Here is a 142122-nt window from a genome sequence, read left to right as displayed (position 1 = left end):
AGGGCTACCAGGCCCCACAAGGAAAGGCCCTCCTTTCCTCCTCTCTGGCCCACATCCTCCCTTTTTGAGGATGCTTTCTGTTTCTGTGAAGACCTCATTAACCATTCCCCTATGGTTGAAGAGCCCCTCCTCCATTCTCATCCTGACTTCATGGACAGGGATATTAATCCCTGGTCTCCCCATGTCTGGAGGGTCTCTGGCTGGTCCTTCTATCTGCCTGCCTGCTGGATCTCCTCCTTTTTTTTTTTTTTTTTTTGACAATAGGGTCTCATGTAGTCCAAGATAGCTCCAGATTTCCTATAGAGCTCAGGCTGGCCTTGAACCTCTGATCTTGAACCAGCATCTCAAGTGCTGGGACTTCAAGGTGAGTCAGCACACCTGACTTTTCTCCTCCCTTTCCTCTAATACAGCAGCTTCTTCAAACACCTGTAGGGCCTCAGGCACTCAGTCATTTTCCTGCCCATTGTAGCCTTGTTCCAGGAAAAAGAGAGGGAAGTGTCTGTGTGTATTGAGTGACAGGACCCCCTCCTAACCCACCTCGGGGTACAGTGGGAAAGGAGAATCATCCTATCAGATAAGTGTCCCCCGACTTCCACACTCCTACAACCCTGACCTCTTCCTAAATTCTGGGGTTTGTACTGAAACCCTCTTGCCTCCTCTCAATTCAGAAGGCAGTTGCCTTCTCTTATTCCACATGGCTGGCCTGGGCACCCCGCTGAGGCTTTCACCATCTTTGCCATTTCCCACTGCCCACATGTACACCCGTGTTTTGGAGACAGGGTTTCATATAACCTAGATGGCCCCCAAATCCATTATGAAACTAGGGATGACCTTTAACTCTTTTGTTTGCTTGTTCAAGTTTTAGTCAGGGTTTCTATTCCTGCACAAACATCATGACCAAGAAGCAAGTTGGGCAGGAGAGGGTTTATTCAGCTTACACTTCCACATTGCTGTTCATCACTAAAGGAAGTCAGGACTGGAACTCAAGCAGGTCAGGAAGCAGGAGCTGATGCAGAGGCCATGGAGGGATGTTACTGGCTTGCTCAGCTTGCATTCTTATAGAACCGAAGACTACCAGCCCAGAGATGGCACCACCCACAAGGGTCCCTCCCCCCTTGATCACTAATTGAGAAAATGCCCCACAGCTGGATCTCACGGAGGTGTTTCCTTACCTGAAGCTCCTTTCTCTGTGATAACTCCAGCCTGTGTCAAGTTGACACACAAAACCATCCAGTCCTGTTCGTTTTATTTTATCATTCTATGTATATGGGCGTTTACACCTGTATATATGTGTTTCTGGTACCCACGGAAAGAGCATCAGAGTTACAAACTATTGTGAGCTGACATGTCAGTGCTGGGAATTGGACCCAAGTCCTCTGGAAGAGAAGGTGATGCTCTTAAACCCGAAGCTATCTCTTCAGTCTCAACCTTGAACTCTTGGTCCCCCTGACTCTGCATCCCAAGTGCTGGGATTATAGGAATGTGTCACCACTGTATAGTGTTGGCACTCAGACCTGGGGCTTCCAGGTTGCTAGGCAACTGTTCTCCCTACTCAGCTGCATGCCCAGCCTCCTCCATCAGTCTGTTGGCTCCTGCAGGTGGGAACTGTGGTTTTTTTTCTCTGCCGTTGCTGTTAGGCAGCAGACTCAATACACAACTCCTGGTGTCACCACTTACCTGACACCACCACTGAACTTGGTACCCAGTTCAATGCAATGTCAGAGAAGTGTTTCAGATGTTAAGGTCAGTGATCCTAACTCTCTGTACCTCTGTGACCCAGCTGGTACCTCGCAGACAGTAGGTACTTAGTAAAGCTCAGTGGGAGGATGGTGGCAAGTGTGGGTGCTATTATGAGTCACAGAAGAGGGAGCAAACACTGCAGATGAGCTGATGCCTGAACCAAATTTTCTTCTTAGAGTTTATTCTCCTTATCGTTGTTTTTGAGACAGGATCTCACTATATAGCCTTCATTACCCTTGAACTATGTAGAGCAGTCTATCCTCAAAATCACAAAGACCTGCTTACCTCTGCTTCCCAAGTGCTGGGCACAACCATGCCTGACCCCTTGATAGTTCTTCTTCCAATTAAATTGACATTAACAATTAATCAGCACAGTTTCCATCCCCAGTACCACCAAACAAACAAACAACTATGTATTATAGCCTTTAAGTATGAACTAACTAAACTTTACAAAACAACCAGCCAGGAATAATAACAAGAAAAAGTAACAGCCTACTTTAGGTATTTCGTTAAACCAATAGTAAATGGACAACTAGATAGACATAATTTAGAATCTTGAGCTAGCCAGGTGTGTTAGTTATGGTTTTATTGATGTTAAGAGACACCATCACCAAAGAAACTCTTATAAAGAAAACATTTGATTGGTGCTGGCTCTCAGTTTCAGAAACCTTGATCATTATTTTCATGGTGGGGAGCTGGCAGCATCCAGACACACATGGCACTGGAGCAGCCAAGGGTTCTACTTCTTGCTGAAGGCAGCCAGGAGATTAGATTCCACACTGCGCAGAGCCTGAGCACAGCAGACCTCAAAGCCCACTCCCACAGTGACATACTTCCTCCAATAAGGATACACCTAATCCAATAAGGCCACACCTCTTACAAGTGCCACTCCTTCTAGCCAAGCATTCAAACACATGAATCTATGGGGGTCAAACCTGTGCAAACTACCATACCAGTTGTGGTGACACACACCTTTATCCCTAGCCCTCAGGATGCAGAAGCAGATGGATCTTTGTACATTTGAGCTCAATGTGGTCAATGTAGTGAGTTATAAAACAGCCCAAGGTACATAGAAAGACCCAGAGAGAGAGACAGAGAGAAAAAGAGAGAAGGAGAGAGGGAGGGGGAAGAGACCTATGTAAAAAGTACTTGTTCTTTTAAAAGACCCAAGATTAGTTCCCAGCACCCAAACCACGCACATGAACATAAATTATAAAAAATAAATCTCTAGGTGTTGGACAGACGGCTTAGCGGTTACAAGCACATAAAATAAAACGAATAAATCACTGGACTGCAGAGACAGATGCCTCATTGGTTTAGAGCACTGGCTGATCTTCCAGATAGTCCAGGTTCAGGTCCCAACCCCCACATGTCAGCTCACAACCATGTGACTCCATTTTCACAGGCCTGACAACCTCTGCTTCCAGGCACACACATAGTGCATAGACAATCATGGAGGTAAAATACCCCATACACATAAAAATAAAATAATAAAAATCAACTTTTTAAAAAAAGACAAAGCCAAGAGGAGGAGGCACACATCTTTAATCCCAGCACTCAGGAGGAGACAGAAGTAGGCAGAGCTCTGTGAGTTTGAGGCCAGCCCGGGCTACAGGTCTACAGAGCAAGTTCCAGGACATCCAGAGCTACATAGAGAAACCCTGTCTCTCAGAGGTGGGGGCAGGGGGGGAGAACAAAGGCTTCCGTCCAGGAGACACCAAGGAGAAACTAGAGCAGGCCCTTCCTCAGCACGGCCCAGAGGAACCAACATTGCCAACACCTTGGCTTTGGTCTTCTGGCCTACAAGCAAATTAATTGCTATTATCTCTGTTCTGTGGGGTAGGCCTACAGAAACTAATATACTCCAGAGCCATTTCCCAAACTCAATAAAGATTCCCCTTCCTGGTCCCTGGCCTCCAGAAACCCCTCTACTCCCAGACCTTACATCCAATCTGTGGCCACCAGCCACCAAGATGGCCCCAGGGCTACACAGAGCCTAGTATTCATGCTTTTGCATGTCTCCTACTGCACTGGATAGTAAAATCTTGCAGAAGCCATGGTATGAGGTCTCCAAAATCAGATTCCCTAGGGAAGCCAGGCTCCACACTCCAGGACTAGAAAGCAGCTCTGGCCATGTTGGTCAAGAAGGGTGAGAGGCTTACGTCGCAAGGAAGGCCAGCTTGGCAGCCGAAGGAGCCTCTGGAGGGCTTGTCCAGTACTCCCCACCCTTTCTAATGACTGAAGCCCTGGCCAACATTCTCATCTCCTAGGAGATCCCAAGTCATGACCACTCAGTTGAAACTCTTCCTGGAAGCCAGACAGGGTAGCCATGGTGTTTTTAATGAAAAATGTTGCATCCCCTCTGGGTTTGAACACCTGGTCCCAGTGGTGCCTTTGGGAGAGGTTGCAGTGGTGGGGCCTGGAGGAAGTATGTCACTGAGGCCGTTTTTCAGAACTAAAGGCCTCATCCTACTTGCAATTTGCTCTCTTGACTTCATGCTTTCCCTGCAAGATGTGGGCTCCCAGGAGTCTGCCCCCCACCTTCATGCCCTCTTGCCTGCTGCCGTGCCCCATCATGACGGACTGGATCCATGAGCCCAGCGCTAGCTTCTTTCTGTATGTTGTCTTTGCCATGGTGGGTTTTGTTTGTGTGCGGAGAGGGGTGGGACGTTTAACCTGTGTCTGTCTGTGCATGAAGCCTGGCGCCAACTAGGCCAGAGGAAAGCTAGGGTCTCGTGACTCGGGTTACAGGGGAGGCTGTAAATCAGAATGTGGGGGTAGGGAAATGATCCCTGAACTTCTGGGAGAGCACCCAGTGCTTCCCACTGTGAGGCTTCTCTGTGAGCCGGGCGTTCGTTCTCACACACGGACTGAAAAGCAACGAATACAGCGAGGCACACCTGTTATTTTAGCATTTGGGAAGTGGAGGCAGGAGGATTAGGAGTTCAAAGTCATTCTCTTCTGCGGAGAGAGCCTAAGACCTGGATGCCTGAGACCCGGTCTCAAAAGTCAAAACCAAGGACCAGAGAGGTGGGTAGGAGGGCAGAGGAGCTTGTGGCTCAAGGTCAATCTAAGAACCCAGGGAGGGAGGAGAGAAACAACTCATGAAAGTTGTCCGCTGACCTCCACGTGACCTCCACATGTGCACTTAAGGCCATATCACCCCTCCCTCTCCCTCTTCCTCCCCCCCACCCACGAAAATAAATTACGTACAACAAGTTCTGTCCCAGGACCCAGGACCAAGCCTGGCCAGGGCAGAGCAAGTAAAGTTGAAGACAAGGAGTGGACCCTTGTCACTAAGCTGGGGCCACCTGGAGAGGACGTGGCCCCTGAGGAGATCACCTCTCCGTCCTCATTAAGGAGCCTGAGATTATTACGTTTCCCTAGGAGTATCCCCTAAGACTGAGCTCCCTTTACAGCTGGAGACATGGCTCTGTGTGTGACTAAGAGCCAGTGCTGCTCTTCCGGAGGACCTGAGTTCAGTTCCCGACACCCACATTAGGGGTTTTTTGTTTGTTTGTTTTGTTTTAATAGAAACTGCAGCAGAGCAGAGGCATTTCTTTCTTTCTTTCTTTTTTAAGATTTATTTATTCTTCTGTAGTTGTCCTCAGACACTCCAGAAGAGGGAGTCAGATCTTATTATGAATGGTTGTGAGCCACCGTGTGGTTGCTGGGCTTTGAACTCAGGACCTCTGGAAGAGCAGTCAGTGTTCTTAACTGCTGAGCCATCTCTCCAGCCCAGCAACTCCAGTTCCAGATGATGAGATGTGTCTATCTTCTCTGGGTACCCACATTCATGTGCATCTACAAACATACATACACATAGTTTAAAAACTAAATCTTTAAAAAAAATAACAAAATAGCCAGGCGTGGTAGCACACGCCTTTAATCCCAGCACTTGGGAGGCAGAGGCAGGCGGATTTCTGAGTTCTAGGACAGCCTGGTCTATAGAGTGAGTTCCAGGACAGCCAGGATTACACTGAGAAACCCTGTCTCGTCTTGAAAAACCAAAAAAAAAAAAAAAAAGATTTATTAATTTATTATGTTTGTATGAGTTGTGTGCAGGTGCCCTGTGGTGTTCAGAGGGTGTTGGATTGGAGCCCCTAGAATGGAAGTTATAGGTGGTTGTGAGCTGCCCGATGTGGGTGCTGGGAACCCAACCCAGATCCTCTAGGAGAGCAGCAGCACACAACCTTAATTACTGAGCCATCTCTCTGCTCTCTCCACTCAAGGATAAGGTTTTATCAGACAGGCAAGCAGACCAAATTCAAGTTTGATTTTTAGATTTTATTCTTTTTTGTTTGTTTGTTTTGGTTTTTTTGGGGGGTTTTTTTTTGGATTTGGTTTTTTTTGAGACAGGGTTTCTCCGTATAGCCCTGGCTGTCCTGGAACTCACTCTGTAGACCAGGGTGGCCTCGAACTCAGAAATCTGCCTGCCTCTGCCTCCCAGAGTGCTGGGATTACAGGCGTGCGCCACCACCGCCGGCACTAGATTTTATTCTTAATCATGTGTGTATGTGTCTATATGTCTGTCTGTGTGCTGACTCTGTGCACATGAGTACTGGAATCCTTGGAGGCTGTAGATGTCCGATCCCCTGGAATGGAGTTACAGACGCTGGGACTTGAACTTGGGTCCTCCGGTGGAGCAATATGAGATCTTAACTACTGAACCACCTCGCAGCTCCAGGTTGAAGCTTTTTGTCTGCACTGCAGACTCTACCAGGCCTGTCGGTCAGAGTGCTAACTGTAAGAAGGCCGCCAGGAGCTCCCACGCTTCCCATTGTCTCTGTGTAGAGAGGTCAGTTACCCATGCAAGCAAAGAGACAGCTGCTGTGGCGCTGGCGGTGTCTCATGTCTGCCCTCAGAGGCACTGGCGTTGTCCCATCTCTTGTGCCCAAGAAGCTGCTGGTCCTGGCTGACATTGATGGCTGCCACAGATCAGCCAGGCACTAGCTACACTGCCACCATGGACAACTCCACCAAGGCCACTCTTGACACCAACTCCAAAGCTCCAGCTATCTATCTGCCTGCTGACCTCTGGAAAGTGACTGTGCTCCTCACGGCTCCATATCGAGAACTCATCTTGTAAAAATGTGAGCCGGAGGCTCCACACAAAGGATCCAGGCTTAGGCAGTGGCTACCTAAGGAGTTTTATAAGAGAAAAACACAATGAATTAAGCCCAATTTACTGAACTGATTGCACAGAATTTATATTTACTACCACATGGTCTCAGAAAATTGTTTAGCCTTCTCCTGATTCTCATGGCCTTGCCTTTGCCAGCCTCTTGTATGATATGATATTTCTGCTGTATGATTTGGTAAAAACTGAGTTTTCAAGCCATGTTCTAGAAGGTTCTTAAATTATTTGACCTTCCTGAACAAAATAAAAAGATGCACAAAAAAAAAAAAAAAAAACAACGCAAAGCCAGGCATGTGGTGCACATCTTTAATCCTCTTGCCAGGGAGGCAGAGGAGGTAGATTTCTAAGTTTGAGGCCAGCCTGGTCTACCAAGTGAGTTCCAAGCCTACACAGAGAAATCTTATCTCAAAAAACAAAACCAAAAATTATTAAATCAGGCTAGAAAGATGGCTCAGCAGTTAAGAGCACTCACTGCTCTTCCAGAGGCCCTGAGTTCAATTCCCAGCAACCACATGGTGGCTCACAACCATCTGTAATGGAATCTGATGCCCTCTTCTGGTGTGTCTGAAGAGAACTACAGTGTACTCATATAAATAAAAAAAAAAAAAAAAAAGAAAAAAGAAAGAAAGAAAGAAAGAAAAGAAAAGAAAGAAAAATTATTAAATAAATAAATTTTAAAAAAAGAAAAGAAAAAAAGAGGGGCTGGAGAGATGGCTCAGTGGTTAAGAGCTCTGGCTGCTCTTCCAGAGGACATGGGTTCAATTCTCAGCACCCACACTGTAACTCACAACTGTCTGCCCCTCCAATTCTAGGGGATCTGGCACCTTCAAACATACATGAGGGCAAAACACCAATGCACGTAAAATAAAAATAAATAAATTTAAAAAAGAAAAGAAAAGAAAAAGAGGAGACTGGAGAGATAGCTCAGTGGTTAAGGGCACTGACTGCTCTTCCAGAGGTCCTGAGTTTAATTCTCAGCAATCACATGGTGGCTCACAACCATCTGTAATGGGATCTGATGCCCTCTTCTGGTGTGTCTGAAGACAGCTACAGTGTACTCATATACGTAAAATAAATAAATCTTAGAAAAAGAAAAGGAAAAAAAAAAAGAGTGATTAAGAGCATTGACTGCGGGCTGGAGAGATGGCTCAGCGGTTAAGAGCACTGTCTGCTCTTCCAGAGGTCCTGAGTTCAAGTCCTAGCAACCACATGGTGGCCTACAACCATCCATAATGAGATCTGACGCCCTCTTCTGGTATGTCTGAAGACAGCTACAGTGTATTTACATATAATAAATAAATAAATCTTTAAAAAAAAAAAAAAGAGCATTGACTGCTCTCCCAAAGCACTGGGGTTGGATTCCCGGCACCCCACAACCAACAGCAGCCCCAGTCCCAGGGAATCCCATGTCCTCTTCTGGCTTTTGTGGTCACTGCATGTACTAAGTACACATGCAGACATACATGCAGACAAAACACTCAAACACACAAGGCTAACAAACAAACAAATAAACAAACAAAAGAGAGCTGGGAATGGATTTCCGCGCTATCCATTCGCCGAGCCTGGCTTCCATCCCTGGGGAGTGAATTCCCTGCTTGTTCTTAACTGCAAGTTCCTCAGACTGCTCCTGGCACTAGGATGCTAAGGAGGCAGTAAGTAGCAGCTGGATTACAGACTGCAGTCTCCAGCCTCTGGCAGGTGTTACACTGTCAGGAGTTTTGTTAGTCACTGCCTTTTGTCACTGTGACAAAATACTGAAGGAAACAGTTAAGCTAGGAAGGATTTGTTTTGGCTTATGGTGTCACAGGTCTCCTCACGGTTGGCTGGCTCCATGGCTTTTAGGCTTTTGTGAGGCAGAACATCATGGTGGCAGCAGGGATGGCGGGGGAAGGAACATATTCATCTCATGGTGGCTAGGCAGAAGAAAAGAGGGGAGAGGAGACGAGGAGGCAGAGGATGAATGAAAGCCAGGGACAAAATATACCCTTCAAAGGCCCCGCCAGTGATCTCCCTCCTCCAGCCTAGCCTCACCTCTTAATACCCAGCTCAGCCAAAACTCAGCAGTGGGGTCACCTATCCATGACCAGAAGCCTCTCAGTGCTAGCAGCTTGGGACAAAGCCCTCAGCACGTGATTCTTTTGGAGGGATACTTTATATGGTAGCTGGAACAATCATGCAGTGTTTATCTTAGCGATTCCTTCCTTCCTTCCTTCCTTCCTTCCTTCCTTCCTTCCTTCCTTCCTTCCTTCCGTCATTGGTTGGCTGGCTGGCTGGCTTGCTTGCTTTTTTAGCCCTGATTGTCCTGGAACTCACTCTGTAGCCCAGGCTGGCCTTGAACTCAGAGAGCCACCTGCCTGTGTTGCCCACATGCTGGAATTAAAGGCGTGTGCTCCGCCCCCGCACCCCCCCCCCCCACTTTATACTTCCTTCTCATGGATGGAAACCTAGGCTGGAGGGAGGGGCAGCTACTTCCCAAAGTGGGCCAAAAGGGAGAAGTCCCAGTGTGAGACCCTTTTACTTTTTAAAATTAAGTAATCTTTTATTTATTTATTTGATGTGTAGTGAGACAGGATCTCACTATGCACCAGACTGGTTTGGCACTCACAGGAATCCACATGTCTCTGCTAAGTGCTGGTGTTCACCTCCAGCCCAGCTTCCCGTATCTTTTGCTTATTTTATTATTGTTGTCTCTCTGTGCAGGCACCAACGCCACTGTACACGTGTGGGGTGGGGGTAACTTTGGGTCTTCTTTCACCAGGATGCCAATAGTCTAATCCAGATGGTAAAGCATAGATGCAAAGAGCCTGGTTCTGGTCCCGTGTTATATAAGACATGAGAAAGTCATGAAGAGCAAACCAATAAGAAATGTTCCCTTGTGGCCTCTGTCGCAGTTTCTGCCTTTAGGATCCTACTTTGAGTTCCTGCCCTGACTCTCCTCAGACATGGAGCCGACCTGGGAGCCGTGAGAAGAAATAAGCCCTTTCCCCTCCCACTTGCTTTTGATCATGTTTTCATCACAACAGAAACCTAACTAGGACAGTAGCATATGCCTAAAATCCCAACCCTTGTGAGGCTAAGACCAGAGGATTAGCTGGGCGGTGGTGGCGCATGCCTGTAATCCCAGCGCTTGGGAGGCAGAGGCAGGCAGATTTCTGAGTTTGAGGCCAGCCTGGTCTACAGAGTGAGTTCCAGGACAGCCAGGGCTATACACACACACACACACACACACACACACACACACAAAACAAAACAAAACAAAACAAAAAAACAAAAAAAAAAAACAGAAGACCAGAGGATTGCGAGTTCAAGGCTAACTACCCTCATTGACATAAAGCAGCAATAGTCTCACCCACCGAAGACAGGCTTTCCTGTGTACCCTGGCTGTCCTGGATCTTACTCTGTGTCGATCAGGCTGCCTCTGCCTCCTGACTGCTGGCATAAAAGACATAATCCATCACCCTGGCTGAGGCAATATGTTTTAAACAACAAAGACCCTGCATGGAGGTAGGTGCTCAGTGGTAGCGTGCCAAAAGGCATGACGAGACAGGCCCCACCTCCGGTAAAACACACATGAACATACACCTGACCCACAGGGCAGGGGCTTGTACCTCATGCCTGTAATCCTACCATCTGGGAGCAGGGATGGGGAAGATATGGAGGTCATTCTTGACTGTGTATTAAATTGGATGGTTTTGGGTCCAGCCTGGTCTACATAAGACCACATCTATCTATTTATCTATTTATTTATTTTCTACATATTCCTGGCTGTCTTGGAACTCGCTGTGTAGACCAGTCTGGTTTGAGACTCGTAGAGATCCACCTGCCTCTGCCTTCCAAGTGCTGGGACTAAAGGCATGTGTCACCATGATTGGTTTGAATTCTTAATCCTTCTGCTTCCAAGTTTTGGGATTACAGTAATGTACCACCATGTCTAGCTTTTTTTTTTAGATTTATTTATTTCATCATTGTTTTATTTCTTAGATTTATTTATTTATCTAGTCACTGTCGCAGTCTTCAGACTCACTAGAAGAGGGCATGGGATCACATTACAAATGGTTGTGAGTCACCATATGGTTGCTGGGAATTGAATCCAGGACCCCTGGAAGGGCAGTCAGTGCTCATCTCTTCAGCCCCATCATAGCTAGTTTTGTGCAGTTCTGGACACCAAGCTTGGGACTTTATGAATCTCACACAAGCTCTCCTTCAAATGAGCTAAAATTACTAACCCAACACCAGGATTTTGGAAGGAACCCATTTAAACCATAGTCAGGAGGAAGTGTTGTAATGGGGGGTAGTCCACACCAATGCCCATGCCCACACCGTGACACACAGCATCTTCCGTGCAGTACTGCCTGTCTGTTGGTTGTAGTATGATCGGGAAAAGTTTCCTTAAGACTCACAGCCGTGGCCCAGAGGTGAAAGATTTTCTTGATCTACAGCGAGTCTGCTGGGACAGGTAACCCAGCACAGAGAGGCAAACTAAGGGAAGATGGGATATTGGTCCAGTCATTCAATTAACAAATGCTTCCGGTCCTCCTCCCCAGTCTCACCTCCTCTCCGCACTCACAGTCTTAGCTAGAGGACACTGCCTGGCCCGTGGCCCGGAGACTGCTGATGGGGATTGTGCCCTGCAGCTTGCTTCAGCAAGAAAGGCTGCCAGGAGGGATTAGTAATGTCTGCCACCGGCATGAAATGGGATGGCAGGGAGGCGGATCGAAGGAACGAGGCCAGACACAGAACAAATGAGGCGCAGAAGACAGCAACTTTAAAGGGGACATCAGGGGCTTCAGGAACTGAGCTGTGTCTTCTTCAAGATCTCTGCATTGAAGTCCTAATTCCCAGCACCCCAGAAGGCGGCCTCCTTAGAGATAGGCTGTTTTATTTTGTCTGTGGTTTTTGTTTGTTTGGTTGGTTGCTTTTGGTTTTTCCAGACAGGGGTTCTCTATATCCCTGACTGTCCTGGAACTTGCTCTGTAGACCAGGCTGGTCTCAAACTTGCAGAGATCCACCCAGCTATGCCTCCTGAGTGCTGGGATTAAAGGTGTGAGCCCCGACTGCACAGCTAGGCTTGGTTTTCTTTGAGACAGGGTTTTTCTATGTAGCCCAGGATGTCCTGGAACTCATCTATATTGACTAGGACAGTTTCAAAGATATCAGTTTGTCTCTGCTTCCCAAGTGCTGGGAGTAAAGGCTTATACCATCAGGCATAGCTTGTCTGGGTGCTCTAAACACACTCCCCGTTTTAAATTTTTTATTATTACATTGTTAGTATGCCTATTGCAAATTGTGGTGGTCAGTCGACATCTCTTGAGATTGGTTTTCTCCTTTTATTGATGTGGATTCTGGAGACTGAATTCAGATTCCCAGGTTTGGCAGTAGATGGCTTTGCCCTCTGAGCCCTCTCATAGGCCCTGTTTGTGTTTTTGTTTCTAAGGAGTCTCAAGCCTCTTTCAGTGGGTGTGGGCGGCACACACCTTTAATCCCAGCACTGGGGTTAACCGGCTCTGAGTCTGAGGACAGACTGATCTCCAGAGCTAGTTCCAGGACAGCCAGGGCTACACAGAAAAACCCTGTTTCAAGAAAGAAGAGAGAGAGGGAGAGAGAGAGAGAGAGAGAGAGAGAGAGAGAGAGAGAGAGAGAGAGAGAGAGAGAGAGAAGAGAGAGGAGGGGAGGAGGGGAGGAGGGAGGAGGGGGAGGGAGGGAGAGAGTTTAAAGGCTACAGTGAGTTCAAGCTGACTTGGGCTACTTGAAACTTTGTTTCAAAACAAAACAAAACAAGAGAAGAGAAGAGAAAGAAAGACACTGAGAAAGACGGTGAAGGAGACAAAGAATCAGAGATAAGACAGAAACACACACATACACACACACACACAGAGAGAGACAGAGAGACAGAGACAGAGACAGAGAATAATGACCTGGATCTCTGGCTGGGCTCCCAACTCCTCTCCTCTGCCAATGTCTGTGGTCTGTAGGTGACCTGAGACCGCAGCCAGCTTCTCACTTGTTCCAATAGGGTTTCTGGGAGAGTGGCAGAAAAGATAACCCAGGTATGCCCACTGCACACAGTGGTTGGTATTTATAAGCATTCAATTCGCTTGCTTATTCAGCCACTAATTTATTCAATAATAGTTATTGAGCACCCGCTGTGTACTTCTGCTAATTAGGGTCTGGGAATGGAGTGTGAAAAACTAATAGGCACTTCAAGTTCATTCTTATTTCTATGATTACTGCAAGTCTTTGGCTTCAAGCAGCTTCTGATATGTTGGTGGAATAAAGGTAACCTTGGCCCTGAGGTAACCAGAAACCTAGCACTGTGGTCCGAGGAATGAAAAGGGTCTCAGGCAGTCAGAAGCTGAGGAGGGATTTCTTGAGGAAGCAGAGACCTCAGCAGGCCTGTGTTGAGAATCTACTTTGTCTGTATCTATACCACTCTGGTCTCCTCTAGGAAGCTAAGCAGGGTTGGGCCTGGTTAGTCCTTGGATGGGAGAATCTATCTTTGGCCATTTGAGCTGGAAACCTATGAGGAACTGGGGGTTCTCGGGTTAGAGAGAGAGCAGCCTCTCTTGTCTGAGCTCACGGTAAACAGGTCAGTGGTATTGAAATGGAGAGGGGACAGATACACTAGACAAGGTGATACCTGAGCTATATTTGAGGGACCTGTTAGTTGGCTGCATTTCAGGGACCAACCTCACACACATGGAGTTTGCAGGGAGCACAAAGGGCTCCATGCTGGGAGTGACAGAGTTGCTGTGACCAAAGCCATGGATTACATCTCTTTCTGAGGCTGAAGTTTTAGATAGCAGAAAATGGAGCTTACCAAATGTTTTGTCCAATGAGAGAAAGGCTCCTAGGTGCAGCGGATTCATTGGGGTTGGCCCAAGGGCTCAGTATCAGCAAGGAGCCAATGTTTTCCCATCTCTTTAGGGTGCCCTTGAATATGTCACCTTTACTCTCCCTCTTCCTCCCTCTTTTCCTTATTTGTGCATGTACATGTGTTCGTGTGTGCACATGTATGCGTGTGTGTGTGTGTATAAAGTTTAAAGGTCAACAGTGTGCCTCTTCCTCAGTTACTCCCTAACTTCTTCTTCTTCTTCTTCTTCTTCTTATTATTATTATTATTTTCAAGACAGGGTTTCTTTATGTGTCCTTGGCTGTCCTAGAACTAGCTCTGTAGCACTGTAGACTAGGCTGGCCTCAAATTCAAAGGCTCACCTGTTTCTGCCTCATGAGTACTGGGATTAAAGGCATATGGCATCACCAACTGACTTCCAACTTTTTTTTTTAAAGATTTATTTATTATATGTGAGTATATTGTAGCTGTCTTCAGACACACCAGAAGAGGGCATCAGATCTCCTTAAGGATGGTTGTGAGCCACCATGTGGTTTCTGGGATTTGAACTCAGGACCTTTGGAAGAGAAGTCAGTGCTCTTAACTGTTGAGCCATCTCTCCAGCCGTTTTGCCTGTACTTATGTTTATCCACCGTGTACATTCAATGCCCTTGGAGGCCTGAAGGGGGCACTGGATGCACTGGAGCTGGAGTTGCCAGCACCTTGTGTGGGTAAGGAAATTCTTTGAAAGAGCAGCCTGTGCTCTTAACTTCTGGGCCATTTCCAGCCCCTGCAACTTATTTGGAGACCTGCAGCTGGACAGCAAGCCTCAGGGTCCCTCTTGTCTTCCCCTCCCCATGCCAGGATTACAGAAGCCTCCCATCAAACCTAGCTTTTTGTTGTTGTTTTAGAGACTGGGTTTCTCTGTGTAGCCCTGGCTATGCTGGAACTTTCTCTGTAGACCACGCTGGCCTCAAACTCCTAGATCTGCCTGCCTCTGCCTACCAAGTGCTGATCTCAAAGGTGCATGCCACCACCACCCAGCTTTTAAAACTTTAAAAAAATTTTTATTAATTTTCATGTGGGTGCTAGGTGCTAGAGACTGAACACTGATATAGCGAGTCCTTTACCAAATGAGCCATCTCTTCAGATCCATCACCCCTCCCCCCATTTCTTTTTTTTTTTAAATTATCGAGACAGGGTTTCTCTGTGTAGCCTGGCTGTCCTGGAACTCACTCTGTAGACCAGGCTGGCCTTGAACTCAGAAATCTGTGTGCCTCTGCCTCCCAAGTGCTGAGATTAAAGGCGTGCACCACCACTGCCTGGCCCTACCCCCTTGTAAGACAGTTTTTTTTTTAGCTCTGTAGCCCAAGCTGGCCTTAAATCCTGGATCTTCCTGCCTCAATCTCCAAAATGCTAAGGTTATAGAGTCATGTGCAACCATGCTCTGTTAGTTGTTTGTTTGGTGTGTTGGGGATGGAGCCCTCTTGTGCAGATTCCATACTCTATTCTACCAATTCCCCATCTTCTCTTTATTTGTTGTGGAAACAGAGTCCTAGTAAGCATCCCAGCCTGGCCTTGAACCACCCGTAGCCCAGCAGGGCTTGACCTTTGCTCTTTCTGCCTCAGCCTCCTGAGAAGCTGAGAGGGCAACCTGCTTTTCTCCAGTTGGCTTTCCTTTCATTTAAAACATTTTTCTTTATGTGCATTTTGTGTGTGTGTAAGTGTGCGTGTACACGTGTGTGTGTGTGTGTGTGTGTGTGTGTGTGTGTGTGTGTGTGTATTGGGGGCATGATTGTGTCACAGAAGGCATGTGACAGTCAAATGACAATTTCTATTTTTTGTTTTTTGGATTTGGTTTTTTCAAGACAGGGTTTCTCTGCATAGCCCTGGCTGTCCTGGAACTCACTCTGTAGACCAGGCTGGCCTCGAACTCAGAAATCCGCCTGCCTCTGCCTCCCAGAATGCTGGGATTACAGGCGTGCACCACCACTGCCCGGCCAAATGACAATTTCTAAGAGTTCTCTTTCTCTGTCATGTATGCTCTGGGATCAGACTCAAGTTGTCAGGTTTCAGAGCAGCAGTGGATATATCCACTGAGCCGTCTTGTCCCTGCTAGTTGGCTCTTCTTGAGGACTAACGTCAGACACTGAGGGTGAGGGTGTCGCTCAGCTGGGAGAGTTCATATAGAGAGCATGCACAAGGCTCTGACCAACTTAAGACAAACGGGCCTTGTGGCACATGATTGTAATCCAAAGTACCTTGGGGCGAAGGGAGGCAACAGGAGCAGGACAAGAGATCAGCCTGAGGTACTCAGAGTCCAAGTTCACTTTCATTGTTGTAATAAAGGCACCCTGCTAAGGGTAATTCAGTGAGGAAAGGGTTTTTTTCAGTCTATTAATGAAGCAAGTCAAGCAAGAAGTCAAGGCAGGAAGCTGAGGGCAGGAACCAATGCAGAAGCCATGCAGGACTGTTGCTTGGTTGGATTGCTCCTCTGTGTCTTGCTCAGCCTGCTTTCTTAGGTCGCCCACAGTGGCTGAGCTTTTTCATGTCAACCACTGATCAAGACAATACCCCCACAGACCTGTGCACAAATCTGTTGAGGGTCCCTCTTCCTAGAGAACAGCAGCTTGGGTCAAGTTGGCAAACAAAGGAACAAAACCCATGGGACACTCTTCGTGTGTGTGTGTGTGTGTGTGTGTGTGTGTGTGTCTGTCTGTCTGTCTGTTGTCTGTCTGTCTCGGGCACACGTGCGCCATGGTGAGAATGTAGAAATCGAAGGACAACTTGCCAGAATCAGGGTTTGTTTTTGTTTTCTACCTTGTGGGTCCCTCTTGGGAACTGAGCTCAGGTCATCAGACTTGGTGGCAAGCACCTTTACCCACTGAGCCAACTTCCTCTTTTGTTTTGGGGACAGGATAATGAGATGTAGGGGATTGACTTAATCTGATCATTTTTTTAGGAGGATTACTGAGGCTGTAAATAATAGACAGGTTAAAGAGTCTAGAAAATGGCTCAGTGGTTTAGTGGACTGGCTGCTCTTCCAGAGGACTCGGGTTTGATTCCCAGCACCCACATGGAGGTTCTTGATAGATGGTAACTTCAGTTCCAGGGGAACTGATGCCATCTTCTGGCCTCTGAGGGCACTGCATGCAAACATGCAGACAAAATAGCCATAAACATAAGAAAGAAACAGGATATGGGGCAGATTAGAAGAGCTAGAGAGGAGAGGAGGAGGCAGGATGAGGCTGGGCAGTGGGGGAGGAGTCAGCAGCAGTTTTTTGTTGTTGTTGGTTTTTTGTTTGTTTGGTTTTTGGTTTTTTTTTGGATTTGGTTTTTTGGGACAGGGTTTCTTTGTGTAGCCCTGGCTGTCCTGGAACTCACTCTGTAGACCAGGCTGGCCTCCAACTCAGAAATCCGCCTGCCTCTGCCTCCCAGAGTGCTGGGATTACAGGCATGCGCCACCACCGTCTGGTGTCAGCAGCAGTTTTGCAGGGTTAGGACCTGAGAGCAAAAGGAAGTAGCCCCCTCTGCCCCCCCCCCCCTGCTGGTGGTCAGCTTTGCCTGGGGCCAGGGCTGGGCTGAGGACAGTGCTGGGGCTGTTCGAAGCCTGGTTGGCAGCATCGGAGCCTGGAGAGTTGGGAGACTCTGAGCCCCAAGGAGTAACCACTGCAGCTTTGGAGCCTGGTGTCCAGGGTTCCCAGGGCAGAATGATCCCCTGCCTTTGGCATCAGAGATAACCTCACTGCTGGTGACCTTGGCAGGCAGTTTCTGTGGTGGCAGTGCTTGGGTTGCGGCGTGAGTAGGAGGTGAGGACAAGGAGAGAAGGGTGTGAACAACTCTTTCAAGATGCCGGCTTGCGGGAGGGGGCAGCAGCAGCTTTAGCTGGAAAGGGAGGCCATGGCTGGAGAGAGGAAGGGACCGGGGTTTGCCTGGGGTCCAGAGGCAAGGATGCAGATCTCAGGGTTGCAGGGAAAGAATCTTGAAGAGGTAGATGAGAGCTGAACAATCATTGTGAGGCACTTCTGGTGCTGTCCATTCCTTGGAGGGGCCACCTCTAGGGCGCGTGTTTGCAGGGTGGAAGAGGTGTGTGGGGCTCCAGGTGGTGCTCTGGGAATGGTTAACAGACCTGTTTGGCTGGACAAGGCACAGGCTAGAAAGTCTTCTAGTAGCCGGCTGGGCAAGCTTTGCAGGAAGACAGTAGGGAGCCATGGAAGGTTATTGAATGGGAGCAGGCCATAAAGGAGGAAGCACTGAAGACATTGTCTCGGGCTGTGTCCTCGACGGCCTCCCAGGATCACTGAGGTAGGGATCTGGAATTGTTGGTGAGTCTATAAAGAAGTTGCAGATGGTCTGATGTCACCAAGGAGGACCAAGGAGTCCCTCTGTAGATCCAGTAGACCAGAGGCAATGGCCTTATGCTGGTCCACAGAGTGTGGGCTACCTCACGCCGCCGTGAGCCTCTGGCCTGCCTGCTGGGGTGCTGTGTGGGATCTTGGCTCCACAAGAAAAGCAGTGCTGAAGGGTGTGTTTGTTGTATTCCCCGGAGATGCTACTGGACCCTCTTTAATAAATGATGAGGTGAAACTTACTCCCTTTAGAAGTGGAAGAGCAGAGTGTCAGAGAGGGCAAGTCGTTCACTTATGGCCACACAGCAAGCAAGCACAGCTGGGAGTCACCCTAGATCGGCGCTCCCTGCCCTGCTTTGGTCTAGCATGTTCCATCCTGAGAGGTTCTGGGTAGCTCTGGGGAAGGGCTTACTGGGATTGAATCTAAGGTTCGGTAACTCCTATAGCCCAGGGTAGGTGGGTGGGCACCAATGGCCAGGCCCCCAGTCCAGGAACTTGGACCCTCAGGGTGCTTGGGAGGTGCCTCCTTGGGAGGACACTCATGCCCTGGGGCAGTCCGGTCTGGACTGCCACCGCTAGAGGGCGCAGCTGGTACCCAGGTGAGGGTGAGGGGCCGTCTACTTCGAAAAGCCTCTGGCACTCAAGCAGCCTGCCAGAGCTGGAAGCTGCCTCTTAGGTAGTCTGGGAGGCCTCTGTCCCTTTTCTGTCTGTTAACCAAGGCCTTCCGACCATCCCCCCTCGGTCCCCAGACACTCGGCTCCAGGTATCAGATCTCCTTGGCCCTAGGGATCAGGAAACCCGGGGTCCACACCTCTGAGTTCATAACTACTTCTGCTAGGCCCAGAACCCCTTTAGCCTCTGAGCTGAAGCAGTGCCAAACACTGGATTGTCACTTCTGAGGATTATTATTTTTGCACGAGTGGGGGTGGGGTGGGTGTTGCTGGAGGGAGTGATGATCATCAATAGGGCCCAGAGATAAGGAGGAAACACCCTGGGTTCCCAGCCTACCAGGAAGCCCCCAGGGGGGCACAGAAGGCTGTGGAGGAAGCATTCCTGTTTGAGTAACACTGGAAGGGGCCCGGAAGAACTACACTCCTTTTACTCTAGGACTCCTCCCCCACCCACCTCCTCTGAAAGAGGAGCATCTCCTCCCTCTCAGTGCTCTACCAGGTTTTTACTCTGGTCCTCCTCTCCTTCCTCCACCCCAGGCCTACCAGCCTGCCTCCCTCCCCAAGTTTAGCCCCTTGGCTGTGTCCACTGAGGGCCTGGCGAGGGTCCCAGGCACCACACCACAGCAGCCAGCCTCCAGCCTCCGCTCCGGACAGTCCCAGTCTGTCTGGCAGGGCTGGCAGGTTAGGGATTGGCTAGAGCTGCCCCCGCCTTTGAGAGGAGGGGAGGCCCGGTGGCTCACCCAAGGTCACCCTTCCTTTTCCTTCCCAGCATCCCTGTTCAACCCTTGTCCCTCTGCCTCACCTTGAAGAGGGAAGAGGCAAGAAGCCCTGCAGGTCTAGCACACAGGAGCTCAGCTAAGGGGAAAGACAGTGAGCTGCCGAATCTGCGTCTCCTTCAGCAAATGCTGAGTGCCTGCTGTATGCTAGACTCTTAGAACACAGCCGTGAAGACAATGACAAGCTATGTAGCACGCTTGTGTCTGTGAACCAAGTAGTAAATCGATGAGATGCTCTGATCTGGCTGGACGAGAGCTCGGGATCTGAGGGCCCAGAAGCCTTTCAGAGCCTCGGCAAGAGAGGCAAGCTTCAGGCAGAGACCTGTGTGAGGCCATGCAAGGCCCCAGATCCCTCCTCAGGAAGAGCACAGGGGATAAATGTGCCTGACTGTGGGCTTGGGCTTACTGTGAGGCAGTCTGGGCCCTGGCTTGCATCCCTAAGAAGAAGGCAGGGCGCTGTCGTGTTCGCCTTCCCTCCCCGTGGCCAAGAGTAGACGCTCATCCGTCAAAATGGCGGGAGAGCATTCCCGGGAGACCTGAGATCTAGCCAGCTTGCAGGTGGCCTCGGGAGGTGAGGTTCTTGCTGCTTACTTCTGAGCTTCCTCAGGCTGCATGAGAGGAGGGGCTGGTCTCTGCCTGGCTCTGTCCCTTATCATACCCCGTATTCCTGGCCACGTGGCACCTGTGCACCCCGTGCCTGAGGGAAGAAGATTCCCGACCTTAGGACTTGGGGAACTAGAGTGGGTGGGACCTGGGGTACCGCCTGGACTGGGTTCTGTGGCATAACCACACCCCACAGTCCCAGGGCTGCAAGGGAGGGGGAGCTGTCTCTTTAAGAGCCTCCAGGCTGCTAGGAGCAGATGGCCAGACCGGCCGGGGCCCCTTGTCCTTTGTGTGCCTTCTCACAAAAGAGGGGGCCAGCTGGGGAGGGGGCGGCGGCAGCAGGTGGGAGGGGTGGGACCTTGCCTCTCTCCTGTGCCCTTGCAGCTTGAGGGTGAAGTACATCACTTGAAACCAGCCACTTCTCTGCACCCTGTGGCCCCCACAGTTGTCCCTAAGCTCTGATGCCCCTCCTGTGTTGTGTCTCACCTCTCGGGCAGAAGGCTCACTCTGTCAGGGCTTTCAGACAGCCCTTTTACTTCAAACAATAAATAAATAATAAAACCTCCCTGCCCTGCCCTGCCCTGCCCCCCCAGAGTAGGATCTTCCTTTGGGGGTGTGGGGGTGGGGGTGGGGCTGGCTCCAGGGATGAGTGAGAACTGTAGTGGGTCCCAGTGTGTAGGAGAAGTGACTGTGAGACAGAAGGGAGCCAGCGGCTTGGGAGCCTTGCTAGGCCTTGTGCTGGGCACCTGGGGCAGCCCTGGGGGAAGGAAACAGCTACGCTTGCTGCTTGAGGCCTGGGCTGGGTAGGGTCTTGGCCCGGGATCCTAGGTTCCACTGTGGAAGGAGGCAAATGGAGGATGGGGAACCCAATGGAAGCCTTGACTAATGGGTGCTCGAAGCAAGAAAGACGCCATCAAAGGAGAGTGTGGTGTGAACAATGGTTACTAGCGAGGGATAGAAATAGGAGCACCTCACTACAAGGTACGGGTGTTGGGGACAGGTCTGGCTCCCTGCCACTTTTCTAGGGGCCACTGGTAGTCGCTTTGCCTCTTGGAGCAGGACCCCTGCAGCTCAGATTGTCTCCCGTTCATTTTTTCTTTCTTTGTCCCAGATCTCCACCCTAGGGCTTGGTGCTCAGCTCATGAGTTAAGGGGAGGAAAAAGGCCCCATAACCCTGGCCCAAGGTGTGGCGGGCAACGTGGACGCTGACTGGGTGGCCCGATGTGGCAGGACAGCGCTGAAGTCGGGCGGGGTCGTGTCTGACTCTGCCGGCCGCAGGCAAGGTGCCCCCAGGAACAGGATGCCCCAGCCAGGTCGAGGCCTGACCACAGGACCCGGGCCGGTCGGCCACAGGCAGTGGGTGGGGGCAGGGATCCCCGGTTGGGGCCAGGGCTGCTTCTAAATTTAGGAATCTGATTACAGAGTGGCCAAGGAAGGGAAGGGAGAGGAGGGTGCGCGTGCAGGCTCGGCTCGATCTGGGCATAGCGGGTGTGCCCGGGTAGAGGCGTGTCCAGGAGTCCGGGCTCCCCGTGGGAGGGACGGCGGGGCGGGGGCTTCGGCCTGTGTGAGCTGCAGCACGTGCCCCAGGCGGAGGGGACGGGCACAGGCGCAGCTCACAGGCTTCGAGCTGCTGCCGGTGAGTGCGCTGGCTCTTTGTGTGCCTGGCAGGGTGGCTGGGTCTGGCTTTGAAAGTCTCTGCCCACCCCCTCCCCCAACTCCGTCTGTGCCTCCCAACCCGCTTCCCTGTCTGTCACTCTGCCTGTGCCTGTCCGGGGGGAGGGGGAGATGCTGCTTCCAGCTGGGGTGACAGTGAACCCATTGGGGAGCTTGCCCCTTTCAGTCCAGAACTTGCCCTATAGCTTTCATGCCCATTCCTCAGCCTTTGATACTACTGTTTTGGGGGTGCAGACTGCAGCAGTTGAAAGACACTAGGGTGACCCCTGGGGACCCACAGACCCAGCAGAAGTCAGGTTCTAGCCCAGTAGCTCTTGAAGAAATTCATCTTGCTCCTGTCCGGCCTCCCATCCGCTTTGGCCCCCAAGGGCGCATGAAGGGAGGGGGGTCCCCTGCGGAAGGGGGGGGGGCAGGGAGTTCCTTGGCAGGAAGGGAAATGGAAGGAAAAGCTGGGCTCCACCCGGGCGGTCGGACAGGCAGCCTCTGGGCCCCCGGGGCAGGCCGCAGTAACCAGAGCCCAGCAGTGTGTGGAGCCGGTGTGCTTGTGGGTGGGGCTGACCCCGGGCTTCTCCTGGGGGGCACTGAGGTCTACCCAAAGGGGCCAAGTCTGAGAACTCAGAGACACCAGGGATGCTCCCTGGGGGGGTACGCGCGCCCCATTCCGGTCCTGACCCCACCCCCTGGAGGTCTAGCCCCGGCCCCAGGCCCCGCCCCCCGGGCCCTCCCTCCCACCCCAGGGCCAGATGTTCAGCTGGCGGAGGCATCGGCTGGGGGAGGGGTGCTGAGGCCGCAGCCGGCACTACTTCCCTGCCAGCAGCTTCATTGTGTGCGCGAGGAGCGAGCGGCGGCGGAGAGCGGGCGAGCGAGCGGCGGCAGCGCGAGCGCGGCGGGGCGAGCGAGCGCGCCGGGGAGGGTGCGAGGCGGCGCCCGCGGCTGCGCTCCGCCCGCCTCCCGGCAACTCTGCTCCAGCGCCGCACGCCGTGCGCGCCGTCCTGCCGCTGGGGCTCCTGCCGGCTGGCGTGGTTGCCGTGGGGTCGGATCGGGCAGGGTTACCTCCGTTGGGGACCGGGGCATCCTCAGCACAGCCGAGGGGCGCGGAGTCAGCTGCGGCGGCCACTGCGCGGCAGCCCTTGCTGGCCAAACAGCGTGGGCAGGCGCGCGGCGCGGCTCCGGGGCTTCCCGAGGGCAGCGCGCCCCGACTCTCCCCGGGGGAGAACCAACCCCGAGGGGCGCACGGAGCGAGCGTGCCCCCGGCCGCGCCGTCTCCTCCGTACCCCCACTTCTTCACAAACTTTTCTGCTGTCCTCGCCCGTGGGGGTCGCAGTGAGCGTTAGGGCTGCCCTCCGGGGCCCCGACCTCCCGGACCCTAGCCACGCTGACCTCCTGCCTCTCGCAGCCTCAGTGGCGACCCCTCCAGGCCGGGCCGGGCGCAGCACTCGAGGCAAGCGCGGCAAGCTCCTGCGCTCTCCAAAGGACTCCGTGCCCCTCGGGGCTGCCGGGTAGGGTAATGCCCTCAGTAATGGAGAAGCCCACTGCGGGCTCAGGGATCTTGTCCCGAAGTCGGGCCAAGACGGCACCCAACGGCGGACAGCCGCACTCGGAGGATGACAGCAGCGAGGAGGAGCACTCTCATGGTGAGCCCAGTGGCCTAGGGTTAAAGGCGTGCTGGTCCGGGGAGGGGACACGGAAGATGGGGAGGGGGAGAGTTGCGAAGCACAGATGGTTTCTGCCGTTCCTGGATTGCAGCCTCAGCCTCCTCGTGCCTGTGTTGCCGGCATGGAAAATCTACAGGCAGGGCCCTTGACCACCCACCTCCCCTTTGCCCTCTGAGGGAGCATAGGATGCCTCACTTGGATGGATTGGGTCCTCATACCTTGCAGGCTTGCAGGGGACTGAGGTCTGATTGGACCAGGGACTGGAAAGACACCTCCATGCGGAGCTGTGAAGCTCATGTGGTGGGGAGGAGCCCCGAGCGCCCTGCAATGTCCAGATCTAGGGGCAGCCCTCCAAGCTCCCACCCCCCAGCCAGAACAAAGCACTTTGCTCTGGCCTGGGCTTTAAAAGTGTCCTCTTAACCTCCCCTTCCCCCCATGGCCATGACTAGGCAGGGTCTGACTCTCCAAGTCCTCTCTGTCTCGGAGGGTAGATGGGGGAACTATCAAGGAAAAGTGAGTCTCCTGGGTGGTCGGGACCCTGAGTGGTCAGGAAGGAGAACTCCAGATCAGCTACCACCCCTCACTATATCCTCCCCCCACTTCCCTGGAGTCTTGACTGCCTCCCCTGGCTCCACAGACAGCATGATCCGAGTTGGAACCAATTACCAAGCAGTAATTCCGGAGTGCAAGCCTGGTGAGTGGCAGGACAGACATGGGGGGAGGGAGAGGGAGGGAGGGGTGGAGGCTGATGGCTTGGCCTGCAGCCCCACCTGGGAACTCTTGGCTGGCTCCTGCTTGAGGGACAGGCGGTGGGCGGGGTGGGTGGCCCCGTGGCGGCGGCACTGTTACTTTTCCTGCTCTGCCTTCCTGTCTGGGTCTCGGCTCCTCCTTCCCTTCTGGGCCTCCCCGCCCAGCTTGGCTGTGTTGCTCAGTGGTCTCTTGTTTCTGTGAGGGCCACTAGGCTAATTCTGCTCTTCCTCTCAGAGAGCCCGGCACGCTATAGCAACAAGGAGCTGAAGGGGATGCTGGTGTGGTCACCCAATCACTGTGTATCAGATGCCAAACGTGAGTGGGGTGTGCCTGGCTCAGGCTCAGTCTCGGGAGCAGGGTTTTTAGCTCCTGTTCTCCTAAGGCCAACTCTTCCTTAGAAGTGAGTTGTTAGTCCCACTTATGTGGAAGTCTGGTAGGAGCATGGCCGTGGCCTAGGACCACCTGGGGTGGTCTACAGAAGGGGCTGTAGGGCTGACAGGTCTTCACTGTGAGGCTCCCCTGTGACCCTCTTCTCCCCCTTGCAGTTGACAAGTACATTGCAATGGCCAAGGAGAAGCATGGCTACAACATTGAGCAGGTGGGCGGGGGCCCTGCGGACTGGGAGTGGGACCCACTGGGCAGCGCGGTGCTGCCATGGTAGAACCTGAGATGCTTCTATCCTGGACCAGGCACTCGGCATGCTTCTGTGGCATAAACATGACGTGGAGAAGTCGCTGGCTGACCTGGCCAACTTCACTCCCTTTCCTGATGAGTGGACGGTGGAGGACAAGGTGCTGTTTGAACAGGCCTTTGGGTTCCATGGCAAGTGCTTCCAGCGGATCCAGCAGATGGTAAGCCTGTGCTCGCGGGGTAAGCCTGTGCTCACGGGCCTTGCAGTGTTCCTCAGCCCTTTAGTCCCGAACAGCTTACCTGGGGCCAGAGTCTCAGTGGACTCCTGTCTCTGGCCTTCCTCCCCAGCTACCTGACAAGCTGATTCCCAGCCTGGTGAAGTATTACTACTCTTGGAAGAAGACCCGGAGTCGAACTAGTGTGATGGACAGGCAGGCCAGGCGGCTGGGTGGCCGCAAGGACAAAGAAGACAGGTGGGGGTGGGGGTTGCTGGTAGGGGGCAGGGGGCTGACAGGATTCTGGGTTGGACCTTCCCTCATTTTCTGTTTGGCTCTGTCAGCAGTGATGAGCTAGAAGAGGGACGCGGAGCCGTGAGTGAGGGAGAACCGGATCCTGGAGACCCCAAGAGAGAGGTGAGGTCCCTAGCCGCTCTGCCTGGCCTACCCCTCCGCTTGTCCTTGGACTGCACACAATATTATTTCTCTTCAGCCTCTGCCATCCAGACCTCTGAATGCACGGCCCGGTCCTGGGAAGAAGGAGGTCCAGGTATCTCAGTACCGCCACCACCCACTTCGAACTCGGAGACGTCCGCCCAAGGGCATGTACCTGAGTCCCGAAGGCCTCACCGCAGTGTCCGGAAGTCCAGACCTCGCTAACCTCACGCTCCGAGGTCTTGACTCACAGCTCATCTCTCTTAAGCGCCAGGTGGGGGCCCAAGGCGGGGAGCCATGCCGAGGGTCTTCAGCTCCTGAGACCTGTGCTGGGGCAGCATAGTTGTAAGGGAAAGGGTGCAGTGCTAAGCCTGACTCTGTCCCACAGTCGGGGACTTGGGGTAACTTTACATTCTTATCTGCTGTGTGTGTGTGTGTGTGTACGTGTGCGTGTGCTTGTGTGTGTGAGCTCATGTGGTTCTCCCTATATATGAGTTCTGGTGATCAAATTCAAGTCTTTGGGCTTTTTGGCAAGCATTTTTACCTGCCTGTCTGGCCAGCTCCCTGGCCGTTTTTTTGATTGGGAACAGGGATTCATATATCCCAGGCTAGACTCAAATTCGTGCTATAATAGAGGATAACCTTGAGTTCCTGACTTTCTTCTACCCTCCAAGCGCTGGTATTACAAGCATGTAACATGCCCTGTTTATGAAATGCTGGGGGCCATGCACATTAGACAAACACTACCAACTGAGCTACTCTCTAGCTCTTCTAGGCATTAAACATAGAAGGCTGTCCTTGGCTACATAGTGAATTTGAGGCTATCTGGGAATACACTATTTCACAGTTATTTTGTGCTGGGGCAGGGGCACACATATGCCATGGTGCGGAGGTCAGGTGACTTGTGGGAGTTGGCTTTCTCTTTCTACTAGGTAGGTACTGGGGATCAAACTCAGGTCAGAGTTGGTGGCAAGAAAGGGTGTGCCAGATGCATGTATGTATGTATATATGTACTGCATGCATGCACATATGATATGTGTATCAGCACATGTGTATCAACCATGGTGCCCATCCAGGTCTTCCTTCTACCTTTATGTGAGTTGTTCTGAGGATCAAACTCAAGTCTCTGGACTTTGTGGCAAGCACTTTTACCTGCCTAACTGTCTCGTCCCTCTGCCTCCTATAAGCCCCAAGCAAGACCTGGTTTCCAGTAGAAAGCTGGGTGCTGTGCAATCACTTGTAACCCCAGTACTTGGGAGGCAGAGGCAGGAGAATTAGGAATTGAAGGCCAGTCTCCCGCTCGATAGCAAGTCTGAGGCAGAATCTCCAGTGTCTGAAGGTTGTGAGGGAGGAGTGGGCAGGCTGGTGGGAGCTCTACTCGGTAAGTTGGGCGGGCTGGCCTTCTGGGGTGCAGAGGTGCATGTTCCGCTCTCCTTTTGGCCTTTGTAGGTTCAGAGCATGAAGCAAACCAATAGCAGCCTCCGCCAAGCCCTGGAGGGTGGCATCGACCCGCTCCGTCCCCCTGAGGTACCTAAGGGGCTTTTCCCCAGAGGCAGGACAGGAATGGGGAGGGAATCAGCCTAGGAAGCATACATTTTTTTCTAAAGAACCTTTTCACATTTATGAACTTGGGTGTGGTGGGGTCGGATGGGGTGAGGTGGTACAGGAGCCTTAGTGTGTATGTAGGGCTGGAGAATAACTAGGAGTTGTTCTCTCTGCTGTGGAGCCTGGGGATGGAACTGACCAGGCTTAGTGGTGGAAGCCTTTATCTGCTGAGACATTTTTTTTCACCTGTATTAGTGTTTGTCTCTATCTTTGTAAGCGCCCCACATGTACACTTGCTGCCCATGGAGGCCAGGAGAGGGCACCAGATACCCTAGGTTTTAGATGGTTGGTAGTCTGTTGGTTTGGGTAACCACAGGTTTTCTGCTGGAGCTGTCAGTGCTCTTACCTGCTGGGCCATCTCACTATCCCCTCCCTCCCTTTGCTTATTTTTAGTTTAATGGTTATTTATTTACTTATTTAATTATTATTATTACTATTTTTTTTATTTTTTTATTTTTTGGTTTTTCAAGACAGGGTTTCTCTGTGTAGCCCTGGCTGTCCTGGAACTCACTCTGTAGACCAGGCTGGTCTCAAACTCACAAATCCGCCTGCCTCTGCCTCCCAAGTGCTGGGATTAAAGGCGTGCGTCACTACCGCCTAGCTAATGGTTTTTTATATTCCTTGCTCTCCAGGCCAATACCAAGTTCAACTCCCGCTGGACAACAGATGAGCAGCTTCTGGCTGTCCAAGGTGGGGCAGCCATGGCCAAGTGCCGCAAACCCTAGAGACCTTTTACCTTTCGGGGAGCTGATGGTGGGGGGTAAGCAAATAGTCCTGAGGCACTGATAGTCCGCTGCCCTCTCTGACCCTCGCAGCTATTCGTAGATATGGCAAAGACTTTGGGGCAATTGCAGAGGTGATTGGGAACAAGACCCTGACCCAAGTGAAGACCTTCTTTGTGAGCTACCGTCGCCGCTTCAACCTGGAAGAGGTGCTACAGGAATGGGAGGCTGAGCAGGATGGGGCCCCCGCAGCTCCGGTCCCCATGGAGGAGGCCAGGCGAGGGCCTCCTGGACCAGCCACAGCCCTGGAAGAAGATGATGAGGTGAGCAGCGGGGGGTTAGTCTCCAGGGAGGAGAGGCAAGTCTCTAAGGATGCTGAGTGTGTGCAGGAGCGGTCTCACCCGTTTCTCTCCCCTCAGGTCCAGATTACATCTGTCTCAACATCAGTGCCCCGACCAGTGCCCCCTGCACCGCCCCCACCTCCACCACCCACCTCGCTTTCCCAGCCGCCGCCGCTCCTGAGGCCACCTCTGCCCACAGCTCCCACACTGCTCCGCCAGCCACCCCCCCTGCAGCAGGGCCGTTTCCTGCAGCCCCGGCTGGCCCCCAACCAGCCCCCACCACCTCTCATCCGCCCTGCCCTGGCTGCCTCTCGCCACAGTGCCCGCCCTGGTCCTCAGCCTCCACCTACTCTGGTTGGAGCCCCTTTGGAGCCCCCTGCACCCTCACTTTGAGCCCCGAATCCTCCATTGCCCAGAGGCTCCTGAGCCCCTTGGCTGGGTATCTCTGGCAGCACTAAGGACAGAAGGGACCAGGGATCTTGCCAGGTCTCTCAAATACCCAGAGCTGCCAGTTGGCACAGCTTGGATCTGTGGGTTCTGCATGTGTTCCTGGCAGCTGAGCTTGTAAACCCCCAGCCAGGGGCTAGATCTCAGGGCCTGCAGGGACTCTTGCTTCCTGGCTGTGACTGGAATGGCTGCCTCCTTGCCTGCCTGCCTGCCTGCCTAGGGGCTTGGCCTCTGGGCCTACCCTTGTGGGGGTAATGACTTTGCCTGGGGGATGGGAGAGGCCAGTCTGTGTGTCCTCGGCCCTCACTCACCTTCCCTTCCTTTTAGCAATAAGTCAGGTGCAGTGGCAGGGGATGGGGGTGGGGATGCCAGACGGTGGGAAGAATGTTGGGGAGCTGTGAGGAGGCCCACTTTGTCCACCCCGAAAAGTCTGGAGAAAGAAGGGTTGGGGACTTACACAGACATGGGTTTATTTTTCAACATTTTTAAAAAAGAAATAAATGCAACCTTGAATGTATGAGTCTTTCATGTGTGCTGTGGGTGGAGGGAACTGGGAACTGGCCACCCAGCCTTGGCCTCCACCAGGACCTAGACAGTAACCAATTCTCTTCTGCAGGCAGGCCAGGCCACATCTTGTGTGGGGGGGTGTCCCCGCCCAGCAGGGAGAAGGAATAGGAGGCAGCAGCTCAGATTCCAAACATTCTCTTTATTACGTGTTTGATCCAGAGGAGAAACTAAGTGCAGGGTGGGGGAGGAGGGGGCTAGGCAGGGAGGGGCCACCTTGCCTGGGTGTCCTGGCCCCCACCCTTTATCTTGGGAGCCAAGCCATGCCCTCCTGGCCCCCTTGGAGCACCCGGGCTGTTCCATAGGGCAAGAGGGGAAGGGAGGAGGAGCCCTTGGTCTGAGCCATAGCCAGTGGAGCACGGGGCTGGAGGGTTGAGGTTGGCAAGGTTTATTCCTGGAACCCAAGACTCAACGTGTTGCTAAGCCTGGCCTGGGAGCCAGGGTGATGGACAGGGGAAGGAGTGACAGGATGACAACTGGGACCAAGAGTGGAGTTGTCATAAATCAAAAAAAAAAAAAAAAAAAAACAATAATAATAATAAAAATAAAAAGATAACCCATCACAAAAAAAAATGTACAACTCAAGTGAGGGCAGGGGCAGCCTCTGTAGGACTCCCCCAATTTCTCAAGAACTGAAACAGCAGAGAAATAAATTAAGGGATGCAGTGGCCACCACCAGCCAAGCGCCTACGACACCCATTCACACTGGCCTCGAGGTTAGCAAGCAGGAGTCACTGCCCCACCCTGTGGAGGACAAGAGGCTCCTGGCCCTGCCGCCCAATCCAGCCTTCCGCCAGGCAGCCATGGAGGCCCTGGACAGTCTCCTGAGAGGAGGGGCGGCAGTGCCAGGAAGAAAATGCAAGGCTGAGAGATGAGAACGGTGCCCAGGTTAATGCCAAGGAAGGGGGAGCAGTAGGGGTTGGTGAGGGGCTGTGCTTTCAGACAAAGACTCCCACAACGGAGAAGCTGTGTCCCGGTTCCCAAGCTGCCCCCTAGGGGCTGAGAGCCCATGGCCCATTCCCTCCCCTCCCCTCTACCAGGGCTGGGGTCAGCCCCGCCTTCCACCCGGAGAGGTGGGGGAAGATGGCACAGACTTCTGAGAAGGGAACGAACGTCCCCACAGCAGCTCATGGAAGGGAATGCCCAGCTCTGGGAAAGGAGGGCAGAGGCTATGGTATGGAGGGAGCCAGGGTCCCACCGCCCACCCTCTCCAGGGCTGTGCCGTACCCCCACTGGGCCCCGAGGGCCTGGGGGCAGGGGAAGGCCACCTCTGGTGGGTCACTTGGAGGGGGAAAGAAGTCGGGAGAGGGGAGAAGCCCACAGTGGGCCTGGCGGAGGGCCTGCCAGGGAGCTCCACCACTCTTGCCTGAGAGTGTTCCAGCCCTGAGCCACCTCCCAGGCACCCCACAGATCCAGTCTCGACTGTCCCAATGGGGCAGGGAGGAAAGGTGGCCGCTGGGATTTTTTTTTCTTTCTTTTTTTTTCTTTTTGGTAATAAAAATTTTCTTGGTTTAGGCGAAATACTCTGTGCAACCGCAGTACCGAGGGGGAGCCCTGCCCCCCCAAGCCCTTCCCCCTTCTTTTGCCTCCTGTAGGGGGAAGAGGGGAAGGGAGGGACTTCTGGGCAGGGGTGAATGTGGAAGGGGGAAGAACCACTTCCCATCCCCCACAAACATGGAAGAAAAAAACTGAGAAAGGCCTGGAAGGGGACAAGTGCCAGCAGGGACACACCAGTCACCCTGCAGTTCTCCTGGGGGTGCAGGGTTGGCCCAAGCAGCCAAGTCCACTGGTGCCTGTGCTGCCCCTCCCGGCAGCCTCTGCTGCCCCTCCCGACAGCCTGTTAAAGCTTCAGCTCATTGGCTATTTTGGAGGCAATGTTTTTGAAGGCCATGGAAGTGCCCGATATCCGCTTAAACCGAACACCGTTGAGAGACAGCCGGGGCAGTTTGCACACCTCCATCTCCCACTGCACAAAGTTCTCGTGGCCCGGCGTGCCGTGCACACACAGCAGCATGTACCGCTCGTGCAGCTCGCTTTGACAGCTGTTGGCGTCCAGCACCTTGCGGATCTCCCGCATCATCTCATTGGGCTCCATAGAGCTCGTGGTCTTCATGCTCCATGTGAAGCGCAGGGAACGAGGCTTGGCCTCCCGGAAGTCTTCCTTCTCCTTGTCAGTGCCTCCACTGCTTACCACGTGAGGTCTGTGGAGAGGGTAGAGGGAGGAGGCGTAAGATGGGAGAGACATCCCACCCACAGGGGAACCACCCTGGCAGACAGGCCCTGAGACCAGAGGAAGGCAGGGAAGCATGCGTGCAGCAGCCGGAAGAGGGAGCAGTTAGTCTCTTGTCCTGCAGTGGCACTTGGGACATGGGAGGCCTCTGGCTCTTGTCTCTCAGGATGGAGGGGGTGAGAGGCCAGCTGGGGTGAGTGACAGTTCCATGCTGCTACTGGTTCTTTTCTTTAGGGGATCGGGCAGGAAACAAGTGCTCTGAGCAGCACCAAGCAGACTGTCCTCCGTGAGGCGTCGGAGCAGCAAGGCCAGCAAGGGTGGGAACCTGCAGTGCCCCTCCCTGCCAGGGCTCTGGTTCCAGGACACACCAGGACCCAAGCAGGTAGATGTGAGAAAGGGAACCTCTGAGGAAAGGGAGCCCCAGGAGGCAGGGCAGAAGTGCCAGAGAAAGCCAATGGCAAGAGAAGAGAGGAGCGGGAGGCTGCGGCAAGCGGCGAGCCCAGGGCCGGGCTGCTCCAGCCCTCTCACCTGAGCGGCTCCACTCGGTCTTTGCTTTCAGGTTCATTCAGGTTCCTCAAAAAACAGAGCGAGGGAGAGTTTAGTCTGGGATCTCTCGCTCCTTCCACCCTGCAGACCCAGGTGAGGTTGGGCCTGGGGACAAGCCACCAGTGGGTGGGTGGGACCCAAGCCACCAGTGGGTGGGCAGGACCCAAGCCCAAATGTTACTTGCCAGTCATCTGCAGGCCAACACTGCAGGGCCTACCACTGGCAGCCTACGCCCCTTTCTGACAAGGAACCCCAAGGGGGCTGGGTGTCCTTCCCCACATTCCCAGAGATCTGTGCTGGTAGAAGGAGCCCCAGTGCTGGGGGAGGAGGGTGTGGCTGTGCAGGCACATGTCCCAGCACGTGGCTCGACACCAACAGCTTCCCTTTCAGCATACATCCAGGCTCAAGCTTGCTACTGGAATGAGGGTTGGGAGCAAATTTCTGTGCCAATAACTGGGGTCAGAATTTGAAGATGGAGGTAAAGGCCATACTGTCTGTCTTAGAAGACAGAAAGCCTCTTAAGAGGCTCACTGTGTCAAAACTGTGTTGTTAGGCAGACACCTGGACCTACTCCTGGCTGCCAGGCTGACTGCTCATACAAAGCAAGGGCTGGCAGGGCTCTGGGGAGGTGAGAAAGAGGTCTGGCCCTGCTGAGCGGCTTCTCCAGCTCCGCCAGGAAGACGAGTGCCCAGAGCTGGACTACGGGGCTGCAGGGGAGAGGAGGGACGAGAAGGAGGAGGGAGCAGCAGCAGCACATGTAAAAGGAGCAGGAAGACACAAGACACAGATGCCAGCGAGCACACTGTGAGCAGGCCCGTGGACAAAGGAAGGGCTCCAGCTGCTCTCTCCAGGCCCCTGGGGGGCAGCCCCTGCTAGCCATGCAGTGAGCTGGGATGGGGGGGTAGGCAGGGATATCTCAAGATCACATCTGGCCCATTTCTCCCTCAGCTGGGGAACCAATGAACCTGCCAGGCAAATCCAGAGTTCCCAATGTGGCCCTCGGTCTGCAGCTTAGTACCTGGCGTACCTAGGCCTGCAGAGGACATGGCCAGGCTGAACAAGCCAGGCTCTGTCCCAGGAAGGGAGATGCAGGAGCAGGGTGTGGGCCTCCTGCTGTTCCACCAGGGCCTGGCGGCAGAATGACCCCTGCCTGAGAATATCCAGCTCTTGGCTCTTTGGCAGGCTCAGGCGACATCTGGAGGAAACAGCCCAGAGGAGAGCAGCGTGAGCGAGCGCCCAGATGCTGTGCCAGGGTGGGCTGGGTCAGTTCTGCAGCATCCACCAGAAGGGGGTGCTATACTACATCTATGAGGCAAAGGCTGGGGGCCTGGAGGAGCAGACTAGCCAAGGGAGCCTATTGTCCCTGTAGTACCTCTAAAGTCCTGCCGTGCCACAGTCCCTGAGGTTCAGCAGGCCCAGGACACCCCAATGAGACACCGTCCAGATGCGCTCGGCCCCTGGAGCTTACTTGTAGCGCATGCACACAAGGGGAAGGGCCAGAGAGGGAGCCCAACAGGACCCAACCCTGGGCAGGCACAAGGAGACAATCTTAAAGGGAGAGTCCCGGAGGCCTCTTCTCTTCTGAGGACAAGCACCTGCAGACCAAGGGAGGCCCCTCACTTTCAAAGCCATTTGCTCTGAGGGACCTAAAATGTCCTCTTAGGGGCACATGCATTCTAAGTCCTGCCAGTGTGAAGGGGCAGGGGGAGAAAGATCAGCTTAGGGCTGTGGCCCCACCAGAGAAGTCATCATCCCTTTAAGATAGCAGACACAGGTCCACATATACAAGGTCAGCAGAAAGACAGGAAAGAAGCATCAGCCAATGGGGGAGTTAGTGATGGAGGCAGGACACAGACAGACAGACAGACAGACAGACATACAGAGCGGGCTCAACGCCTACCTTCTGGCAAACCTGAAAGACAGATTTCTAAAAAAAACAAACAAAAAAGACAAAATAAAAAAGGAAATAAAACAAAAAAACAAAAAACAAAAAATTCAAAAACAAACAAAAAAAACCCCAACCCCAATCAAACAAACAAACAGAAAACAAAAAACCAACAAGACGGTGTGTGCACAGGAGGTGGGAGTGGGCTTGCTTCCCAGGTTCGAGGCTCTCCCAGTCTTAGAAGAGCCGCTCAGCCTAGAGCCCTGACTTCGGGTCTGTTCGCCACGCAGCCTCCCTGCGGCTGGTGGCTGTGAAGTGTGAAGGGACTTGGGATGGGTGAAGGGACGGGCAGTGGGGTGAGCAGGTCTGCTCTCCAAGGCCCCCTGGCTCTCAGCAGTGTAGACTGTAGGGTACAAGGGGGACAGAGTACCCCGGAGACCCCATGGATGATCCCAAGCTACCTTAAGCCCCTCATCTCTATGATGAGGGCTCAGGCCTGAGGAGCTCATGAAGAGATTCCCCACCTGGGTCTAGGTCAGGAAGGCACTGGAACCCTGGAGCTGCAAGAAAGGCCACTGTAGCCTTCAGCAGCCAGTTCATTTGTGGGCTTTGCCCTGGGAAGCCCTGGGGCAGAAGAATATAGTTAGAGCCAGACAGATCTACCTGTGGGAGGGCAAACGGGAAGGAGGTCAAAGGGGGCCAGAATAGACTAGGAAAATCTTGTCAACCCAGTCTGGCTCATGCCTCATGACTTTGCAGCTGCGTCACCAAATATAAGTTTCCATGGGAACCCAGGAGAGAAGAGGGGGCTTTTATTTTAGCATCTGAGTTCACACTCCCCTAGAGAGGAGGCGGCATCGCCCATCTGCTTGGGGCCATAGAATGAGGGGTGCCTGCGAGCAGCTTGGGAAAGGCCTACGAGGATGAGTCTAGGTGCCTGAGATGTTGACAACCACCCTCTTTTTCAGTCCTGCTGAGATCCCAATCTCAGCTCAGGTATTACCACCCCTTCCCACACCATGGGAAGGTCTGCCCCCAGCCCCTCACCTGCGGACAAACTTGGAGGTGAACTTGCTGAAGATGCTGCCGGAGGCCCCCCGCCGGCCCTGGCTGTGGCCAGAGGGAGAGGCTGGGGTCACACCATAGGGCAGATTTTGCTGGTCCCGCACCTGTCGGAGCTGCCCAGCATGGAAGGTGCTTCGACTGGACACACCCCGTGGGAAATTAGTTCGGTCTGGGGCTCCACTACTGCTGCTGATGTTGTGGGCGGAGGGGGAGGCGACAGGGACACGCTGCGGGGCTGTGCTATGGGAAAGAGGCAGGGCAAAGGCATACGTAAGGAGAAGGGAGCAACCAGCACTGAGCACACGTAGTCCCTGTGATGGGGATGGGGAATGCTAGGGCAGGAAGCAGCCATCACAGAGGACACAGACGGAAGGGACTGACCATTGTGGACAGTAGTGAGATGGTCCAGGGAGGGAGGGGGTAGACAGGAGGACCCATGTATACAAGCGGTACAGGTTGGACAGAGTTGGCTCTAGACCTACACGGGGACAATGAGAACCCTCGAGTCTGTCCCTAAGGAAAGCTAACGAGGTTCAGAGCAAAAAGCCCTCCATCTGGATCTTCAGGATGGCCTCCTGCCCCTGCTGAGGACTGAGGAAAGGGCCTTACTATCGCATCATCTGTGTCCTAGTTCGTGGGTGCAAGAACAGAGTTATTTTCTTTTAGCTAAGATGACAAAAATGAGGCAGGACCCCCAGGTGAGAAGAAACTGTAGGGCAGGGGTAGGACAGGCCAGGGGACAAGTGCATCAGCCACCCCAGCACACTTGCCTGGGCCGAGGCACCTCACAGTTACTCTCCGTGGGGGGCAACCCAGAGGCCTTGTTGGGGTGTACGGAGGCAGACATGGATTTCTGGTGCTGGCGGGGCCGGGCCGCAGAGACTGCGGCAGAAGCAGAAGCCGTGGAGGCCCGGGACCCTGGCATGGTTAGGCTAGGAGACAAAAGCAGCGGAGAGGCCCGGATTACGGTGAGATAAAGAGCCTGGGTTAGGAAGCAAGGGCAGGGCCAGAGTCAGAGAGCTGTGCTGCAGAGGACGCAGGTCAGGCCCAGAGAACAGCTCCAGGCAGTGAGCGCTAAGGAGCAGCCACTGCACGTAGAGAGCTCAGGGAATAAGCAGCCAGCTAGGCCAGAGCCTGGGAAGAGAAAATCCAAACGAGGAAAAGCTGACAGGAGGTCACTGTGTCCGGGCCACACTGGTCTCCTAGGAATGTGAGAACAAGGATTCTTCCCTCTGTACAAAGGACAGGATGTTACTAAGGAGAAACTTTCATGAAGCTCAAAAGAGGTGGAGCCAGGATTGTAACATGCCAAGCAAGGTGGCAGGCAAAGGGGGGAACTCTGTTTCTGAGGCCACAATGAAGCCCTCAGCGGGGAGCCCCTCAGATGAGTACTCTGACCTCTGCCCTGAGCTGGGGCCCCGAACACAAAGCCATGTACCTAGACAGATGAGCAACTCTAGACCGGGCCGTGATCAAGAACCAGGAAGTTTAACGAGCTGCTCACCGTACCCTACGCTTGGCAAATGTCAGGGGTCAGAGGGCAGGAGGGATGGCATGGAGCAGGGAGGGCAGGTGGATGGCTAGACTGAACAGAGCCAGGACAGGACTCCAGGGACACTGCTCTGGAGAGGCAGAAGATGAAGTCACTGACAGGTGTCACTGTGAGATGTGGCCCTCACAAGCATGGCAGGCAGTCCAGATACTCACCTGTCTTTCCCATTCTGGATGGAGGCCTGGCCAAGACTGGCCCTGTCCAAAAGTGGGGAGTTCCTGCTTCGGTTTGTGCTGGTGGAGAGGACGCTGTTCTGTGGGAAATGGAGGGCAAGTACTGTCTCACAGGAACCAGTGTTGTCCAGTCAGACTCTTCCCCAGGACCACTGGATGCCCTTGTCCCAAGCTGCTCTGTAGCCCACTTTCTACAGTAAGCTGAGGTGCAGCCAAGGGCCAGGCCTCAGCAAGGAAGATCAGTGGACAGGAGAAGGCCAGGGCTAGGGGGTAGCAGCTCATGGCTTACTGTGGAGGGGGTAGGAGTGCTCTTCTTCCTGTCCAGGCCAGGCAGAGGGCTGGCAGGCACTTTGGCGGTGCTGCTGGCTTTCCGCCCTGTCTCTTCCTCAGGCCGCTTATTTTCTGCGTTGTTACTCTGAGTCTTCTTAGAGTAGGAATTCGAGGTGGGAATGGCAGGGACGGCTATGGGGCAATGTAAAATGGGTAAGACTAGGAGTGTCCTGCAGACCCACTGTGTGCTTGGCATTTCCTTGCATCATAGACCCATTTCATATGTAAACAGAGGGAAGTTATTAACCTGCCCATGGCCATGCTATTACAAAGGAGCTAAACCAGACCTGAAATGTAGCCATCCCCCCAAGAACCTGTAAGGACTCAGGAGGAAGGTGTTCCTGACCTGCCATCCCCAAGAGCACACACCCTGGTCACTGGAGCGTCGTTGCTTGGGGTTGGCAGAGACGCTGCGCTGAACCTTGTGGGATGGAGATGGGGCACTGCTGTTGCTTAGATCAGCTGAAGGCCGTGGCTTCAAAGTGATGGTGTCACCTTCCAGCTGCAAGATCAGAAAACATGGCTTCAAAGGAGAGCGTGAGCCCTGAAGAGACAGCTCTGGATGGACATGCCTGCTTGCCTCACCCGCCCTCACGTCAACTCATTCAACTTCATCTTACAAATACAGACAGGTGCTGACAGACAGAACAAATACAACAAAGACATGCCACCCCAGAAAATCGATTATTTCCTCAGAGAGGACTAATTTGTGCCTTCCTACCTAAAAATACATATATACCAACAAGAATACATACTCAGAGACTCATCCCTTCCCACAGAGAAACCAGAGCCCAAACTAGGTGCCATGTGGGTATCTCTAAAACAGGCTTAAAGCGGTAACTAAGAGGGACCCTACCACTACCAGGTGAGGAGGCTGTGAGTGCAAATGTGCACTTAGAACCCAAACTGGCAGAAGAACAACCATAAAGCTACCAGATCCATCGCCAAGACAGATCTTGGCAACAAAGAAACATATTTAGATACAAGTCCTAAAAGAGGCAATAAACTAGGGAAGCTTCCTGTAGATCAGATATAGATACACACAGAAACCCAGAGGTGGACAGATCCAGACAGACAGAGAGGCAAAGGGTATTAGGCCCAACACAGAACTTCCGGCCAGATCACCTTAGCCCTTCCTGATGAGTACAATGAGCTCAACTCACCTCAGAGCCCAAGCTCAGCCTTCATGACTCCTGCTCACTCGCTGAGGGCCTTGGCCACCATGGCAGAGGCCTCGTGTTAATTAAGGACAGGGTTTATGTATTTGTGACATGGGCTTCTGTTCTCACCAGGGGCTAAAGGCCAGGTGCTACAGTGTGGGTGGCAGGTCAGGGCATAAGAATAGGAGGAAGCACGCACCTCAGAGCTCTTGTAGCCAAGGAGCAGATAGGTAGCCATCACTTCGTTGTACCTCTGGCCTACCAGCGAGTCCTGGATCTCTTCCCGTGTGTAACCCATCGACACCATCAACTCTGGTGGTTGGGGGAGGGGAGGACAGTTAAGGCTGGTCTCCATGTGTGGGCAGCTCTAGCTCTCAGCTAGCACAGCCTCACCTGTCCGTCGGGGGTCCTTGTAGTCAGGGAGGGGTTCCACATAAGGCTTCAGCTCATCCTCCTCATGCCCAACGTTCATCCACCGATCTTTCATAATTTGCTAGGAAACAGAGGGAAGGGCAAAGTGCAGAGGGGGGAACTCAGCATGGGGGACTCCATGGAAACCTCCGGATTTTTTTGCCAGCTGGAACATAGGCTGCTTACCTCTAAAGTGCCTCTCTTACTAGGATTAAGTATGAGAAATTTCTTAAGCAGATTTTCACAGTCCGTGGACATGTAGAATGGAATACGGTATTTCCCCCTCAGTACCCGTTCCCGTAGCTCCTGTGGTTAGAAAACTTAAGTTAAGTCTAGGCCAAGGGAATAAGTCTTACAATCACAATGCAGATAAGCAGCCATCAGAAAACAACTCAGATCACAAATGAGGCAACAGAACCTTCCTTGCCACGGGCCTTGTGGACACACAGTATCTTCAAAGGCAGGATTGAGACTCTTAGCTCTTATGTGTGAAACTCCCTGTTTTCTAAAGAAAAATTATACGTATTCATTTGTGGATGGGCTGTGTACGTGCCACAGTGTGAGTGGGGGTCAAAGGACACCCTGCAGGAGGCTGGGTTGTCTCCCTCTGCTGTGTGGGTCCTGGGCATCAAGTTTTATCCACTAAGACACCCTGCCAGCCTCCTTTCATTTGTTTTTGAGATATCTCATTCTCCAGCCTAGGCTGGTGTCAAACTGATTTTTCCTGCCCTGGCCTTTCCACTGCGGGGATTATAGGATGGGCCACCATAGCTAGCATGGAGGACTAACTGCATTGTTTCTTGGAGGGCTTTTCTCTGAAGTTCTAGCTTGAGGCAAAAAGAGGACAAGCGAAGCTGAGAGGGCAGAGATAAGACCTGAGGCTGAAAGGAAATGATAAATAAAACGATCAAAGCCTGCATTTCACTCCACCTTGAGATTCTGTCCATCAAAAGGCAGGGACCCGCTGACCAGTGTATAGAGGATGACTCCCAGGCTCCAGACATCCACCTCAGGACCATCGTACTTTTTGCCCTGGAAGAGCTCTGGGGCAGCATAAGGAGGGCTGCCACAGAAAGTATCGAGCTTGTTCCCAAAGGTAAATTCGTTGCTAAAGCCAAAGTCTGCAATCTTGATGTTCATATCAGCATCCAGGAGCAGGTTTTCTGCCTGGAGAGAAGACGGTAAGCATCAAAGCACCACCAAGTAGAGCACCGAGGCCCTGCCGAGGCCCCTGGCACAGGGATGGGACAGCGCCACAAAGTCATCTCTAGTTCCAAGCTTTCCCCGCCTCCAGGGCAGAGTCAGTCAGCAGACAGGCTAGACAGGAGACAGCACAGAGCTGGGGTCTGCAGGCCTGGGGATGATGGGCACTACATAAAGCTTCAGAGCAGTCTATGTGTCGTGGTCATGCCTGCAAGGTCTTTAGCAATGAGCTGACTCACAGGCAGTGTGAATGAGTACCTGGCTAACAGAGATGACATACGTAAGTGCCTAGAAACCAGGTAGAATATTAGAGCCAGTCACACTCTTTCCTAGGTCAGCCACTAGGCTGCTAAAAGGACCAGAAAAGCCTGGAGTATTTATGTCACACCTGACAGCTGACAAGGGTAAAGCATCTATGCAAGCTAGTGCTATGGTGGGAGCCATTCCTAAACACTTCCAGGTCATCTCAAGTAAGTAAGGAAGGAAATATCAAGTCTGGAATTTCTGGACCACCCAGACCGGGGAATATGAACACACCTCACCTTTAGATCTCTATGAACAATAAACTTCTGGTGACAGTACTGCACAGCAGACACTATCTAAAAGGAAGGAAGAAGGGTTAGCCTGGAGTCTGAAAGTGAAACACAGGGGCTGGCAGAACTATTGCTGATGACCTATTTTGAAGTTATCATGTACACAAGCAGAGGATGAAGTGCCCTCTTCTAAGGCCACCTGCTTAGGCAGCTCCCCTCCTGTGCCAGACCCCAAAAAGGCAGGCTGGGCCCACACTCAGCATAGAGACACACGCACCTGGCGAAATTTGGCTCGAGCTTCTTTTTCTTTCATCCTGCCATGGGCCACTAGGTAATCAAACACCTCTCCTGCAAGAGAAGAGATGGTGGAGGGCAGTGAGTGGGGTGGGTGGGGGCAGGGAGTGGGCAGGAACAGGGAGGAGAGACACACGAGGGTGGGAAACGAGCATGTGGCAGTATCAGACCTACCGCCACTGGCATACTCCATGACAAGGTAGAGTGTCTTCTCAGTCTCGATCACTTCAAATAACTTAACTGCAAGAGAAGGGCTGTGTCGGTACTCAGGAAGCACACGCCACACACTGTGTCCAGACTTGCTAAGGACCTCTTGAACCATCCAGATTCCTTAAGGCAGCCCACAGTGCCAAGATGTAGGTCAACTGTGAGCTGAGCCTTCGGAAGCAGACTCTACAAGGCAATGAACTATGGAAAGGGACAGCTGTGTGGATGCGGGCGGGCCTGTGGAGCCTCAATTGGGGGCGGGGGGGGGGGGGGGGGGAGGAACGTTGGTGCTTCTTACCTATGTTTGGATGATTCAAAACCTTCATTATTCTTACTTCTCGGAACAGCTGGAAGAGAAGACACATGGGTTCATTTCATGCCTGCCTACAGACTTTAGGTCCCTTCAGAGTCCGAGTGAGGTTTTTCTCTCTTTTTTCTTTTAAAACAGATCCCCTTCTCAAAAAAAAACAAAGCTGAAAGCCTTGGAGGAAGAGGAGGGCAGAGAGGGATCAGGAACAGAGCTAGCTCACTAGCTCACTAGCTCACTCACTCACTCACTCACTCACTCACTCACTGCTCAGACCTTGCCCTCTTCCATACCCATCCAAATCTAGCCTCAACACAGCAGTCAGATGCGTCCCTCTACAGGGAGGGGAGCCTGAGCTCAAGTGTCAGCACTGAGCTTCTCTGCCAGCTCAGAGTTCAAACCCTTCAACTGGCCTGGTGACCAGAGAGGTGTCATCTTTTGACATCAAGATGTCAGAGGGTCTGCATTGGGATAGGCCTTTCTTTCCTGAGTCTCTGAGGTAGTAACAGAAGATACCACCCACACCTATATAGAGCTGATGCCAATTTTAATCAAACCCACTCCCACACACTCATGCTCTCTTTGTAAAACAAAATCAGGGGCTCCAAACCATACATTTCCATACTGAAAGATGACAGAAAGGAGCTTCTTCCCCTACAGGCAACAGAGAACTTAAAGAAGGGATTCTGCAACCTCCCAGGCTTCCTCACTCACACAAGGAACAGAACTGGTTGGCTGGTCGGTCTGTGGAGACCTGGTCGTTTGTTTGGGGCCGTAATTCAGGATATAGTTTATAGAACAGAGTAAAAATGGCTTCCCCCCTTTAATGGTGTTCCAGAGCTTTGGTTAACTCCAACAAAAGAAACTTGCTCCAGCCTTCCCCTTTCGTCAGAGCTCGGGGTTGCCTTGCTCCTCTCACCTAACAGTACGCTGGCAAAAAAAGCAAAAGCTCCTGGCCCCCATCTCAAAGTCACCAATGGGGACAGACCTGAGACGGTACCGGGAGCCAGCCGCCACTTTCCCATTCTCAAACATTCCATTTTGGTATGAGAACCTAGAGCCTAGAGCTTTCCAGACTTGTCTAGAACCTTGAATGGCGTATGTCTTCAAAAATTGAGTAAATTAAGTAAGGAACACTAAGAAGAAATGTAGGCAGAGCTGACTGACCAGAATGAGACTGGTCTTGCTAATAAAAAAACGTAAAAAGAGGTTTTTAAAATGAGTATGTTTCTGCATCTTAGGGGTGGAAGCAGGAGGAACAGGAGTTAAAGAATATCCTCACCTACATGCTCAGTTCACAGACAGCCTGGGCATATAATACTTTGTTTTAAAAAAGAAAAAGACAAACAAACAAGCAAACAAACAAAGCAAAGCCCACTACTTGTTTGGCACTGGTATCTTCCAACCAATCAGGAACAAGTGGGGAGAAAAAAAAGAGATAGGAAAAGAGAAGGCTTGTAACAAAAACCCCTCAGGGCTAACAAAATTTGTGAACACCTTGATTCTAGCTGTTAGCATGCCAAGGAAGTCCCTTTATCAATTCTAATTCTGGAAGCAACATTCTCCATAACAACCTCTAGCTCCTCATCCTGCTCCTAGCATTGTGGCTATTTACATGGCTATGTTCTCCTAATTCAGCCACTGTAATATGGTCATGAAAAAACTTGCTTGGCTCTAAGAATCAGGTCTTAGAAAAAAATGGGGGGGGGGGGATGGATACAGTAGAAAGGCCAAAGGAAACCTGACTATCGTGGGTAGGAGCCCCCCCCCCCCCATTCTGTCCCCTAACCGCCTTCAGCCCAAGGATGAAGGGACAGCACTTCCAGTTCTGTCAAGTCACTTGCAAGTTGATCCCCTTCTGCATTCAAAGTTACCCCTTCTTTTCTCAGGCACACGTTTATTCTTTGGCACAGAGGTCATGTCTCTATTTGGGGGTTCTCTTACAACCCAAGGAAGACCTCAGTTAACAAGGGAAGGTAAGCTCAACTTCATCTAGCGAAAGCTGCTTACTCACAAACTATTCAGCAAGCGCGCCTAGAGATCAGGAATAACTCGGAGCCTTTCATCTGTCACCTTGTCACACACAGACTCAGGACGCAAACCTTCTCTATCTCCAAAGATCCAGGGCTAAGTTCTGCTTCCTTACCCCTGAACTTCTAGGGCCACTGGATCATTTAGCATCTGGGTCTGTATAGATCTCTAACAATGCTATAGACATGTTTCTGCAGAGACCTGGACACACAGGCCAGGAGATAACAATCAGGAAGTTGGTCAGATAGGGCCAAGTAGCTGGAAGACTTCAGAAGAGCTCTTGCTTTGGCTAGGAGGCCTACTGGATAGAATTGCCAGGGAACCCAACCAGAACCATAGGGAAAGGGCAGAACTTTTTGGGTGTTTGTTTTCTTTTTCAGGATAGGGTTTCTTTGTGTAGCTCTAGCTGTCCTGAAAGTTTCTCTGTAGACCAGGCTAGCCTCGAACTTGGAGATATTCCTGTCTCTTATACTACCACTTTGAAGGGACAAAGTTTTAAGGAAGCGGTTTTGTGGGGTCAGCAGATGACTGATAAAAGGCAGTCTCAAAGGGATGGGAGGTACTGGGAACTTACTTTCTGCAGGCTGGAGGAGTTCAGCTGGGTCTTGTCAATGATCTTCACAGCGACCTGGACATGAGACAAAAAGCCTAAGACCACTTTCTTGAGCAGACTAAACCAGGACCTGGTGCTACTTTCTCCACTGCATTTTTTACCCTTACATGCTTGGCTCCTAGCGTACCTATCAGTTGGCACTTCTGCAGATAAACAAGAGGCTAGCTGTAGGAACAGTCTCAGCACTGTCTGAGGATAGGAGCTGCTACCATGGTCCCAACCCCAATGCTCACCTCTTTCCCCGTCAGGATGTGACGGGCCAGCTTTACCTTGGCAAAGTTACCCTTGCCAATGGTCTTGAGGAGCCGGTAGTTGCCAATGTGGGGCTGCTCGTCAGCAGAGGCGGCTGAGTTGCGGCCCCGCAGCATGTTGGACTTACTGCTGGGCTTGGAGTCAAGGTGTCCCAAGGTGGGCTGCAGGGTGGAAACACACACGCCTTTACAGGCTGCCCCTCCAGTCTGTCTACCACTACCCTCAGCTCTGAAAAAACTGCAAGAGGCTGGGTGCAGGGGCAGACTCCAAAGCAGACTGGCAGGAATACAAAGACTCCTACGGTAGGGTAAGAGGACAGGAAAGGGAGGGCATCACAGCCAGTTTTCACTGCAAAGGCACATAGCATAAGGTTCAGGGCTAAGATCCTGTACAGGCAGAGCTCAGCTAGAGCTGTGCCTCACCAGTACCACCAACTACTCTTAGCCCCCATTCTTACCCTAGCAGTCTCTGCCCTCATCACAGCTGGAGACCTTGTCTCTGACAGACCTGCTCACTCTAAGAATGCTGGCTCTCAATTGCAGGAGCACATGTCTAACCACTTCAAAGTCCTCATCACCCTGGTCAACGCATCAACGTCTACTACTTATTCTTTACTTTTGTTTACTGATGTGTCCAGTGAGGTTGGAAACCCATGAAGACAGCCTGTAATATTCTTTATTCACTGACATGTCACATCGCACACCTGACAGCACTCAGAGAATCACTGTCCAGCGAATGAATTCAACAACTGGTCTGTGTAGCACAGCGGCCTGCCCTGCTCTGCTCTCCTGCATTCAAGGTGCAAATGAGCTGAGAAGCAGCAGTAGTTACACACAGCGCAGAGTCCTAATGAAAGTAGGTATGAAGACTTTCTTGTGCATCGCCTAACACCACAGTGGAGTAAGAAGTGATCATATGAAAGGAGGCGCTGATACAGGCTGTTCCACCAAAGAATACTGAGGAGACAGAAGCTGGCCCCAAAGGACCGTCTTACCTGACTCTATCTTTGACTGTCCAGAACATACAAAGCTAGAGAGGCAGATGCAGAGTCATAGTTATCTCGAGGGAAGTGTGAGGTGACAGGTAAAGAGCATGGCGTTTCTTTGGGGATAATGAAAAGGTTTTGATAGCAAACAACACAAAATTTAATAAAAGCCACTCATCTATACTTTGAATGGGTGGATGGTATGTGAATTACCTTCCAATGGCAAATGGAATCTTTCACCCCAGCTTTGGGTCCTGACTCCCTCTCAGAGCACATCTGAGCACACCGAGTCGGCTCCACAACCTGAGCCACAGCCAGGCAGAGCTGCCTCAGAGTCTCCAGGGAGACAGGGAGGAGGAGAGCAGGGTGACTGGAGATGGCGGGCCCAGTGTCTTTCCTCAGATTCCTTCCTGAAGTGTGAGGACTTTACAAAATTCTCTTTTCTCTAATTGTCAATTCAGGGTCTTTGAACAGCAGCTGTGTGCTAGTTTTCCTGAATTGCTAACTCAGACCCCAGAAGCCCTTGCACACCGACAACGGTGAAGGCCCCTTGACTCCTACACACAAACCTAGAGAGGCAGATGCATAGTTATCTAGAGGGAATGTTATCTCTGTTATAATTCCTTAAGTCCCACTGTTGTCAATCTGTAGCTATGCACAGCAGAGGCTAGACAAGAGATTTTTTTTTTCAAGAACCAGCTTCATAAACCTTCTCCAAGGAACCCTGGGCCTCATAATTGAGGGGGGGGGCAGTTCTATCTGCAACTACTTCTAAATGATACTTTGGAACCATTCACAGGTCTCTGAAACCTAGCTTCTAATGTTTCCTCTTCTTAGCCCCATCCTTGCCCCAAATTGCTATTCAGTGCTCCCCCTGCCCTCAGGGCACCAACAACTGGAAACCTTCCTTCTGCCCCAGCTGCTAAGTGGCCACTTTCCTTAGCAATTTTCTTTTTTGTGGTGCTGAAGATTAAACCTGGGATCTCTCATATACCAGGCAAGTGTTTTACCAATCTAACACCAGATCCTTTCCTTGACAACTTAAAAAAAATTATGTATATGTGTGAGTGCCTGAGTGTATGCACTACCTGTGTGGATAAGCCCACTGAAGTCAGAAGAGGTAATTGGATCCTCTGGAGGTACAGTTATAGGCAGCTGTAAACCACTATTTCAACTGAGGTTCACTCCAATAGCAGTATATGTTCTTAACCACTGAGCTCTAACCCCTTGGTAACTTTTACTGTAAGTTCCTGAGACACCCCTTTTCCAAGGACAGCAGGAACTTGGTTGCGCTGAAGCCCAAGGACTTGCAATTTTCACACTTAAATACACTTAAGCTGGATCCTAGGCAGCTCCGAAGCACAAACTAGGACGCTCCAGCCAGGTCTCCCCTGGGCTCACTTGCTACACCTCAAGCAGCGGCACAGAAGCCTGCCACGAGCTTGCTTCCTTATGGTTTAGGATTAGCAATGTAGATAACTAGACACAAAATCCCAGGGTTCAGATCCTAACTGCTATTCGGCTCAGGCTAACTTCCTTGCTTTCAACATTTTCCTGAAAAGGAGAGAGAACCACCCCAAGATGACCCGTGCTTGCATTCATCTGGGGGTTGTCTGGCATAGAGAGTAAGGTTCGAGCCCTAGCTCCTCACCTACTGACTTTAGTTTCCTTATCTGTAAAGTGGCAATAAAACATTTCCTACCGATCATTGGCAAATGAGAGAACAGGTATCAACTGTTTTATCCAATGTTAAATAAAGAGCAGCCTAAGTTACAGAGAAAGTTCAAGGCCAGCCTAGGCTATATAATGGGACCATGGTTTTTGTTTTTTAAGCAACTATTATGTCTCCAAATGCTATTCTTAAGTCCTCCTGTCAGTAACCTTTTGGACTCCAGCTGAGTCTGCTAAACCAACTATGGTCTCACAGAGATGTTTAGGGGTGACAAGGATCCAAATTAAGCAGCCCCCCCCCCCCCCCCGGCCCTCCAGACCTGGTGAAAAGAGCTGTTTGTTGGCTATCACAGGCTTTCTTTTTTGTTTTTTTGAGACAGGGTTTCTCTGTGTAGCTCTGGCTGTCCTGGAGCTCACTCTGTAGAACAGGCTGGCCTTGCACTCAGAAATACGCCTGCTTCTGCCTCCCAGAGTGCTGGGATTACAGGCGTTTGCCACCACCACTCGGCATATCACTGGCTTTCTTAAGAAGAAAAAAGAGGTGCCGACCACCAGGTGGGACAGCTGTGGAAGGCTGGTCCCCAGCACAGCGAGAGGAGGCTCCTGACAGGGCTCAAGGAAGCCAGCCAGCACTGGGGTTGTTCCAAGGCTCCCTGCTCCAGTCAACAAACTCCTCTTCAGATCCGAGCCATCCAACTCTGAGGACTTAAATCAGTATTTCTCTGACACCACTATTGCTTCATGACATAAGATACTTTCTAGCAGAGAAATGGGGACAGGATGAGAACCCATTGGGAAGAGCATGAAAAGATGTTAGAAAGTAAAACTTGGTGCAGACACTGCTTTTTGGGCCAAGGACCCAGGTGAGGTAACTCCTACCCTCTCCCGCTGCTGCTCTGAGGTAAGATAGAGTGGGGTGGCCATTTTGGAAAGAGAAGTCCCCTCCTGTGGTTCAGACCAGGCCTATCTATCCAGATCTGAACAGGTGATGGGGTGAGACCTAGCTGTTCTTGTGGACCACAAAGCAAGACCTGGCGCTGCTCCCCTCCCCATACTCAGTCTCCCTGTTTACAGCAGAAGGTACACCACCAGAGCTATGGCCCATATTACACCCTAGCCAGGCCCCTAGCTTCCTCAGGAAAAGAACCCCTGTGGCTCTCAAGGCATCTTCATAGTTTCTAAGTAGCTCTGATCTAGAACAGTCAAGAGCGCTCTGGGATTAGCAATGGCCAGATGGCGGAGTCTTCCATCTTCTGGACCCACACACACTTTCAGACTGGGAGCTCCTGTTACCAGGCTTGCCCAAAGATAGCCCCACTCCAGAGGCCCAGCACCAACTCAGCAAGGCAGGGCGCCTGCCCTAATATTGGCTGCCACAACTACTCTCCTCTTGAAAAGCCATGTTTTGGGGGCTCACACAGGGACTCAAGTGTACTGTGGCTTCTGCAGACTGGGAAGGGCCAGACTAGGGGTGGGAGTTAGAGGTGGGGGAGTAGGCCCTTCCTGGCCAAACTCGGAGTGAGCTTAAGGGAGGTGGAGTAAAGAAAGAGTCCCTTGGGCTCTTGTCCTAAGACCAGCAGGACTCACACTATAATACCCCTTCTACAGCCTGTTTCTTTGCCTCTGGCTGGTGAGGCCAAAGATCTTTCGATACCTGCCTGTTTTCCTTTTCTCCTTCATAGCCAATGCCTCTTCGACATCCAGATGCCCTCCTGAGACTCTGACTGCCTGGTGCTAGTGCCCAACTCTACTTAGCAAAACTTCCAAGATTTTGTTCAAAGGATAGCCCCAGGGCAAAATGGGGAAAACATACCCAGCCGGAGAAGGGGACAAGGACTACCAGCGACTTCCATTCAGCAGAACCTGTCAGGCAGCGAGGGCAAAGTACAGAGGCCGGGATGAGCCAGGCCCAGGGCGGAGGCAGCCAGCCACCCTTACTCAGCCGGCACAGGCCAGGCGACACCTTCCACCACCTCCTCAGTAAAAAGCGTAGCAGCCAAGCAGAGCAGTTCCTGCCTGGGAACCTAGACTGTGTCGCAACCGAAACCACCACTAGCAGAAAAGAGAGACTGGGTTTGGCAGAGAGAGCTATAGGGACGAAGCCTAAGGGTTGGTAAGGCTAAGCGGTCAGAAAGAGTGTACAGTCCAAGACAGTACATCAGAAGTTAGCTGGGAGGAAAGGAGCAGGAAGAGATGGGTAAGCAGGAAGGGAGACCTAGGGGCGGGTTTAAAACAACTTCCTTCTCCCTTCCCCCCTCCCTCTGTCCCCGGAAGTGGGCTGCCCCACCCTCCCCAAGGTGCTCTGCTGGTAACAGCAACTGGAGAGAGTGAAGAGCAGACTTCAGACTGGGCTGTCCTAAAGCCCTTATCTCACCTGCTGCAACAGGTGAGAGAAACCAGGGTAGGAGTAGATCAACAAGGCCTCTAACCGGCGCAGAGGCGCAGACCGTGTGACTCAAATATGCTAACTCAAGACTGGTGACCAGCAAACCTTGCTCAGTACCAAAGGAGGTTGGGTGCAAGCAGACCCCAGTAATCCCACAACTGGAGACAACCGGACCTCTACTTCCTCAAACTCAGCACTTGACCTGAGAAAATGCATGCTGCACTAAGACAAACACTTCAGTGTAACTTCAGGAGAGCTGGGAACATGTGCAATAGCTTGAGGGTGGATAAGCTCAAAAAAGAGCCGTACAGAAGACCGAGAATCAACGTCTTCTCCCTAACTTCTGAAACAATCTAAAGGCTGAAACAATCTAAATGTCCCCTTCTTTCTAGACCTGCAGCAGGTCTGTACTTAAGGTCCCCTGTTCACCTTAAGCACCAAACAACAAAGTGGCTATGATGTGCACCTGGGCGACTTCAGGTGAGTTTCTCACTCTGCCCATGGCCAGCCCACCCATCACACCTGCAGCCCACCCGTCACACCCGCAGCCCACCCGTCACACCTGCAGCCCACCCGTCACACCTGCAGCCCCCCCGTCACACCTGCAGCCCACCCGTCACACCTGCAGCCCACCCGTCACACCTGCAGCCCACCCGTCACACCTGCAGCCCACCCGTCACACCTGCAGCCCACCCGTCACACCTGCAGCCTCTTTGCTGCTCTCTTCAGCACTGCAGGCCAGGGTTTTTCTCCTTAACAGTTCTGTAAAGACCTAATCTTGGTTATCCACTGACCCTTCTGGGAACATCCAAGGCTTCCTCTTTGTCCTCCTGGCACCTTAAGCATACCTCTGAGAGACCATGCCACTCAGGCAAGCAGAAATGTCTACCATAATCCAGCCTTTGCAGCCAGAGTCTGGCTACTTTGTAGGTTCTTCTTTCTTCCCCCTTCTCCACATCTTTTCTTCCACTCTTTCAATCCCCTAACACTAGATAGGAGAAAAAGGGACAGGGATCCCTAAATAAAGTCAAGGGTCAGAAGGGGGCAATGTTACTGCTAGACTACTTCCTGCTAGGGATGCCTTAGGGGCATCAAGTTTGTCAGCAATCTAATTTCTTGTTTCTTCTTTGCACCCAACTACTTAAACTGCAACCAACAACAACCAACCAACAACCCACCCACCCCACCCCACCCACCTCACCCCACCCCACCCACCTCACCCCACCCCACCCACCTCACCCACCTCACCCCACCCCACCCACCTCACAGGTCCTAGCATTTATATCCCTCTAAAAAGTTCCCAGAATTCCAAATGTCACATAATCAAAGAAACTATCTGCAGCTTGCAAGCTCATGCCCCTGCTAGAGCATGAGGCAAATCAGAGTCAGCCGCTGTGGACAGTTTGAAGCAGGCCATATCTCCCATCTAGGATAGGAAAACATATTCTTATATTTCTGTGTTTTTAAAAAGAAACCAAACTTCCAAAAGTGTCTTTACAAGCCTCCTTTTCCATCAGGAAAGTGCTACAGATTACAAAACATGCCCAGGGTGCCCCAGCCGCTCAGTGCAGAGCTGGGGTAGAGAGTCCATGAGCATCCGTCCTTCTACCACAGCAGCAGCCACTGTTCAAGTCAGGCCCCTTTCCCAGTCTTGCCTCAACATTTCTGCATGGAGATTTGGTCTCACCTCTCCAATTCCCACAGGTGGAACCAACCACCTCTCCACATGTAGTAGGAGGGGGAAAAGAGGCTCAGGGACAGTGTAGGGACAGCAGGGTCTCTCTGACATCAGAGGTAGGGACTGCGGAGGGGCTGTCATGGAGCACCCCTTCTCCTCTCACCTCCCCAAGCTAGCCCTCAAGGGTGTCCTGAACCACCCGCCTTTCCAGTCACTGGCAGACTCAGAAGTCAGGGCCACAGCAAACAGGTTCATTTTCCCAATCCCCAGGCTTTGCAATGTGACAGAATTGGTGTGGGAAACTGGAGTTTTGCCAACTGCAGTACCAAGCACTGACCTTCTAAGAGAGAAGCTAGGACGAGATGGGAGAGGACTCAGATGAAGTTATAGGGCTGGACCAAGTCCCCAGGCTTAACTGTCATTCTCAACTGCCAATAGTCCATATACCAGGAGCATTCTGGGTAGGAGAGAACACGAAAACTGTGCTCTGGACTTCCTTGTAGGAAGCTCTCTCCTCAAACTCCTTGAGATATGTTGACTTGGAGAACACCCCCATTCCCTATCATTCTGTTGTAACAAGACTTCAAATAGCTGCTTGCTTTCTCCAGCTCAGGTAGATGGACGCCTCATGGACTATGAATGCCAGCAGATCATGCAACTGAAGCTATCAACATGATTTACTAATCAACAGTTTCTGTGCTACAACCCTCATCCCACAGCAGAGACCAGCAGGGAAGCCTAGCAGTGAGAGGTGCCTGCAGGCCACACAGCCTCACAGCAGCGGTCAGAGCCTGCCTGAGGAGTAGGCAGCATGAAGGGAGCAGAGAGCCTCTCACCCTTTCATGCCTGATAGCCGTAATGACCAATAATCCTCAGCCTCTAGTTCTCAGGGCTACCAGAGATACAGACTCCTCTCGGAGCACTAAGAATTCTACTGTGCACCCAGAGTACACATAAGTTTCTAGTCCCACCTCATCCCTGAATCTGCTCATTTGTCTGATGGGCTACTGGTACTCAGAAAGCCATTATAAAACATCAACCCATGTAGCTAGGGTCATCTGCAAAGTCCACTGAGTGTGGGCACCTGCGTTCTTGAATCAAAGTGCGAAGATACCTAGATTCTGCCTACTATATATAAGTGGCACAAGAACAGGCAGGGCTCAGGAGCAAGCGCAATCTCTGCTACCAACTAGGCTGACCATGCCAGAGCAGGGTTACAGTAAGTCGTCTAGATTGGAACCTAAGGAAGGATGCCCATTTCACAGACTCAGAAGAATATCAACACCCATGCTTGCCACAGTACCCAGTTTTTAGTAATGCCTTGGTAATATTTTTGGTTATCTCTTTTTTACTTGTTTCCCACTCATAGGCCCTGAGGAGACCTATAATCTCTAAGAACTTGATTGCAAATACCAGTGTAGCTAAGCTGATTCTCACTACCCTGGAATTCCTTCTAGATCAAGAAAAAGTCAAATCCCTGCTATAGCAACACTATTAGGCAGAAGATTCTTTTCTTACAAGAAGCCACTTTCCAAGAGGCATTTAAGAGAGAGGGCAGCCACACTATACCCACTGTATGGTGCAAAGTAAAATGAAGTCCCGCCAGGGCACTTCCCTTCTTGTTAGTGTGCTTTAACTCCTTCCTTCCAGAAACAGCCAAACAGCCAACATACCAGTGCCACGCAGTGCCAAGGGCTGGGAAAAGCTTGCATTGCCAGCCTTGCACTTAATTTGGCTCCTCCTGTACCAGTGGGTTACTGTAACCATGGAGACCAGTGAGTTCCTCCATATCACAGGAGAGCCAGGCTGCCAGCAGCCTAGGCTTTGGAGGATGGGGATGGGGGTGAAGCAGGAGGCAGCCAGCAACAGCAAGTCTTGGCTCACTTGACAGGGAGCCCTGGAGTCACGGAGATTACCAGCACAGCTGGGGTGCAGGGGCTTCCTCTTAGGCTCACTCCCTTTTCTTTGAGTAGAGGTTTGTTTCTGATATATTCTCTGGCCTCTGGGCTTCATGGCCAGTTATACTGCTGTGTAGTGGGGACTGCCACTGAGGTTAGACTTGCAGTAGGACCTACTTTGGCTGTCTCATAGAAACACAGATGTACACGTGCTACAGGGAAGGAAGGGCTCCCTCTGGTATCCTGTACTTTAAGCAATCTAGGAACAGAGCTCTGATCCTGGTAATCTCAAAGTTGGAATACCTTCATAGCTAGGAGCTATGAAGTCCCTTCTCTGGACTTTAGAGAACATGACTTGTACCATTCCTTTTTGTGTCCCCAATATCTTAACTCCCTTCTCAGCAAGCTCTGCAAACTCAAGTGTCTTGCCCACCTTCACTCGAGCAGTAGTGCTCATACCTAACTAGTTCAAGTCATAGTACTTAGAGAATAGAGTATGCAATTTCTTTTTTCTTTTTTCTGTTTTTTACTTTATTTGCATTTATTTTATGCTGAATTTATTCCTGGGCCTTGAGTTTTTGTTTCTTAAGTTTCTTCTGGGATACCTTTTTCTTCTGTGCAACCTCCTCTTTTGGCTTTGGAACAATCTGTTCCTTCTCAGTGAGGATCATCTCAGTGTGGCAGGGGCAGCTCATGTATGGGTTAATCTGGCCCTGAGCTCTGTAGGTTCGTCAGCGCATCTCAGGTGCCTTGTTCACCTGGATGTGTTCAATGACTAGAGAATCCACGTCTAAACCGTAAGTTCAGCATCACTTTCTGCATTCTTAAGCATGTGCAGCAAAACTTCAGCACTCTTTTCTGGCCACTGTCCCTGTGTCCAGCCTCACTGCTTGGCCTGGGCGCTCTGACGGACTGACCGACTCCACCACACTTGCTTCTTTAAAGTGGCATCCTTCAGAGACTTGGTGCCTTTGGGGAGATGCATGCCCTTGATGGCTTGGGCAGTTTCCCAGGTGTTCTTAAAGTGAACACGAAGGTTTAAACCTCTTGATTTGCAAGATTTTGTGGGATGTTCTGGGTCAAGAGAGTAGCAAATGACGCTCACGGGTCACCTCTGGCTGTTTAACGAGTGTGCGATTTCTTGATCCTTACAAGTTGCCCTCCCCTGACAAGGGAAGAGGCAGGAAGGTCAAAACTTCTTACCAGAAAAGCCATTTCCTCTTTTTCAAAACATTTGGTTAATTTAGTGTCTGCCAAAAGGAGGAATTTTGATTTGTCTTATTTGTAGCCCAGAATGCTTAGCACAGTATTCAGTAAAATACTAAATAATTGTGCAGGGTGAAAAAGAAAATGTGTTGGGGGCTAGAGAAATGGCCTGGCAGTTAAGAGTACTAGTCCAGTGGTGATGGCATACACTTTAATCACTCAGGAAGCAGACCGGCAGATCTCTGGTCTGAATTCCAAGACAGCCAGAACTACACGGAGAAACCTTGTCTTAGTGGCTGGTAGGAAGAGAACCACTTGCTGCTCTTGCAGAAGACACAGGCTTGGTTATCAGCACCCACATCAGGTTAGCTACTACTGCCTGCCACTCCAGTTTGGGGAAATCTCATGTCCTCTTCTGACCTTCTTGGGCACCTGTACACATATGGTGCACATATAGATATGCAGAGACATATAGCTATAGCTAAGTAATAGTTAAATCCTGACTTTTTGGTTGTTTTTTTTTTTTTTTTTTTGGTTTTTTTGAGACAGGGTTTCTCTGTGTACCCCTGGCTGTCCTGGAACTCACTCTGTAGACCAGGCTGGCCTCGAACTCAGAAATGGGCCTGCCTCTGCCTCCCGAGGGCTGGGAATAAAGGTGTGCATCACCATTGCCTGGCTCTGTTGTTTTGTGTTTGTTCTTTTGGAAACGGTATTAAGTAGCCCAGGCTGGCCATGATATGTAACCATGGATGGTTTAACTCCTGTTTTAAAAAAAAAAAAAAAAAAAAAGGCAGACAAGTGTGGTGGCATATGTCTTTAATCCTAGCACTAGGGCAACTCAAGACAGGTAGATCTTTGTGATTTCAAAGACACCCTAAGCTATATTTGGCATTCAGGTCCACCAATCAGGGTTACATAAGACCCTGTCTCAAAAAGGAGGAGGGAGGAGGGGTAGCAAAGAAAGAGAGGAGACATGTTGGGAGTGGACAGGGATGTAACTCTTGTTAGAAAGCTTACTCAGAATATTCAAAGCCCTAGATTCAACTCAAACCACAGTATAAAACTGGACATAGTGTCATACTCCTTAGCACTAGGGAGGCATAGGGAGAAGCATCAGAAGTTCAAGGTTATCCTCCATTGAAAGACCAGCCTGGACTAGATAAGACCTTATCTCAAAGAGACAGAAAGAAAGGATGTTGTGGAGTTAAGTGTAGTAATACACACTTGGAATCACACCATCCAGAGGCAGGAGGGCCGCCAAGAGCTCCAGGCTACCTTGGGTTACAGTGAATTCTAGGCTAGCCTAGTTTTACCCAGCAAGAGCTTGCCCTAAGAACAACAAAACAGCAACGAAGTGAAGTGGTATAGTGGCTCAGAGCGCCACAGTATGTGCTATCCAAGCCCTGACTATCTAAGTACCGTCCTCCAGAGCCTGTGTGGAAGCCAGGCTCACGTGATGGTGTCTATCTATATTCCCAACATCCCTACAGGGAGATGTGAGGCGAAACAGGGAAACTGCCAGGGAAGCTTATGGGCTAGCTAGCCTGGTCTGCCACAGAAGAAACAATAAAGTGCCTGTCTGTTATACACAAAGCCCAAGGGTTCAATACCAGCACTATAAAACAAACTGGATTGCAGACAACTACAATCCTCAAAAAGTGGAAGCAGGGCTCTGAGTTCAAGGTAGTTTCTGGTCTACAGAGCAAGTTCAAGGTCAACCTATAATACTTGACTCAAAAAAGGGGAAGAGTTGGCATGTCTTCAGATCATGTTCCCAGCTTACAACAACCAAGCGGGCTCTTGCCCACCAGTCACTAATAGAAACTGGAGATCACAGACAGCTAGGAATCAGCAAGGCGACATATCCCATCTGCTCCTTGGTTCCCTGTTTCCTCAAAGGGGGAATCCTGCCTCTCATGGCAATCGGGCCTCCCACTTCAGACAGCTCTTCTCTCTGCCTTTCTACATTCAGTCCCTCCTGGTTTGCTAGGAAAACAGCATGTGTTGCAGAGAATGAAATTCAATGTGAACTATTTCAAAAAGCTACTTATCAGGGAAGTGACAACTACTGCATAAAGACTGCAGGAGACATTGGTATCTGCTACATGGAGAGCGCTACTGTGTAGTACTGTCTGCTTAAACTGGTGCTCTGGTTGGTTACAGGCCCTGCCAACCTTAGGATGCTCTCAAAATGCACTGTCCCACTACAAAGAGCTGCATCCCACCCTGCCCCTCCCCCAAATGCCTCCTGCTACAGTAAGGCACGCAGGAACTAAACACAACAGCGGCGGGGAGCTCAGTGACTCACCCAGCACACCATCTCCTCCCAGACTCCTCTTGGGACTTTGCCAAAGCAAAGCAACAAAGAAGCACGAGATTAAAAAAGAAAGAAAGAAAAGAAAAAAAGAAAAAATTAAAAAACAAAGAACTATCTCAGCATTTATGCAACAGTCTTTCTGCTTGATATGACTTGACCCTTTGTGTGCTCTGGACGTGCCTGGTATGGCCTCCTTGCGGGAGGACAGCCAGCCCCAGGCTAGGAAGCAGGCTTCCAGGTCTTACCCAACTCCAGCAGCTGCTGGAAAGTGTTGAACAAAAATCATGTCTCCCACTTCACCTTTTCCTACAAGAATAAAAACTACTGCTTCCTAACCCTGCAAGTTCACAGAAGGAGCTGAAGGAGTGAGACAGAAGAAAACCACCAGGGCTGTTCACTGCCCCAGAAGTCACTGTGTCTAGAGGTCAGCCTGAGAAGGAGAAAGGTTTCAGAAACCACCCAAGGCTGTCACTAATCCGGCCTCACAACTGCCTCCATCAGACCGACTTTGCACACTCGCTCCAAGTGACTGTTAAACATCCCATCAGTGCTCTTTCCAAAAGCCAGGCTCTCTCGTCCTAACAGGCAGGGGTGCTGCACGCCCATCGTCTGTAGCCAGCCAGCTAGAATGGGAGAGAAGGGAGTACACGTCAGACCACAGAGTAAACCCACCACACCGGATATCCTGGGCACACCTGTGACTCAGGACCATCACAGTCCAGTGCAGGTTCCAGCAAGCACCCTGTGAGGACTAGGGGTGTCTTTTCACCTTTAGTGTTTGGCATCTGGGACTTTATGTGTATGCTAGCTGCTGGGACTAAAGAGAGCACTCAGGCAGTCAAAATCAGCTACAGTGTCTTCCTCCAGAAATTCCCCACTTGCCTAAGTCACCATCTAGGAGCTGGGGTGGGGTTTGGGAGGGGCTCAGTGGTGAGCTGGCTCTACCATGAGCCTGACAATGGCTCCCTGTCCAGTAGTGCTAACGTTCCCTCTGAGAAACCTTACCACTAGTAACTATTCTCTTAGGACTGCTCTCTGAGCACTATACACACAGTACCCTAATCTTCCAAATCTTGGTGACAGTGTGACACAGAGCGCTTGAACAAGGATCCTTCAAAAACTCTTGTGTGGCTGGAGCTTGCAGTGGAATAGGAGAGACTGACTGAGGAGACAGGAACCCAGATAGAAACCAGCATTCTGAATGTCTGCTGCTTCACCGAAGAGAAGAGCTCTTGCAAGTGGAACGCAGAAGACAATGTCCAACTAGAGGGAAGGGGGGAGCATGACAATGTCTTGACACACCTGGTGCCAATATTCTTTAGAGATGGCTTCCCTATAATAGCATAACCAAAGCAAGGGGATGGCTGCGGCTATCAGCCAAGACATTGCTGTACCCTGTTACTAAGTAGCCATGGTTGAAACAGGTATCTTGGACAGGCCGCTTGTCAGCAGTTAGGTGAAAAATGGAAAGTCAAAGCCTCCCAGTAAGACTCAGACCCCTAAGCCGGGCGGTGGTACACACCTGTAATCCCAGCACACTGGGAGGCAGAGGCAGGCGGATTTCTGAGTTCGAGGCCAGCCTGGTCTACAGAGTGAGTTCCAGGACAGCCAGGGCTATACAGAGAAACCCTGTCTCGAAAAAACCAAATCCAAAAAACAAAAACAAACAAAACAAAAAACAAAAAAGCCTCAATGCCCTTAGCTTCCCAATCTAGGCCTAGAGTCAGAGGGGTAGGCAAATATTCAATTACTGACAGTAATAGCCATTTTGCTTCTGGAGAGGCCCTAGCCGCAAGTATTTTCAGCCAGAAGATACAGTGTACAATGCAGATCAGTCATCTTTGTGACGAATGTGTGTCTTTTCAGAATCCCAGGAAAAAACTTCCAAGGGAAGTGAACGATGCAGGGAAGAGCCAGTTCAGACAGGTGACAGCAATCTAGCTCTGGCTTCCTGGCCTCTGACCGGAACCTGAAGGACCCTTGGTGTGAATTAGTATGTGTGCTGGGGAGAAATGGGTCTCTTTGGGGTCTTGTTAGATGGACTGTTACACAGACTGAGAGGATGCTGGTTTATAATGAAGGAGGTGAATAGCCAGGTCTGTAGCTATCCACCTCTGAATTTGCCGAGGGCAGGGAAGAAAAGAACCCCCAAAGAGGAATGTGAATGCTATATTTTAAAAGGAAGTTCTAATTGGAAACGAGCAAGGGAAACGTAGCAGGAACTACCATCAAGCCGGGCACAGAGCACAACTGTACCCATCCCACTCCTCACCCAGTCCGTGATACTCAGCACAGACAAAGAGCATGCAGGAATCAAGAAGCTGCTAAACAGAAGCCTTAGAAACAGTAAAAGCAGAGATCACCAAATATCCAACTCCACCCTAAGCTCCTGAATTATCCTGGCCTGTGCTAAATGCTCAAGATGCACTTGGCTGTCATTACCATAATTCCATGCTTTCCAACTTATCCTCTGTGTGGCCAGAAGTCACAGCCTGAACTTCTTTACCCAGTAACTACCACAGATGCAGTACATCTCCAGGAAGAGATGGCTCTTCTCAAACAGGTCCAGAAAAACTCTATAGTCAGAGGCCAAGTTCTGGTCATCTCATACACCTCAGACAGGGACTTGGGTTTCTTACAGAGCCAGAGATGGCTCCCAGTAGCTCAACTGTTTTATTCTTTCCATAAAAGGCCATGCCATGCTCCCTTGACAAAAAGCACTTTAAACAAAAACATCCCACCCTACAAAAACCCAGAGTACACCACAGCTCTTCAGGCACAGTGTTGCCAGTCTGCCAGGACTTTCTAGATATATGGGTCTGGAAGCTCTGCACATTAATAGTCATAGCAGGAAACATGACTAGTATTTCAGACACATGTGCACACACTCATGTAGCATGTGCATACACACACTACTGCATGGGCACACTCCAATACTTACTAAAAGCTCAGGCTGCCTTTCAGCCTTGAGGAGAACTTGTGTGTATGTGCATATGTGATGATGGTGAGTCCTCAGCTCAGCCACACTGTCAGTTCCCGACTGTCCCTTCCAAGAGGCTTTCTGCACCAGCCAGGGTCCTATCACCACCTGCCCACCACTAACAGGGTACCTACTTAGGAAGGTAAGATTTATAGGTATTAGTGTTGCTCTCCTGCAAACTAGCTGGCATCTGTCTCAGACAGTTTTCCTAAGACAGCTGCATGTCGTAGACCCCTATAGACAAGATCTGAGAACAGAAGAAATAAAAGAAATGCTAAAAGTAGGAATGCTAAGATAAGAAAAGCAGGGCGGAAGGAAACACCTCCCTGCTGCAACCTGCAATGTGGACACTGACACTTCCCACCTGACCTCACCAAGGAATCCCACAGACAATCTTTGGCAGACCCACGCTTCCTCCTGGAATCTCCCCGCTTTTACCTGGTCAGCTGCACCAGGTCACATGACTGTGGCATCTAATGTGGATGCTGGTTTCCCTACAAGGAGATAGCCAAAGTCATGTGAGCTGGGTCGACACGTTCTACTGCACTTGTTTATAAGCAAAAGGATTAAAACAACCCACTGGGGAAGAGGAGGGGAGGAGAGCAGAGGGGCAAACCTTGGACACGGGGCAAGCACTGAAAAGGCAGTACAGAAGCCTCCTGCCAAGAAACTGTTCTCTTAAATACAAAAAAGAAATCTCTAACCAAATGCCAGACCAGCTACCTACAGCAAACACTACTTACCCCTTCAGTGACTGTGAGACACTGCTTAACCCTGCCCCCAGGTCCATACATGAAATGTTAGTTTGGTTTATTTGGGGTGAGATGGAAGGCTAAGCTTATGAGTGACATAAAGCTTCTAAGAAGTCCCAAGTTGTTCAGGTGTGGTGGCAATGCACACTTGTAATCTTAAATCCCAGAACTCAGGAAGCAAAAGGCAAGCAGATCCCTGAGTTCAAGGCCAGCCTGGTCTAGTTCCAGGTCAGCCAGGGCTACGTAGTGAGACCCTGTCTCAGGAGAAAAAAAGTCCCGATTTGAATAACTATCCAGGCAAAGCCTTTCTGAATCTCTAAGAAGCATGTACATCGTCCAGGAGGGAGGAGAGGGAGGAAGGGGCTTCTATTACTTTACTTTTACTCTAGTGCTGGGGCTCAAACTCAGCCAAGGGCTTTACCACTGAGCTGCACACGCAGCCCAAAGAGGACATATGGCAGGTGTATATTTAAAGGGAGTTCCATTTTCAGAGAATCAAACTCTCAACTAAAAGCAAAACACCAAAACAGGCCTTCCCGTGATCACATCTTGCCCTAACCAATGTCAGAACTGCTAAGACAAAGAAAAATTGCCTTGAGGTCCAGCTCCAAGATACACAGGACTGAGACAGCAGAGTCAGGATCATCTACTGTGCCTGGAGGTCAACCTGACAATGATGGCCACCAGCCAGACACAGGCAGGGAAGGTACTGGGCTTTGGCCTTTGTTCCAGGCAGTCAGGCTGCAGAAGCTGGCCTCTGGCTCTGCCACCACACTCTTCCCCAGCTCCAGTTTCCAATGACCCTAAGTAACCAATCCTCCCACTCAGCAAGTTGGGGCTCTGCTTTAGGTACTCGTGCCAGCAGGAAGTTGTTGCCAGTGGTGCTTCCTGGCTGACCACAGAGGTCAGCGAAAGACTAAGGTGACGGGCGGGCGTTGCTGCTAACCGCCACAGGGAGAGCAGGGGAAGGAGCCACCGGCAGTCAGTACTAAGTCCTACCAAGTCCCCTTTCCAGCAGGACGGGAGCAGCACTTTCCCGGCCTCCCCCCCACCTACAACCCTGTGAGATATAAGGTACCTCCTCTACCAGCTGCTGCTAAAGAAACAATGTAGCGTGGCAAGATGGCTGAGAGGATAAAGGTGCTTGCTGACTGGCCTGACAATCTAAGTCACGGTGACACCTACACTGTGGCAAGAGAGAACCTACTCCAGCGAGTTGTCCTCTGACTTTCATGCACACCTCATGGTACACCCATATGCCCCATCACGAATACCAAATATATACGATTTAATAATAAATTTCATAAAGTTTTTTTTTTAAAAATGAAAACTTGAATGTACTATCCAGTTACATTCAGTGAGATATGTAGAACACCCCGTTTAGCTGGGCGTGGTGGTACACACCTATAATCTTACCACTTGGAAGGCAGAGGCAAGCAGATCTCTGTGGGCTCAAGGCCAGCCTCGTCTACACAGTAAGACTATCCTGTCTCAAAAAACAAATCAAAAAAACCACCCGGCTCAGGGATTTCTAAGCCTGGCTAAAGGGCATTGTACTGCACGGGTGTTCCAAGGACAGACAACCCAGGCCCTGGCTTGCCAGGCCAGCAGGAGTGTGTGGGAGCATTCCTCACGTCCCAGGATGTTAAAGAACACAGTGGCCTCGGGCAAACCTGCCTGCTACCTGGTGAAGGTTCCACTCACAGGAGAATCAGTCTGCTAGTCCAAGAAGGCACAGAGCTCATACGCTCACTGCCCACTAATCTCTTCCAGATCACTGCTGTTATACACAGCAGCAAAGCCGGCAAGCCGAGTCCTGCTAGCTCAGAGCTGGTCACTCCAGTTTGCCTGGCAGCATGGGAGTGGGGAGAGGGGAGGAAGAGGAGGAGGGGAGATTATGATTCTCTGTTTTCAAGCCCCACCCCAGAGGCCAGGAAAGGAAGCAGCTATGTTCCCACTGCAAGATCACCAACTGTAGACACTGATGAGCTCTGGGCAATGAGCACTTCCATCAAACTAGAGGGGGAGGGGACCAAAATGGGTACAAGTGGGCTGGGCTCCTGCCAAGGACTTTGAATGAATCTCCGTCCAAACTAGAACCCTGCAGGTGTATTGTCTCTGGGACAAGGCAGACTTGCATGGTGGACAGCACACCCCTGGAGGGAGACAGGTAAGCAGTGAAAGCGGCCTCGAGGAGCCTCCAAGGCAGACGGTTGCCTTCTAGCCTGAGGTCAGTCTCTCAGCCAGCCCTGTAGTGCAGAGCATGCTCATCTTGGTTATCTCAAGTAAGGTCTGAGCACTTGTGACACTGACAGAAGGATAAGAGGAAAGAGAGACTCTTGTTATCTGTGCTGTGGAATCCTGTCGGCAGCCAAGTGTAGAGCAGTATACATGAGGCTTCTGCAGAGAAAGGAGGGTGCTCACCCTCCCCAGAACAGAACCCAAGACTACCACTGAGAGGAGCTGTTTGTGACAAACAGGAATGTCTGGGGTAGGGGTGGGGGCAAGGCAGTCATTAGAGTCCTCTTTTTCAATAACTACTATATCACATTGACCCCCTAGAACCTTTAGTGGCAGCCAAGACCCATGAGCCACCCTTTGGAAGAGGGAAAGCAACCCTGATCTCTGGCATAACATTGTACCAGTGTCTCCAGTTAACCCTGCTGCAAAGCAAAGTCTCCCACAGGGACTAAACCCTCAGACCGCCTCCTGCCTACATGCACAAACCTCTCCTCCCTCCTGTACAACATGGCTTGTGGTGGTAGAGGAAGCACCAAATGAGCATTCGGTCAACAAGGCGCTCTGAAGTACAGGCAGAAAGTCAAACCCCAAACACACCTCTCATGCAATTCTGTTTCAAGTGGGTAGGATGGCTCAGCACATCTAGGTACAGTGCCAAGACTGATGACCTGAGATAGGTCCCTAGAAACTCAATGGTGGAAAGAAAGAACCAATTCCTCCAACTTTTCCTCTGACCTACATTGCATTCACATATGCAAAACAAAAAGGCAAATGTATAAAAATAAAATTCTGTCTTACCCCTTCCTACACACAATCAACTTATACATCTAATACGTCTATGTGAATATATATGTTTGTTTATATATATGTAAAGTTGATTTCCAACTGGACTCAGGTTTCCCAACCATTTCTCCCACTGTATGAAGAAAGGCTGGCAGGCTTCCTTTACCGGACAGCAGCCGGGCCCCTGACACCTGTTTTCAAGGTTCTCATTGTTTACAGACCGCCAGGGTTTTGCTGTAACTTTCTTCCTCCCCTGGGTTACTTTCCCTCCATAGAGCTCCCATCCTCCCTTCTGGTAAGAGAAGGCCAGAAGCTAAGGCCAGACTTCACTCCCATCAGGAAGCTTCCCGGCTAGCTTCCACCTAGCTTACTTAGCTGAGTCTCTACTGTGGCCCCCTAGGCATTCTCAGCTTAGCTATAGGAGACTGCCGCTGCTCTGCCCTGCTCTGCCGCTGCTCTACCAGTGGGTTGGTCTTCTTTGCAACTCTTAGTGGTTATTCAGCTCATTGTTATACAAAACTAAAAAGCAGTCACAGGGAAGTTTCCTGGACTCAGTTACTTCAGTGTTCTTGATGCCCTGGCACAGCAGCAGCAGCAACAGCCACTAGCAGGGCCTCCAGAGATGCTTTCCGAAGTCAAACTGGAATGCTATGGGGTCACAGCTCCCTGATTTCCTCATTACCCAACAGCCCTTAACCCAGCTCTGATCCATGTGACCCTGAGCCAGGGCTGAACCGCTGCTGCCTACTGCTTTAAAAATCCATCCCCTAGGGCTTTCTGGCACCTAAATGGTCACAGTCCCTGGCAAGAACCCAGTGTCTTTGGTGTGCTGAGCGGGGGACCTGCTGCCCTTCCACCTGTCCTTTCCCATATCACTTCCTGCCATGGAAGTCTACAGGCCTTCTAAGGAGAACCACCATTAAAAGTGAGGGTTATGGGGCAAGTACCAAGGGTCCCAGGGGAGATCTAGTCAAGACCCAAATCTGCCCAAACAAGTTACATAACTTTGAACAAATCACTCTCCTCCTAGGACCTGTTTCCACACTTGTAAAGGCTCCGAGGTTCTGTCCAGAGTGAATAGAGTTCTTCACATGTGTTCAAGCTTTCTAGGACTGTCCCTCAGATGGAAGCAGGACGTGAGAAGGGGTTGCCTGTCATGATGAAGCCCACTTCCTGATCTTGGCTAATATCAAGTGAGCCTGCCAAGACGCCTGACTCTCTAGGGAGACTTGCCCAGCATTCTGTGGACACTAGGCCCACTCACTGAAAAATTTTAGGCTAGGATTGAAAAAAATGAAATGAAACATTCAATTCTAAACTTACGGTGTTAAAAGGATGATTTGTCTTTTTCCAAAGACTTCACCAGTCCCATTCGCAAACTCCCCACTCCTCCCAGTCAGGATTGTGGCCACGAGGCCCAGGGCAAGGCACTATGACACAGTCTATTTCCCTCAGGCCTCCAGGCAACTCAGCCTTCAGTGAGCAGGAAACCTTCGTGCATGCTCAGGGCCTGGCGGGCAGCAGCACACCCAGCAAGCTGAGCGGAGCCTGCCCCCACCCGCATGATTCCCACAGTGGCTGGTTCCTGGGTGGGGAGCTGCCTGCCTGCAGTGAGCAGGAGGTAATCCGTGAGGAGAAACTGATTTGGCAAAGCCCAGCAAGCAGCAGTTTCAGTCTCCCTGCCCAGGTGGGGGAGGGGAGCCAGGCCCAAGCAGACCTGTCTAACAGGTCCTTAGTTCTACCACCCAGTCAGAACTTTCTTTCTTCCTGGGTTCAAACCAGGAGAAGAGAAAGTCAGTCTTACAGGGAAATGAGGAAGGATGGTGTTTTCAATCCTGTCTATCCATGATGGTCCGTTCTGCAAACCCTGACCAACTCACAACTACTGGTCCATTTACAAAAGCAACTCAGGGCTATCGAGACAGCTCAGCAGCTAAGGGCACTTGTGGCTGTTCCAGAGGACCCAGGTTCAATCCCAAACACCCACAACTATCCAAAACTTCAGTCCCAGGGGATTCAATGCCCTCTTCTAGCTTCCATTACACAAGGCACAAAGTGGTACACACAGGCAGGCAAAAACCAATTCACACAAAACAAAATAATTAAAAAAAAAAAAAAAAAAAAAGAACAGTCCACAGGTCCCCATTTCCTCAGGCCTCTGAACTGAGCTAACGGAGGCAGGCCTGGGTAGTTCTCAAAAAAGCAACTGCTATGCTAAAGAGAAGCCTGGGCCCTCAGCACCAGCAGTGCCGAGTTGGTGTGACAATCAGTGCTTCCCATGCCACACTCCTGAGCCTTTCCAACCTATAAATATCTGCAGCTTCCGACTCGTGCAGAGCGCACGGTGTCTGCTCTGGACAGGACTCCCAACCCTTCACGAACCTGTCCGCTCTCCCAGAGGGAAGGGTGAAGCCAGCTAACCAACTGCTCAAGCATCAACTGAGCTCACGCCAAGAACAGAGGGCTTGGCTTCCTGGCTCTGGTCCCTACTTCAGGAAGCCAGACAGGGATTCCTTAGCAGAGCATCCTCTCCTGTGGTTTTCCCAGTTCTTATCCAGCAACAGTGTAAACCTTCCCCTCATCCTTCCTTCTACTTTCAAAATGCAGTTCCTTTCCGGTCACTGATGCTGCCAAACCCTACAATCTGAGTTCAATCCCTAGAACCCACAAGAAAAGAACCAACTGACTCCTGAAAGCCGTCTTCTGGCTGTCGTACTCCCCTACCTAGTAACCTAGTATGAATGTTCCCAACACAGACACACACACACACACCCCCCCACCACCACCACACAGACACACACACCACACATACATAGCACCACACACACACACCACACATACACAGCACCACACCACACAGACACACACACACACCACCACCACCACACAGACACACACACCACTACCACCACACAAACACAGACACACCACCACTACCACCACACACACCACCACCACCACCACACAGACACACACACACACACACCACACATACACAGCACCACCACACACACATACACCACACATACACAGCACCACACCACACAGACACACACACCACCACCACCACCACCACACAGACACACACACACCACACATACACAGCACCACTACCACACACACACCACACATACACAGCACCACACCACACGGACACACACACACCACTACCACCGCCACACAGACACACACACATACCCCCACTACCACCACACAGACACAGACACACACCACACATACACAGTATCACCACCATCACCACCACCACCACAACCACAGACACAGATACACACACACATACACACAAAAATGTTATACTGCAAAATCATTTTCAGTAATTATTATATTTAACATACTGATTAAAACTTCTGACTAAATAGCCAAAGAACTCAACAGAAACAAGTGTCTGATTTATAAAGCAAGATGGGTACATTTCCCTGAGGTACTCTATAATGAAGAATACTCATGCTGCAACTTTTACTTTTTTGCAGTGATGGGACTAAAATCCAGAGCCTCCACCAAGGTCCACCTTCAGACTATTTCTTGTTTTTCATTTCACAGACAATTCATTAAGAGCTGACTGTGTAAAAAGCACCTTATAGGCACTGGAGAAAGGGATTTACAGATAGGCAAGCAGGCAGGCACAGACACAGACAGACAGACAGACAGACAGACAGACAGACACACACACACACACACACACACACACACACACACAGTGTATTATAGTTAGCCTTCAAAAGAGTTAACAGACTAACATGACAAGGATACAGATTACAAGTCAAATCCAGAAAGTGAAGTTATAGTTAGCCCCATCACCCAATTTATTAGTGGTCTGTGACCTTTAGTTATTATTCAGAGGAACAGTCAAAGACAACCTTAGACCTCACTTTTAGTGAGAACCATCAGTGCCGCCGAGATTTGCTTAAACCCTGGGGCTCGATGAATTCGGACACATAGGCATGAGTGGGCTCTGTTAGCGTCACTATATAATCCGCAAGAAAGAAATGACTGGGAATACTGACAATGGTGTGTCAGTATTTATGTGCCTTCCTTGTCTTTTATCACTATCTGAACCTCAAAGTCAGGCCTAATAATAAGGTTATGGGGGGAAAAAAACTTTTAAAAAAGCCCAAAAATCTGCTCTAGGGCTGGCAACATGGCTCAGTGGGTAAAGGTGTTTGGCGCTAAGCCTGAGGACTTTAGTTCCATTCTTGGAACCTACACAGTGGAAGGGACTGACTCCTCTGGGTTCCCTCTGACCTCTACATGTCCACTGCAGCACAAAGGCAACCACACCCACAAGCGTGTGTGCACCCCGACACAGAAATAAAAATAAATCCATGTCAACAAAAAGCTGCTCAGGATTCAGCCAGGGAATGCAAGGCAACACGGATCTGAGTGAGCTGTCTTGGCAAGTCCCGGCCACTCCGAGCTCTGTGCCAGAGTCCCCATCTCAGCCTCCATGGCTGTAACTAAGCATGTTTATACATTTTCATTGTCTCCCATTTGGCAATTATCAAGTGTGGTTTCCTTCCTAACTCCTGCTCCACTGGCCACCGGCTCCAGCACTGTCTCACCATTGCACAGGCTTCCCTCAGCTGCAGAGCTCTTCGGTAAGGAAGCAGGGAGAAATGAAGAGAAAGAAACAAATTCCTGACACATATACAACTTATGTCATTAAGGAACAAAAAGAAAGCTGCTGGCGTGGTGGCACACATCTTTAACTACTGTACTTAGGAGGCAGAGACAGGTTGATCCCTATGTTCAAGGCCAGCCAGGTCTATATACAGTGTTCCAAGACAGCCAGGTATATATGTGTGTATATGTGTGTGTGTATATATACATACATACATACATACATACATACATACATACATAGCGAGACCCAGTTTAAAAGGACCCCCACCCCAACTCCACCCCAAAGCCACAAATAGAACATGCCTTTAACTTGGCTCTTGGGAGGGGCTGTATCAGGATTACCATTGCTGTGATAAAAACAATGACCAGAGCAACTTGTGGTGGAAAGGGTTTATTTCATCTTAGACTTCCAGGTCACATTCCCTCACTTTTCATGAGGAAAGTCAGGGCAGGCACGTGGAGGCAGGAACTGAAGCAGAGAGTATCAGGGGACACAGCTTACTGGCATGTTCCCCATGGCTTATTCAGCTGGCTTTCTCCTAAAGCACAGGACCACCTTGACTAGGGCTGGCACAATCATCCTGCGCTCACCCCAAGCAATCACTAATTAAGAAAATGCCTCAGAGGCTTGCCGACATGTCAGTCTTGCCGACATGTCACGGTTACCACTTCTCAGAGAACTCTAGCTGGCATCAAGTTGAAACAACAATTTGGACATCAATAGAAGCAGTAATACCAGGAGTTCAAAGCCAGTCTCTATTAGATAGCAAGTTCAAGGCTAGCCTGGGCCATACAAGGTTCTATCACAAAATAAACTAAAACAAAATGATATTAAAGGCCGGGCAGTGGTGGTGGTGGTGGCGGCGGCGGCGAACGCCTGTAATGCCAGCACTCTGGGAGGCAGAGGCAGGCGGATTTCTGAGTTCCAGGCCAGCCTGGTCTACAGATCTACAGAGTGAGTTCCAGGACAGCCAGGGCTACACAGAGAAACCTTGTCTCAAAAAACCAAAAAAAAAAAAATAAATAAATAAATAAAATAAAATAAAATAAAAAGTCAGAGCTAGGGGCTGTAGCTCATGAAGGAATACCAAGGTATGTTACTTATGTACTTGGGCTCTGCATTTGAACCCAGGTCCAATAAAGAAGGGGAGGGAAGGAGAGAGGGAGAAAGCATGGAAGGGGGGACAAAGGGAGGGAGGAAAAGTGAAATATGTTGGCAAATGCCTGTGATCTCAGCATTCAGAAAGCTAAGGCAGGAGTATCACATGCATAGAAGCCAGAAGTCAGCCTGAGGTGTGAATCCTCAGGCACTGTTTCTCACACCATCAACCCTGTCACTGTTTATTGAGACAGGGTCTCTCACAGTTCTTGGGCTCACAAATTAAGCTGGGTTGGCTGGTCAGCGAGCCCCAGGATCCTTCTGCCCTGTCTTCCCAGTACTGAGATCACACCCACACTACACCCCATCTAGTAGCTTTTGTGGCTTCAGGAGCTCAAATTCAGGCCCACTGACAAAGCCATTTTTCCAGTCCCTCTTCTCTGATCCTAACCCCAGGATGTGCCAAAGGCAGTGGCACACACCTACATTGAGACTACATGGGAAGCAAAGGCAGCAGGACCACTTGATCCTAACCTAGGCAAAACCCAAAAAAATTGGAAAAGCAGGTAAGAGGACTGATATAAATCACATCAAAATAAGATCCCTTCCTGGAATAAGAAGGGACGGTTAGGGGTAGAGGGGGTGAGTGTGTGTGAGTGTGTGTGAGTGTGTGTGTGTGTGTGTGTGTGTGTGTGTGAATGGCCTGCCTAAAGCCTGCCCTTCATGGAGGAGCTACTTCTCTGAAATGGCTCACTGGGAAAGCGTGATGAGGGCAGAAGACTCCAAATGCAGGGGGAAGTCAGCAGTTCAGCACCACTCTGAGGCCCTCTACCATGATCCTATGCAGGGCCAACCAGCCGTGGACGACACCATCACTAAGGGACTGGCTTCGACTCTAGATTTGGCAGCTTGCCCTATCGGCTGCTTCACTAGCAGTGTCTGTGGATTCAGAAGGCAGAGTGTTTGCTTCTGAAACACTGTCTTAAAAATATATTTCAGAATAAGCATCATCCATTCCAAGACAGAAGGAGGGAATGAAAACCAAACCAAATAAAGGAACGGGGTGCTGCCAAATGCAAAGGGGCACACTGGAGGGAGAACACGCATGAAGAGACAGTACTTACCACATGCACCTGAGGGGAGCCAAAGCCACTCAGGACTGCTTACCACAAAGCTAGAAAGCAGTGGGGCTGGGCATGAAGTACGCACGTGCCATGTATAGGGTGCTCAGTCTGAGGCACAACATTAAAGAAAAGCATAACTTTTAATCTCAGCACTCAGGACACAGGCAGGCAGGTCTCTGTAAATTCAAGGCCACCCTTGTCTACATATCAAGCTCCAGACCAGCCAGGGCTAAATAGTGAGACTGTCATAAACCAAACCAAACCAAACCCACACAAAAGGAACAAGAAGCTTGAGGACACTGAAGCGCTAATGAGATGAGTGTCAATCCCACACTTCCTCATCTCAAGATCAACTCGCACAGTCTAAATACCTGTATTTATGGGAAACAAGACAAGCCATGGCTGGCTCCACATCCACACACAGGACTGTCGCCTAATCAATGAGCAGCCACACCTCTCTGCCAGCATGCCATCAGTAATTGAGGCCCTGTGCTTATTTTCTCTGGGAACACAAGTGCAGCAGAGCAAAGCCTCTGTGGACCTAACCCATTATGACAGCCTTTTCATTAGCAGAAAACATTGCCATGAGCTCTCCAAGGAAGAGTGGCTGTATCACTGAGGAGTACCTGAAGACACCTGTGGATGAGCAGCAGAGAACACTGAAACAGAGAGGTCTGTGGGAGATGGGGATGGAGAGGGGAGAGTTACTCAGGGCAATGTAGTCAGCTGGATCAGAAAGTCAGTGAACCTCAAAATAGCTTGTGAGAATTTGAGCTTTTCTATTTTAACAAACACAGGTGGGCTCTAAAGATTTTTCTTTGAGGTGCAGGGGAGTTTATCAGCTTCTAATACCAATGGTCACATCTTTCTCAGCTAAAGGGACCACAGTGGCTGGTTACACCGAATAGTTTGCCTCTTTACCCCATGCTAGCTAGCCAGCATCTTCAAAGAAAAGGTCCTCTTTGTCAAGGTTAGATTTACAACTAGATAAACCGTATAAACTCATGTTCACTCTATAGTAGCATACACACAGCAAGTATTTCCAATCACAATTACAGCTGTCTAGGAGGACCACATGCATTGTGGCAGAGACCAGCTTCAGCAGACAAACATGAAGCAGAGATGGAGCGAATATACACAGGAAGAACTGGCATATTACACAAGGCACCAAGCTATAGGTCTAGCAGGATGCCCAGAGTTCAACTCCTAGGACTGAACTAGGAAGTCCCCAAATGCATAGTGGCCTGGCACTACCAACTGTGGTGCCCAAAGCTTTTGGTAATGAAGGCTAAGAGCTGAGTTTGTGTCCTATGGACAAAATTACACATAGTTAAGTTATATACAAAAAAGCTTCTTTTTCTTTTTCAAGAAAGGCAGAGAGACTGTGCTTTAAAAAAAAAAAAAGGCCACTGTGCCACAGACCAAGGCATTTAAGTGTACAAAGTACAGCTGTCCTTGCTGTGGGGTCTGTGGGATGGGGAGAAACACAGTAGCAAAGGGAAAGCCAGGATCAAATGAGGACTATGACATGCCCACTGTCTTCAGCCCAGCTGAGCCAAGCTGAGGGCTGCCCATGCTCCTGCCGCATTCCACATTTGTGGCAGGCCAAGGACAGAAAGAAACAGCTATAAGCTGCAACACACAGCTGCCCTAGGAAACAAAGCTAATCCTAAGGGAAGGGCAGGTTGAGTAGCTCTTGTCTGAAACAATTGAGGACATATTGCTTGGGCTATTTTTTAGATTTTTGGAATATTTGCACATATAAGACATAGGTAGGGGATAGGACTGAAGTCTAAACATGACATCTCATGTTTTTATTATTATTATTATTATTATTATTATTATTATTATTATTATTATTTAGCCAGATCTCATGTAGGCCAGGCTAGCCATAAGTAACTATGAAGTCCAGGATGACTTTGATCTTTGATCCTTCTGCCTTTGCTTTCTGAGTGCTGGAATTACAGATGTGTACCATGACATTGGTTTATGCTTAGTGCAAAATGTACTCAGAACTGAACCCAGGGATCTATGCATGTTGAGCAAACACTGAGATATCTCCAGCACCCCCATTTTACATTTCCTTTCCTTGAGACAGTTTCTTGCTATGTAGCCCACATACCACCCTTAATTCAGTGCTTCAGTGTCAGCCACCAGAGCTGGGACATAGGCAAGTACTACCTCAGGTAGCTCACACGTTTATCTTTCCAGAAAGCCCAAGGTAAATTTTATTTTACTTTGTTTTGTCTCTGGGAGGAGGTTTCTTGAAACAGGGCTTTGCTATGGTTGTCCTAAAACTTATGTGGACCAGGTGTCCTGGAACTCTCAGAGCTCTGCCTGCCTCTGCCCAGTCTCCAGGTACTGGAGTAAAGCCGTGCAGTCTTACAAACACACTCGTTTAGTTTTTGAGAAAGGGTTTTTCTTTTCTTTTTTCCTTTCTTTTTCCCCCCCTTGAGTCAGGGTTCTCTGTGTAGCCCTGGCTGTCCTTGAACTCAAGAGATCTGATTGCCTCTGCAAAGATCCACTACCGCCCTACTGAGACAGGGTTTCAAATAATCCAGTTTGGCTTTGAATCACAAAGCAGTTTAAGATGACCCTGAACTTCTGATCCTCTTGTTTCAATCTCCCAAGTGTTAAAATGAAAGTATTAAAGATAACTGTATATAAACTTTTGGAGCCCTGAGTTTTGATTAGAACTTTGCATATGAGCTCAGGTTCCTCGTTTGTGGAATCCATCTTTGTACAAACAGGTAAGAGGCCCCTCGTGTTCTCGCAAAGGACCCAAGTTCAGATCCACCAGGCAGCTCACAAGTCTCTTTCACTCACGCTCTGGGTGGTCTGTTGCCTTCTGGTCTCCACAGACATCAGCACATACCCTGCATAAATAAGCAGACATACATCTGCACATAAATAAGAAATCTTTTTAAAAAGATTTGTATCTTTCCTTTTTTAGGTCTGGAGGCATAGTTTCTCTGTCTAGTCAAGGTTGGTTCTGAAATCATGACCCTCCTGCCTCTGCCTCCCAGTTACTTCAGATGTACTGTGCTTTTTCACTTTGGATTGTAAAATTAAAAAATAATAAGCCTGCACTTTCTTTTCTATGGATGCAACTGAAGTCAGGAGTGCCAGCTCTTCACAGCCTATAATGACTAGTTCAGAAAATGACAAGTCATTCTGGATCACCTGGTTTATGGCATCAGACCAGGGGCAGTGGTGGCACATGCCTTTAATCTCAGTGCTTGGGAGGCAGACACAGGTAGATTTCTGAGTTCAAGGCCAGCCTGGTCTACAGAGAAACCCTGTCTTGAACCTCCCCCCTCAAAAAAAGGAAAAGGCTTGTGTAAAGCTGTGGACCTGTTAGTTTAAGCCTGGCATGGTGGTGCATGCCTGTAATCCCAGCACTTGGGAGACAGAAGCAGGCAGATTTCTGAGTTCGAGGCCAGCCTGGTCTACAGAGTGAGTTCCAGGATGAACAGCCAGGACCACACAGTGAAACCCTGTCTTGAAAAACCAAAACAAACAAAAAAACAAAAACAAAAACAAAACAAAAAAACAAAAGTCAAGCAAACCACCTGGTTTATGGCATCAGACCAGTGATCTAACACTGCTTGGCCTATGTCCTTCATCTGAGCAGTGGAGAAAATAACAAGACCAACTAGCTCATAGAGTGAGTGGATTCATGAATATACAAGGCTAAGCAAGGACAAAGTCAGTTCTCAGTAAGTGGAGGTTATTACAGGTGCAGATAAAGACATGTACCCTCAGAGGCAAACAACCCAAACAAGTGGGACCGGTGGGGCATTGTCTATTCTTCAAGTGCTCATCCACTGCTTTCACATCACATTTTCCAACAATCTGGGACTGAGCTCTGCATTTGGAAGGCTATCCAGGAGACGCCGTTAATGAGGCACCGTTGTCTTTGCTAGTAAACCAACCTTTGAAAGTGAAAAGTCTCTTATCATCTACACAGACCATCGGTCAAAGAAAAAATGGCGTACTTCTAGAACTGACAAAAAAGTCATGGACCAGGAATGTAGCCCAGCAACAGAATACTCAGAGTGTGTGTTCAATTCACAGCATACACACAGTACAAACCACATGGAATTCTGAGAAGTGGAGGTGGGGGAGACTACTGTAGAAAGAGCTGAGGATTATGGGACTTGCTCACTGATGGGAAACCCAACTACAGTCTTGCCGCTCTGTTTATAGATGAAAAGCAATACTAAACACTTGATTAAAAGTTTGTTTTTTAAGCCGGGCGGTGGTGGTGCACGCCTGTAATCCCAGCACTCTGGGAGGCAGAGGCAGGCGGATCTCTGAGTTCGAGGCCAGCCTGGTCTACAGAGTGAGTTCCAGGACAGCCAGGGCTATGCAGAGAAACCCTGTCTCGAAAAAAACAACAACAACAAAAAAGTTTGTTTTTTAAAATTCTTCCAGAGCTGGTGAAGTACTCAGCAGTTCAGTGTGTCTGATGCCAAGCCTGTAGATGGACTTCAATCCCAGGCTCCATAATGGTAGAAGGAGGTACTAACTGCCTCCTGCAAGCTGTCCTCTAATTTCCAAATATACAAACCATAAATAAATATAATTTAAAATTATTCCAACAAGGTAAGATTCAAAGCAAATAATATTAGTTTAAAAATGTTTGCTTGGTCAGATGTGGCCATGATGCAATATCTTTAATCCCAGCACTTAGGAAGCAAAGTCTGGTAGATCTCTGCAAATTCTCGGCCGACCTGGTTTATATACAGAGTGAGTTCCAGGACAGCAAGGGCAATGGCTAGAGACCCTATCTCAAAAAACAAATAAAAAACCCAAACAAACTAAACAAAAAAAAACCAAACAAACAAACAAACAAAAAAAAAACAGAGTCTGTTAGTCAAGCAGAAGTTCATCCAAGCACTGGGAGCCTGGTGCACAGTGAGTTTCAAGCGGGGTAGAGCGACACTGGGGGATCCTGCCTCAGGAAGAAGGAAACAAGCACAGGCTAACTGGGGTGCAGCTAAGCATGGGTTCAAGTCCCAGCACTTACAAAAGGAGGGAATGAGGAAGGCACAGAGGAAAGGAAGGAGAACACACAAAGTATGCAGGCTCTGCAGCCCCAAAGAAATAAACAGCTTGGTATGGGGCCTAACTTGACACTGCCAGACTCCAATATCTTAGGCAACAAGGCTCATCAAGGATGAAAGAGTGCAGCAGCTGGGTAGTGGTGGCACACACCTTTAATCCCAGCACTTGGGAGGCAGAGACAGGCGGGATTTCTGAGTTCGAGGCCAGCCTGGTCTACAGAGTGAGTTCCAGGACAGCCAGGGCTACACAGAGAAACCCTGTCTCGAAAAACAAAAAAAAAAAAAACAAAAAAAAAAAAAACAAAACAAAACAAAAAAAAAGGGATGCAAGAGTGTAATGCAAGCTTTGCAGTTTTCAGACAGGGAACTGACCAATAGCCAACATATAAACCTTAAAAAACCTGTTATAATAAAATTCAAGTAAGCCAAATGATCCTTTTAATGGAATTTTTAAAAGGCCAATGCTATGCACTCAGAGCAGGAAATAAGCCAACTTTGATCAAAGTCTCCTAGGTCACTGAGAACTGACTTCCTCAGCTAGAATGACTACAAGCCAAGGCGGCAAGTGCCTTCCTGAGGGCAGGTCAGGACTCTGGGAATCACAAACAAAGGCTTACCAGTGAGGTCACAGCAAACCACTGACCACTCCAGGGCAGTGCTGATGAAGCTGGCTTGAGCTATGTTCTTGCACTTTCTGTCTGGAAAGCTCTCCACCCCAAACTCCTGCCTCCACACTGCAAAACTCATGGCATCAAATAGCTTCTGTTCGTTTGGCTTACAGCTTTTCATACTGATATCATTAAAATTAAAATAGACCTTGGATACAGCTCAATGATAGAACACTACTAGCCTACCATGTATAAGGCCCTGGCTTCTATTACCAACACAAGAAAATGAAAGTAAAAGAGAAAATACTAAACTACGGATTCCTTTAAAATAAGTTCATTAACCCGAATAAATTACAGATGGCACTTCTTCTGAAAAGTAACTGTATTTTCCTTTTTTGTGTTTTAATGGGGGAGGAGTCATCTGTTTGTCTGTTTTGAGACAGGGTCTCTTTACACAGTCCTGGCTAGGCCTATAACTCACTCTGTAGAGGTCCAGCTCACAGAGATCTGCCTATCTCTGCCTCCCATAGGGCTGGGATTAGAAGTGTGCACCACCATGCCCGGCCAGTAACTACATTTCCCAACATACTAAAATTCAGGTGAATTAACTGAATTTGTTATTTTTTAAGATTTATTTTATGTTTGTATATTCACCACATTCATGCCTGGTGCCAGAGGCCAAAAAAGAGAACGGGACCATCTGGACCAAGAGCTATGGTTGGTTTTGAGTACCACCTGGGTCCTGGGAATCAAACTCAGGTCCTCTGCAAAAGCGACAAATGCCCTAAGCCCTAACTAGATCACAATGAAGGTTTCAACAAACCCTGAAAAAATTAATTTTGAAATCAGCCAGACACAGGACAAATGTATGAGTTGCATGGGGAATTTAGAATAGGGAATAAAAGAGAAATAGGGGTTGCCAGGGCTGAGGAGCTGGAGTAGGGAGTTACCATTAGTTAATTAGTGCAGACTACTTTCAGATGATGAAAAAGTTCTGGAAATCATAGTAAGGTTTATATAACAATGTGATCTACTTTAATGGCACAGGACTAAATAAAAACAATTATCAAGCCCGGAAGTGGTGTCAGGAGGCAGGCAGGCTGTTATCTGTGAGTTTGAGGCCAGCCTGATCTACTGAGTGAGTTCTAGGACAGAAAGGGATACACAAAGAAACACTGTCTCAAAATAAACCAACCAAACAAAAATTATCAAAATAGGAGCTGGAGTGCTGGCTCACAGCTGAGAGCACTGCCAGCCCCTCCAGAGGACCCAGGTTAGTTCTAGCACCTATATTGTGACTCAAAGACTGCCTCAAACTACAGCCCCAGAGGCTCAGACACCGACTGTATGAGGACCAGGCACACACATGGGTCCTGACATTGATGCAGACAACCCCCACACTTGTTACAATTTTTACCATAGTAAGAGTGGCACTGAAGCACCAGGTCATAAGAGAATTTTAGGACAGCATAATCGAGAAACAGACTATAAAGTAAAGTGATCAGCATTCTTACAGTGAGTCATGGCTGGGGTGAGGAAGATGCCTCACAGTGGGAAGAGCTTGCTGTTCTAGAGCGAAGAGCACAGCTCTGGTTATCCAGAACCCACACAAGTGCCACACGGATGTGGGAACCCACCTGTAATCTCAGTGCATGAGAGGCAGAAATAGAATTCCCAGAGCAAGCTGGCTAGCTAGACACAAAAGCCAGGCATGATGGAAGCAGAACCAGGAGGAACCCTACAGTAAGAGACTGTGTTTCAAAGAAGGTACACAGCTCCTGAAGAAAAAGTTCACCTCTGACCTCCACACACTCACCCCAATACAACATGTACTTACATGATGTACACACACACATGCACCCCACACATATATATATGTATACATACAGTAAAAGAAATTTAAATGAAATAAGTTCATTATAAGTAAATAGAAATAACTTATTTTTAATAAAAATGTATTTCTTGAACTCCAACTAAATTTGCACTGAGTGTACTTGAACTGGTGTGCAATCAGAACCTACAGGCAAGGCCAGGGCTATTCAGCAGTGAGGTGCTTGCTTCTTTGGCATGTGCAAAGTCCTGGCTGGGTCTAATCTCCAGCACCAAAAAGGCTCCAAACCAAAACCTCTGCAACAGCATAGAGGAGAGTAAGGGTGGGAACTGACTATAACATACAAAAGACAGAAAGACTAAGTTCTGACACACTGTTATGCAGATGGGTGATTAATATTGAATCCTATAAATCAAATGGCTAGTAGGAGTTGAATGTTCCCATCACAGAGAAATGACAAATGTTTGAGTTGGACAACCAAAAATATCCTGAGCAGATCATTACATAATATATGTGCTAAAATACACTTTACCCTATAAATATGCAAATTATTTTAGAGGCAGGGTCTTGCTATGAGCCTTGTCAGGCCCCTCGGCAATCCTCTCACCTTAACCTCCCCCATACTAGGATTACTGGCATGCACTACCACACCTAGCAAAATACACACATATTTTTGTCCAATGTCTTATATTTATCTACTAAAATATACATTTTTAAGGTTTTTAAAGTTAATTTTGTGTTGCACTTGGGAGGCAGAGGCAAGTGGATCTCTGAGTTTGAGGCCAATCTGATCTACAGATTTCCAGGACAACTGGGACTACACAGAGAAGCCTTGTCTCAAAAAATGTATATGTGTACATTTTTTGCATATATATGTATGTGTGTGTGTGTGTGTATATATATATATATACACAATATATATATTGTATGCATGCATGTAGCCTGCACGGGGGTAAGTGCACATGAGTGCAGGTGCCAGAGGTGTGAGATCCCTAGACATGTAGTCACATGTAGCTGTGAGCTATTCAACACAGATGCTAGGAACTGAATTTAGGTCCTTTTCAAGAGCAGTACAAGTTCTTACCCACTAAGTCATCATCGCTCCAATCCCTAAAAATGTAAATGTTTAAGGACTGGGATGTGGAGTACTTGGCTAACATATACAAAGCCCCAGCACATAGACCCTTTCTCAAGAGGAGACTGTGAAGGAGCTGTAACTCAGTGATCAATACATCAGTTATTTTTACATAGGAGACTCTGAGCTCACATGCTCAGCACAATAACAACATCAAAAAACTTTGCTTCAATCCCCTGCCTAAGCCTCTTCCTATGTTGGGACCACAAGCCCAAGCCACCTCTGCAAGTAAAACGGACCATTTCTTTTTTTTTCTTTCTTTCTTTCTTTCTTTCTTTTTTTTTTTTTTTTTTTTTTTTTTGGTTTTTTCAAGACAGGGTTTCTCTGTGTAGCCCCGGCTGTCCTGGAACTCAACTCTGTAGACCAGGCTGGCCTCGAACTCAGAAATCTGCCTGCCTCTGCCTGCCTCCCTGAGTGCTGGGATTACAGGCGTGCGCCACCACCGCCTGGCTGATCATTTTTTATCAAGTATTATTCATTCACTCAAAATAAAAATAAACCCAGTACATGTTTACACACCTACTCTCTTTAGGGAAACATTATGTTTTCCAAAACAACTGAAATTTGATTAAAAGTGTTGCCTTTAATATATCTGCCTTAATGGCAGACAGGTGACTTCTTATATCTACTCTGCACTCCATGTTTAAAAATATTTTATGAAATATGCGAGGAAATCCAATTTCATATAGACATGTAGATGGAAAACAGGAGTTCAGCAGCTTTCCAAACCCTGACTAAAGCTCACAGTAGGAGCTCGTCCCCGCTAGTAAGATGGCCCAGCGCTCCAGCACTTGTCACCGGGTCCTGCGTGCTGAGCTCGATGCCTGAAGCCTCTTTGTAAGTGGGACGGAGAGGACCAACTCCTGCAGGTTGTTCTGTATGCTGCATTCCACTCCGCCCACCCACACACATGCACACACACTTATAAGTCATAATGTAGAATCCAGAACTATTGATGAAACTTCTGTACACACCTAAGGTAAAAGTCATGTTACCCTGTACTTCTTTTATACACTGGCAATTTAGAAAACAGTCTTACACTAAATTGTGTGGAATTTCCAAATGCTAATAGTTAACAACAACAAAAAATTCACTTTAGTGTCAATCTCATCAAAATAATCTGACAGACACAAATTTTCCAAAATTCCTTTTTGTTCTGTATGAGGTAGGGTCTAAGCCCTAGTCTGAAATATGCTTTGTAGATTAGTCTAGTCTCCACCCTGAGACCCATCTTTTTCCTTCTTTAAAGAATTGCCTTTTAATTTTTTTTTATTTTTTTTTTAAGATTTACCTATAGCCAGGATGTAGTGTCGCACAGACCTTTCACCCCAGCACTAGGGAGGCAGAGGTAGGTGATCTCTGTGAGTTCAAGGTCAGCCTGGTGTACGGACTGACTCTAGAACAGCCAGGACTACACAGAGAAACCCTGTTTTAACAAACTAAACAAAACAAAACAAAATTCAAAGTTCCTTTATTTTTGTTTGTGTCTGTGTGTTAGTGTGTGGATCTATGCCACAAGAGTGTAGGTCCCCGGGGATGATGACGAGGCACCCTGGAGCTGTGAGATGTCCAACATGGGTGCCAGGAACCTAACTCAAGTCCTCGGGAAAAGCAACAAGTGTTCCTAACTGCTGAGCCGTCACTGCAGCACCCCCACATCATTTTTTTTTCAAAGAAGTAAGCTTTTATTTCCATGTTTCTCAAATTAAGCTCACTTTGGAGGGATTTGTTACAGACAATACCAAGTCCATGTCCTCAACTGACTCATCTGATTCTTTCTTGGCCTCAGTCTTGGATGGGCTAGCCTGGGCTGCTGCTACAGGGCAACACCATAAGTGCAGATGGACCAGACAACAAATAAGGCGTTGACCTTTTCATGGAGTGGGAAGGGGTACTCAGTCTCCACAAAGCCAGGACTGCTTGTATCCACTGATGACACAGTGTGGCACTGAACAACAGTCAGGGAACCAACTCAGCACTCTACATTTTAATTTCTGCTTGAAAACTTGACAAGCTCATTTTGTTCATGTCAAAAACAAACAAACAAACAAAAAAAACCTTCCACTAAATTTTCAAGAATGGATAATCAGTTTGTACATCAGCTATTATTTCAAGTTCAAATGACCCATCTAGTTCCATCACATTTGTGCCTTTCTATCACAAGTCAGCATATAACAGTAATGCTGTACGGATACTTTGCATTTAATCACCAAGAATATGAGAGACATTATTATTACTGCTTGTTTTTCAGACGTCTTTCTATGTTTGGTTGAGTTGACTCAAAAATATCCTGAGCAGATTATATAATATGTGCTATAATACACTCCATCTTATAAACACACCCTCCAAATATTATTTTGGAGGCATGGACCCTGGCCACTTGATCCCTTAGTAGTTTTCCCCGCCATTGCTTTTACACTATCAGTATGAATGGAGATGAAACTGTTCTAGGGTAATTTATGAGATTCAAAAACTCAAAAGCCATTGGGTATGGTAGAGTGGTAGAGGCAGGTGGGTCTCTTAGTTCAAGGACAGCCTGGTCTATATAGTGAGCCCCAGGTCGGACATGACTACAGAACAAGACCCTGTCTCAAGAAAACAAAAACAAAGTTCCTCACCCTTTGACTATGTAGCGCTGCTGTGTGCTGTAAGCATACAGGAGAAACTCCTGTGACAGCCTGTGAGTGCTGATGGAGTACCCTGAGCCCTGTACATCTGCTCGTGGGTTAGGTGAAAAAAAAACTGCAAATACAGAGCTGCAGAGAGCTCAGCTAGAGGATGCAAGTTCTGTGCGCGGCACCCAGGTAAGGTGGCTTACAACCATCTGCAACTCCAGCTCCAGGAGACCCAATACCTGTAGCCTCAAGGATGCCTGCACTCATGTGCATATACCCACACATACACATAATTCTAAAATAATCAAAATCTTTAAAATTCTGTAAACAAGACATTAACCTGGTTTTTGTATATAAAACTAATTCCTGCTGAATTCCAGTCACATTAGAAGCAGCTGCCTGAGTGCTCCTGATCTTTCACCCTCTGGTGTTCTAGGCAGCAGGCAGGCTCTCAGGTATGGAGGTGCCTATCCTCTCAAAGCAAAAGGATCACATATTCCATACCATACCAGCCTTCAGGAACGTTTTGGTGGGAGGAGGTAGACAAGGTTTCTCTGTAGCCCTGGCTATCTAGGAACTCACTCTGTAGTCCAGGCTGGCCTCCAATTCAGAGATCTACCTGCCTCTGCTTCCCAAGTGCTGTGTTTAAAGGGATGCACAACTACACCCAGAACTTTTTCATCTATTCTTTGAAATTCTCAAGGATTTGACTTTTAAAGCTCATAGAATGTAGACTTACTATTTATTTTAGTCTCTTACTTTAATTTCTGAAGGACTGATCTTGTACCTTACCTGGCACCCTAATACTATACTAAAATATTCTATCCCATAAAACACACTATTAATGCTTACAAGCAGAAAAGATTGCTTCATTATCGTTTTTCTTTATTGCAATTCTTTGTTTATGTTAAGAAAGGGTCCCATAGGGATTGGAGAGATGGCTCAGCAGTTAAGAGCACTGACTGCTCTTCTAAAGGTCCTGAGTTCAAATCCCAGCAACCATATGGTGGCTCACAACCATCCATAATGAGATCTGACACCCTCTTTCTGGAGTGTCAAAAGACAGCTACAGTGTGCTCACATATAATATGTAAAATAAATATTTAAACAAAAGGGTCCCATGTATGTCAAACTGACTCTACAGTCAATAATGACTCTGACCTCCTGCTCCCACCTCCCAAGAGCGGAGATTGCAGGTGTAACCCACCACTATCTGGCTTACAAAATGCTGGGAATCAAACCTAGGACTCTGTGTGTGCTTAAAGCACTCTACCAAGTCAGTCACTTCCCCCCGATCCTGGATATCATTTGTCTCCCAATATTTTTTTTTTTTGAGGCTGTGAGATATCTATTTAATACTCTTTCTATCATTTGGAGTAATTTTCTCCAGCATTTTTTTTTTTCAGACTAAAAAGGCAGAAGAAGACTGGAACAAAAGTTAGATAATGCTCTCTACCTGGAATTTAATAAGTTTCTATCTTTACAAAGAAAATTTTACATGTAGCATTTCCTTCCTCCCTTCCTTCCTTCTTCCTTTCTTCCTTCTTTTCTCCCTCCCTCCCTCCTTCCTTCCTTTCTCCCTCCTTCCTTCTTTCCTTTCTCCCTCCCTCCCTCCCTCCCTCCCTCCCTCCCTCCCTCCCTTCCTTCCCACTTTCTTCAGTTTACATCACAATCACAGCCCCTCCCTCTCCAACTCTCTTCCCAGTCCCACCCTTATAAATCCATCTCTATTGTCCCCCTTTCCCCTCAGATAAGGGGAGCCCTCCCTTGGATTCTACCCCATCCTGATACATCTAGGCCTAGAAGGATTGGGCATATCCTTTCCTACTGAGGCCTAACCAGGCAGTCCAGGTAGCATGAGGAGGAATCCAATGGCAGCAAACAGAGACAGTGACAACTCCTGCTCCACTTGTTAGGTGATCCACCTGCTGACCAAGTTGCACTTTTGCCACAAATGTGTACAAGGTCTATGTCCAGCTCCTGCATGCTCTCAGGTTGGTGGCCCAAACTCTATGAGCTCCCATGGTCCCAGGTTAGATGACTATGTGTGATTTTTTGGAGGAGTGTTCCTCTGTCTCCCAATATTTTTAAACAACAGTTATATGGATGGATTGAATCAGGAAGTTTTCTTTTTCTTTCTTTCTTTTTTTTTTGGTTTTTTCGAGACAGGGTTTCTCTGTATAGCCCTGGCTGTTGGCTGTCCTGGAACTCACTCCGTAGACCAGGCTGGCCCCAAACCCAGAAATCCGCCTGCCTCTGCCTCCCAAGTGCTAGGACTACAGGCATGTGCCCCCACCGGCTTCAGCAAGTTTTCTAATTTCATTTTTAATTTATTTTTGCCCACTAAGGCATCTCATTGGCCCTAATTTTATTTTTTTAAGCCAACAATTCATCCTTGAATATAGAAGAAACATAAATTTTTACCTGCTTTAGGATAAAGTAGAATGAAATGCTAAAAAAAAATTAAAAGGCCTAAATTAGATATTTTTCCTAATGTCATTACAAGGAGGTTTTACAAACTATTTTTTCTTGTTTCCTTATGTGTCAAGAAAATGTAGCTTCTAAAACAATGACTTAATCAGGGAATAGTGAAGTTGATAAATTGATGGAAAGTATAACTAAACTGGATTTTTGTTTGTTTGTGGATTTTTTAAAATTTTTTAAAAATATTTTTTGTTTTGTTTTTCGAGACAGGGTTTCTCCACGTAGCCCTGGCTGTCCTGGAACTCACTCTGTAGAACATGCTGGCCTTGAACTCAGAGATCCACCTGCCTCTGCCTCCCGAGTGCTAGAATTAAAGTCGTGCGCCACAACTACCCTGCCACGAAACTGGATTAATGAAGCCGCACTGAAAGTCTGAGGACAGAGTGAGTTCATTACTGAAAACTCCATATTTGTACCTGAAACTATTACTCTGAAAATTCTTGAAAACAGAAGAATACAGAAATGTACCTCTCACGAACCATCAGTGAAGAGTCTTCATACATCACTGAGCCCTTGGAAGACTCTCATACCAGTGAGGAGATGAGAATGTGGAATTCAGGGGCTTAGTGGGTTAGAGTAGCTGTCATGCAATCCTGAGGACCTGAGTTCAGACCTTCGGCAACCATGTACAAGCCAGGCACGGCCACACATGCGTGGAACCCTAGTACTACAGGTTACACAGACAGGAAGATCCCAAGAAGTTGCTAGCCAGTCAGCTTAAGCAAACATCAGGCAGCAGGGCTTCAGGTGAGAGACCTGGTCTCAAGGAAGAAAGGCAGCGACTGACAGAGCCAAATATCTAGTGTTCATTGGCCTTCCCCATATTCATGGCCACACATTGAGACAGAAAGACACATGTGCACACACACATTAAAAGAAAAAAAAAATCAAGCTGTGGTGGCACATGCCTTTAATCTCAGCACTTGGGAGGCAGAGATAGGTGATCTCCAAGATCAAGTCCAGCCTGGTCTACAGACAGTCTGGTTCCAGGACAGCCAGGGCTATACAAAGAAACCCTGTCTGGAAAAACAAAACAATCAAAAAGAACTTAAGTACAGTGTCCATATTTCAATAAAAGTAATTTTGACCAGAAGGGCTCTAGGTAACACTTAGGACTTCCAAATCATAGTGAAAGCCAAACTTAAGATTGCATTACCCAAAATTAACAAGCACTACCCCAGAACAGGGTCTATCTAAACTCACAGCATTCCTGATAGGTCAGTCCTCAGCTTAGGACTTTGTCATCAAGGAAAGATGCACTCTCTAAAGTGGTCATCTCCACAGGCTTGCCTGAGGAAGGGAGCTCCAGAGGCAAAACAACAACAACAACAACAACAAAAACAAAAAACAACCCCACCTTGTTTGTTTTGGTTTCTTTAAAAAACTCAAATATATTCTAAGAATATGGTTTCATTTTAATCCCAGGTGTGGGATAGGGGCTGTTTCAGACTGTCCACAGCAGCTGACTAGGATTTGCCTCCTTCTCTAGCAGGGGAATGATTTTGCCAGATGCAGATACTTTCTGCGATTGTGTGATTGTGTGTGTGATGTTTGGAATTCTGGCAGGATGTTGGTTGGTGGCTGTTTGTTAAGTAGTCTTGCACAAAGAAACAAGAAGAAATTAGAAATACTGATGTTGAAGATCCAATTTGCCCCAAGGAATTCAATCAGTAGATAACATCAACCCCTTTCTAAGCCCTGATTCAGAAATCTCTTTCCTCACCTTTTTTCTTTCTTATCTAGTGTTAGAGAGTTTAAAGAGTGGAAGCTGGGCGGCAGTGGTGGGGCATGCCTGAATCCCAGCACGCTGGGAGGCAGAGACAGAAAGATTTCTGAGTTCGAGGCCAGCCTGGTCTACAGAGTGAGTTCCAAGACAACCAGGGCTATACAGAGAAACCCTGTCTCGAAAAAAAAAAACCAAGGAAAAAAAAAAGAGTGGAAGGAAAAAAAAGGTGGAGAAGGGTGGAAGAAAGAAGCCACAAAGTAGCAAAAGACCAACTATAGTTTTCTTTTTCATTTTACTTATTTTTCTTTTCTTTCTTTTTTTTTCTTCTTTTTTCTTTTCTTTTTTCTTTCTTTTTTTTTTTTTGTTTGTTTTTTTTGTTTTTTTGTTTTTTTCAAGACAGGGTTTCTCTGTGTAGCCCTGGCTGTCATGGAACTCACTCTGTAGACCAGGCTGGCCTCAAACTCAGAAATCCACCTGCCTCTGCCTCCCAAGTGCTGGAATACTGCCTGGCCTTTACTTATTTTTCATTACTATTTTTCTCCTGTGAAATAGGATGTCTGTATAGCCCAAACTGGTCTTGATTTCCCAGCCCTCTGCAGGAGCCTCCAAGTGCTAGGATTACAGAAGCACACACACCTGGCCTTCTTCCCTTGTTTGTGTTTGGTTTTTTTGGTTTTTGGTTTGGTTTGGTTTAGTTTGGTTTTTGAGATAGGCTCTTGCTATGTATCCCTCAATCCCCCTGCCTCAGATTCAGAACTGCTAGTATTAGAGGTATGTGCTATGAGGCCCAGCAGGGACTTGTTTCTTAGAGCAGCAAATCCAGGACTAGGTGCGTGGTTCACTGCTACTCTGGGATCCCCAGTACCAAGAACAATAAATCAACAGACCTTTAACTATGGGAAATCAAAACAATAGACAGAGGACAGGAGTGGGTGGGTGTGGGATTCAATAAAATCTCTTTCCTGGGCTAGTGAGATGGCTCAATGGGAAGAGGTGTTTGCCACAACTGACAACCTGAGTTACATCTCCAGAACCATGGTGAAAGAAGAGAACGACTCTCCAAAGTCGTCCTCTGATCTACACAAGCCCTGTAGCATGTATGCACATACCCACATTAACTCTTCGGCTGCAGAGATGGATGGCTCAGTGGTAAAGAGCACTGAGCGCTCTTACAGGATTCAGGTTCAGTTCCCAATAGCTTATAACCATCTGTAACTCTAGTCCCAGGGGATCCAAAGCTTCTTCTGGCCTCTGAGGACACAAGGCACCATGCAGATAAAGTGGTGCAGTCACCCATGCAGACAAACACCCATAAACATGAAAATTACACACCGATATAAACTCACACACACAACAACAGGAGAAAGGTGGCGCAGGCAGCACATCTATAACCCTAACATAAAAGGCTGAGGTAACATAAAAGGCTAGCCTCATTGGAAAAAGCCTTTCTTCAGAGAGGTAAACAGGTAAAGAGTGGGACAAGCAGTTGAAAGCCTGAGATGACAGGAACATGGGTGGACAGGATAAAGCAGAGTTCAAGTACACCAAACGAGAAAATCAGTAAGACTGTGCCGAGCTGAGAGAGGATGGAAAGGGAGAGGAAACACAGGGGAAAGCTGCTGATGGACTCTGGAGCGATGCTCTTACCTTCCCTCCTGGCCAGGCTGCAGTGTAAAAATTCCAGCAACTCACTTTCTATTCTGACAGAGCATTCAGGCTCCAGAGACATTAAAAAACTGATAAACAAGGAACTAATGTAGACCACAATCTCTGCCTAAGATTCCAAGTCCACACTCACAGGCTGCACCTCTTCATCCATTTGAAAGGGAAGGTAACAAGAATCTGCTCTGCTGAGGAAAAAGCAACCCTCAATTGCCTGCTAAGGCCCATGCGGTCTGTAAGAAAAACAACTTTCTCTAAGAGCCAAAGGGTCAACACTCAGCACACAGAGAACAGGACAGTGGTGAAGGGCCGCCCCGACCTGGAGTGTGGAGGAGTATATGCCCTCTAACACTAGGATCTCAATTCCAGTGTAACTTTGGGTTGGCTTTCTAGTCATTAATAAACCTGTACATTCACCAACAATGCTGATGACACAGAAATATAGACAGGTAGTCAGTCCTAATTGGAAAAAAAATTACATATTATTTGAAGCTTAAAAAAAAGGGGGGGGAGAAGAGGAAGAGTGAGCTGCAGGGCATGGACGGGGAATCACACGGGGGTTTCTCTGTGTAGCCCTGGCTGTCCTGGGAATTCACTGTGAAGTAGGCTGCTCTCCAACTCAGAGATCCACCTGCCTCTGCCACCTAGGATTAAAGGTGTGCACCACCACGGCCTAGCATGTTTTCTACCAATTCTAAATTGTTTTATTTTTTTAATTAGCTGTTTGGAAGAAATAAAGTGCTGTTGGACAGCTTCATGTACGTTTTTTTTAAAAGTAAGTGTGTGTGTGTGTGTGTGTGTGTGTACTCAGAGAGGCCAGAAGATGGTGTCTAATTCCTTGGAACTGGAGTTACAGTAGCTGATGCTAGGAACTGAACCTAGAAGAGAAAACACACCTATAGGACGGCAGTCGCTGGCAAGGCCGGAAGAACAACAACAATCTGTCTTTAACCAAAGGCAGAGAACTTCTACCATGCATCCCTTCTCCTCCTTAGAGCTGTGGGTTCTTCAGAGAAACATACTAATGTTCAGCTGGAATAGTCGTTATGACCCCCTAAGCCTCCTAAGAACTTTACATGCATTCATGGCTTACAAAAATCCCTACAACATAGCCGTTTTGTGTTGTTTTTGAGATAGGCCTTCCAAGAGCTGCGCCATAGGAGCTCAGACAGGACCTGTCATTACTCCACTTCACAAAGATGAGTGGCTGGGCAGAGTGGGAAAGACGCTAACAACACAGTACAGTCTGACTGTGATTCCTGAGGATTTAGCCCCAAACCTGCTCGTAATTACAGCAGTACCATGTAATGAATCTGAAAACATACTAAGATCTCTTAATTCTGCTAAGAAGCTCACCTTAATGCTATGCTACACCAAGCAGGCCAAAGGCATATACTCCCTGTGACTAGAGAATCTGTCATTTTGAACGTCTGTGGAGGGCTGGAATGTAGGTCAGAGTGCTTGCCTGATATGCAGGAGGTCCTGGGTTCAATCCCTAGCAAGGAAAAGAAGAGTGAAAAGAAGGGAGAGAGAGGAGGAAAAGAAAAGAGAAAAGAGCAAGTGAGAGAGCTCAGCAGCACCAGGCAGCAGCCCCCAAGTGACCCCAAACATGCCATGCAGTGACAGTGGAGGTGACAGTGGAGTGACAGTGGAGGTGTGGGAAGAGAAGGCACAAAGGAAAGGCACAGAAGGTGGGAGGAGGAGGAGGAGGAGGAGAGTACCAAGCATCTGGGATATCAGTAATAGAAGTCTGAGCAAACAATTCTCAGAACAAGCAGGTCACTACAGTACTAACAGGAGCAGCCAGCTCCTAGGCTGGAGCTATCTACAAGTAGCTTAAATCAAATAACCAAACTTCCATATATTGGATTTTCTGCTTTTCAGGAGACTGGGAAAACATTCCTGCTCCAGTACTGGCTACTGAGTCTTAGAACCTGGATCGGTCTACTCCCTGAGAAAGACTCCCTATAACATCCAAACAACTGATAATTCTAAGAAGGCAAACTATGGCTAAGTGCCTTTATGTTTTCAAAGTCCAAAAGCTATACCCCTCTAACCCTCTTGGAAAACTGGGGCAGTTGCTTCACATGGCACACCCTCAAAGGGTTCAAGGTCACTTAGTTTGTCTACATCACAGGAGCAAGGACTCAGGATTCCCAATTCTCTTCCACACTCCAAAAGAGGAACCAACCACAGACCCCAACCCTTCCTTCCGGATAGTCTGACCTTTTGACAAATGAGTGGGAAGAAAAGAAATTGTTCCTTAGAGCTTCCAAGGAAAGTACATAAAACAGATCAGTTGATTTGAGGATCAGCATGGGGTACAGAAAAAGTCTGCTTTCAGAAGAGGAGAGCCAATTCTCATACTCATTTGGGTACTTGCAGAGGGTGGGAGGTTGCTTACAGAGGTCATACAAACTCAGCAGCTCTGTTCAGTCTACAGGAGGCTTACCTCTGTATTGCCAATTTCCCAGAAAGGACAAGGAAAGATAGGTTGGCCCTGTGCAAAACCAGCTTGACTGGTTCTACTGTGCAGCCCAAAGCCTGCTCTACCTACCTCACATGGAGAAAAAAAGGCCAGAAGGGTAGCTAGGAGCAGTCACTGAATACACCTCTCCTCTCTTGCTCCCCGTCTACCTCACCTACCTGTCCCCAAGAACTCCAAGCCATTATGAGCATTCAATTCCACTTGTCCGACCAAATTTAATGATTTTGTACACCACCCTGCTATTGAGAATATCTCAAAGTAGAGGTGAATATAAACCCAAAGACAAGAGACCCGTGGAAAGAACCTACAGACAGCATGTCAGACAAAGACATGCAGATCAAGAGATACACACCCCAAAAGGAGGATACACACCCCAAAAGGAGGATACACACCCCAAAAGGAGGAGGCAGGGCACTGAGCAGAGCAACAAACAGGGACGCCCTCTCTTTCTGAGAGATAACTGGAAACCAAGAGGCCAGATTCTCTTGTACTGTTTCAAAATTGGTGATCCCATCCCAATCTAAGAGCAATAGCAGAGGCTGGAGAGATGGCTCAGAGGTTAAGAGCACATACTGTTCTTTCAGAGGACTTAGGATCCAGTGCCCTCTCTGACCTTTTCAGGTACCAAGCATACAGAGGTGGTACACAAATACACAGACAGATGCATATACACATAAAACAATAAGAAAAAATTTAAAGTCCCCATGAGAAAAAAGACCTTATTAAAATACTAATAATTTTTGTTTTCATTTGTTAGAGCCAGGGTCTCTCTATGCCTGGCTGTCCTGGAACTTGCTATGTAGACCAGACTGGCCTCAAACTCACAAAGATCCACCTGCCTCCACTGGGACTAAGGGTGTATGCTACCATGCCTGGATATAATAATAATTTTTAAAATTAAAAGATAAAGAACAGCTGGGCAGTGGTGGCGCATGCCTTTGATCTCAGCACTTGGGAGGCAGAGGCAGGCAGATTTCTGAGTTCGAGGCCAGCCTGGTCTATAGAGTTCCAGGACAGCCAGGGCTACAGAGAAACCCTGTCTCAAAACACCAAAAAAACAAAAACAAAAAAAGAACAGCTAAGGCAGGGGGATATCTGAATATCTGTAAGCGTTTGAAGCCAACCTGGTCTACAGAGAAACCATGTCTCAAAAAATAATCAAACAAACAAACAAACAAACAAATAAATAAATAAATAAATAACAATGGTATTCAGTAGCTTATCCCAAAAGGTTGTGGTGGGGGCAGTGACACTCTGCTAGGTTAAGCAGGGCTAGCCTGCAGCCTCCAGTTCCAGTCTGGGGAAAGGGTTTGTAAAGGAGTTTGTAAAGGCTTGTTCTTCCCTGGGCTGAAACAGAGGGGAAAGCACGCAGCGAGCACGTCAATGACTCACGCTCATGTTTGATGAAGGCTGGGAGAAAGCCTGGAGAACCCAAGCTTCAAGTGCAAAACGACAAATACTGGAATCTCCCATCAAGAGAAGGAAACTCAGTCACCTACCCTGTTTGTCATCTTACTGAGATCCCAAGCAAGGGCCAGGTTGAAACACCACCCTTTCCATATAGCTCTGCTAGGAAAGCATCAAACCTGGCAGCAGCAACCTAGGAAGAAGGGAACAAAGCAAGCCCTCCAAGCATACCCTCAGCACACAGGCCAAGCAGCTGGGTCCACTGCTTAACCAAGCAGAGGGACGCACAGAGCCTGGGCCTGGTATAGCAGGAACCTTGGTCAGGCAGTCTAAGGGAAGGAAAATGACCAGGCAGCCTCCTGGCCCTTCCCATCTGCTGAAGTTACCACATCCCAACCCATTAACGGGCTTCAAAGTGCTGCTAGGGGGAGTCCATTTAGCACAGACACTATCATGGGGCCAAAGGCGGTACCCAGCCCCCAACCCACTTGTCAATAATGTGCCACAAAGTCTGAGGCCTGACTGCCTTCTAAGCATAAAATATTCATTCAAGTCAACATAATACATAAGTAGGGCCATTGTAGAAGCTCCTGAGGAAAGAGAAATGCCAGTTAGGTAGCTAAGTGCTCCATGAGAAAACAGTTCATGAAGGCCTGGGGCTAGTCCTAGTCAAATGCCCTCTGAGAATTTGGCTGTTCTTCCAAAGGGAGACAGTCTAGCCAGAAAAATGCTGACTCCTGAGAGATCTCACCGTACAAACCTCTCAGGCAAACAAGGTTCTCTACCTGTTTTTACATCATAAGTATCAACTAGGCCAAGACATGTATGCCCAAGATTCTCAGCCCAGGCTATGGTCACAGTCTAAAAGATGCTACGATCCTATGCAAACTTGATTTCAATCCAAAGCAGGCCAACTTCCAACCTCTTACTTGTACCATCTGTTTAGCTAGCTCCCCAAATCCTCAGAATGGAGAAGCAGTATTATAATTCACTCTACAATTACTTTTAAGGTCAAAGAGTACAGTGTTACTGTCATGTTTCAGAGAGACATTCTAGCAAGCCTCATATCAAGTCCCAGCAGATAAAACTGTGAGGTCTAACATTTACTCACATCCGTACCCAGAAGGCAGGAGCTCCACCTCATCACCAAGAGTCAAACCACAGAATCTCACATCGTCAAAAATGAAGTATTCAGACCAGTGTTGACCAAAAGGAAACTGGAATCTCATGGTGTGTCTGTCTATGGAATGGCTTAATTCTTCCACCAAACCCATTCTCACATTCACCTTAATGAAAAGCAAACCTTCAGCAGTGTGCATGCTGGGCAAATGCTACACCACTAAATTACATCTACAGTCTTTTTACTTTGGATCTTGAAAGATAGATTCTCACTAAGTTGCTAGCCTTGAATTTATCCTGTAGCTCAGATAGAACTTGGACCCGAGCCTGCCCCAGCTCGTGTCCCCGGAGTTCCGAAACCACACAACTGTTGGGTATGAGGCTTTTTGTTGCTGTCGTCAGCATTATCGTTGTTACCACCACCACCACCACCACCACCACCACCACCACCACCACCACCACCACCACCACATTTATTTAGTGTGTGAGAGAGATGAGAGTGAGAACAGGCCAGAGCAAGAGTGAGCGTGAAAGTGAGCACGTGTGTGTGTGGAAGTGTCTTGCCAGAGTGAGTTCAGCTCTTCCACCAAGTATGTGAATCTCAGGGATTCAACTCAGGTCATCAGGCTTGGTGGCAAGTGCCCTTACCCATTAAGTCATTCTGTCAGTCCTCCACAGTATGTTTTTATAGGACTCTATAACTTAGATTTTCCCTCGTCTTCAATCTTCCAGACTGCTCTTTGAGAATATATTCTGCCACCCACTCTCTACAAGGGTTGGGGGCAGAACTGTCATTTGACTGATGGGTAGCAAAAGGCTCCTGTGTTCTATCAGATACTTCCCAGGTCTGAAGCTATGTCCCCTCCCCCGGAAGTTAGGGAAAGCTCTAGCCTGGGGCAGGTGAACTCTGGAGGTAGTCCTTCTCCACACTTGACTATTCAGGCTGCTGCTGGCTGGAAGACAGTCAGTCATCCTGCTGATTGCTTTCAAAGCTGCCAAGCCTCCAGGCCAGCAGAGCCATTTGGAAAAGCAGCTCACAGAAAGCTCAGCTCACAGACTTAAGAAACCCCAAAACCACTAGCCCCAGGTCAGAATCCTGCAAAAGGAAGCCATCTCTGGTGAAAATGCACATCTAAAATCAGGTGTCACCAAAATTATCTTGAAGACAGAGCTTGGCTCTCTTTTATCTACTTTCACCGTTAGAAGCAGAGCTGACAGCACACAGGCAATCTCCTGCAGCACAAGGTTTATTTCTATGCTTCACCATGTTCTGTGTGTGTTCAGAAGTGATCAAAGAACTCCTGGAAACAGCTTATCAACCACAATTTTAAAGGAAGAGGGAGAAAAGCCACAGGAAGAGATTGGAAACATCCACAGAAGTTTGCTTATTCTCTGGTAAAGCCAGTTTAAACAATTTAAATCTAAATAAGGTGACAGTGGAGAGAGCCCTGCCCAGCCAACGTCTTTGCTTCTTATTTCCTAACACTGACGTGACTGCACCGACTGAGCCTCCACAATGGTTTTACTATTTGTGATGGGATTGAGGAGACGGTATTCAGTTTCAACCTGGTAGCTGGGTCTACTCTACAGAGGGTGAATATTGAGAAGCTGACTCTTGGTTTTTTGTTTTTGTTTCTGAAGCATACAGGGTTTGGCTGGGGAGTACAGAGCACTTGTGTATCAAGTGCTAGACTCTGAGCAAATCTTCAGTAGCACAAAAAACAAAGAGAAACAGCTAGGCACCTGTAAGGGTGTGCATCCAGCTTTATAAGTCCAAGTTTTTCCGAAGGAGGTGGCAGAACATGAAGTGGAGACTCGGGAACTGGCTGCGTGCACAGTTAATCAGGGGCAGGTAGTGGTTGACAGTGGAGACTCAGTTCACTTAGAACAGAAACAGAGCCCAGGAGGAGCAGAAGGACAAGGCAGCCTCTGCTCTGACTAACTTATCAAAGAGAGCTCACATGCCAAACTGGCCACTGATTACCACTCTCCTGAAATCAGTGGACATGCGTCAAACCTCAACTCCATGATCCAACACTGTGTGAAGCACACACATCTGAGCCCATGGAACAAAGGAGCCAGCAGACCAACAGAGCATTTACACTTAGCAAACGTTCAAAGGACCACACTGGGCCACTCTGTCTGCTCCACACAATGCCCCCACAGCCTCTCTAGGGAACAGGCAGGTCAACCACTCCCCAAATGCCTGAAGGTGCCAGTCAGTTACTTGGCCTCCTCCTCCCTGCTCATAATCAAGTCTGGGAAAGTTCTCCAGTTAATCAGGGAGTAGCTACTGCAAGGAAGGCAGGAGAAAAGGCGATGTACAGAACAGCCTCAAAAGGGCCTGGACAAGTGTTTCCCAGGAGAGACACAGCTGGCAAGCAAGGGACTGTGCACCACAGACCAAGCTCCTCAGTTTCTGAAGATCTCCGTCGCAGGCAGGACTAGCTGCCAGAGCAGACATGAAATCAGTTAACCATCCCTCCCTCTCAACCCCCTGCTTTGCCCCAAAAGCAAACAGTCCATATGTATTACGGGTCCATCATGACAGAAAACTCTGCCCTGATGCCTCTTTAGTTCCGAAGTGCCCAGGTACAGACAGCAAGAGAGTAAGAAGGCAGAAAAGTACAGGAAAGGAAAAAGATAAAGAAGGTTTCTCAAAGAAGGAAGTCGATGCTAAGCAAACACAGCTAGCCTACCTACAAAGAAAACAGGGAACAGGAGGGGAACACAGAGGGTGCCGATGAGTGAAGTATGCTCCTTTCCAACAGCTTTGTGTTTAGTAAAATTCACCCCAAACATGTGACAGGCAAGGGACTGTCCAAACAGCAGGCAGCAAGGGACACTAGAGACAGTGAAACAAAGGACAGAAGTGTAAAGTGGACGCCTTGGCTCAGAGGTGAGAGGACGGCACAGAAAAGGCAAAAAACTTGGGTGACAAAAAGCAGGGATTGCCAGGATGAAAGGGAGAGCACAGGGCCCAGCGGCTGACCCGCAGCAATCACTAGCATGCACCCTGGGATGGCAAAGGTTAGCCAATAGGAAGGGAATGGAGAAAGCATACAAGGGGTAAGCAGACAGTGAGGGGAGTAGGAGACCCATTAGGACAGGAAAGGCAGCGCTGGTTAAGGAGGCACAGTAAGAAAGATGGGGGAGGTTGAGCAATAGGAAGTAGCAAACGAGGAAGACTCTTATGATGCTGTGAGAAGTGACAGACACACAAGTCTGGAAAGACAATATCCGAATTTGTGATGCAGTGTAAGTAGGCAGTAAAGCAGTGACTGATGCAGCCGGCAGAAGACTGAGCAACAGGTTATGTTAATACAGCGAGGCTAAAACACTGACTTTCCCACGGTGGAGGGAGAGCCCAGGGATAACCTGCACGAGCATTCAGACAGGAAGCTCAGGGACTTAAATGCCAAACCCCAGGGGGAAGAGAACAGGAGCGATCCAAAGACTCTGAAAGGAGCGCTGACTGGAACCCCAAAGGCAACCTGTGGGAAAACTATGCGCATGACAGCTGTATGGGAAACACGGAAGCGACACACGCCAGTGCCAGGAGCCTGGGAGCTCCTGCCGAAAAGAAGGGAAAGTGACGAGCAAAGAGTAGGCGAACGATTTGGAAAGGTGACGAGGGTGGAGCTGGTGGGTTGCAAGCAACAGGGAGAGCCCAATTTGGAACGGGAAAGGAGGATAGAAAAAGCTGGGCAAGTGAAAGTGGATAGGGACCCAGAACACACTCCGAGGCACGGACTCTTGAGGGAGAAAACCGAGGACTGTGAGAGCCGGTGCGGGTAGAGGGGGTACAAAGCTAGAGAGATGCAGAAAGAGGTGGGCAACAACCCGCGGCAAATCGCGGGGTGCTATTCAAGGAGCAGGAAGGTGGCTGCTCTAAGCGTGGGTGGAGGAAGACCAGAAAGGCCCCTGAGAGAAAAGGGAAGAGAAGGGGAAGCTGGGGAGATGGCACGGAAGAGCGCAGGAGGGCGGTGAAAGGCGAGGGGCATTTGGCAGAGATACAAGTGTGCTGCTCAGTCAGGACAAGGTGGGTCCCAGGTCAGGATTCGGAAGAGGGATGTGCAGGGCTGGAACCCAGGGCCAGATGACAGCCTAGGCTTGCAGAAGAAAGCAGGAGCACGAGGAGAGCAGGAAGAGGGAGCCTCCGTAAGGTGCAGGGGCCCAGCCACAGAATTAGGGGAGCCCTGAGGGCTCCTTACCTGCTCCGTGTCCCTTTCGTTCAGCGTGGGTAGGGGGGTCCGAGCGCTGGACATGGCGCCGGTATCTCAGGGGAGGGAACGGAGAAGCTTGGAGGAAGGTAGGAAAGGGAAGGCTAGGAGCCCGGCCGGGCGGGGCTTCTCACAGCAGGAGCACCCGCTGCATGGGCCCCGGCCGGGGGTGCGGGGAGGCCGGGCGATGGCTCACGCCAGCCCGGTGATACGCCGCTCGGGCTAGGCCTCGCCGGCTCCGAGCGGCTCCGGACCGCACCCCCCCGACCCCCGGCTGGGTTGTGCCGCCTTTCGGCCGGGCCGCGCCGCTCCGCCTACTCTCAACCGCCGCAGCCGGCCGCCTGCCTCGCTCCTCCCCTGCCCTCAGCCGCACTGCTCCGCGCCCGACACACAGGCAGCCGCCGCCGGACCTGCTGCTCCCAACATGGCCGCCACCACCGCCAGCCCTCGGCTCTTTCCGCCGGCAAGAGCCGGAAACATCCGAAACAACTAGGAACGGGAGGGGGAAGAGCCTTTTCTTCTCGGCCCAGACTATGGGTGAATTCCGGAAACTACCGAAGAAGGTAATCCCCGGGGACGCGCGCACCTCCTAGATTCCGAAGACCAAGGTTCGGCTCTGTTTACGGAAATCCACGAAGAGACTCCCCGCACCTCCGGAGCCAACCAGCAGCCACGCCTACCGGTCTTTCTCCGCCCACTTGGAGCAGGCTTTCGGCAGTTTCCGGAAACAGCCGAAGTGGCTCCGCGTGTGCTAAACCGGCCACGCCCCCCGTTCCGTCGCTCAGCGAGAGCGGTAGTCAGCCATTTCCGGCAACACCCGAGAGCTGCCGAGGTTAAGAGTCTATCTCTTCGTTTCTTTCCGTCAGTTTTCGTTTATTTTCAACCCTTGAACAGGCGTGGGTCACCTGTACCTGTTGTTTGACTTAGAAAATACAGCTATTAGCTGTTCCTACAACTGGTGTCCTTTGAGCCTAACGCCAACTTCCCATCCGCGTGTTTGTCTGTTAGCTCATAAAACCCACCTTATCACTCAACCTATCAACATGTGAGTCAACTACCAAATGTAGTGTCACCCTATTGCCCGTCTTCTGCTTTGCACCCCCGCCCATCTTCCGATTATCTTGGCTTCTAGATATCCCTCCTTCAGCCGTATATCGAGTGAGTCCTCTCATTCCTCTGTAAGGCCTGCGACAGGCACCGGGTTGGTCAGGCACCGACCGGATCAGCGTCCTTAAAACTTAATAGTGGATAGGCACACACCTTTAGGATACAGCTCAGTCTTGAGAAAAATGCTTGTGTGATCTTGAGGACGTGGGATCACATAACAAAGGCCAGCAAAATAACTCAGTTTTGATCCTTGGAGACCCAAATAGTGAAAGGAGAGACCCAAGTCTAAAACGTTCCGTGAGCATGCTACCTTATACACTAAATAAAAATGTAAATAAAATAGTTTTTTTTTTTTTTTACGAGTTGGAGAAATGGTTCAGAAGTCAAGAGGAAGGGCTGGTTGCTCTCCCAGAGGACTGAGGTTTAGTACCCAGCACCCATATGGTGGTTAACAACTGACTAACTAGTTCTAGGTGATTTGACACCTTCTGGCTTCCACTTGATTGCACAGACCTACATACAGGGTAACCACTCATATACACAGAAGTTAAATAAGTAAATATTACATAATGGGCTGGAATGATGGCTCATTAAAAGCATTTACTGTTTTCCAGAGAACCTGGTGAGGTCACAGCATCCACATCCGGTAGCTAACTACCCCCCCAGTAACTTCCTTTCCAGAGGAACTGATGCCCTCTGACCTCTACCAGCACCTGCGTACAAGTGATACACATAAACTAATAAAAGCACAAACATATACACATACAAATAAATAGTTCTTTAAATTACACATAACATTTCCTTGTTTGCTATTGGTTTTGATTCTATGACAAAGTTTCACTCTGTAGACCAGACTGGCCAAGAACTCCTAGAGCTGTTTCTGCTTCCCAAGTGCTGGAATTAAAGGCGTACACTACCATGTCCAGGTAAGTATTTGTTGTTGGTTTTGTTTTTGTTTTTGTTTTCCGAGACAGGGTTTCTCTGTGTATCCTTGGCTGTCCTGGAACTCACTCTGTAGACCAGGCTGTCCTCGAACTCAGAAATGCGCCTGCCTCTGCCTCCCAAGTGCTGGGATCACAGGCGTGCGCCACCATTGCCTGGCTCTGTTGTTTTGTGTTTGTTCTTTTGGAAACGGTATTAAGTAGCCCAGGCAGGCCATGATATGTAACCATGGATGGTTTAACTCCTGACCCCCTGCCTTCATTTCTGAAGCACTTTGATTACAGGTGTGTACTACCTTGCCCAGCCCTAAATTACCTTTTAAAATATTCTACAATGTTTAAGTCTGGAGAGACCATTTCATTTTCATTTTCATTTCAAATCTCCCCTCTAAGAAAAACTCATGACAAAAGAATAAGTACTCATTGAAAATAAGGATTCTTGGTGTTATAGGATAGTGGGAAAGCTTTAATTAACTCCCATACCATGCAGGATGCCCTGGGGTCAATCTCTAGCACCAAAAATAAAATATAGACAAATAATAGACAACCAAAACAAAAGGATGTCTCAAGCTGAATATAGTGCTCTGCCCCTGTAATCTTAGTGGGAGGCAGAGGCAGAAGAATAGATGGTTCAAGGCCAGCATGGTCTACAGAATGAGTTCCAGGACAAGCAGGGCTATACTGTAAACACCGGTCTCTAAAACAAAACAAAAACATAAAGAAAAGTGGCTGGCCAGCTGGCTCAGCAGTTACAAGCCTGCTGCTCTTCAGAGGACATGGGTTTGGTCCCCTGGCAGCTCACACAGCTCTTCTGGCGTTCATGGGCACAGTGCGTATGAGTATGCAGACTAGCAGGTAAAACTCTAAAAATAAATAAATAAATAAACAAATAGATAAATAAATAAATAAATAAATAAATAAAACAAAAATTTGAAACACATTCCCCAGCAGAGCAGAGTGGCATGCTTTTAATCGGGAGGTAGAGGCAGGCGGATTTCTCCGTTCAAGGCCAGCCTGGTCTACAGACCCCTCGAGGGTATCTCTTTCCTTTTCTGAGCCTCGATTTCCCTATTGATAAGTGGATTTACTGAATTCAACAACTCAGATCCTTTTCAGCTTTGGAGAGCTCTCAGCTCTCTCTCTTTTTTTTTCCCTCTTACCCTCCGGCTCCTCGCCATCTATTGGTTTTTTGCATTCTTATTTTTCTATTTTTTCTTTTCTTTTTCTTTTTCTTTTTTTTTTTTTTTTTTTTTTTTTTTGGATTTGGTTTTTTCGAGACAGGGTTTCTCTGTATAGCCCTGGCTGTCCTGGAACTCACTCTGTAGACCAGGCTGGCCTCAAACTCAGAAATCTGCCTGCCTCTGCCTCCCAGAGTGCTGGGATTATGAGCTCTCAACTCTTAACAGGAAGTCCATATAAGACTTGAGACCACCCTTCCCTTTCCTCTGGAGTTTACCAGATCTGTCCATTCTGTGCCCAACATAAAACCACAGATTTGCTTAAAACATTATGCAACTTTTGTACGTGTCATTTTTATCTGTATCTTGACTATAGTTTTCTTTTTTTTTTTAATAAGAAAAACTATAGTTTTCTTTTTTATATATACACCATAGCTGTTCAGACACACCAGAAGAGGGCATCAGATCCCATTACAGATGGTTGTGAGCCACCATGTGGTTGCTGGGAATTGAACTCAGGACCTCTGCAAGAGCAGTCAGTGCTCTTCACCACTGAGCCATTTCTTCAGTACTGAATATAGTTTTCAAGCATGGACTTTGTAGATGACAACACACTGTTGAAGTCCCACGAAACAGAGGCGTACCTCAGACTGATTTCTGTTTCAAGCTATCTCTGCCCATGGTTCCATAGAAGATGGAACTAGACCCCTGACCCTCACCCTAAACTCAACAGGAAGGACGGAGCCTGGACCCATGAATGTCAAGAAGCTGAGAGAGCTCCTGGGGTTACAGGAAAAGGGCTGAGCGAATCACTCGGTGGCACCCAAGGATTACTCACAGCAAGAGCTGCACAGGTGCAGGGAGGAAGAAGGAAGCATTTTGTGAGGCAAAGAAATCCACAGGACTCCAGGACGCCTCCCCAGGCCCTCCCCCCACCAACCCCACACAAGCACACCACCTCTGAGAAGGAAGGTGGGAAAAGCAGGACTGTGGAGTGCTGGGGAAAGGGACAGAGGCCATTCCACGCCCCCACCCCAAATTTAAACATGAGAATGATCTGCCCTCTGGTGGCCAAAAGTAGTCACATTGCCGATCCTGTGCTAGATGTCACTTCTAGGATCAAAGTCTGAAGAGCAGGGAGGAAAGAGGAAACCGTGGAAGGGTAAAGGCAGACACATCGAGGGAGCTCCTCCTGATCTTCCTCTTGGTCACTTCTCCTCCTCTCACAAGCTGTCAAACCAGTCGGCCCACCTAGCCTCCTGATCCAGCCTCTGGACACAGCAGAATATCAAGTCTAATTCCCATGACATTTGCACTAGGCTAGAGCACTGTCCTCAGGTCCCCAGCATGCTTAAGACAGGGTTCACTTAGCCGGGGCGGTGGTGGCGCACGCCTTTAATCCCAGCACTTGGGAGGCAGAGGCAGGTGGATTTCTGAGTTCGAGGACAGCCTGGTCTACAGAGTGAGTTCCAGGACAGCCAGGGCTATACAGAGAAACCCTGTCTCGAAAAACCAAAAAAACAAAACAAAAAAAAACAAAAAAAAGACAGGGTTCACTTTGTGGTCCATTTACCTATGTGGTCACATGCAGCCCTGTTCTAGGAAGTCTTTTAGGCTTGATTTAATGTAAAGTTGTCATTCTTATGAAAAAAAATATTTCTTTCTTTCTTTCTTTCTTTCTTTCTTTCTTTCTTTCTTTCTTTCTTTCTTTCTTTCCTTTCTTTTAGCTAAGAAGATTCCTGCTGGGCAGTGGTGGCGCAAGCCTGTAATCCCAGCACTTGGGAGGCAGAGGCAGGCAGATTTCTGAGTTCAAGGCCAGTATGATCTACAGAGTGAGTTCCAGCACAGCCAGGGCTTCACAGAGAAACCCTATCTCGAAAAACAAAACAAAAACAAAGAAAGATTTCTATTTTAGTGTGTGTGTGTGTATGTGTGTGTGTAATGTATGTATGAATGTGAATATGTTTGTGCTCTTGTGCATGTGTATACACTTAAAAACATGCCAGTGCCTACACAATGGAAGTTCAGTGTCTTTTTCTTAGGCTCTCTCCATCTTGGTCTTTGTCCTTTTTTATATTTATTGATTTGTGTGTCCACATGTAGTGTAGGTGCATATCCCACAGGGTACATGTGGAGGTCAGAGAACAACTTGTGGGAGTTGGATCTCCCTTCCACCAGAGTGGGAACTTGAGTCTTAAAGCCTGGAGGCTAAGACAGGGTTTCTCTGTGAAGTCCTGGCTGTCCTGGAACTTACTCTGTAGATCAGGCTGGCCTTGAACTCAGAAATCCACCTGCCTCTGCCTCCCAAGTGCTGGGATTAAAGGCGTGTGCCACCACCACTGCCTGGCAAGTTTTCCAACTTCATTTTGTTCGTCTCGTCTGTCTTTTGTTTTGTTTTTGAGACAGAATATCACTATGCAGCCCAGGCTATGCTGGAACTCACTATATAGATCACAGACTGGCCTCAAATTCACAACAATTTGCCTGCTGAAGGCTATGACCAAACCAACCAACAAACACCCTGTCTTTTTGTTCTGATCGCCCTTTCTTTTTGAGATTTGTGTTTGCATGTACATCTGACCACTGTCTGCATGCCTGGTGCCCTCTGAGACCAGAAGAGTGTGTTAGAACCCCTGGAGGCGATGCTATGGGTGTCATGTTACAGATGGTGTATACATCATGATTCGGATGCTCGGAGCTGAATTCAAGTCCTCCGCAAAAGTGGTCAGTGCTCTTAAGTACTGAGCACTCTGTCCAGCCCCTTGTTTTTTGTTTGTGTGTGTATCTTTTGTGTGTGTGTGTTTCTGTTTTTCTTTTGAGAGAAAGTCTCTCTCTGTAGCCCTGGCTGTCCTAGAATTCACTATGTAGACCAGGGTGGCCTCAAATTCACAGAGATCCTCCTGCTCCTAATTCCCAGTACTGGGACTAAAGGTGAGCACCTTCCTTGCCTGGCTTGAAGGACAAGGTCTTTCCCTTGAACTGGAGTTCACATTAGCTCAGCTGGCTGACCAACAAGTTCTAGGGACCTGCCTGTCACCACATCCTGGTGCTAAGGTTACAGATATGCTACCACCTACTAATTAATGAGGCTTTGTATGTGAGCAGTGGGGATCTGAATTTAGGTCCCCGTGCTGATGTGACAACATATGACTGAGTTATCATCTCCCCAATCCCCATGTTCCTCATTTTCATTCTTAAGTGGCCCTGGTGGTAGGAGAAAGCTTTGCCCTGCATACCAGACTTGATTCAATATGGCCTCAAACTGCCTGGCTAAAACCCACTCTAAGTATCCCTGGTATCACTCCTACATGGCCCAGGGGAAAGCTCTTGGTGCCACACCTCAGTCAGGGCCGATCTTTTCCCTTTACACTTCCCACAGCTTCCACAGTTATTGCAAGATGCAGATTCAGCTGTCACCAGGGGAGTGGCTGCCTGAAGCTACCTTGTTCTTATTAAAAGTCACTGCTGCCTCATCTCTAAATCTTCAAACTCACTTGACACATCTTTACTGTGCAACTACTAGGAGCCAGGCGCTGTCCTGGGCTCCTCAAGTATGTCAATGAACAAATGAAACTAAGCTTTGTGCACCTTGGGGAAACTTTGCAATGAGAAGACACACAACAGAAACAAGCAGCATTCGGTGCTGTGGAAAACAAATAGAAACCCACTACCACCATCACCAAAGACTCAGGGAGTCTCTCAAAAGGACCCAGAAAACAATGGAAGAGCCAGAGGATGGGAGGGGGAGCTGGGGATGCTGTGGGAAGAGCTGGGGATGCTGTGGGGGGAGCTGGGGATGCTGTGGGGGGAGCTGGGGATGCTGTGGGGGGAGCTGGGGATGCTGTGGGGGGAGCTGGGGATGCTGTGGGGGGAGCTGGGGATGCTGTGGGGGGAGCTAGGGATGCTGTGGGGGGAGGTGGGGATGCTGTGGGGGGATGCTGTGGGGGGAGCTGAGGATGCTGTGGGGGGAGCTGGGGATGCTGTCTTTTGGACCTGACAGGGCTGTGGCACTCATGAATGCACACAGGACCTGTACCAGATCAAACCAATGACTCCGGGCTACATTATGGCAGGCAGCACTAACTAGAGTTATAGGGTTTAAAAAACAAAAAAGCCGGTCACATCATGCACTTTTGGTTTTTGGGTTTTTTTGTTTGTTTGTTTGTTTGTTTGTTTGGATTTGGTTTTTTCGAGACAGGGTTTCTCTGTATAGCCCTGGCTGTCCTGGAACTCACTCTGTAGACCAGGTTGGCCTCGAACTCAGAAATCCGCCTGCCTCTGCCTCCCAGAGTGCTGGGATTACAGGCGTGCGCCATGGCCGCCCCGCTACATCATGCACTTTTAATCCCAGAACTCTGGAGGCAGAGGCAGGCTGATCTCTGTGACTTTTAGACCAACCTGGTCTAGTCAGAGCAGCCAGGGCTATACAGAAAACTGTCTCAAAAAAAGAAAGAAAGGAAGGAAGGAAGGAAGGAAGGAAGGAAGGAAAAAAGAAAGAAAGAAAGAAAGAAAGAAAGAAAGAAAGAAAGAAAGAAAGAAAGAAAGAAAGAAAAAAAGAAAGAAAGAAAGAAAAGAAAGGAGAGGGGAGGGAAAGGGAAAAGGGAGAGAGGGGAGGAGGCCCGTTAAGGATGCCAGGGGAATGGGAGGGGAGAAGGGAAGATGTCATCATGATACACTGTAAGACACTGTCAAGGAATAAATACAAATTCAAAAGAAAAAATAGAGCCGGGCAGTGGTGATGCACGCCTGTAATCCCAGCACTCTGGGAGGCAGAGGCAGGCAGATTTCTGAGTTCGAGGCCAGCCTGGTCTACAGAGTGAGTTCCAGGACAGCCAGGGCTATACAGAGAAACCCTGTCTCAAAAAAAAAAAAAAAAAGAAAGAAAGAAAGAAAGAAAGAAAGAAAAGAAAAAAAGAAAAAATAGAAAAATAAGAATGCAGAAAACCAATAGATGGCGAGGAGCTGGCTGGAGGGTAAGAGCACCTGTGGCACAAGAGCAAGAGCCTGGTGTCACCCGGCCAGCAGTCGCTGGCCACACATGCACCGCCATCTGCGGTACTGCAGGGGGCAGAGACAGATCGATAGGGCCTGCCAGCTACACCAGCTCCATGTCCAGTGAGAGAGAGACCCTATCTCACACATACCACACTCATACACACACACCACACTCACACACTAAAAATACACACACACACCACTCACACACCACACACACACCACTCATCTACTCACACATACCTCACTCACACACACACTAAAAATACACATACACACCACACACACCACACATACACACACACACCAAAAATACACACATAACACATACCGCACTCACACACACCACACACATACTCACATTACACTCTCACACACAAACACACACATACCACACTCACACTCACATCCACACACCACACTCACATCCACACACCATACTCACACACACACACACCACACTCACACACACTACACACACACCACACACACACACACACATACACACACACCACTCACGCATACCACACTCACACCACACACAGACACAGACAGACAGACAGACACACACACACCCCACTCACACACCAAAACAAAACAGAGGCTGGATATGCGGCTCCATTGACACAGGCTCAGGGTTCAGGCCCCAGCACTTCATAAACCCAGAACTGTGGTAGACTTCTGTAACCCTAGGACTTGGGAAATAGAATCAGGAAGATCAGGAAATTAAGACTCCTTTACATGGGGAGCTTGAGGCCAACCTGGGGCTACATGACACTGTTTCAAATCTCCCCCTCAACACACACACACACCACCACCACCAACAACAACAACAATGACAACAAACAAACAACCAACCATAAAGAACCAACCAAGATGTGGTGTCAGTGTTTCAGAGTGAGAATACAAAGCAAGTTGCTTGACCGACATATGTTTGTTTGATGGAGCTGCTAAACTCCAGTGTCCTTGTCACTGAACTATACCCTTAGCCCCAAGTGACAACACTGAGGTTACTGAAAGCTTTGCTGAGATGGTGACATCTGAAAAAAGACTTCAAAAAGCAGAGTGTGGGGGCTCATTCTTATAATCCCTGTACTGGGGGAGGTAGAGAGGCAGGAGGATCAGGAGTTCAAAGCTATCCTTATCTACAAGGATTAGGGATCAGCCTGGGCTACTTGAGATCCTGTCTCAAAACAAAAACAAAATTAAACAAACAGACAAAGAACAACAACAAACCCAAAGCAAACTTTGGAAAGCTGAGGGCATGACCCTATAACTGTTTGAAGAAGGAACATTCCAAGCAGAGGGAATGAAGTGCACAAGCCCTGAGGCAGGGGCATACCAGGCCATCGAAGAACAGGAAGGCCAATGAACCTAGAGCCCTGTGTTGGTTAATTTTTGTCACTTTGACCCAAATTTAGAGTCATCTAGGAAGAGAAACCTCAATAGAGAAAATGCCTCCTTCATCAGAAGCTTGCTTGTAAGCAAGACAATAGGACATTTTCTTGATCAATGGTTGATATAGGAGGGTCTAGCCCAGGGAATGGTGCTATCTCTGCACAAGTGGTCCTGAGTGCACACCTTTAGTCCTAGCACTTGGGAGGCAGAGGCAGGTGGATTTCTTTTTTTTTTTCTTTTCTTCCTCCCCTTCCCCGCCCCACAGGGTTTCTCTGTGTAGCCCTGGCTGTCCTGGAACTCACTCTGTAGACCAGGCTGGCCTCAAACTTAGAACTCCACCTGCCTCTGCCTCCCAAGTGCTATGATTAAAGGCTTGTGCCACCACCTGTGCCACCACCGCCCGGCGGCAGGTAGATTTCTATGAGTTCAAGGTCAGCCTGGTCTATAAAGGGAGTTCTAGGATAGCCAAGCTTTTACACAGAAAATCCCTGTTTCAAAAAGGACAAAAGGAAAGAAGGAGCTGTGTGATCCACGAGAAACAGGCCAGAGCTCCATTCCTCCACAGCCTCTGCTTCAGTTCAGATTCTAGATTCTTGCTTTGAATTCCTGACCTCCTTCATGATGGACTGTGATTAGGAGGAGATAAAAGCTAAATAAACCCTTTCGTTCTCTAGTTGCTTTCTTTATAAAAAACAAAACAAAACACAGCAATAGAAAGCAAACTAGGACACGCTCAGGGCCAGGTAATTAAGAGAAGAAGCCGGAAAGCGACAGGAGTGGCGGGTCGCCTCGTGGTCTCAGTACCTGATGAGCAGTTGCCTAGTAACATGATCTGAGTAGGTTCTGGGTTGAGTCTAGGGGAAGGGACCCTGCAAGAGCAGCCACTTAGAGAGCAGGAGGCAGGAAGGAGGTCTTGACACACACTCTGGGAACAGGACCATAGCTGGGAGCAGGCATTGACAGCGGGGGTGAAGCCAGGCAGATAGACAAGAGAAAACAGGAGCCTATCTCTGTGGGCATCTCTCGGGCTGGCTGTTAACTTGCAGTTAAACATCCTTGAAGCTGCAGAGAGATTGTTGCTGCTGTGTCAGAAACTGAGGTGTTTGTCCACCTATGTGTATGAAGGGCCAGCATTCTCACGAGATCTGTGCCATAAAGACATCACTTCCATTATGGTTTTGACCCCATACCCCTTTCCTTTCCTATGCTTTGCTTTTCTAGACAATCATGAGTAAATATGTGTGTGTGTATACATATATGCGTGTGCGTGTGTGTGTGTGTGTGTGTGTGTGTGTGTATATATATATATAAATATATATATGCACATACATACATACATACATATATTAAAAAGGAGATCTGGTCCACCATAATTTTAGAAGGAAAAGGGTTACCTTATCCAATGAATATGCCACCTACCTCCTAAATATAAAATACTTCTTTAAGAGGGTGTCTAGTGTGATGGTGGGTCACAACCATCTGTAACAGGACCCTATACCCTGTACTGGTGTGTCTGAAAACAGCTATAGTGTACTTATATAAATAAAATTTAAAATAATTGAATTAAAAAAGAAAGAGGGCTAGTGTGATTGCTCAGTGGGTAAGGGCACTTCCTGCCACGCTTGAGTCCTGTGGTAGAAATAGAGAATTGGCTCCCACAAGTTGTCCTTTAGCCTGCACATGCATACACAGAGCATGTGCATATATACACAGCATGTGCACACACACACACACATACACACTCAGAACATGTGCACATACATACAACATGTGCACATAACACTCAGCATATGCAAACACACACACAGCATGTGCACATACACACACAACATGTGTACATACACACACACAAATACATTTTACATTAAAAAAAAACTTTATGGCCCAGGTGTGGTGGCACATGACATTAATCCCACACTCTACAAAGGGAGGCAGGTCTCAGTGAGTTCAAGGCTAGCTTGGTCTATATAACAAGTTCTAGTCCATCTAGGGCTATATAGTGTGGACCCTTGTCTCAAAAAACAAAACAAAACCAAACACAAACAAAAAATGCCTTAGCCGGGCAGTGGTGGCGCACGCCTGTAATCCCAGCACTTGGGAGGCAGAGGCAGGCGGATTTCTGAGTTCCAGGACAGCCAGGGCTACACAGAGAAACCCTGTTTAAAAAACAAAAAACAAAAAACAAAACAAACAAACAAACAAAAAAAAAAAAAACAACCAAGAACAAAAACAAGACCAAAAAATGCCTTAATGATCCCTGAGATATTAGAAAGTTGACTCAGAGCCGGGCGTGGTGGTGCACCCCTGTAATCCCAGCACTTGGGAGGCAGAGGCAGGCGGATTTCTGAGTTCGAGGCCAGCCTGGTCTACAGAGTGAGTTCCAGGACAGCCAGGGCTGTACAGAGAAACCCTGTCTCAAAAACCAAAAAACAAAAAAAAAGAAAGAAAGAAAGAAAGAAAGTTGACTCAGTTGTTAAGAGCACTGGTGGCTCTACCTGAGGATCCGAGTTTGGTTCCCAGAATCTACATAGTGGCTCACAACTGTCCCTAACTCCAGTCGTAGGAGATCCAATCTCTTTTTCCATCCTCTGAAAATATATATTCATTCTCCATAGCAGAACACCACTGGGTTCCCCCCACTTTGGAGTAACCCACTCTTAAGAGTGTTTGCTTTGTTTAGCTTTGAGAAATAAACTGTACAATGACCTATGTCTTTGCACGCCTTTAATTCCAACACTTGGCAGGGAGAGGCAAGCAGATCTCTGTGAGCTCGAGGCCAGTTCAGTCTACTTACCGAGTTGCAGGATAGCCAGGGCTACATAGATATATAAACAGAGAAGCCCTGTCTCAAAAAAAAACCCCAACAAACCAATAAACAAAAGCAAAACCCCAAAGGCAACCCCCCCACAATTATCTATGTCTCATGGCTAAATTCTTTTCTTCCAGAAGACAAAAACCTGACAGGAGAGGCACCTTAGCTGTAGGTGTGGTGTGCACACCTTCCTGCTTATCACTCAGGACTGGAGACAAAAAAACATCAGAAATTTACCACCATTATTGGTGGTAATTTGAACCAGCCTGGGCTATGTGACATTGTCTCAAAAGAATAAGGACCTAAGAGACTCTTTTAACAGGAGGAGCCAAGACATGATGAGCTGCCCTGCCTATGCTTGAGAGGCAGTACCACAGGCTTTCTTGGGGGAATGCCCCAGCTTCCTCAACTGAGTAAACAAATAAACAAAACAAAACAGGATGAATCTAACCACCCGAAGCTGCCTTTCATAGCAACTGTGCTGGGACTGGGATTGAGAAATTGAGAGTCAGGCTATCCAAGGCTCAGGACAAAGGACCTAGGAACTGATCTGTCCCAGCCCAGCTGGTAGGAGGCAAGAAGCCAAGGGTAGGCAAGGGTGCTGGAGTAGAAGGTGTGTTCTGTTGCATCTGCTACACTGCCACCCTCCCGGGGAATCAGAGGAGCAACGGACAGGACAGTCCTGAATTAACCTCTCGTCAGCAGTCAGCTAGCTGCCAGGCATGGTGGCTCATGCCAGTAATTCTAGCCCTTAGGGAGGGTGAGACAAGAGGACTGCTGTTAGTTTGAGGCCAGCCTAGGTTATATAGTAACACCTTGTCTCAAACGAAAACTAGGTGGGAGGGAGAGTGCTGGGGATGTATAGCTTGGTTAGTAGAGTATCTGAGTAGCCTGCACAAAGCCTTGAGTTCCATCTCCAGAACCAGACAAGTGGGGCATGGTGCTGTACGCCTGTGATCCCAGCACTTGGGAAATGCACGGAGAAAGTTTAGAAATTAAAGGTCATCCTGGGCTATGTATCAAGTTGGAGGCCAGCCTGAGTTATATAGGACCCTATCTCAAAAGGGGATAGGAGGCTGGTAAGATGGCTCTGCTACCTGGTAAGACACCTGCTGCCAGGCCTGACAGCCTGACAGAGAGCATATACACAAAGAAGCACACACAGTGTGTACACAGACTGGTTTTTTTTTTTTTTTTTTTTTTTTTGGAGACAGGTTCTGGCTGTCCTGGAACTCACTCTCTCACTCTATACACCAGGCTGCTCTTGATTCAGAGACCCTCTGGTCTCTGTCTTTCAAGTGCTAGGATTAAGGATTAAAAGTATGCACCACCCTGCCTAGCTAAATGATACTTCTTGTTTTTAAGGGAAAAAGGTGTGGGGGGTCAGGAGAGGTGGCCCAGTGGTTAAGGATAAACGCACTCGCTGCTCTTGCAGAGTACCTAGGCTAAGTTTCCAGCACCCACATAGATCTGGTACCTTTTCCTGACCTCTAAAAGCACTACAGACATACACAGTGCTCATGAGAAAGCAAACAAAACACTTATACACATAAAAGAAAAATTTTAAATTCGGTCTGGAGAGACAGCTCAGCGCTTAAGAGCACTGACTGCTCTTCCACGGGTCCTGAGTTCAAACCCTAGCAACCACATGGTGGCTTACCTGACACCCTCCTCTGATGCATCTGAAGACAGCTACAGTGTACTTAGATATAATAATCAATAAATCTTTTTAAAAAGTTAAATCTGAGCCAGGCGGTGGTGGTGCACACCTGTAATCCCAGCACTCTGGGAGGCAGAGGCAGGCGGATTTCTGAGTTCCAGGCCAGCCTGGTCTACAGCCTGACTTCTAGGATAGCCAGGCCTACACAGAGAAACCCTGTCTCGAAAAAACCAAATCCAAAAAAAAAAAAAAGTTAAATCTGTTTAGTTTTTTTGAGACAGGGCTTCTCTGAATAGTCCTGATTGTCCTGGAGCTCACTCTGTAGACCAGGCTGACCCCCTACTCACATCTGCTTGCATCTGCCTCCCCAGTGCTGGGATTAAAACCGTGACCCACCACTACATTGCAAAAAATACTTCTTTTAAAAGTGCGAAAATTGACTGGGTGGTGGTGGTGCATGCCATTAATCCCAGCACTTGGGAGGCAGACGTAGGTGGATTTCTGAGTCCGAGGCCAGCCTGGTCTACAGAGTGAGTTCCAGGACAGCCAGGACTACACAGAGAAACCCTGTCTTGAAAAAAACAAAACAAAACAAAACAAAAAAAAGTGTGAGTCAGGCAGTGGTGATGGCGGCGGCGGAGTTCGAGGCCAGCCTGGTCTACAGAGTGAGTTCCAGGACAGCCAGGGCTACACAGAGAAACCCTGTCTCAAAAAACCACACACACACACAAAAAAAAAAAGAAAAAAAAAATATCCAGGAGTTGGGCACGGTGGCCCAGGCCTTTTAGTCCCAGGACACAGGAGGCAGAGGCAGGTGCATCTCTGTGAATGTGAGGTCCACCTTATTTACACAGTGAATTCAAGGCTAGCCAAGGCTACATAAAAAGATCCCATCTCAACAAAATAAAACTTAGGATAAATAAAGTGTTCTTTCTTCAAGCTGGTTTCCTACCCAGCATGCATTTGTTTACTATGGTCCCCCCAGGACATCACAGCAGGATACCAGGCTTTGTCTGGCTCCTTCCGGGTTCTGCTCTCTAGAACCCTGTGGCATAAAGGGTTACTCAGCAGAGGGTCTGGAGAGCTTTGATTTCAACCAGCTCAGAACAAAACCAGTTGTGTGAGCTCGTGTGTGTGAACTGGGAGCAATGCCAATCCGCAGCTATTCCTACCAACTATCCCATCCTAGTGGGATGCTGTGAGTGAGCCTGTGGGTACTTTTCTCAGAGACAAGTTGCTCCTTCTGGAGAATGCAGGTGGTCGAGGGCGGTGAGGGAACAATAGAGAGAGTATAGAGGGACAGGTCAGAGTCTGAGACGGGAGCCCCATCATTATGTCCAGCCCTGTGTGAGGTGATTCTACCAGATAGCCACTGCTTTTGTACCTTCCAGAGCTATTGAACGGGAGGCAGAGATTGAAGAGGGAGCCAGAGCAGGAAGGCAAGGCTACCCAGGCTCTAGGAGTTACCTTCTGAAGAAAAGGGTTGGAGGGATGGGAGACTGTCCCCTAATGCCCTAGGCTTGTGCCAGCCACTGTCACCTGGTCACCTTCCTACACCTACAGTGAGCCCCTCCAGCTGGCCCTGACAGGCAGAGTATGATCAAATGCCAGGACCAGGAGCCAACAGTCCAAGTGCTGGGGATGGAGATGATCTGAGCTTGAGGGGTTGATCCTTTTACTTGCCCTGGCAGACAAGTCACCATGTCCCTCTCCCTTTATGGGCACAATATAGGGTGATTCATGACAAAACCGGGGTAGGTGTTCTGTGTCCCAAGATCCTAGCAGTGTCTGTTCTTGGAATCACTAGTATTTGTGGAATCTCAAACCCACAGAGTGGTCATCCTGTTACCTACTGTGACTGACTGGATTACAAAGACTTCAGGTATTGATTCTGGCGTTGGGAAGGTCAGAGGTCTATTCTTCTTTCTTTGGAGGCTGGTACTTCTGTTCCCATGCAATCAGAGAGAGCATTTGGCATTGTGAAGGCCTTGGGCTGAGTAACCCCATGCTCCCTAGTTTATGTGGCCTTTGGGAGGTGAGCTGGGTGAATGTTTCCAAAGAGTTGGTGGACACAGGGAATTTAAAAGCCCTTCAGAGACTCTCTCCCATTCCAGTCCTATCTTCTGTGAGAAAAATTTATTTTTGGAGACAGTCTCATTACATAGCCTTGGCTGGTCTGGACTCACTATGTAGACCTACCTGTCTCCACCTCCCCAGTACTGGGATTAAAGTTCTCCTTAACAAAACTAGGCAAGCATTTCCTCTTCCTCTTTGCACTTCCTAGCCAATCACATCAGACTGTGAAGTGGCGCTCCAGACTGAGGTAGGTGAACTCTGCCTCCCCTACCTGGGGAAGTCTGGGTGGGAGGAGAAGGCAGGGTTGTGGCTGGACAAAGGGCAGGAAAGCCTCCTGCTGAGCGCCTTCCCCCCCCCCCCTTTCCATTTCCTCTTTTCCCCTTTGTTGACCTCCTGGGGCTAATTCTAAAATTTACTCTTCTCCAGGCTAAACCTGCTTGCTGGTTATTCTGTGCAGTAGTGTCCTTGACACAGAGAATAGAGAGAGAAACATCAGTCACTCTTATTACCTTCCAGGCTGTGTCTAAAGAAACATTGTCTAGGGTCTGGAAGCATGCTCACTGGATAAGAGCACTGACCAGTCTAACAGAATTCCTGGGTTCAGTCTCTCTCCCACCCACATCAGCTCACAACTCTCTTTAACTCCAGATCTGATATCCTCTCCTGGTTTCCTCACATACCAAGCATGTATGTAGTACAGAAACATACATGAAAACAAAACATTTATACACATTAAAATTTTTTGAAGAAAGATTATTTAGCAGTCAACATCTTTATTATTTAGGAGTGGCTGGTAAGAATTTAAGGGCCAGGTGTACAGACTCAATCTGCAATCTCAGCAGTGAAGGCAGGAGAGCTGGTAAACAAGTTTGAGGCCAGCCTGGGCTAGCTATGGACCCCCGCTAGAACTCAGAACTGAGAAATGGCAGAGAAAGACAGTAGCTTAGCCAAGGCAGCTGTGACTGACAGGACACTAGAACTGTCAATCACACAGCTGGGGTCCTTTAGCCTCACTCTCTCCAGTTTTCCAGGGGAGGCCACTTGCCAGCAGGGCAGTCCATCCCAGGTCTGAAAGAACAGACACTCCCACACTACTCAAAGTCTGGGTAGCATACGCCATGATAAACTCAGCAAGCAAGGTAGCAACATCCTTGCATTATGGAAGACTTCACAGCCACGCCCAGAAAGTGGCGTGTAAGTATATGTATACCATGCAAGTGCTCAGGAGACCAGAAGGCCATCAGGTCACCGCAGAGCTGGACTTACAGGTGGCTGTGAACCACCTGATGTGGTACCAGGCGTCAAACTCAGATCCTTGGGAGGAGTAGCAAGTGCTTTCAATTAACCAGAGTCATCTCTCTAGCCCTGTTTTTCAATTTTAAAAATCACTTTTATTTCTGTCTGTCTTGTGTATGCAGCGGCCAAGAGTGTTGGATCCCTAGCGCTTGAGTTATGGGCACAGAGGACCACTCGATATGAGTGCCAAAGTTAAAAAGCAGCACTTTTTTTTATTTTAAGATTTATTTATTTAATGTACATGAATATACTGTTGCTCTCTTCAGACACACCAGAAGAGGGCATCGGATCCCATTACAGATGGTTGGGAACCATATTTGTGGTTACTGGGAACTGAACTCAGGACCTCTGGAAGAGCAGTTAGTGCTCTTAACTACTGAGACATCTCTCCAGCCCTCAATTGATTGTTTTTTGTTTTTGTTTTGTTTTTTTCTTAAAGATAGGGTTTTTCTCTGTAGTTTTGGTCATCTTTAGACCAGGCTGGCCTCAGACTCAGAGATCCACCTGTCTCTGCCTCCCAAGTGCTGGGATTACAGGCGTGCACCACCACCTCCCAGTTGTAAGCATCCTTAAGCATAAGCCAAGCCATCTCTTCAGCTCCCTCGCCCCCTGGCTTTGTAAGACTCTGTAGACTGGGCTGGTCTCAGAACTGTCTGCCTCCTGAGTACCGGGCCGAGATGTGTGCCTGTGTCTGAGTACATGTGTGGGAGTACCACTGTGCTGGGGTGCTAGGCACACAGAGCTCAGAGGACGCCTTCCACACATCTCCTTCCACCATGAGTTCTGGGAAGGGAAGAAACTCAAGTCAGTAGATTTGTACGCCATGGGCCATCTTACCAGGCCTCTTACATCAAATTAACCAACCAGGAAGGGCTATGAGAACTCTTAATTTGAAGCTAGTTGATTTAAGTACAGGACAACCTCAAAGACACTGAACCCCTTACCCCGAAGGGTGTTAATTCTATTTTTTACTATTGTAACTGAACTGTTAGGCTGTGCATGGTGGAGAACACCTATAATCCCAGCACTCAGGAGGATGATCATGAGTCTGAAACAGTCTGAGAATATCTCAAAAAGAAAAAAAAAGTCAAAATTGAGTCATTAACTATATGAGAAAAAGGTCACACAGAATGGACACCTAGAGACCAACATGGCATTTAACAGACATTTATTGAACACTTATGTGCCAAGCCCTATGCAGGGCACCAGAAATATCAAGTCAATGCAATCTGGTCCCTGCCCCACAGAATTCACAGTCTAGGACAAATCAGGTTCATACAACAACAAAGGGGCATTTGGATAATCATTTTACAACACAATCTTTTATGAGTTTCCTCAATACTTTGTGAGAGATACAACGTCTTAAAAACAAGTTGGCATAAATGTAAAGTCACACAATTACAGGGACAGAAACCACCTGCAATGTCAACACAGGGCTCTCAGACAGTTTACATCTAAATTCTTTTTAGGGAGCATACAAATTGTGCCAACCTGCAGAAACAGGTATAGACTCAGGTGTCCTGTGGCCCACACAATGGCTGGAATATTCTGGACACAAGGGACCCTGAACCTTTATCTCCTGCATCTACTTCATTTCTGCCTCTTCCCCTGGGGAAAGGACCTTCTACATTCTTGGGCTCCTCCTGAGAATATCAGATGGCTTAAAAGGCTCAATTCTCAGCAGTCTAGTAGGAGATCTCTGGCCTAAGAAGTAGTAGCATAAGTAAGCGTACAGCAGACCCTGACTCTTTCTGATGGTGGTGGGGCTTCCACTTTACCTTTCCTTAAGTCTCCATAATTACCAGGAGCAGTGTGGGTGGGGTGGCCTCATCTCACCACACCTCTTGGGGATTCTGAACAGGACAATGGAATCTAGGATTTGAGAGTAAGCAATATTGGATGTTCATTTTCACCCCAAGTGCAAAAGCCCACAGATTAGGTCTATGCAGAGATAGCTCAGGACACATAAAATCTGCAGAGCCCAGGCAGACTTGGGTTGAGGCTGGGGAATAGGGGTGAATTGTGTAGTGGAGGGTACAGCCCTTTGAAAAAGCAGGGATGTGCCACCATCACATCACAGAGGAGGTGTCTGTGCAGGCTGGCCAGGATTAGGCCCTAATAACTCTGAGCTCTTTGGGTATGAGTGTCCCCAGCCCCATAGTAGCTTTGCTTGGACAGAGGCCTACCAGGTGAGTCAGTAGGTCAAGTAAAGAAAATGGGTCTCTCAGGTGACTGACACCAAGTGAGAACAGGCCCTGAGTCCAAGCAAGCTCTCCCGAGCTCACTGCTGCTCCGCCCTGGACAGGGTCTCTGGCTCCCACCTGGGACTACTGTTCAGTTTCCTGTCCCTCAAGCTGCTCTAAGAAGCCTCCCTTTTCCCCAATGACAGCCCACACAGAACTTTTAATAAAAAAAAAAAATAATTTATTGTCAACAAAGGCAATATATACAACAGGACAATGGATGCAACAGGACAACAGGTAAAAGGGGTGGTAACGGGAGCCCTCGGCAGGGACGAGGTGGTAAGAGGTAATGGAGGCCTCCTGCTGTAGGAGCCAGAAGTGGGGGAGGAAAGGTGTCCCCCGAGGTAGTGGGACTCAGTTCAAACCCCATCATGACCACCTCTGCATAAGGCACTGTGCCAGGGGAGAATGGTGGGGTGCTTAGAGGAAGGAGGCGGCGTGGGGTCAGAGGACAGGTCAGCGAAGGATTGGGGAAGGTGTTCTCCACAGGCCCAATGCCTTACCACCCAACAACCAGAGCCACCTCTGCCTACCTCAGGCTGGGCCAAGGGCAGGCATTTTCTAGTACCCCGATGTGACAGTGATCTTCCCCTCCCCCCTCTACATTGTCCTGGCACCTGGTTTTAAAAACTCTCTATCAGGTGGCCAAGCTGGGCAGATCTGAGATTTAAGCCAATGGGGAATAACTACCTCCTCCCGCCCACCTTTCCTTCTTCCCACCCCGCCCTCTCTAGAAAACTGAATACCTATACCCTACTTCCTGCCTCTGGTTGTCCCTTAACAGTGGCACTGGATTCTGACAGAACTGTGGGCCAGTCTGGGTTGTCACCTGGTCCCACCCGCTTGCTGCCCTGGGGGTGCTTGGACCAGTCCTGTAAGAGGCTGACGGCTGGTGGTTCCTCCATCCGAACACGGATAACCTGGAGATCCAGTGTCCCACGAAGCCCCGGAGGGGAGGCTGGGAAGGGATGGGAGCAGAGAGCACAGTCAGACCTTCCAACGGTCCCCAAAACTGCAAACCATACCAGACTAACAGGGCTTTTCTCTTTTCCAAAGCCCAGTGTCTTGTCCTGGGAAAAGTCCAAGGAAAGCACAAGGCTCTCTTAATCAACCTGGAGTGTCTGGCCTTACAGCCCCTTAGGCACAGAGCAAGCATCAAATGCAGATTCTGCCCTGTGTATTTAGCATATGGGTTCACAGGGCCCATGATGTCATTCACTCACTCTCCAACTTCTATCTTCAAGACTGCACATAGAAGTGATCCGGTAGGGAATGCCCAAAGAAGTCTAAACATGGCTTTGGCTGCACAGCACGGAGTGATAAGGCGGAGCATATATAGCACACAGTCACCCTGAGTTAGTGCCTGCCCCAGCTTTGCTCTGAGGCCTTCATCCAGGTTCCACATCCTTTGAGTTGTTATGTCTCACACAGTCAATTATCTTAGGAACATGGTGAAGGTACTGAGAATGGCAAAGCTAGGCCTCCAGCTAGGGCATGGTAGAAACACAAAAATGTCCTTGATTTTGGGGCCCATGCAAGTAATATATGGCAAAGCAATCCCAGCACTTGGGAGGCAGAGGCAGGCCATCCAGGAGTTCAAGGCCATGGCCCATTGGTTAATGGTACTGGCTGCTCCTCCAGAGGACTCCAGATCAACACCCAGAACCTACGTGACAGCTCATACTTTTCTATAACTCCAGTTTCTGTTTCTGATACCCTTACACAGATACACATGCAGCCAAACACCAATAAACATTAAATAAAAATAATTAAGAGACCAGTCTGATCTTAGAAAGAAAAAAAGAAAAAAAGACTTCAAGTTCAACTACTGAAAAGAAGGGGAAAAAAGCCAGGCAGTGCTGACAGACGCTTTTAATCCCAGCATGAAATGAGAGAAGCAGACGATTTCTGATGTTTTTTTCAAGACAAAATTTTCCCCTATACAATTTAAGATAGGTATGATTTTGATGTTTTTTTGCTGTAGTTTAAAATTATGCATGAGAATACAAGATAAGCACGGTGACCCACACCTTGAATGTCAGTACTCGGGAAGCAGAGGCAGAAGAATCTCTGAGTTTGAGGCCAGCTTATTGATACTACACAGTGAGTTTCACAGCAGCCAAATCTATGAAGAGACCCTGTCTCAAAAACAAAACAGAACTGAGAATATAGTAAGTGCAGTGGTAGAGCACTTGCCTGGGTTCAGTCCACATAGAGAGACTCATCAAACCAGGTGTGGACCACATACACACTCTTAACTCCAACCCATGGGAAGGTGGAGAAGGAAAATTGTAACCCAAAGTCCAAGGTCTGTATGGGCAACTAAGGAAGACCCCGTGTCTCACAATGAAAAGTAAAGACAGGGGGGCAGTAGCTCAGAGGCACAACACTAAGGTCTGAGTTGGTACCTGGCTGGGGTAAGCAGAATTTCTTCTCATCTCCTGAAGGAAAGTTAAGGGAACATTATGTCAGAATAGTGGCAGTTAACAGGAGTAAACGGAGATTTGCAGATGGACTGAAGTGGGGTCTGAGACAGAAAGGGTAACTGCAGCACGTTACTAGCAAAGGGGAGTCTGATAAGCCTTGGCTGTCATGAAACTTGCTATGAAGAACAAACAGATCTCAAACTCACAGCAATCTGCCTGCGTCTGCTTCCTGAGGACTAGGGTTATTAGGTTTTTTTTTTGAGACAGGAGTTCACTCAGTAGCCCAGGATGGCCCCCCAAACTCACTATCCTCTTGCCTCAGCCTCACTAGTGTTGAGATTACAATTAGTTGTTGTCATACTCTGTTGACAAGCTTTTAATCCACCAAACCAAATAGAGGTAACATCTAGCTGCTAGGAGAGAGGTTGTTAATGAAAGGAAGAAGGGGGCCAGGCTCTGACGCCACAGATGGTGTGTAGAGCTAAGGACCCAGATGTCATCTTCTAAAAACATATAAACACTGTCTATGCTGAAGTTGGAAGTGTAATGACCACTGGGCTCATCATAGGGCTAGTAAGCTTACAGTCTAGAATAGGAATGACAGACAACAACATGTGCTACCAACTACACCAATCAAGAATAAATAAGAAAGGGACATGGGAAATGTCGGGTATGAGGGTCTACAAGGGTTTGTATAACCTGCTCCAGACTACCACAGAGGTGGACATGAAGGGAGAGAATACAGGGGTCTAAACACTGGCTTTAACCTTATGGCAGCAAAGGAAGTTGACAAAGAAGAAACGTCAGTGTAGAATGTTGTGGATAAAGTCAGCCCAATGGACTCCGAGACAGGTAAAGGCCGTTGACAGAGGTTCCAGTTTAGGAATAAGTGGTACAGTAGCCAGAGGGAGAAAGGAGTCAAGAAAGAAGAAATAACAGCTTTGTGAAGGCTGTTAGAAGATCTGGAAGAGATGATTGCCGAAGACAGGAGAAAATCATTTGCTTTTGCAATGGGAGAAGAGCTAACCCTTGCTAGGGTCTGTCCAGCCTTCTACTGTAGGTATACATGAACCCAAATACTAAAACAGAGACTGCCTTGTGTAACAATTTTCTCTGAGATTGAAACATTCTACCCTTAAGCAAGAAGGTAAACAACTCAAAATAGCTCCAGGAAGTCCCCCAAACTGACTAAAATTCACTAAGCCCCTCCCTACAAGAGTAAAACAATAAAAACTGAGAGCAGCTCTCAGAGAAGTAAAGCTGAGCTTCAAAAACTCAACAGAAGAGCTGCCTGAGACCACACCGGCTGCCTGAGACCACACCGACTGCCTGGAGGAGGTAGAAACCAGCTTGGAAGAGGGTGCACAGAAGAGGCTTAGCCTAACCTGAAAGAACACTCTCCAACTGTGGAGCTGTCTATAGGCTGTGATGTGCACCAAATTTCTACCTTTGTGAGTGACATGTCACCCATGACTTTGGTAACGCAGCCGTCTTTGAATAATTTCTGTTTCTGTAAGTAACCCCTCATCCATATTCCTGTAAGTAACCACAATAAAACTCATTGATTCACCACATTGGACTTTGGTGGCATGCATATTTTTGGTCTACTGTTGGTTCCTTAACTGGGGTGGGGGTGGGGTGGGGGAAGGGATAGACTTTTGTGCATTGCATCTCCTGAAAAAAAGTTTTGCCACATAACAGGGCTGTGCATCAACTTGTAAGTGGGTGTCTGGTAGAAGCATGGTAAGTTACAGCCTGTTGGGTGAGAGACCCTGGCTAAGAAATCTTACAAGCCTGTAGTGGTTGAATATACCTGGCCCATGGGAAGTGGCACTAGGAGGAGGTATGGCCTTGTTGGGGACTTGTGACAATGTGTAAGCAGACTTTGAGATCTTATGCTCAAGTTCCACCTAGCACAGAAGAGACCCTCCTCCTGGCTGCCTGCATCCTTCTGGTCAAGATGTACAACTCTTCTCCTCGTATATACTATGTCTAGAATCACCAGGGCACAGAACAACTGTTTAGCTTTTTGAGGAACTGCTAAATTGCTTTACATTGTGGCTATATCATATATTCTAACCAAAAATATATTTGTTGGTAAAAAAAAAAAAAAAAAAAGTAAAACTCCCCACCATGCCTGCCTGGATGCTGCCATGCTTGTTTTGATGATGCAAGAGTAAACCTCTGAACCTGTAAGTCAGCCCTATTAGATGCTGTCCTTTATTAAGAGTTGCCTTAGCTGGGCAGTGGTGGCGCACACCTTTAATCCCAGCACTTGGGAGGCAGAAGCAGGCGGATTTCTGAGTTTGAGGCCAGCCTGGTCTACAGACTGAGTTCCAGGATAGCCAGAGAAACCCTGTCTCAACGAATAACCAAAAAACAAAACAAAACAAAACAAAACAAAACAAAACAAAACAAAAGAGTTGCCTTGGTCATGGTGTCTCTTTACAGCAATACGAACTAAAGTAAGGCAATGTCCACGGCTTAGCTTCTATCCCATAGCACTTTACTTTTGCAGTGTTGGAGATAAAATCTTTGCTGGACACAGAAATTTATGCTTATAATCTTAGCCTCAAGGGCTGAGGCTAGAGAACTGAGAGATCAAGGTTAGCCCGGCCTACAAAATAGACTCTGTAAGAGCACTGGCTACTCTTGCAAAGGACTCAGGTTCAATTCCCAGCATCTATATGGTTGCTCACAATCATTTGTAATTCTGCAGGTGATTCAAACGCTACTCTAGAGTCAGCAGGTCTCAGGCATGCATGATATACAGACTTACATGCAGACAAAACAACCACACACACTGGGATTTTATAGACATGTTAAACAAGTGTCCCACATTAGTAACCTTTTCTGGTTTTAATTTAAATTTTTTTTTTTTTTTAAATTTTTGGATTTGGTTTTTTTGAGACAGGGTTTCTCTGTGTAGCCCTGGCTGTCCTGGAACTCACTCTGTAGACCAGGCTGGCCTCGAACTCAGAAATCCGCCTGCCTCTGCCACCACCGCCCGGCCCTATTTTACTTTTTTAAACTTTTCATTCTTTGTGAGTTTTACCTGATGCACCCCAGTCCCACTCATCTCCTTGACCCCTCTGCCCTTGAAACCTCCCTTCCTAAACACACACACACACACACACACACACACGAGACACAGAAAACACATCATCATGGAAGCTGTGTCACACGGAAGCACATGTGTCAGTGTGCCCTGCAGTACGCCTGTGCGCACACACCTTCATTTGCAGATGTTCAGGGTTTTAACCCTGTGGTTCTGAAGAAGAGCTATGCATGAAGCGAGGTAGCATGGTATGGGGTGTGAGACTGTAGGGAAGAGAAAACTTCCACAATTGGTGGTTTGTTTTTGTTTTTTGTTTTTTTGTTTGTTTGTTTCTGAAGGCAGGGTTTCTCCATGTAACTCTGCCTGTTGTGGAACTCTCTCTGTAGACCAGGCGGGCCTCTAACTCATAGAGATCCACCTGCCTCTGCCTCCCAAGTGCTGGGATTAAAGTTGTACACCACCACACCCAGCTTAGTGTTCTCCTAATGAGAACCAAGCATCAAACTGACGTCTGGTTTGTACAAGAAGTTTTTTTTACCCTCAAGACAACTCTCCAGCCCTGGCCTTTCTTTTGAGGTGAGGTCTAGCTACTTTGCCCAGGCTGCATCAGGCACCTGAGCTAATAGGCAGGGGCTGGGACTACAGGTGCACACCACTCCAATGCCTGGTTTACAATTGTTCCTTCTGTACAACAGAACCAGAAGGCTTGCTATTGCTATGCACTACTTTCATGATCAAGATGTTACAAAAGGCTCAGGACTTAGTTAAGGTCCAGAAGCTGGGGACTCCTCTAGGTGAGGAGGGAGCAGAGGATGGATGGATGGAGATAAAAGGGCAGGAGAGCGAAGTCTGATGTGAGACAGACCAGAACCCTCAAGCCAGAGAAAGCAAGCCGGGAGCCACTGAATTGCAGAGCTGAACTGAGTCCCAGTGGAAGGAGGATCCTGCAGGCTGTTGCATCTTCTGATCTCCATCGTACACCATGGCACGTGCCCTCCCATAAGTAAATAAAACAAAAAGCTTTTAAAGACTTGACAAATAAGGAAAGAAAGCTGGGAGAATTGATTACTAGTCTTTGGGACAAACTGGTCCATTTCCCTCTCGGGCCAGGAAGAGGCCTCTTCCTGAGTGGGCAGCTCCAGCTCTCACTTCCCACCCAATCCTCACTCGTCTTGCAGAGGCTGGACGGAGCCCATTTCTTTTAGTTCTCACTAAGCACAAAACCTACAGGAATCTTGGAAATGTCACATGACTCAAATGACATGTAAGAGCAGAAAACAATGTCCAGCTCAAGAGCTTCTTTATGTCAGGTACTGTTGGTTGCAGGATATTTGATTACATTGAGAACCCTAAGATTGGGTTATTTATTGGAAAAAACTGTTTCTACTTGTGCTGCCGCTCATCCCTAGCACACACCTTTAATTTCTGTTTGTTGGAAACAGGATTAAATAAAGTCAACCATAAGAGGCAAGGCGACCTGTTGACAGGGAATGGACACAGGAAAAACAAAACAAAATAAAACGAGAGTAAAGAGGAAGTCAGGAGGATAGACAGAGAGACTCACAAGGAAGGGATGGTCAAGTGAGTGTGTGTGTGTGTGTGTGTTGAAACAACAGAGAGAACTTTCCTTTTGGGATGCTGGCTATAAAGGAAGGTCAGCTGGGTGCTTTCTCTGACTCTGATTCAGCAAGCTTTTACCCCAGTCACTGGTTCCCAAGTCTGAATTGGTAAGACCAAATGATGTGAGATTTTGTTATAAACAACACTTGGCAATCCAACACTAACAGAAAAATTACACCAGTTGTAGACAAACTAAGAAGCCACCAGATTTGGGAAATCCTCAGGGAGAGAGTTAAGGATGGGAAAAACCATTATACAAGGCACTAGGATCCTCTATAGCGTTACTTTAAATAGCTTGAAAACAGAAGCCAAAAATGAAAAAGCTAAATGACTTAACTGAAATTGGCTCGATACTGATTTTGATTAGTATCATCTTAGTATTTCATATTTTATCCTTAATAGCTATAGGAGCTTTCTGTACCCTGTCAAAGAAAAAACTATATAGATACAGGAAAAAGAAAAATATGAATATGAAAAGTAGACTGATAAGATACAAGCTTTAGACTTATAAATGAAAATACTTTTTGTTTTGGTTTGGTTTTTTTTTGGGGGGGGGGTGCTTACTTTGAGACAGGGTTTCTCTGTGTAGCCCTGGCTGTCCTGGAACTCACTCTGTAGACCAGGCTGGCCTCGAACTCAAAAATCCACCTGCCTCTACCTCCCAAGTGCTAGGATTAAAGGCGTGCACCACCATTGCCCTGGCATAATACTTAGGCACAGAACAATTAAAAGATTTAATGACTGTTGTTAAAAACAACTGCTCTGGAATGAATCAAGGGACAGACAGCTTCAGGCAAGATAAGAAAACAAGTATTTTGGTAAACTGCTATATTCATAGCAGAGACCTATGGTAAACACATAAATAAATGGCATGAAATTAAAGGGTTAGTAGACACAGGAGCAGATGTAACAGTAATTTCACCAAAATCTTGGCACCCAGATTGGCCTCTTCAGGAGGTAAATATTCAGCTTCTGGAGACTGGAACTTTATCTCACGTGAAACAAAGTACAGGACAGGTCTCATGTATAGGGCAGAAGGACAGACAAACAGGGAAACTAAAGCCTTATGTGGCTAATAATTGCTATGAATTTATGGGGACATGTTGCAGCAATGGACAACACTGATTAAAATTCCTCCAATCTCAAAAGCAAACCTAAAATAAAGAATGCTTCTGAGAAAATATTTAAAAATATTTAAAGGTATTATCAAGAATAGTCACAGATTGTCCATAAGCAGAACATAACAGCTATGGAGTGAGACTGGACAGTAGGAAAAAAGTGAAGTAAACAGGACTATATATTTTAAAGATGTGTTGACCTCAGAATGGAATCGAGGATATGTATTAAATTGGGGAAGAGGTTTTGTTTTTGTTACCACAGGAGAAGGAAAAACTGCGGATATCATCAAGACTGATAATGATTAGGTTCAATCAGGAGAGAGTTCCTGAGTAAGGAGAGGTCATAGTTCAATAGGTGACTTGGTCATTCAGTCCAAACTAACTTATAAAGACTAACAAACGCCTTTCATTTGATCAGGAATGAAATAATAAAAAACATTTTCAAATGATTTACCAAAGGCATATTTGCTTTACTAGTGTGAAATGAAAACTAGGTCTTATTATACCACGTGTTTTAATTTCAAGTTCAAATATTAAGATATATCATCTTTGGGCTGGAGAGATGGCTTAGTGGTTAAGAGCACTGACTGCTCTTCCAGAGGTCCTGAGTTCAAATCTCAGCAACCACAGATGGTGGCTAACAACCATCTGTAATGAGATCTGGTGCCCTCTTCTGGAGTGTCTGAAGATAGCTAGTGTACTTATATATAATAAATAAATCCTAAAAAAAAAGATATATCATCTTGGACATTAACTTTTGAGTTTTCTTCTTGGATAAAAAGGATATTTTTGTTGTTTGGTATTAAAAACACAGTTAAGGTATTTAAAATGTTTTAAGTAAATTCAGATCAGAAGACTGAGTTTTACTACAGTTCAAATTTGTTTTCTAAGTCTCTAAGAGAGTGATTAATTTGGAGCTAAGATAAAATATTTCTGTGGAGCCGGGCGGTGGTGGCGCACATCTGCAATCCCAGCACTCTGGGAGGCAGAGGCAGGTGGATTTCTGAGTTCGAGGCCAGCCTGGTCCACAAAGTGAGTCCCAGGACAGCCAGGGCTACACAGAGAAACCCTGTCTCAAAAAACAAACAACCCCCCCCAAGAAAACAAAAAACAAACAAGAAAAGAGAGTGTGTCCCTAGACAGAGTGAACTGGCCAAATGTCTGCCCATCTCTGCTGCCCTCAACAGGAACACAATTCACTTAAAACTTAAAGCTAGCTGTGGGGTTGGAGCACAGCTCTCTCCTTTAAACCCACGAATGCTTGTTAAAGGAAAATCTAAAATCTGTCTCATATCAGAACAACCACCTGGTATGAGAGGAAAACAAAATAAATAAATAAATAAAGGCCACTAATCTCTTAACCTTCTGGTTTTTGTTTGACTTTTCTAAAGGTATAAATATTATCTCAAAACCTGTAAGATTATTATGTAGTAGTTACAGAAGAATACTAATTCTGGAAATAAAATTTGATCTAGCTTCCTGTATATGCTTTCAGGTTAGAGTCTGAAACAGGTAACTAGAAACAAAGTTTGTGTACTTAATGGATTGTGACGCTCAAATCTGAGATCTGCTGAAAGAGATCTGCTTAAAATGTTTAAGTTGCTACCATCCCTAAGAGTAATCTTTGAAGTCTCCAAGAAGGTGATGGGGCCCTGTAAAGGTGAATTCACCTCACTGGGCAAAACTGTCCCTTGCCTCTTCTGCCACTAGGTTCTGCAAATAATGGTCACCTTTGGGCTAGCGGTTGTGTTCTACCTAGCCAGGATTGCTAAGCTGACAAACATCACCCAAAGATCAACTTCGGATTACAGACTGCTCTGGACATCCAAACTGCTGAGTTCATAGGACACTGACATGAACATTTTCACAGACCTTTTGAATACAAAATACTTAATCTTAAGACTCCCAAATATAATCAACTGGACATTGTGGAATGCCTGGCAAAATAGCTTAGTACTGTAAACAGTTTTACTGTGCTAGAGTTAAATTCTTTCCTTTTTATTTAGACAAAAAGGGAAATGCTGCAGGGTCATGCTCTGAACTCTGAGATTGTATTATTTACAGAAAGAAAAAAAAAAAAACCTGTCTAATAGTAGTGTGGCTCAGCCCTAGCACAAACCTTTAGTCCAAAAGCTTTCTGTTTATTGTAAACAAGATTAAATAAAACCAACCATAGGTCAAGAGGTGGAGCAAGCAACCAATTGACAGTGAGTGAATGTAGGAAAAAAAAGACCAAAACCATAGAATAAGAAGTCAGGAGAATAGACAGACACACAGGAAGTAGAAGGGAGGGACATTCATTGCGGGAAGGGGTTAGAACAATGTGGAGACAGAGCTTTTCTTTTGGGATATACTCTCTGTCTCTGTCTCTCTCTGATCTAGCAGGCTTTTGCCCCAGCAACTGGCTCCCAAGTCTGAATTGAGACTCGAAAGATGGCTCAGCATTTAAGAGCAGCGACTGCTCTTCCAGAGGTCCTGAGTTCAATACCCAAAAACCACATGGTGGCTCACAACCATCTGTAATGGAATCCCATGCTCATTTCTGGTGTGTCAGAAGACAGCTACAGTGTATTCACATATATAAAATAAATAAATAAATAAATCTTAAAACAAACAAACAACACCCCCCCCTCGCCACACACTGTTGTAGGTGCTGAGGACAGACAGCGCGACAAAGCAGGGAGCCTTCTGAGGCTCAGGCTTCCTGCGGAGGCACTCACTTTCTCACTGCACTCTCTGCTCAGCTCAGCCTGGAGAAAGCTTGCCTGTGGCTGTGGGGACCAGCTTCCTGAGTTAGCACTTGGAAAGTGGAGACAGGAGGATCAAGAATTCAATACCAGTCTTGGTTACATAGTTTAAAGCCAGCCTGGGCTATAGAAGACCCAATTAAAAAAAAAAAAAAAAAAAAAAAAAAAAAAAAAAAAAAAAAAAGCCAGGTATCCTACAGTGGCTACAACTGTATCTTAGCACTTGGGAAGCTGAGCAAAGACACTACCCAGCCTGTGTTTCATGCAAACTGGGTCAACAGAGTAAAAACCCTTTACCACCCCTCTTCCCTGAAAGGACTTGCGGACAGATCAGTTTACTTTCTTTACTGCTTTGTAAACTCCTTTATCCCCATGTTGCAAACAAGGTTCTTGGAAAGTTCCAGAAATTTCCCAGGCAGCCTCATATGCACATCCATTAGATCAGCAAGCCTCAATAGTGAGCTTCTCTCATTTCTATATCTAGGATTTTTACTCCTTTCCTCTTTGCGGGGTAGGAACTTTACTTACATGGAAGCTGTATACCTTGGTCCTGTCAAACCTCTGGGTTCCCAGAACAAGAAACTATCTATCAAAGGCTTTGCCCTGACAAGGCTCCATATATCATGGTAATACCAGGACACACTTCTACCCCCTCAGTCCCATTCTTTCCCTTTGCCACCACTTGTAGTCCCCTGACCCTTCCAGTTTGTGTCACCTCACCACCCAAGGTAGTTTGGTCACAGGACACCCAAGACTCAAGATGAGGGAATTACGTGAAGGCAGAAGATCCCAGGCTGATCAAGGCCCAGAAGCACACAAGTCCGAGGAGGCTATGCCTGCCCAGGAAGTAACACTGGAATGACTCAGGTTGAATCCTGAAAGCATTAAACCTGATCCAAGTACATGAGTGAGGCCTGTCTAAGGGTGAAGACCAGTCAGGTAAACAGAGGCACGTAGTGCACTCCTTTTTAGACTTCTGATAAGGAGGAAAGACATGACCAAACTAGTAAAAGTGGGTACTACTGGGGACCTGCAAGGGAAATGACGTTCGCTTGCATCCATACCAAAAGCTTAACTCCTCTTTGCAAGCCCCATGTCTGGGGCCTGCAGTTGCCTATTAGCTGTCTTACTTGCCCCAGCACCAAAAGCACATTAATGTCACATTTCTAACTTTGTGGGATGAGGGTCTAAGCGCTCCCTGGCAACAACCAATCCTTCATTCACAAGTTGCTTATCCTGAAATGTTGTAATATGAATTCAACAAGACAATGTGAGGATCCAGCTTCAGCCTCTGCTCCCTGGAGGACATAGCAGTCTTGATTGCCCTACTGTGGTAACAGGACTTATAGGTTAGCAAAAAGACCCTGGAGCTGTAGAGATGGCTCAGTGTTTAAAAGTGTACATGAGTTTGATTCTCGTTATGTACACTGGAGGTTCACAGACATCTGTAATTCCATCTCCCAAGCATCCTGCACCTCCAGCCTCCAATACCTCCTCGGGGACCGGCACTCTCATGCACTTATCCACACACAAACTCTTGCCATAATTTAAAATATAATTAAAAAAATCATTGAGCAGGGTTTCTTTGTATAGCCTTGGCTGTTCTAGAACCAGCTCTTTAGAGTAGGCTGGCCTTGAACTCACGGAGAGACACCTGTTCTGCCTCTGGGGTGCTGAGATTAAGCATGTGCCACCACTACCTGGTTATAAAAATAAATCTTTTGCAGGGTGGTGGTGGCACACGCCTTTAATCTCAGCACTTGGGAGGCAGAGGTAGGCGGATTTCTGAGTTCAAGGCCAGCCTGGTCTACAGAGTGAGTTCCAGGACAGCCAGGGCTACATAGAGAAACCCTGTCTTGAAAAAAAACCAATAAATAAATAAATAAATAAATAAATCTTTTAATAAGTTTATAAAATAAAACTAAATTAATTAAAGAGTTGGACAGGGTATCAAATGCCTTTAATCCCAGCACTCAGGAGGCAGAGGCAGGGAGGTCTCAAGTGGACTGAAGCCAGTTTGGTCTACAACATGAGTTTCAGGGCAGTCAAAGTTATATAGTGAGATCCTTTCTCAAAACTCCAAAAAAACCCAAAAAAACAACAAACAAACAAACAAACAAACAAAAAAAAAAAACAAAAAAGAAAAAGAAAAGAAAACAAAAGCATCATAATATGTGTGCGCTTGTTTGTGTTAATGTATTTGGGGAGGGGAGCATGTGGGCCGTGGCACACCCGTGAGGTCAGTCAGAGGACATCTTTTGATAGTCCATTCTCTCCTTCTACCACATGAAGGCTGGGGACTGAAGGCAAGTCATCAGCCTTGGCAGCAAGTACCTGCACCTGATGAGCCATCTATCTCCCTGGTCTCCATGTCTAGCTCATGTAAGGAGCTTTTTTTGGGTTTTGGTTTTTTAAGATTGGTTTTCACTCTGTAGCCTACTCTACTTCCAACCTGTGGCAAAGCTGTCTCAGACTTTCAAGTGTTGGATTATGTTGGTTTATAAGATATTTTTATAAGGATCAAATGAATTATATTCAAGAGTTTCTCAGTCAGTAGGACAAGTTATAAACACAAACACCAGCTGTCAACGGAAATTCACTTGTACTACGGAATATCCTTTTTATGCTCATTACTGGCCCATGGTCCCCACAGCTGTTTAAATAGTTGAGTACTTACCTCACCTGGGCCCCTGTATCACCACGGTGAGGTAAGTCCTTCCAGGGCTGCAGCTGGAAGCCGCCTCATGTTCTAAGCTGAGCACCTAGCTTTGGGAGCCCTAGCAAAACTTAATGACCACCGCCAGAGATGCTTGCTTATAGACCAGCTTCCTCAACATTCAAACCCCTGTCCTTGGCCTAAACATCCGGCACCTCTATTTGGGTCTGGCTGTGATCCAGGGACTCGGCTTTCCTTACCAGCCGCCCCCAGGAGGGCTCACCTGAAGAGGGACTTTGTGGCTGGGGCAGGCCCTCTGCTGTTCTGCCGTCTTTAGAGGAGCCCTTGCTGTCAGTGGTCCTGAGCTGTGTGTGGGAGAAGAGCTGCAGGACGAAGCCAGGAGGGAAGCTGCCGTCGGTGAAGTGTCGGACTTCAGCTGGTGCTGCGAAGGGCTCTGTGGGTGACTCAGGAGACGGGGGGTCTGGAAGAAGGCCATGCACAGGTGTGAGTAGAAGAGCATAGACCCCCAAAGGCTCAAGCCCTAAGCTCCAAGCTGAGTTCATGTAGCGGCTCTCTGATGTGCACTTTCTCTGGACTGCATGCTCCAGTGTTCCAGCCAGGCTCAGCACCCGAGTCCCCTCACCTGGGTCAGGGTCCAGGCTTTTGGTCATGTGCCTGCTTTTCTTCTTTCTAGCAGGCTCCTCCTCAGGGGACTCTTTCCATCTCTGACCACGGGGCCTTTTATTTCCTTGCTCTATGACAGGGGCAACTGCAAAAGAAAAAACTTTAGCACTTTAAGGCCACTGTACTGCTCTTTAACCTCAGGTTCCTGAGAACACCTGCCCAGCCCAGCCCCTTAGCACAGGATGTCCCACTAAGCCAAAGCTTCCCTGTTGACTGACCAGGCAGCTCAAGGGGGCGGAGTCCTCTGGGCCGGAGCCTCTTAGGGAGGGATGGGTTGTCCTCAGAGTCCAAAAGGACCACAATCTCTGCTGGCATTCTGGCAGGATCCGGGTTGGAGATGGGGTCTGGCTGGCCATCCTGGCCTGACTCTGAGGGGGCAAAAGCCCACTGAGCTCAAAGGCCCCCACAGGCCCCACTTCTCCCTCAGCCCTCACCCTTACTACCTAGACTGGGCAGGGATGACTGGTCAGCTTGCACGTCTTGCAGAAGGGCAACCCCTTCACTCCAGGCTTCCAGGATGTTGCTCTTCTCAGAGGGACTCAGGTCCAGGGTGTGAGGATGCTGCTCCAGAATGTGTGTGCGAGCAGTGTCTGCTGACGGGCACCGGATCTCAGCCCCACACACCATGCACAGCGCCCGTCCACTGCCTCCTGGGCTGTTCCCCACCAGGAACTCCTGCTCCCATGACACTTGCTGCTTGAGCTCCTCATAGCCATCGATACCTGCTTCCAGCAGGTTAGGCCGAGGCGGCGGTGTCTTTTCCTGTTGGGTTACTGCAGAAAGGGGAATGTGCTGTGAAGATGCCAGGGCTGGTGATGCTGTGTGGGATGGGGAGTCCTGCGCAATGGTCCATCTCCCCATCGGATCCTAACAAACCAGCCTGAGGCACACAGTTAGCTAGGGTGCCTGAAACTGCACTTTCACCCTTTACCTCTTCTCTAGTCACGAGTCCCACTCCATGTTTCCAGAGCTGAAAGGCATCATAGGCCTGCCTTGACCTCTTTGATCATCTGGCAGATATCATTCCTGTGAGGCTTCTAGGTTTCCTCACCCAATAGTCAACTCTACCCATATCCAATTTGTAGGCCACAATGCATACTTCAGTCTCGCCTCAAATTTACTATGTAGTGAGGGTCAATTTTTAATTCCTAATCCTCTTGCTCCCACCATGCCTGGTATTTGAAGTGATAGGAATCAAACCCAGGGCTTCAGGTATGCTACACAAGCACTCTACCAACTGAGACATAACTTTAACCACCCGCCTTTAAAGTATTAATTGGTGTATGTATAATGTAGGGGGGAGGGGTGGGGTGGGGTGGGGGTTGGGACATGACACACGTGCCAAGGAGTACACGTGGAAGGTAGAGGACTATGCTGTGGGATGAAGTTCTATTCATCCACCCTTACATGGGCTCAGAGGATCTGACCTAAGGTTATGTTTAGTTACCCAGGATGGCCTTAAACGTGTAATTCTCCTGCCTCGGCCTTCTTATAGATAATATTACAGGGTTTTACCAGACTCTGATTTTTATGTTGTTCTAGTTTACTTTTTTTTTCAACTGCTTTTTCTGTTGTAATAAAACACCAAGATTAAAGCAACTGTGGGGGCTAAAGGGTTACAGGTTACAATCGATCACTTAACACAGCCCAATTAGAAAGACTCAAGGAAGGAGCTTGGATGCATGCTCCCTCAGCTGGAAGGGGGTGTACGTGCCTTTACTCCTAGAACTTGGGAGGCAGAGACAGGAGGATCTCTTGTGTTGGGGTCCAACCTGGTCTACAGAGCAAGTTCCAGGACAGTCGGGGCTATACAAAAAAGCTTTGTCTCAAAAAACAAAAGCAAACAAACAAACCAAAACCATGTTCCTTTTCCAGCTTGGTCTCAGACCAGACACATCAGTCTAAAAATGGTGCCACCTATAGTGTGCTGGGCTCTCCCTCCCACATCAATCAGGACCATTTCCAACAGATATGCCCACAGGCCAATCTGATGGAAGCAACTGCTCAACTAAGGTTCACCTTCCAAAGTGACACTAGTTTTTTGTCAAGATGACAATAAAATTGAACATTAATTCATCCCTTCATGCCTTCAGAATCAGTACCACAGGGGAGATGACTTTTATACATCCCTCCTTTCAGTTTCCAGTTTGAGATGCAGCCCTGGTGCCCTCTGGACCACCAGTTTATGTGCTGACCCTAAGAAAATACTTTCCAGAAAAATTTATCTCAATGATGCCATGGTAGTCTTTTTTTTTTTTTTTTTTAATTAATTAATTTATTTTTTTGGCTTTTTGGAGACAGGGTTTCTCTGTGTAGCCCTGGCTGTCCTGGAACTCACTCTGTAGACCAGGCTGTCCTCGAACTCAGAAATCCGCCTGCCTCTGCCTCCCAGAGTGCTGGGATTACAGGCGTATGCCACCACCGCCCGGCTCATGGTAGTCTTTTAATAATTACTGTTTTTTTTGTAGTACCAGCTAACAAACATCCATTCTTCCAACAAAGCAAGGTTTCACTTGTATATTTTCTTTATTAATTTTTATGTCATGTGCATTAGTGTTTTGCCTGCATGTGTGTACTGCATGAAGAGAGTTGTGAGCGGCCATGAGCTCTTAACTATTGAACCATCTCTTCAGCCCACCAACTTGCAGATTCTTAAAACTTAAACATATCCCACAAACGGCCCTGATATGAGTCTTTACGTCTGTCAGAAAGTTCACAAACCAACCCTTAATCAGTTACATTTCTCTCATTTTCCCTACTGGGACAGGGTTTCCCTGATAGCCTTTGTTGTCCCTAGAACTCTTTTTTTTCTTTTTCTTTTTGGTTTTTCAAGACAGGGTTTCTCTGTATAGCCCTGGCTGGCCTCGAACTCAGAAATCCGCCTGCCTCTACCTCGCAAGTGCTGGGATCAAAAGTGTGCATCACCACCGCCTGGCAAGAAATTTTGGGAAAGGGAGAACCAGGAGTTGAACTCAGGTTCTTTGGAGCCGTAGTCGGTGCTCTTAACCGCTAAGCTACAGCTTTAGTACCCTAGAACTCTTCCCCTTGTGCTTCTTCCTCCCAAATTCCTGAACCCCCATGCCTGGCACTTTCCTTAGCATTCTTATCTTTTTAAGCTTCTACTACAGCTCATTAAACTCTTGAGCACTTCCTGGGTAAGTTCTAAAGGCTTCCACAATTTCTGCCCAAGTTCAGTTCTGATGCTGTGATAAACACAACCAAAAGCAACTAGGTAAGTGTGCTGGCTAGTTTTTAATGTCAACTTGACACAGTTAACAGAAGGAGCTCAACTGAGAAAATGCTTCCATAGGTTCAGACTACCCAAGCCAGTAGAACATTCTCTTAATGTGGAAAGGCCCAGCCCATAATGGGTGGAGCCATCCCTGGGTTGGGGGTCCTGGTTCTATAAGAAAGCAGGTTAAACAAACACGGAAAGCAAGTCAGTAAGCAGCACCCCATGACATCTACAGCAGCTCAGGCCTCCAAGTTGCTGCCCTTAGATCTTTTGAAAAGTAAATGGAACTGTGAATAAAACAAATCCTTTCTTCCCTGTATTAATAAAAACCCAAACAAACTGCTGAATTAGATCAACCTGTGTATGTTAAAGGTGTTTTAACATCAGAATGGAAATCAGGGAATGTGCAGCATTGGGGAAGAGGTTTTGTCTGTACTTCCATAGGTGAAAGACTATGGATTCTATCAAAATTGATAAAGATATGATCTGAATAAAAGCAGCTCTCACATGAAAAGCAGGAGTCAAGGAAAGAAGCAGAAAGACAGCAACACAGACAACAAGAAAGCTGATTCGCCCTACGTGAGGACAGCTCAACAAACTTGCTGAAAGAAGATCATCAATTCATTAGTAGACTGGAAAGTTTAGGATGTGCAAGGGACATTTGCTGAAGGACAGATATGAGGGCTACAGTTATGAAGGATCATCACACCAGCAGACCTTCATAAGGACATTTAGACTGTTAAGTTTCTATAACTGTTTCTGTTGCAAAAGTTAAACTGTGTGCAATTTTTAGCTTAACCAGAAAGATGGAAATTACAGAGAAATTTTAATCCAGCAACATGGATTCAACAGAAAGACACACCTTTAATCCCTCAGGCTAAAATATAGACACACCCTTACATACCTTTAATCCCAAACAGTGAAAGTTAATTTGAAAAGGAAATTGCCATTTTTGAAAGTGACCTCTAGTTGAGGGGCTCACAGAGTGATGGAGCAGAGAAAGATGTGATAAGTCAGAGATAGGATATGCTCAACTCTAATGAGAACAGATAGAAAGGAGAGGATGTAAGAGAAACTTACAAACAGCACAGAGAAACTGAGAAAACAGAGGCTGGAAGCTTCCAGGCCCAAGCCTACGGATAAATAGAAAAGAGAAAGAACTGCTTCGGGCTCAGCCCAAGCCATCTATTTGCCCAGCTCGGGTACAGATCCTATCATCCCTTCATCTGAGAAAATAAGGTACTTTTACATTTCCCCAAGTTGCTTTTTGTAGTGGGAAATGATTAAAATATATGTAGTTAACCAAATATATTTATGTATACGAAACTCCCAATTACATAATGCCAAATCACAACGATAAGGTTTTATCCCAATATCTCTAACTTCTCAGCACACCAGACCCCATCTGATGTCACCTTCCCTGCTCTATTGGTGCAGCCTCCAGGCTTCTCTCCCCACCCCTCCATCTCTTAGCTCCTCCTCCTCTCTCCCCTCTAATCACTGGCCTCTCACTGCCTCAGTGTGAATGGATAGGAAATATTTTGCAACAGCTCTTGGTAATGGTCATCACAGCAATAGGAACCCCAAATAAGAAAAGAAAGGGTTTATTAAAGGTTATAATTCATCATCTAGGGACACCAAGGCAAAGCTTGAAGCAGAAACTAGAGAAAGAAAAGGGGTTCAATATTTTTCTCCCAAGCTCCTTTCACCTACCTTTCTATACACAGCTCAGGCCAATTAGCAATCAAGAAAATGCACAACAGGCCGGGCAGTGGTGGTAATCCCAGCACTCTGGGAGGCAGAGGCAGGCGGATTTCTGAGTTCGAGGCCAACCTGGTCTATAGAGTGAGTTCCAGGACAGTCAGGGCTACACAGAGAAACGCTGTCTCAGAAAAAAAACAAAACCAAAAACCAAAAAAAAGAAGAAGGAGGAAGAGGAGGAGGAGGAGGAGGAGGAGGAGGAGGAGGAGGAGGAGGAGGAAGAGGAAGAGGAAGAGGAAGAGGAAGAGGAAGAGGAAGAGGAAGAGGAAGAGGAAGAAGAAGAAGAAGAAGAAGAAGAAGAAGAAGAAGAAGAAGAAGAAGAAGAAGAAGAAGAGGAGGAGGAGGAGGAGGAAGAAAATGCACTACAAGTCAGGCGGTGGTCGCGCACACCTTTAATCCCAGCACTTGGGAGGCAGAGGCAGGTGGATTTCTGAGTTTGAGGACAGCCTGGTCTACAGAGTGAGCTCCAGGATAGCCAGGACCACACAGAGAAACCCTGTCTCAAAAAACCAAAAAAGAAAGAAAGAAGATGCTCTACAGATAGACCCACAAAGTAATCTGACAGAGGCAACTTTTTAGTTGAGGTTCCATATTCCCAGATGGCAACCAAGATTAACTACAATAGTATACATTCTTTTTTATTATTATTATAATATATAAGTACACTGTAGCTGTCTTCAGACACACCAGAAGAGGGCGTCTGATCTCATTACAGATGGTTGTGAGCCACCATGTGGTTGCTGGGAATTAAACTCAGGACCTCTGGAAGAGTAGTCCGTACTCTTAAACACTGAGCCATCTCTCCAGCCCAATAGTATATATTCTTTTGGGAGTGAAAAATACCTCTGCCTGTACCTTTCCTGCCTGGAAGCTGCCATGCTCCCACCTTGGTGATAATGGACTGAACCTCTGAACCTGCAAGCTAGTTACAATTAAATGTCTACAGTTGTCTTGGTCATGGTGTCTTTCACAGCAGTAAAACCCTAAGACAATCAATCATCTTACTGTTACCAAAAGAACTGGCATGCAGGAAATGGCTGCCCTGCCTATTTGTCTATAGGTTAAGGTCTCTCCCAAAGGTCAACCGTCTCTTACAATCAGCCTTCCTTTTGTAGGGTGCTCCTGAAGTATGTGCAGTGATGGCTATGCCTCTTTGGTTTGTGTTTTCAGATCTCTACAGATGAGAAAAGTTCCCTCTGTGCAGAAACACTCTATTCAGAGGCAGCCCAGTTGTCTTGTCAGGTGCCTGTGAGCCTAAGTACTATACCTCCTCCCCTACCAATGGAACCTAGGAAGAGAGAACTTCTGGAACAGTCTAGGTTCCATGTAACAGGACCCCAAGTTTCAACTGGTCTTCTTCCCCCAATTCTCCTAAACCAGGGCTCATGAAGGTCAACCAGCCCAGCCAGCACTTCTTCCATGTAATCACCTTTTCAATCTTGACTTCTGCTACTCAAAAGCATTCAGTCACATCGAAGACTATTTTCTCAACTCCCGACAGAAGCTGCAACCCCAAGCTGACCATCTCATTCCCCTCTGTAGCAAGTTTCCTCCACAGCGCAGTTCAGGCCCTCAACAGATGTGTCTAACTCTCAAGCACCAACAGTACTAGGCTGTCAATGACAAGGGACTGACCTTAGCTCTCTCATCCTGTTGGCTGCCTCCTTTGGGTAATTCTCACCTGCTGCCTTCTGATACCTCCTGTACTTTATTTCGGTAGCTGGGGGGTGGGGGGGGTTTGCGGTGAAGAAGGGCCATACACTTGTCCTTGGGAGCTAGCTGAGCATTTTGTCAATGGACTCTATTTCTGGCTTATCTTTTTTTACTTTTTGAGACAAGATCTAGTATCCAGGCTAGAGAATTTGTGATCCTCCTGCATCAGCCTCCTGAGTAACTCAAATTATAAGCTTGCTCATCAGGCCTGGCAACTCATGATTTATACCCTGGCAAGGCACCCAAGAGAATTCCAGATGTAGATATCCAACTACTTAGCTAATCACTCTCCAGGAGCCTCTTAGAGACAACGAACTTAATATTCAAAGCCTATTCCCAATCTTCTAAATCTACAGCACAGCAGTCTGTCTCAGTAAACTGGCAGATAATCCTTCCACTTTCAAATAACAAAACTGTGGCAATTTGAATGAGAATGGCCTCCAAAAGACTGATCCTCAAGAATGCTTGGTCCACGTTAGTGGAACTATTTGAGGAGAATTAGAAGGTGTGGTTTATAAGAGGTGGCGGATCTCTAGGGGGAGCTTGGAGCTTTTAAACGCCAAATGCCATTCCCAGTTAGCACAGATGCTCTTTCTCCCTGCCTCCCCCAGTTAGCTCCTGCTCTCTCTACCTTTGTGCAGTAGAACAGGTTAAGCTCTCGGCTGCTGCCCCAGCACCAGGCCTACCTGCTGCCATGCCCACTGCCATGATGGTCATGGACTCTAACACTAAACACCCAACTTAAAAAAAACTAACTCTGGTGTTTTGAGACTGGGTTTTCTTATGTAATCCTGGCTGTCCCTGGGCCTCAAGTGCTAAGATTTAAAGGTTTATGCCAGGAAGTCCCACAAACACCTTTTGTTTACACTTTGTACTGGTCATGGTGTTTGTCACAATAGAAAAGTAACTGAGACATACATACATACATACATACATACATACATACATACATAAAATAACCTTGTTTTTTCTTTTAAAAACACTATCTCACTATAGCCCTGGCTGGCCTACAACTATATAGATTAGGATGACCTGAAACTCCTAAGTCTGCCCGCCTCTGCCTCCTGAGTGACAGAATTAAATATGTGCACCACTATGCTGTGCCCAAAGAATAATACTTTGAACTCATCCACTTTCTGATACTCCGGATCTTCCTAGAACCTTGTGCCTAGGCCAAGAGGCCTCTAGAATCTTTCCACTTGGTCTTCTAAGTTCTCTTCCATTCTTACTAGAGACACTTTTCCTAACAACTTAAGAGAAACAAATTCTAACTAGACCCTCATTTCTCTTTATCCCCCTTCTGTAGTCTCTAAAAGAACTGATTACTGGGGCCGGCTGGGATAGCATAGTAAAAGCTCTTATTGCCAAACCTGATGAGACAAATTTAACCCTACACGGTGCCAAAACTGACTCCCAAAAGTTGTCCTGACCTCTTCATACTTGCTGTAACTGACACAGACACACAAAATAAAAAAGAACTCACTGCCACCTAACATGCTATTTACCCGCTGGCTGCCACTGGGACCTGGGACGCACAGTTAAGAGCAGGGTTTCACTTACCGGTTCCCCACTGTTACGGCTCCCACCTCTGCCTGAAAAATGCTTGGCTTATAGCTGCCCAGTAAAGTTGAAGAATGAATCTCTGTAGGTGTCTAATTCCTTCTAACGGTGATGAAGCCATCCTCGTAAGCACTCTATAAACCAGCACAAGTAAAAAATAACCTGTGCGATGCACCAAACATTGAGAGGAATGTGGCCTTTTTTTTTCTCCCAAATTTTCTAACCTTCTCTCCCATCTCCAAAAAAGAGTTAAGTAAAAGAAGCACAATGACCAACTTCGTTCACAATCGTTTTTGGGTACTGTCATGCTTAAGGGAAACAGGTATTCCACCATATGGAAATATTTGCGTTTTTCATGACTAATTGTCTTCCACAAAGGTAGCTCTTTGTTTTCTCCTTTGGACCAGAGAGGCTGGGGAAGGAGGAAGGGAAGGGAGGGGAGGGCAATGTAGTTCCAGATTGTCTCTTAGACACCTCCTTTAGTGACCAATCTCCACGTAGATGGCTTGTTACCTCCCCCCCCCCACCCCCCAGCAAGTCCCACTTTTCTCAAAACTGGGTGCTACTAGCAATTCCATTCAAATGCAGGGTTCTAGAATTGACACCTGTGGCTCCTGAGACAGAAGGCCTAGAAGACCGAGGAAGGGAGGAGGGTTCTACTTACTGGGTTCTTATTTCCCCTCTCTGGAGGTCGCCAGCCGCGCCAGCCTTCACCTCCGTTATCACTCCAGGCGAATAGCCTGGGGCCTAGAGGCCTGGTCGCCCCTCGGCCTAGAAAACAGACCGGAACCGGGAGACAACAGCCGCGCACAAACCACTGTACTGGGAATCCGGCCTCTACTCTGGGCTCGAGGGGGCTCAGGGAACCGGAAGACCCAAGCGCTCCTTTGGTGTGGATGGAAGGCTCTAGACCCCGAGCGGGGGAGGGGCGGCGGAGGAAGGGGGGCTCCGAGAGGCCTGGGATTCCAAACCCGGTGTGGGAGGAGCGAGGGCGCCCTAGCCGCGGACCGGAGCGGACCGGACCGGGAAGGGCCCTCTGGGGCTGCAGATGCCGGCCCAGGGAGGCGCCTGGGGACCCGGGACCAAAAACTGGAGATCTAGTCCCCGACCACCAAGCGGAAGTGAGGTCCCCCCCACCTCACCTCGGAGCATCGGCTCGGGCCGCGGGATCACGGCCACCACCACGGCCTCCTCGTCATCATCCCCGTCTTCACACTTGAGCGTCACCTCGAAGCAGTCCAACGACGCGGCGCCCTCGGCTCTCAGGGCCATGGCGAGGCGAAGAAGGGAGACCCGATAACCGAGGACGGTCGCACAGACCTCGGCGCGCCGCTTGTGGCGGCCGCCTCCCGCCCCGGACCACGCCGGGCCCGTGGCCCGCTTAGCTCGCCCGACGCTCGCCCGGCCGCCCGGCCAGCCACGGGCTTCAAGGCGTCACGACCCCGGGCGGGGAGGGTTCGATCCGGGGCCCCCAACCCCGCCGCTCCCTTTTATGGAGGCTCATTGTCAGCGTCCGTCCGGCAGTCCCGCCTCCGGACCAGGCTGGCCAATCACGTGAGGACACGCCCCCAGTCCCGCCCCAGCCACAGGTCTAGGCCAGAACCCTGAGCGGCGCGTTGTCTCTGGCCGGTTTGCCCACGGCGAAGCCTGGAGTCTTCCTGCGAGCCCGCAGCCTTGGGGACCCCGGTAGGGCAGCCCCACCAGTGGCTGGCATAAGCGTGCTGCGGGGCTGCTCGACATCTTGCTTCTTGGCTTTTCCTTGACTAGCCGCCTGGAAGGCGTCACAGAGGAGAAAAGACCGGCGGGAATGTGGGAAGGATGCATAGGCTCAAAAGTGTGGAGACAGCATCTCTTCTAATTCCTTCGGGCCTCGTTCCTGTCTACTAGCACATACGCTTTAGGGGAAAAAAAAATCATTTTGGATCCTCCTAAACAAAGATTCTAAAAGATGAAGAGGACTGGAGTGGCGTGTGGGTGTGTGCAAACCGCTTTCAGGTGGATATCATTTACGTTTTTTTAAAAAAAAAACGTAAGTCCAGAGAGTGTGGCCTTTTCCCGGGACACAGCAAGTCCCCTGAGAGCCTTCAAGACCAGGATCCGGTTGCCATGGCGCTGCTGCTGGCATTGGCGCCTGATTGAAGGCTGTCACAATGGGCACTTGCACTTCTACAGAACACTCCCTCCCCCACTCCCACCCCACCCCCACGCACAGTGGCACTAGATTTCAGCTGAGAAACAGCAAAAATGTCTGGCACTAAAAATTCTGATTTTAAGTGCTACCAACAGTAATTATCATCCCAGAAACAGTAATTCTGTATGATGTAGGAGGCTAGGGGACGGAAGAGACAACAGTTTACTTACAGTGTATATATATATTGTGTGTGTGTGTGTGTGTGTGTGTGTGTGTCCTGGGCATGTCCAACACCCACCACTGCATCACCAGCTTTTATTTTGTTGAGATAAGGACTCACTTTGATGTCAGTCTGACCTGGAATTTGTGTAACCCTGGTTCCCTTAACCCTAAAGGCTGTTCTTTGCTTTGTTGCCCAAAGCCTCTGGGTAGTGTCTGCTTTGTTTTTGCAGTGGGCTGGCTACAGCAAGCAAGCTTTAGAGAGATGGTGACAAAGGCCTGAAAGGTAAGAAAAAAGAAAAGCCTGTTCTTTCCCCTCCCTCTGTACCTCCTTCGTTCTTTCTAGCTCCTCCTGAGCAGGTGAGGCTGTGGCTCCAGTGTCTTTGTGAGTCCTTGGTTTGTGTCAGGGCTTCCAGCCCTCTGGCACTCTGTCACTTGGGTCACCCTATGGTTTCTTATTTGATTCCAAAGCGATGGGTAGCCCTAGTATTGCCCTAGTATTGCACCAGATTTTTATGTAATTTTTTAAAAGATTTATTTATTTATTTTATGTATTTGAGTACACTGTAGCTCTACAGATGGTTGTAAACCTTGCCCCAGCCCCAAGATTGATTATTATTATATGTAAGTACATTGTAGCTGTCTTCAGACACATCAGAAGAGGGCTTCAGATCTCATTACGGATGGTTGTGAGCCACCATGTGGTTGCTGGGATTTGAACTCAGGCTCTTTGGAAGAGCAGTCAGTGCTCTTAACCTCTGAGCCATCTCTCCAGCTCGATTTTTATGTAATTACATGTATTTATTTTCTTATGGGTTGTATAGCAGAGTACCTGTCTGAAGGTTAGAGCAGCAGCTTTGTGTGGGTCCAGAGGATTGTACTCAGGTTTGTTACTAGCCCTCTACCACATACTTAATACACTAGTTCTTTGGCCATCACAAGTGTAAGTGACAATTTTTGAGTCTTGGTTTCTTTGAAGAAAAAAACACCCCAAAATATAAGAATATGTTTTTATTTTAATTCCAGGTGTGAGATATAGGACTGCTTTGGTTTGTCCATAGCAGATGACTATGATTTGCCTCATGCTCTAGCAGGGGTGTGGTTTTGCCAGCTGCAAATAGTTTAGTTTCTGCATGTATGTGACATTTGGAATTCTGAGGATTTTTGAGAGGGTATATAAATGGTAAGGTGGGATTAGTGGTGGTGGTGATGGAGGTGGAGGAGGTGGATAATTGGGGAGCTGTTGGTTGGTCTTAGTCAGTTTAAGTAGTCCCAAACAAAGAAGAAACAAAAATTTAGATATCCCGGTGGCAAAGATCAAACTTGCCCCAAGGAACCTTATACCCCTAGTCAGCAGGAAGTAGTCTAATGATAACATCACCCCCTTTCCATCAACCCACTTTGTTCAAGGGTATCTTTCCT

At 48.3% G+C, this 142122-nt stretch overlaps 3 protein-coding genes and 1 pseudogene across 12 annotated transcripts; 1 reads left to right on the top strand and 3 right to left on the bottom strand.

The window, feature by feature from the left end:
* Positions 1–23277: 23277 nt before the first annotated feature.
* Rcor2 (REST corepressor 2) lies at positions 23278–28617 on the top strand. The gene is made up of 12 exons (XM_052190901.1): positions 23278–23416; positions 24075–24131; positions 24422–24502; positions 24733–24785; positions 24877–25038; positions 25166–25290; positions 25380–25449; positions 25526–25741; positions 26917–26994; positions 27705–27762; positions 27888–28117; positions 28214–28617. Exons 1-12 carry the CDS (start codon positions 23290–23292, stop codon positions 28526–28528), a joined length of 1572 nt encoding a protein of 523 aa, XP_052046861.1. The 5' UTR covers positions 23278–23289; the 3' UTR covers positions 28529–28617.
* A 651-nt stretch (positions 28618–29268) lies between these two features.
* On the bottom strand, positions 29269–96740 carry Mark2 (microtubule affinity regulating kinase 2). Of its 9 annotated transcripts, XM_052190833.1 has the most exons (21): positions 96058–96191; positions 48408–48457; positions 43920–44099; positions 43648–43701; positions 41034–41082; positions 40703–40768; positions 40512–40582; positions 40244–40300; positions 39429–39665; positions 38685–38804; positions 38481–38580; positions 38287–38399; positions 37297–37429; positions 36887–37059; positions 36580–36677; positions 35643–35804; positions 34855–35112; positions 33823–33849; positions 32950–33117; positions 31905–31949; positions 29269–31347 (listed from the first exon to the last, which is right to left on the bottom strand). In XM_052190833.1, the coding sequence occupies exons 3-21, from the start codon at positions 44052–44054 to the stop codon at positions 30987–30989; spliced, it is 2427 nt and encodes an 808-aa protein (XP_052046793.1). In that variant the 5' UTR covers positions 44055–44099; positions 48408–48457; positions 96058–96191; the 3' UTR covers positions 29269–30986. The 9 variants fall into 9 exon arrangements, with proteins under 9 accessions (XP_052046793.1, XP_052046744.1, XP_052046737.1 ...); XM_052190784.1 differs by lacking the exons at positions 48408–48457; positions 96058–96191 and adding an exon at positions 96653–96740; XM_052190777.1 differs by lacking the exon at positions 48408–48457 and having other exon boundaries at positions 96058–96645.
* LOC127691335 (60S ribosomal protein L17-like) lies at positions 52189–54263 on the bottom strand (annotated as a pseudogene).
* Positions 96741–114680: 17940 nt separating the features above from the next.
* On the bottom strand, positions 114681–139875 carry Spindoc (spindlin interactor and repressor of chromatin binding). 2 transcript variants are annotated; one of them, XM_052190912.1, is made up of 6 exons: positions 139493–139875; positions 130525–130854; positions 130300–130449; positions 130041–130166; positions 129681–129878; positions 114681–116730 (listed from the first exon to the last, which is right to left on the bottom strand). In XM_052190912.1, exons 1-6 carry the CDS (start codon positions 139620–139622, stop codon positions 116519–116521), a joined length of 1146 nt encoding a protein of 381 aa, XP_052046872.1. In that variant the 5' UTR covers positions 139623–139875; the 3' UTR covers positions 114681–116518. The 2 variants fall into 2 exon arrangements, with proteins under 2 accessions (XP_052046872.1, XP_052046879.1); XM_052190919.1 differs by having other exon boundaries at positions 116516–116692.
* Positions 139876–142122: the final 2247 nt, after the last annotated feature.

The sequence above is a fragment of the Apodemus sylvaticus genome, chromosome 1 (genome assembly GCF_947179515.1).
Source record: "Apodemus sylvaticus chromosome 1, mApoSyl1.1, whole genome shotgun sequence".
Classification (NCBI taxonomy): Eukaryota; Metazoa; Chordata; class Mammalia; order Rodentia; family Muridae; genus Apodemus; species Apodemus sylvaticus.
The sequence above is the reverse complement of the archived record's forward strand: the minus strand, read 5'-3'. Positions and strand labels throughout refer to the sequence as shown.

Bases quoted from the DNA above. Each gene is read 5' to 3' on its own strand.
- Rcor2 (XM_052190901.1), top strand. From the start codon at position 23,290: ATGCCCTCAGTAATGGAGAAGCCCACTGCGGGCTCAGGGATCTTGTCC. The intron at 24,786-24,876 runs GTGGGCGGGGGC...ATCCTGGACCAG, and splicing joins ATGGCTACAACATTGAGCAG to GCACTCGGCATGCTTCTGTG. The intron at 28,118-28,213 runs GTGAGCAGCGGG...CTCTCCCCTCAG, and splicing joins CCCTGGAAGAAGATGATGAG to GTCCAGATTACATCTGTCTC.
- Mark2 (XM_052190777.1), bottom strand. From the start codon at position 96,111: ATGTCCAGCGCTCGGACCCCCCTACCCACGCTGAACGAAAGGGACACG. The intron at 37,430-38,286 runs GTGCGTGCTTCC...CTGATCTTGCAG, and splicing joins TTGGCTACAAGAGCTCTGAG to CTGGAAGGTGACACCATCAC. The intron at 33,850-34,854 runs GTGAGGGGCTGG...TGTTTTTTTTAG, and splicing joins ACCTCCAAGTTTGTCCGCAG to AAATCTGTCTTTCAGGTTTG.
- Spindoc (XM_052190912.1), bottom strand. From the start codon at position 139,622: ATGGCCCTGAGAGCCGAGGGCGCCGCGTCGTTGGACTGCTTCGAGGTG. The intron at 130,450-130,524 runs GTAGTAAGGGTG...TTGCCCCCTCAG, and splicing joins GTCATCCCTGCCCAGTCTAG to AGTCAGGCCAGGATGGCCAG. The intron at 129,879-130,040 runs GTGAGGGGACTC...GCCTTCTTCCAG, and splicing joins AAGCCTGGACCCTGACCCAG to ACCCCCCGTCTCCTGAGTCA.